This window comes from Castor canadensis, chromosome 2 (assembly GCF_047511655.1).
Source record: "Castor canadensis chromosome 2, mCasCan1.hap1v2, whole genome shotgun sequence".
In the NCBI taxonomy this organism is placed as follows: Eukaryota; Metazoa; Chordata; class Mammalia; order Rodentia; family Castoridae; genus Castor; species Castor canadensis.
Window position 1 is genome coordinate 89597981 of NC_133387.1, and position 144179 is coordinate 89742159.

Consider the following 144179-nt stretch of genomic DNA (forward strand, 5'->3'; position numbering starts at 1 on the left):
TTCCCAAGGACAACTTCATCCTAGCACATGGTGCACAGGATGGAAATTGCTTATCTGTGAATCTCGCCACTAGTCAGTGAGCAACTGGAGCCCCACTTGGGCCGTAGGGACAGTGTCAGCACCACAGGGCACAGCGACTTCTTTCTGTCCTCTTAGCTTCCTACTCTCACACAGATAGCAGGGTCTTGGGGGCCAGCAGGCAGAGGCAGCTCTTTGGTTTGCCCAAGTGGCTGGGCCTCTGACACCTGCTGGAATTAGGACTGGATGTGTCTGCTCCGCTCATCAGCTCCAGGCTCACCACCCTCTCCTTCCTCTTTGTCCTTCTTCCCTTCTTTCCAAACCTAGAATTGAAGGCCTGGGGACAGAGGGGAAGGCAAGCTGTGCTGCCCCATGGAACTCCTGGTCTGAGGAGCGTCACACAAGCTTTGCTCTCCATGGCTGGCCCATCCAGTTCCCGCATGGCTGTTTGGAAGAAGGTTGGGACCAAGGGGAGAAACAGTTCATTGAAGGGCAGAGGGAGGAGCTAGGACCTGGTATCTGCTCAGGTGTATGATAGGAAGGGACTGAGCTTGCCTCCTACCCTTCCACAGTGTTCAGTCCTGCCCAGACACTCAGCCCTTCAGCTGCCCAAATGCTGCTTGTCATAACCTCCTCCTTCCTGGAGGGCTGGGTCAGAGGGCAAGATGTGGGTGAGCAGCTGTCTTTAGGCTCCAATGCTGAATAATTAGGCAGCAGACCTCGAATGTGAGCCCCGGGGGTGGTGTTCAGGGTCAGCCTGCTCCCTGCTTCATCTTGGGACATTGAACGGGAGTAGGAAATGCTCCCCAGTGCCCAGTCTAGCTGTATGAGACTTGGAATGCCATAGGCCTGTTTCACAGGCCACTGAAGCCTTATCAGTCCCGTACTGTGTGAATTAGATCCTGCTCCACCAGTGATGGGGAAATGGGCTTTAGGGAGTGGAGTGGGAGGATTCAGGGTACCAGAGAGGGAAATGCCCTTTGTGAAGTCACAAAACCTGGATCAGGCAGAGCTAGGAGGCTGACTCTTTTTGAACCCACATCCCAGGGCTAAAGCTGTTCTTCTGGGTCCCTGTGCTCTCCATCTCCCCATGTTCTGCCCATCACCCCAGAGAAGAGACAGACTAGATGGATACATAGGAAATGGGGCCAGCTGTGAGCTGTGAATGAGTATGTGGGAAATGAGTGTAGTCCCAGGGATAAATGAAATCCCCTCAGACATTAATTCCCACCTGCCCTTTGCTGCCGGCCCAGTGTGGATGCCCAAATTCCTAGAGCTGCACTTCTTTTGGGGAAAGGTGTAGTCCCGAGCCTTGCCAGTGTCTGCTTTCCCTCCTAGCAGAGGGTGGAGTTTTCCTTGTTTTTGCAGTGATTTTGGCATCAAGGGTGAACTCTGGTTGTCATAGCAACTCCAGCAGAGGGAAGAAGGGAGGGGACCAAGGGGGTTGAATTTATTCCATCCTCAGCTGGTTCTCCAAGTGAGGATGTATAGCTGGCTAAGCCTGTGGGCCCAGAGAACAGCTCTCACTCATGGGCTCCAAGCTCCAATACTTTGTAAGCATTCTCCCTTTTGGGGTGAGGCATAGGCACCACTGTGGCCCTGTGAGGATCTGGCTGTGGACAAGGATGTATTAGTATGTGTGAGTAAGGGGAGGGGAGATTCCACAGAGACACCAGTAAACTGGGGATCTGTGCAGACTGTCCTGTTGGGGCAGCAGGGAGCTGCAAGTTGGGCAGAAGTCCCCTGAGTGGCTTGAGAACTCAGACCTTAACCTCCAGAAGCCTCAGGTCAGGATGTCAAATAAAAGTACAAGATCAGACAGTCAGTCAATGGTCAGGAATGCTGTAGCACTTTACTTTCCTAGGAAAGAGTCTGCCTCTTCCTGTGCTTTAAGAATAAACAAACAAACAAAACTCCACATGGCCTTCCATCCTCCAGTTCAATTTTCAACTTCAGATAGTGATACAATGACACGGAAATCGTTTTCTGCTAAAATGACAGTACAAGCCTGGTGATAAATGACAGCTGACATGAGGGATGAGGACAATGGGGATTGGTGAGGGCTGGGGCCAGAGAAGAGCTTTTTTGTGTTCTGGGTGAAGGGTACAGTCAATGACTGTTGTGCAGTGCCGTCAGATTGTCCAACTGCTCAGAAGAAGCCAGAGTCCAGCCTCTGAATTTCCCATTTTTTTTTTTATACCTTTTTCCTCACTGTAGTCCTTGGTCCCATTTCCTGGGCTCACGTAGACCCAGGGTTTGTCAAGCTCTAAGACAGGGACACCTCTACTATTGCTTTGAACAGTTAAGATGGACTGGAACTTTGGAAATGACCTGGTATTCCTTAACCTGCTGCATATGGGGAAATGACCCAGCTGGGGCAGATACCAAAGGCACTGAGTTGGTTCCTGCAGGGCTGCACAGGACATCCACAGGATAGAAAACAAAAGGATGATCCAAGGATATATGTGCTCCTGAGAGCACATGACAAGTGAGTGCCTTGTCCCATCAAAGGCAGATAAGACCAGAGGCCTCAGCAGCAATGGTAATTTTAGCACACATTTAACAGGATGGGCTTGGCAACATGCAACGATCAGGTCTATTGGAAACACATTTTATTTTTGTTTACCACAGCCCTTTCCCATGTGTTACTGGAGGAGTCTTTGCTAAATTCATTAAATGAAAACTCAGGCAGGTCCTAAATCTTCTCTATTTACTCCTAGGTCACAGACAAGATGTTAATTAAAACCCTAACATTGATCTAACAGCACATCTTTCCCCTTGCCTAACTCAGGTCTGCAGCCTGCACTGGGAAGGGAGACTTGCCTGGCTTCTTTGTCCTCCTTGGCCTTCTCCCCTCTTTAGGTGTTCTCTAACTTGCTAGCCAGTTCTTGGTCCTTTCTGGGGTAAGAGGGGTCAGGGGAAGGAAAGTCTTGCTGGAACTAGTTTCATACCCTCTGGGCCTGGCATGCCAGTAAAGAGGGTTCTTCCTCTGCAGTACCTAGTGGGACCATCTCTGTTTTTGTCTCCCCTCCCCTCAGGAAGGAGGTGGCATCCATCAAGTGCAGCAGTGCCTGCCCACAGTCTACTACCAGCCACAGGGTCCTGCAGCATCCTGAATTTGATCTGTGTCAGATGCCTGGTTTAAGAACAGACACCAAATGTCCTCATCTGTAGGATAAAAAATAAAGAGGTGAACACTTTGCATAAAGTCACCTTCCTACTGGCAAGGAGCAGGTGGGTTCTCTGAGGGTCAAGAGGCAAGGAAGGGTACCTTTGCTCCTGGCTCCTACCTGGGCCCCAAGCCAAAGGGCAAAGCTACTTCTGAACTGCTGGAGGAACGAATTCAGGACCTTACCAGAGTCCTTAGGGCTTCTCTGTCTCCTCACAACTCCTGTGGCCTTTACTTCCTGCTCTTCCATGAGCCAGGAGGGAGGCAGAACAACTTGGATCCTGTCCTCCCTTGCATCTCTTCCTAACAGCACCAGTAGGAAGAGCAGCTGGCCATGGTAAGGGTGGGAACAACTGAGGGAATATGAGGATGAGGTATAGGTGACACCACGTGGGTCTCTGATCTTTCTTATCCTGGTCCTTCATCTCCTGACACTGCCCTGTCATCCAGCACATGGCAAGCCATGCTAATGGAGAGCTGTCCGTGGATGAGGGGGAGGAGCTCAGAGAACCAGATCAGTTGGGTATGGAGAGAAAGGGTGCAGGGGAAGGGGCCCATTTGGGAGCTGGTGCTGGTTTTGGCAGAGGTGAATTTGCTATGAGAGAAAAGAGAAGGGATGGGGACGCCCAGCTGGGGAGAAAGGGCCCTGTGTCTTCTTTCTATCCCAGTCAATCCCAGTCAGCTGGGGAGGCAGCCTCTGCTCTTCCTCATCAGAACCCTGATCTCCTGGGGCCACCATGTTGACTGAGGCAGGGTAGAGATTGGGCAGGGGGACTGGCCCATCTCTGCTTCCTTTTGAGCCTCAGCACCAAGGTCATGAGGTGTGGACAGGTGAGACATGTAGGTCAGGGTTCCCAGGAAATGCTAGGAGGCCTCCCTCCAGATGCCTTCTACAATGATAGCTGGTTCTCTCTTCAGGACCGCGGGCAGCTGGGTCTGGCCCCCTCCACCATTCAGGGCAAAGTTGTCCTTTTACCTCTGGATTGGCCCTAGTCCTTGCACCTGGTACAAAACAGACCCCTCCTTCCCAGGGTTCTGACCCTCAGAATCAGGGGTATTGAGTGGTCTGGAAAGGAACATGACCCTGCGTGCAGGGGACCAGATTGCCTGCATTCAAATGCCTGTTTCTCACTAAGTGACTCTCTGAGAAGTAGTATGCTTTCTGCCTCAGTTTGCCCATCTGTAAAGTGGGATAATAATGGAAACTTCCCAGGAAGCAGTGTGAGATTTGAATGAGATAATTCAAATTGGGCACCCAGCCTGGGGCATCCTAAAGTCTCCAGATATCCATGCTTTGTTACTTGGGATCTCTGAATAGATGCTGAGACAATAGCAAATCTTTAACCTCTGCACGTGTCTCCTTATGCATGGAAAGGTAGAGAATAATCCTGGTTCAGGTGGCTACCAAGGATGGTGAAAGAATTCAGACTGATCACAGATGTAAACAGCAACAGTTTCTGATTATTGGCTCCCTTTTTGGCTTTTAGACATATTTCTCACCTTTCTCTAATTCTTTGAGAGAGGTATAGTATTAACGTCTATTGTACAGACAAGGAAACTGAGGCTGGGGGAAGACAGGTAGTTTTACCAGGGTCACATGGAGGCTCTGACCAGCTGAGGAAACAAGGACTCCCTATATCCAGGAGGCTACTTCAGTCTGGGCTCTGGGTGGGAGCTTGGGGGGTGTCAGGTGTGGGGATAGGGGAAGAATAGGGGCCAGGCTCAGTTCCTGCCTGATAGCCTTCATTACTTGTCCCATTTACTGTTCCTTGCTGATTCTGAACAGCAGGTACCATGTCTTAATGCCACCATTGCCTGTGTACTTGAGGAGAAAATTGGGCTAAAATGGCCTGGTGCTTTCATCCTACAGCTTGGAAGGGGCAATGCACACTGCAATGGACGGGCTGTGGGAAGGGAGAGAGAACAGCTTCCAAATCAGAATCAAATGATTGCGGCCTGCAGGGGCCTCAGAGGAAGCTGTATATGCTAGGTGCATACCTGGGGAGGAGTAAGAGCCAGGGGTCAGACAGGGTCCAGGTCTCTCACCTGCCAGATGCAGGTTTTTGAACTGCTCCCTCAATGAGACATGATAGGAAATGTACCCAGACCACTGGGTCCCAGTATTTCCCCTGAGAAAAATGAAAGTGGTTGTTCAGGCCAGGTGGAACCAATAGTATGAACAGTATTTTGTGGATATTGGAGAATATGAAGTGGTGGGGTTCAGATGAGGGATTTGGGCCCATGGGCTAACAGATAGTTTTTAAAACATTGGAGAGACCATAAACAATGGTGCTTGATTGGCCTGTGGGAGGGGAGACACTTGGGGGACTTCTCTAACCAATAGTGCTCTTCCCACAGAGCTGGAGCTCTGTCCCAATTCCAGGTATTACCTAAAAGCTACTAATAAGATTGGCCTGCCCTGGGGACCACCTTCATAGAGGAGGATGGGGAGGACCATCAGGAAGCAAAGGAGAGACAGTGGGCAGGACCAAGGTGGCTAAATGGTGTGGTCATTGCTGTCCAGTACTGCAGAGCAGAGCAAGGTGAGGTGTAAGGGTGGCAAGCTTAGTGATCAGGACATCATAAGACCAGCACATCATAGTCTGGGGTATGTTGATAGAAAAGCCCAGATCCAGAAGCCAAGGCAGGCTTATGATCACTGGCACCCAAGGGGGAGGTAGGGGTCACCAGGATATCCTGGAAAGAATGTAGACTGTATTACTGTGGGCTCCAAAAGCCCGATGTGCTCATTGAATGGGGAAGCTAATGACAACCACTTACCTTCTCCCAGACTGTTTGTTCTGGGTCTTGGCTCTGCCCTCTTCCCCCTTTTCTCTTCTTCTACCCCCTTCAGAACTAAAGGACTATAGCATGTCACCAGCACCTGTCCCCTTCTGGGGCCATGACATTCTCTTCTCAGGGAGTCAGGCATATACACAGGTGGACCCCGAGTTCGACGTGTAGTTCAGGCTTCCTCGCGTGTGGATAAACTATGACTGGGGTTGAGGGTTAGAGTTTTAGCAAAAGGATGAAACTAGACTTTGAAGTGACAAAATCAACCTGCAGGTTGGCCAACAGGTGCACTGGCCAGGGGAGTGTAGATGGCTGTGTCACCACAGTGGTCACAGACCAGTGCCCACAGCCTTGCCTGTGATTGAGGAAGGCAGTCAGCATCCTTGTGGTGGGGTACTGATGGCCCAGGATCCTGGTTCCACATCACAGAAGGAGTTTTGGGTGGGTCTGGGCAGCAACTGAGTCATCCTTGTAGCTGGTGAGTCTGGAACAACCTGTCCGCACTGGTAACAGATGACTACCTGGACCACGGGCTGCTGCCTGTGTCCACAGACTGGGCTGAGGAGGGCAGGAGGGACTCTGACATCTGTGCCTCCTTGGCCCAGTACACAGGTCTTGGGTCTTGGAGGCAGAAGGGAAGGCAAAGGGCTTCCATCTTAGCAACCTTCACTAGGGGTCAGCCCCTGAACTGTAGCCTCTTCCCCAAGGGTCACTTTGTTCTGAGTTCCCACCTTGGGTTCAACATGGTTTTTAGATTCTGAGGAATACCAGAACCAAGGCTTGCTGAGGGTAACCAACTAGCAACATGAAGAGAGGCAGAGACCTATAAACGTGGAAGGGTATTCAGAGAAGGTGTTCAGATTTTAGCAGCAGGGCTAAAATATTACTCGGAAGCTCCGTGACTAGACGGATGAAAGTAGAGTCAATCTGATTGACTTGGGCTTGGGGCTCACTAACTGATCCCTATCTTCCCTGCACATCTATGTTAGCAAGTGGAATGTCCTGGATTAACTCCCAAGGCTCTGGGTAGCAAGTTTGAAACTGTCCACCAACTTCAATCTCTCTACATTTCACATTTGCCCTCTGTTTTACAGATAGGTAACTGAAACTTGCACTGACTTACATAAATAAGGTCATTTGTGGCACAGCCTGGACATAAACCCAGGTTTCTGCATTCTGGTCTAGTTTCTACCAGCTGCTGGGTAGAACTCCATCTTCCTGCCTGCTGATTGGATTCCAACAGCTCTGCTTTAAAGAATAATTTTATTGTCCTCATTATGCATTTCAATATTCTAACCCACCTTTCATCTGCTTTGGAAGCAGGCAGAGGAAACATCACAAATGCATATATAAAATCATTACGTTCCCTCTTGTTCAACTCTCTGCTCCCTTGTGGGAAGAAATAAAAGAAGATGAATCTGGGCCCTGGCCTTGAGAGGGTCACAATCAGGGTGAGAGGTTGGGGATAGGAGGTGATAGACCCTGCACACAGGAGCTGCCCGAAGGATGGGGGTGGGGGTTGGCTGTAGAACAGAGGCAGGTCTTCCTGTCTTCCAGCCTGAGTTGCACTAAGATCAACTGTCAAAATAGCTGTGATTTTGGGCAAGTTTGTTAACTTCTCTGTGCCTCAGTTTCCTCATCTGCAGTGTGATGAGAAAAGCTCTAATTTCAGAGTTGTGAACTTTGTCACATTTATCATGTGTCAATTCGTGCCAAATACTCCTGTTGCCCTGGCATATGGCAATCAGTCTGGAACAGTTAGCCATGATAATTGTGGGGTCACAACACCCTCGGGCAGAGGATCTAGCCTGGAGGGGAGCTATGGTGTGAGGAATCTGGCAAAGGCAACCCTTCTCGCCTGAGGATTGGGTCCTAGCTTCATTTGGAAAGCTTGATTAAATAGCTTGACCTGTTGCGGAGGACAGAGGCCTGACCCAGGAAAAAAGAGAAACTTAGACCTCAGATTCTTGCTCTGCCTCTGAGGACCTTGGGCAGGCCTGTATGTCGTTTGAGCCTCAGCTTTTGCCTCTGTGAGGTGAGCAGCATTACACTTTCTGGTGTGTTACATTAAGGAAATGGGTAACATGCTCATCCCTTTACCTGCCACACTGGAGGCACTCAGGAAATATTAGTTTCCCTCTCTAAGCCAACAGGCAGGTGTCCTGTGGTAAGATAAGGACCATAAGGATCCTCCTTTGAGTTTAGAGAGAATTTGGGGATGGGAGCAGAGGGAGGCCAGGCTGGGAGAGAGGAAACTTCCACTATCTTCTGCTCACACTCTGGTCCCTGGGCAGAGTCCTGGGGCAGGCAGACATGGCTCCCATGTCCCCTGCCCACCGCAGCAGCATCACTGGGGAGAGCAAGGTGAAGACATGCCCTTGAATGAACGCCATACCTGGTAGAACAGAGGCTCACTGCATGGGTGAGGGCCCTTTAGTCTGGGAAGGGTCAATGGTTTTGATTTTGTCTTGATTTTTGACCAGGGTTTGAAGAACAACTAAGATAGAAGAAATGTAGGCATACCAGATTGAAGGGCCTCCCAAGTGGAGGGAACTCATGGGTAATCCAGGGGCAGGAGACCAGGATGGTGTGAAGGTTAAAGTGGAGTATGCTGGATCTTCATTTTGATGCATCCTGATCGCTTCCCAGGGCTGCCCTCCTCGGCCAGGAGCAGCCCTTGACCTGAGGGAGTCGCCGGTCTCCCAGCCTACAGCCATGTTCAGAACAGACTATGCAGGGCAGCATAGTCTGAAATAGAGCCCACAGCTCTGCCGCATAGAGGACTACTGCAGCAGTAGTCTGGGAGGTTGAGGGGGGGCCAGCTGGGAGCCTGTGCAGGGCCAATAGAGGCCAGAAGGCCTTAGGAGCAGGTGATGCTGGCAGAGGACAGAGCCACATTAGAGGTTGCTCATCCACTTCCTGTGGCAAATCAGAGCAGGAGTGTTCCTCAGATTACTTCTCACGAAGGCCTCTTCTCAGGCATGCGGCTGACATGTTTTGTTTTCCCCAGATGGGGATAATCAGCCTGTTTGTGAGATGGGCTGACAGCTCAGGCAGCAGGCGGGGGCTGGGGGTGGGAGGCCTCAGGCTGCAGGCAGCTCCCAGCTCTCTGGGGAGCAGACGCTGCCTGTGTGACAACCTCCAGCAGGTGGGGATTTCCACTTGCGCCATGGAGCAGGCTGTGGAGCAATTTAGCTCAGTTATGTGAACCCTGAGAGCCAGCCCAGCTCCTCTCCCTGTTTAATTTATGCCTGAGTGTCAGAGCTGGAGAGCATCAAGCCAGACTTCCCCTCTCCACAGGAAGACACTCATCAGGATCCCTGCCTTGGGCTGAGCTGGGTGTTTCCAGACCTTCTGCAGAAGTGGGGTGGATCTGGCTGTCTCTCTAGGCTCCATTTTACGGGGAAGACTTCCATAACTTCCTGTCCCCACCTGACGTCCCCACCCCCACCCACTCCCCAGCCCTGAGAGTCCAGCCTTACACCCCAGCCCTCCATACAGGCTCTTCACTGACTCAGGTACTGGGGAAGGGCAGAATCCCCCCTAATTCTGGAGCAAGCTGAACAGAGCCATCCGGGCCCCCTTGGGGTTCTTCAAGATAGGCCCTGCCATGAGGCCAGGACCCAAGGCCCTGGCCTGCTCACCATTTCTAAGCACTTGGCTGGAAGGTTTGCATCTTGCCCATGGCAGAGCTGAGGCTTGGATCAGTGTCTTTCAGCCTTCTCCACCCTGAGGATAATGGGTTCCTTCCAGTGTGTGGGTCTTTGGAGGTCTGAGAGAGCTGACTCCTGCAGGTGGAATGCAGCGGGCTCCTTTCTGTTTTCTTCTCCCCTCCCCCAACTTCAAAAAGTAGAGACCAGTCAGAGACTGCCTTTCTGAGGGGCTTCATCCTTCCTGCCATCCAACACTCAATTCAATTTCCTCCTGTGTGGAATGAAGCAGGATTGTCTGTCTCTAGGGCCATACCAGCTCAAGATACTCTGGTCATAGGCCCCATCCTCCCATCTCAGCAGCTCTTTTCTGGGTCCCCAGTCAAGGCCCAAAACAGAGTCCAGCTTCTATCTCTCAGTGTTTGCTTGTTCACACCTTGTGTGTATGGAGCTGGGAGTCTTTCTTGGGCTCAGGGTTGCACAAAGCTGGCTACCCCTGAGAGTGAAGTTTAATAGTGCCTTTCATAGAGTCTGAGAAAGTTCTGAGGGAAAATTCGGTTCCCCAGAGGAGCCCATGTAGAACAGCCTATATGCTTCTCTGACTGTGTTCCTGGGCGCGGCTTGTCGGGGCCAGTAGAGCCCAGGGTGGGAGGCAGGCCCCCTGACTCTGTCCTTAGCTCTTCACAATGTACCCTGTGTGTGTCAGCAAGTCAGGCCCTCTAGCCCTCAGCATCTCAGTTTCCTCATCCATGTTGTGGGCATCTGTGAGACTGTGCAGTATGTATATGAGATTGTGGTCCTAAAGAAAGGCACCTCTGGGACCACTGGCCATCTGGCCCTTGGCAGCAGTGTGGAGCAGCTTTCCTCCTCTGTGGTCTCCCCGGCAACGCAGAGCTGCCTGCCAAGCCTGCTGCCGGGGCCTGGCGCCCGAGCAGATCTTTAGTGCCTCACGGAGATGGCTGATGGCAGGAGCGAGGGTGAGGCCCAGCCTTCCCAGCTGTCACAGAGAGCAAATCAGACAAAGGCTGAGTTGGCAGGGGTGGGGCGCCCAGGGCCAGGGGGGCCTGGGAAAGTAGCTCAGCGGCCCTGGCTGTAACCCTCCCACCTTATCCTCCCAATACTGCCCTTACAGTGACCCCTGCTTTCCAGAACTCTGTGGATTCACAGCCCTGGACCTAAATTTCCCCATCTATCAAAGGGGAGTGGTCTGATCTCCAGCTTTTTAGAGTATTGCTCTGAAATAAGAGCTCAGGTTGGGTGTCAGAGGCCAGCAGAATGGACAGCCTTCAGATGACTACTGGCCTTTTGACAGCTGCCCTTACTACCATATTGGTATTTGGAGGGTGCAGGTGTCAAGGGCATTTATTAGCAAATGTTTCATGGACTGTCGGCTCCAAGGTCCAGAAGCTACTGCCTGTCCTCACTGCATGCTGCTGGTTTGCACTCTTCCCCCAGCCAGCTTTACTGGGGACCGCTGCTTCTGTCTGTGAATAGCTGGGCAGATCAAGGTCACAGGAAGGAGGCGCCCCTTCCAGCATATTCCCAGGTCCAGACAAAAAATCCAGTCACCCCCTCCTATCCAGACAGGGTCCCCCACAGGTACTCAGCCAGCCTGTAGCTCCAGCAGGGACCCTGGCTATGGTTGGAGCTCCCTTTGGTCCGGGCAGCTGACACCATCAGGTGGTCAGAGCAGCAGATGCTGACAGATTCATGGCCCTTGTGTGTGAATTACAGAAGGATGCCCTGTCTTCAGGGACCTGCCCTGTGGTGTGTGGATTTCAGTCACTTGCAGCTCCGCAGGGTGTCATTGAACCTGAATTGCAGTCCATAGCAGCCTGCCAAGCAGAAGTGAAAGACAGTGACTCTGATCACCTATTGGAAAACCCAATGGAGATTTCCAGCACAGTTGCATGAGGAGAGTTTATTGACAATGAGCCTGAGACCCAGAGGCCAGAGGAAAAAGGGCTTGGGTTCGTTTGACAAATACTGAGAGGTTGGAAACTGAGTGAACCACTTGGAAGAGAGTGAAGCAAGACAGTCAAGGTCCCTGTGGTCCTGGGTTTTGTGTTTTAGAGAGAAGACACTAGAAACAAAAAGTTGGTTCTTTGAAAAAATAAACAAGATCGATAGACCCCTGGCAAACCTGACTAAAATGAGGAGAGAAAAAACCCAAATTAGTAGAATCAGGAATGCAAAAGGGGAGATAACAACAAACACCATGGAAATCCAGGAAATCATCAGAGACTACTTTGAGAACCTATATTCAAATAAATTTGAAAATCTAAAAGAAATGGACAGATTTCTAGATACATATGATCATCCAAAACTGAACCAAGAGGAAATTAATCACCTGAATAGACCTATAACACAAAATGAAATTGAAGCAGCAATCAAGAGTCTCCCCAAAAAGAAAAGTCCAGGACCTGATGGATTCTCTGCTGAATTCTATCAGACATTTAAAGAAGAACTGATACCAACCCTCCTTAAACTGTTCCATGAAATAGAAAGGGAAGGAAAACTGCCAAACACATTTTATGAAGCCACTATTACACTTATCCCAAAACCAGGCAAAGACACCTCCAAAAAGGAGAACTATAGGCCAATCTCCTTAATGAACATTGATGCAAAAATCCTCAACAAAATAATGGCAAACCGAATTCAGCAACACATCAAAAAGATTATCCACCACGACCAGGTAGGTTTCATCCCAGGGATGCAGGGGTGGTTCAACATACGAAAATCAATAAACGTAATAAACCACATTAACAGAAGCAAAGACAAAAACCACTTGATCATCTCAATAGACGCAGAAAAAGCCTTTGATAAGATCCAACATCATTTCATGATAAAAGCTCTAAGAAAACTAGGAATAGAAGGAAAGTTCCTCAACATTATAAAAGCTATATATGACAAACCTACAGCCAGCATTATACTTAACGGAGAAAAATTAAAACCGTTCCCTCTAAAATCAGGAACCAGACAAGGATGCCCACTATCTCCACTCCTATTCAACATAGTACTGGAATTCCTAGCCAGAGCAATTAGGCAAGAAGAAGGAATAAAAGGAATACAAATAGGTAAAGAAACTGTCAAAATATCCCTATTTGCAGACGACATGATCCTATACCTTAAAGACCCAAAAAACTCTACTCAGAAGCTTCTAGACATCATCAATAGCTATAGCAAAGTAGCAGGATATAAAATCAACATAGAAAAATCATTAGCATTTCTATACACTAACAATGAGCAAACGGAAAAAGAATGTATGAAAACAATTCCATTTACAATAGCCTCAAAAAAAATCAAATACCTAGGTGTAAACCTAACAAAAGATGTGAAAGACCTCTACAAGGAAAACTATACACTTCTGAAGAAAGAGATTGAGGAAGACTATAGAAAGTGGAGAGATCTCCCATGCTCATGGATTGGTAGAATCAACATAGTAAAAATGTCGATACTCCCCAAAGTAATCTACATGTTTAATGCAATTCCCATCAAAATTCCAATGACATTCATTAAAGAGATTGAAAAATCTACTGTGAAATTTATATGGAAACACAAGAGGCCACGAATAGCCAAGGCAATACTCAGTCAAAAGAACAATGCAGGAGGTATCACAATACCTGACTTCAAACTATATTACAAAGCAATAACAATAAAAACAGCATGGTACTGGCACAAAAACAGACATGAAGACCAGTGGAACAGAATAGAGGATCCAGATATGAAGCCACACAACTATGAGCAACTTATCTTTGACAAAGGAGCTAAAAATATACGATGGAGAAATAGCAGCCTCTTCAACAAAAACTGCTGGGAAAACTGGTTAGCAGTCTGCAAAAAACTGAAACTAGATCCATGTATATCACCCTATACCAAGATTAACTCAAAATGGATCAAGGATCTTAATATCAGACCCCAAACTCTTAAGTTGATACAAGAAAGAGTAGGAAATACTCTGGAGTTAGTAGGTATAGGTAAAAACTTTCTCAATGAAACCCCAGCAGCACAGCAACTAAGAGATAGCATAGATAAATGGGACCTCATAAAACTAAAAAGCTTCTTTTCATCAAAAGAAATGGTCTCTAAACTGAAGAGAACACCCACAGAGTGGGAGAAAATATTTGCCAATTATACATCAGACAAAGGACTGATAACCAGAATATACAGGGAACTTAAAAAACTAAATTCTCCCAAAACTAATGAACCAATAAAGAAATGGGCATGTGAACTAAACAGAACTTTCTCAAAAGAAGAAATTCAAATGGCCAGAAAACACATGAAAAAATGCTCACCATCTCTAGCAATAAAGGAAATGCAAATTAAAACCACACTAAGATTCCACCTCACCCCTGTTAGAATAGCCATCATCAGCAACACCACCAACAACAGGTGTTGGCGAGGATGCGGGGAAAAAGGAACCCTTTTACACTGTTGGTGGGAATGTAGACTAGTACAACCACTCTGGAAAAAAATTTGGAGGCTACTTAAAAAGATGGACATCGATCTACCATTTGATCCAGCAATACCACTCTTGGGGATATACCCAAAAGACTGTTACTCCAGAGGCACCTGCACATCCATGTTTATTGCGGCACTATTCACAATAGCCAAGTTATGGAAACAGCCAAGATGTCCCAGCACTGACGAATGGATTAAGAAAATGTGGTATCTATACACAATGGAATTTTATGCAGCCATGAAGAAGAACGAAATGTTATCATTCGCTGGTAAATGGATGGAATTGGAGAACATCATTCTGAGTGAGGTTAGCCTGGCTCAAAAGACCAAAAATCGTATGTTCTCCCTCATATGTGGACATTAGATCAAGGGCAAACACAACAAGGGGATTGGACTATGAGCACATGATAAAAGCGAGAGCACACAAGGGAGGGGTGCGGATAGGTAAGACACCTAAAAAACTAGCTAGCATTTGTTGCCCTTAACGCAGAGAAACTAAAGCAGATACCTTAAAGCAAATGAGGCCAATAGGAAAAGGGGACCAGGAACTAGAGAAAAGGTTAGATCAAAAAGAATTAACCTAGAAGGTAACACCCACACACAGGAAATCAATGTGAGTCAATGCCCTGTATAGCTATCCTTATCTCAACCAACAAAACCCCTTGTTCCTTCCTATTATTGCTTATACTCTCTCTACAACAAAATTAGAGATAAGGGCAAAATAGTTTCTGCTGGGTATTGAGGGGGGGAGCGGGAGGGGGCGGAGTGGGTGGTAAGGGAGGGGGTGGGGGCAGGGGGGAGAAATGAACCAAGCCTTGTATGCACATATGAATAATAAAAGAAAAATGAAAAAAAAAAAATAGAGAGAAGACACTAGAAAAATATCAAATGTTAGGGGTGTACAGAGGAGCCTCACACCCCAGGGACGGATAGCAAGTGAAGGAGAGTGGTAGACTGGGGGACAGGACATATTTGGAGGATGATAAGAAGGGATCAGGAGAGTGAAGGTCAAGGAGAGAAGTGTGGCAAGTTCAGAGAACAGCAGGGCAAAATCCCATGGAGAGAATGAACTTGCACTGTCTAGGAACTGAGCAAGGAGGCTGCTAGGGTTGGTGCTGGGGCTGGTGGGTAGAAGGCAGAGGAGGGGATCGCCTCCGCAGGCAGAAACCAGATCTCTGGATGCTGTCAGCCTCAGTGAGGAGACAGGACTTCATCCTCAGTGTGGGGAGAAGTCATTGGAGCAATTTACATAGAAGAGGCTCTTGAAAAATGATTTTCAACCAGGCATGACCTGCCCCCCACTGGGATATTTGGTAATGTCAACAGAGGGCAGTGTATTACAGGAAGCTAGTGGGTAAAGGCTAGGGGTGCCACTAAACATCCTATAACACATTAGACAGCCCCCTCAACAAAGAAGTATCTGGGGTCAAATGTCAATAATGCTGGCTTGAGAAAACTTGTTCTAAATGTTGGTGTCGTCAGAGTAGGCCTTTGTTCTTTTTGAATAACCCAGGGTCATGTACTCTCTTCTTTAGCTCTTTCTATGTACACCCTGGTTCAAATTCTTTTCCCACCATTTATACCAAATGTCAATGGTTGAGCAACTCACTATAGAGAAAGAATGAAGCATCAAAACTTCTTGGATCTGTGCTGGCCACCACAGTCATCACTGGCCACACATGGCTTTGTACAATGGAAATGTGGCTAGTCCAAATGGAGATGTGCTGTGATTAAAAAATACACACCGGATTTCAGACTTGGCACAAGAGAAAGAATGCAAAATAGCTCATTCGTGTTTTTATATTGATGATATTTTGGAATGATGATATTTTGAATATAGTGGTTAAGTAAAACATCATTAAAATTCATTTATTTCTTTTTTAAATGTAGCTACTAGAAATTTTGAAATTGCATGTATTGTTCCCATTTGTGGATCACGTTATGTTTCTCTTGGGCAGCACTGTGTTAGAAGGTGATGATCTTGATTATACAGGTTCTAATATCTAAACAGTATTCTGTTTTATACACATCACTTAATTTTTACAGTGACCTCACAAGGGTTATATCATTCTTATCCTCACTTTGTGTATGAGGAGGCTGTGTCCCAGATTGATTGATTAACTTGCCCAAGGCTACAAAGGCAGTAAGCGAAGAACTGGCTTTAGACATTTAGGTGCTGAATGACATCCCCGGAACCTGGTGGCTTCGCAATAGTGAAAAGGGTGGGGATGGAGAGAAGGGACTATTTAGAATCTGTGGGACTCCACAGGACACACTGAGGCAGCAGACATGGGGAAGGCAAGGAATCAAGAATGCACAGAACACCATCTCTAGCAATAAAGGAAATGCAAATTAAAACCATGCTAAGATTCCACCTCACCCCTGTTAGAATAGCCATCATCAGCAACACCACGAACAACAGGTGTTGGCGAGGATGCGGGGAAAAAGGAACCCTCTTACACTGTTGGTGGGAATGTAGACTAGTACAACCACTCTGGAAAAAAATTTGGAGGCTACTTAAATAGCTAGACATCGATCTACCATTTGATCCAGTAATACCACTCTTGGGGATATACCCAAAAGACTGTTACTCCAGAGGCACCTGCACACCCATGTTTATTGCGGCACTATTCACAATAGCCAAGTTATGGAAACAGCCAAGATGCCCCACCACTGACGAATGGATTAAGAAAATGTGGTATCTATATACAATGGAATTCTAAGCAGCCATGAAGAACGAAATGTTATCATTCGCTGGTAAATGGATGGAATTGGAGAACATCATTCTGAGTGAGGTTAGCCTGGCCCAAAAGACCAAAAATCATATGTTCTCCCTCATATGTGGACATTAGATCAAGGGCAAACACAACAATGGGATTGGACTTTGAGCACATGATAAAAGCGAGAGCACACAAGGGAGGGGTGAGGATAGGTAAGACACCTAAAAAATTAGCTAGCATTTGTTGCCCTTAACGCAGAGAAACTAAAGCAGATACCTTAAAAGCAACTGAGGCCAATAGGAAAAGGGGAACAGGTACTAGAGAAAAGGTTAGTTCAAGAAGAATTAACCTAGAAGGTAACACCACGCACAGGAAATCAATGTGAGTCAACTCCCTGTATAGCTATCCTTATCTCAACCAGCAAAAACCCTTGTTCCTTCCTATTATTGCTTATACTCTCTCTACAACAAAATTAGAAATAAGGGCAAAATAGTTTCTGCTGGGTATTGGGGGGGAGAGGGAGGGGGCGGAGTGGGTGGTAAGGGAGGGGGTGGGGGCAGGGGGGAGAAATGAACCAAGCCTTGTATGCACATATGAATAATAAAAGAAAAAGAAAAAAAAAAAGAATGCACAGAAGGGTTTTGGTGTGAACAGCTAGGTAGAGGAGACACCATTCACTAAGACCAAAAACTGTCGACTCAGAAGAGGAGCTCAGGAGTTCTGTGTTGGTCGTGCTAAAGGGATGGCTATGGATATCCCACAGGTGATGTCAAGAAGGCAGCTTGATTTGCAGAGACATCAGGGTGAGCTAGACATTGAGGAGGGGGGGATGGTGCATGTAGATGGAATTTAACTCCACAGAGAATGAGGCTGTTGGAGAGAAGGTTGCTGTGGATGGAGCCCTGAGCACACCGACATATAAATGGTTTTGGCCATGGGGGAGGAACTGGTACGGTAGCAGGGAGAGGAGCCTGTGAGGCAAAGGACAGTCAGGCAAGAGAGGAAGAATCTTAAGAAGGTGGTCAGTTTCCTGGTTCACCCAGATGTCTGTGAGCCTCTGGCAGGTTGGAGCAAAATAGAAGGAGAGTTTGGCCCAAAGTAGGGCATCTGGAGAGTTGGATTCTCTCAGGCCTGAGCCCTGCAGGCTTGCTAGCTTCATGCCAAGTTCCAGGGTTAGGCATCCCTGGTTCCTGAAACGGGGAGAGGTAGCCCCAGCTAAGACAAATGGAAAGCCCTAAGGTATAGCTGAATGACCAAGGCTGCTGGTTCTTTTGGTAGCCAGGAAGTCCTTCCTTATGTCTGAGTGTACTACTTATTCTTTCAAAGTTCTCCCTTATAGCTCAGTCAAGCAGACCCCATCCTTTACATCCTTCTTATGGGTGAAGACAGAAAATCCTTTTGTTTCCTCCTGCTTTCGCTTAAATCTATATACCTCTTCCAGACTGCTACCTCCTTACCCTGAGGGAGAAGTTTCTCTTTCTTATAACAGCTCCTCTACTTCAGTTTGGATTCTGACAAAACTTAGGGATTCAGGACACATGGGAGAGATGGATTTAAACCCTGGTCTGAGCTTCTTGTGATTTGCCTCTGGTTCTAGAGGTTTCCTATTGGTCCCTACCTGCAATTGTTTCACTCAGCTGATTTGTAAGACCTGTCTTGAAGAATGTGTCCACAAGAGTGCTTGTTTCTGTTTTTGGCAATATGTTCACGGCCACCTGGCTCCTGGTGCAGCTCCAATTGGCTTCTGTTCCTGGTCTGCCCACTCCCGGCTGTTTGGGGGCAACCTGCCCCTGGGCCTGGGGCTGGGTTTGGTCCTCCTACCCCATCATCAGAGTTACCACCCCAGCTCACCAAGCTCTCTATGTCCCCAATCACTAATCTTCCCATCAGTGCCTTTTTTTCATCCATACTGCTGGCAGAAACAAGTGCTTTGTCAATGGAAAAGCCCTTTGGGGCAAACACAGGAAATTAAAGACTCCAAGCACATAGGAAAATCTATTCTTTTTCATGGATTTCTGCAATCCAATTGCTTTGGCTTCTGCCGAGTGCCTGGGATCTCCTGGTCATTGCTCACACCTGTGGGGGCTGGCTAGTCAGGGGATGTTAACCTGGAAGGCCTGAGATTCTGCCACCTATGGTTCATGCCTTTGGGGTCAGGAAGCCTGCCACAGAGACCCAGGTGTCTTGGCAGAGAAAGCCTTCAGAAGGTCTTTGACAGAATCAGCACCTGGAGTGGATTTGCTGATAGCCAACTGAGAAGAAGTGTTCTGGCAGAGGAAAAGTACACAAGTCCAGCCAAGCTCTAGGATTCTGAGTATAATATCTGCCAGGGATGAGCAGGAACCACCCATCATATGTTCTTGTCCTAGCAGGCTGTGTTACTCTTTATGAGTTTGCAACTCTGTCTATAAAATGATAGGGGTTGGATCAGATGGTATTTCAGGTGTTTAAGGGAGGGATAATTTATTTAACATCAGTGGCGCTCCATCCATGGGCTAGAACTTTCAGGAGCAACTAATAGTGTTTAGGGTCCCAAATCAAACAGGCTGTGTCCTCTTTGCTTCCTAGGATCAACGACTGTTCAGAAGCCAGGCTTGGGCTACTGCCTGGCAAGCCAGCATCCTGGTTCAGAGATTTGAAGCCCCTGCACCACCAAAGAGCTCAGACGGACATCCTTTTGTTTAAGAACTCCAAGACCTCATCAAGGGCATCTCAGTGTTGTGGCTGGGCTTTACTCACAGCTACCAAGGTGGAAGTCAAGTCCAGGGAGGAAGGCAGAGCGCAGGGGAAAGGCAGAGTGTCCCCTCAGTCTGGAGCATCAGCTGAAGGAGGAAAGAGCAGGCGTTTGGTGGAGGGAATCTGATTCACTTACCTGGGTTTGTTACCCTGTTCCTGTGGTAGGACTGGGCATGGAGGATGCAGCCAGCCCTGGGAGAAGCCCCCACCTCAGCATTCTGGTATCAGAAGAACGTGTGCCACAGGGTCAGGTAGACCAGCCTGGCCTCAGGGGAGCAGCAAGAGTAGAAGATGGGAGGTGAGGGGAAGACTAGAGAACCAGTAAGCATTAGGGTAGGGGTTCAGCATCCAACTACTTGAGTCTGCCAGGCCTTCTAGTCTTGGGCATATGGGATCCAGGATTCTCTTCATTGACCCTTGTATCTACTCACCTGTCTCAGTTCATCTGTGCTGCTATAACAAAAACACTTGTGACTGGGTCATTTATAAACAATAGAAACCTGTTGCTCATGGTTCTAGAGGCTGGAAGTTTAAGACTGAAGCACCATAAGATTTGGTGTTTGGTAAAGCCCCGCTTTCTGCTTCCAAGATGATGCCTTGGTGTTATTTCCTCACATGGCAGAAGGCAGAAGGACAAAAGTGATCAGAGTACTCCCTCTGTCTCTTTTATAAGAGTCCACTCACATAAGTCCACTCTCATGACTTAATCACCTGCAAAAAGGAAGTGATAATACTGTCACAGTGGCAGTTAAGTTTCAATACATGAATTTTGGGGAATACACTCAGCCCATAGCCCCATTCATCCTAGGGAAGTTTTTTAGTAGGCCTTCTTTGCCTCCCCATTCCCATCAACCTCTTTCCGATGTGTACCCCCTCCACCCACACACTCTGTGAACCCCATTCTTTCACTACTCTGACACTGTATTAAGTGACTCTTTCTAGCCTATGTCTGACCTTTCACATTCAATCTTAGAAACTAACTGACTTCTCACTCTTGTATATGGTCACCCCAGCTCTGGTTCACAGTCCTTTCTCCCCACCCTATAATACTGCTAGAAATCTCACTGTCACAAAGCATTGGCAGTCCCCAGAGTCTACCTTTGTGGACTCACAGTGTAGTTTTCTCTTGAAATGAAGAAGGGAACCAAGATACACAAGACACCTGGGTCAGCCATTTGCACACTTGCTTATAATTCTCTGAATTTGTTCCACCCTATTTATAACAAAAGTAGCTAACATTTACTGTTGACTAACTTTCTTCCAGGCAATAAGTGAAGTGATTTGTAGATGAAGAAACATGCTCAGAAAGGACAGGCACTTAGTGAATGCCCAGAGACACATAATCAGAGTGGCAGTGCCTGCCTGGGTTGCCAGCCTATGGCTTACTGAACTTTTGGGACCATCTTCTTCTGGTAGAAGTTCCTGAGACCCCCCTGTTCCCACTCATCTGCCCTTACAAGCCTTGGCCTTCTCTTGACCTAAATGCTATGGGCAGTTCCACTTTAGGCATTTGCTTATATCTGGTACATTCTTCCACAAGCTCCCTAAGAACAGCAGGACTTAATAGGGTTCCTTCATCCTCTCTCTGCCTTCTTCCCTCACTCTTTCTTCCACCCCTGTGTGGAGAGCAGCAGAGGTTAGGCTTGCCAAAAGTGACTTTATTTGTGTTTATTCTTTCATTAATGACTGTTTTGATGATCACAAAAACACCTACCATCTTGGTAAGGTAGAGCATAGCTGTCCCATCTTACAGATGAATAAGCTGAGGTCTGGACACATAAAACAATATAGTCAGTCATAAAGAAAGTAAGTTGTAGATCTCTGATAGTGTACACTTGTGTGCTGCAGTGCAGGCTGGCCTAGAGCTTGTTGATGACTGGCTGTAGTGGCCTGGCCCTGGACAGGGGCTCCCTCTTAGGAGAGCTGGAGGAGCCCATTCTCTGGCAGCCTATGGTCAGGTCAGCTGTGAAGACCAGAAGTTCTTGAGTGGCTGGAGGGAAGCAGGCAAAGATGGGCATTGTCACACCAAAGCCCTTCTCACTGTACTTCCTTTTTAGCTTCCCTGTCATGTTCTCTATGGGGACTGTGATGGAGTTTTCTGGGTAACTATTAAGTGTCATCCGCTCTTTCTCATCTCCCAGCAGGGCCCAGGAGGTGTGAGAGGGACTGCTGTCAACAGGCTCTGAGATCGATTCTTTTCTCACTCCATACTTCCATCTCCTCCACTCCTTCAGTTTCAATTACTGCCCACCCCAGTGATTCTCATTCCTTGCTTCAAGTTACAATCACTTGGGGAGCTTTAAAAAAATAGCAATGCTAGGCCTTGTCCCAAATCTGGTCAGTCAGAATCTCTGGGGCTGGGCCCAGGTGTTGTGCAGTCAGTGTTGAGAAGCACTGATCACATGCTCTTCCAACCCTGGCCTCTCTTCCATGTATTCTACCTGCTCCCTTGACATCTCTGCTTGGGTTCCCATGGGGGACCTCAAGCTTAACCTGCCCAAGTCATGTTCAGAGTCTGTTTAAGCCTGTTTCTCCTTCTAGGGCTCCTGCCTCAATTGAACATGACCTCCATGCAGCTAGTGGGTCAGCCTGGGGTCCACCACCGAGCCTGCCAGCCTTGTCTGTCTTTCCCATCTTGTTCTTGTTGAATCCGTCATTCTGTGAAGATTCACTTCAGCAGTGGTAACAGAGGAATTTGAAATAACAGTGTTCAAATGAAATAGAAGTGGACTTCATTTTCACATAAAAGCTTGGAGTAGGTAATTCAGGGCTGATGTAGCAGACCCATAATCACCAGGGGTCTGGGCTCCTTCTAACTCAGGTGGCCTTGCTCTTCTTGATGGGTAGCTTTGTTTTCTTTGTCTAAGATGATTGCTCTGATTCTGAACGTCACTTTCCCATTCCCAACAGTGGGAGAGAAAAGTGAATGCAAGTGACCATACCCCTCCCTTCAGGGGTACACACAGGATGCTGTTCACATCCCATAGACCTGAAAATAGTCAAATGCTCACACCTGGCTATAAGGGACTCTAGAGTCCTGCTGGATTTATTTCCAGGACTGTTTTCAATTCTTCCATCTCTCCCTCTCTTCCACCATTCTTGGGTTTCAAATCCATCATCTCATGCCTCGCCTGCTACAACCAGCAAAATTGGTTTCCCTGCATCATACAGCCTGGTTTTTCCTTTGCCTCCTGGGTGATATTTCTTAAATGAAAGTGAGAACTGATCCTCTGTTCAGCCACTTACCACTGCCCCAAGGATCAGGCCTGAGACTTAGTGGGTCCCCAAGGCCATTACCATGTGACCTGGTCTTCTGGTTCAAATCTGACTTCTCTTCCTGGTTGTCGGCCACCAGCACATGGTCTGAGTCCAATGGGTGGAATACACTTTATCCACGGCCTTTGCTCCTGTTGCGTTCTCTGTTACAGCATCCCCTCCACCATTATTTCCTGTTCCTCCTAGCCCCCTTTGCTTGTCCTTCGGATCTAAGATTAGCTGACCTTTCTCTGGGTAACCTCCTCTGCCTCCTGACTGAGATAAGGATGTTCTGCCACACAGGCTTATGGCACCCTATCCTGCAATTAGAGCATCCCAGGTTGTGCTATGTTATGTGTGTCATCAATCCTTACATTCTGTGGACTCCATCTGACTATAAGCTCTAAGCTGGCAGGGACTCTTGCCTGCCACTTGCTTGGCACTGTGGCTGGTCCATAGGAAGTACTCATTAAAAGTTGACATTGGAGAGGATTGGTGAGGCCTAAGGATCCACCAATCTTCTTGGATCACCAAGAAGATGAATGTGGTACACTCTTAGAGATGGAGTGTGGGGCAGAAACCTGTGTTTGGGGTTTGAACACTGGCCTGAAGGTGTCCATGAAGCTGTTAGGGTCATTCAGGCTGCTGGGTGTTGGATATGGACCTCTGGGGAGATGTCCTGCCCAAATCAACTGACACTGAATTCACTAGCCCAAGGTTGTGAAGGTCAAGGCTGGCAAAAGGTAATGTGATGATCTTGATTGTCAACTTGACTGGATTGAGAGGTGCCTAGCAGATTAGTAAAGCACACCTCTGTGCATGTCTGTAAGAGCGCTTCCAGAGATGTGGCACGTGGAATACCAATTGAGGGGTGTAGACTTGCTCTGAATGTGAGTGGCACCATCCAATAGGCTGGAGTCTAGATGGAACAAGAAGTGGGAGAAGGAGGAAGCCAGCTGGTGTAGGCATGCTCTCTCCTGCTCTCTGCTTCCTGCCACCATGATGTATGTCACATCCTTCCACCACAGCATTACTATCTCACCACAGCCCAGAAACAATGGAGCCAAGCAACTACGGACTATAACTTTTTGAAACCATGAACCTCCCCCAAAAACTCTGTTTTCCTTTAAGATGTTTTTCTAAGCTATTTGTCTCAGTGCCGAAAGTCTGACTAACACTGATAGCCATTTGGGGGTTCCTGGCAAAGAGCCACTTTCTACCTTCTGTTCTTGGGTAACTTCCTCTCTTTCTAAATTCTCACATTTCCCCCTTACATGTTGGAGGGGGATCATGCTGACTAAACAGGATTGAGGCCACTCCCTTTTTAAGTCCTGCTTAGACAGTCTCTCAAAATAGTTCTCCAACATGCAGAAGGAAAGCCACGTTGGAAATGCATTGGGGTGTTTTTAATATCACAGTGACTGGGCAATTTCACTAGTATTTAGAACCAGAGACTAGATTGAGAAGATTAAATGGTTTGCATAGCCAAAGACAGGCTGCCATTTAAGACAAAGCGTCCCAATCCACATGCCTATACTGCTTCCCTTCTTGAAGAATGAATGTGGGGTGATGTAGCAGAAGTTTCTGGCAGGGCAGTGTTGCAAGCCTGCATTGAAAAAACATTTTTTTTTGTCATCAGCCAAGCACTGTCTTCACTGCATATTCTCATTTCTTATCTACAGAAAATGAGTTTTAGGTGGGGGACATGGCTTAAGTGGTAGAGCACCTGCCTAGCAAGCACAAGACCCTGAATTCAAACCTAGTACTGCCAGAAAAGAAAGAAAGAGAGAGAGAGAGAGAGAGAGAGAGAGAGAGAGAGAGAGAGAGAGAGAGAAAAGAAAGAAAGAAAGAAAGAAAGAAAGGAAGGAAGAAAGAAAGAAAGAAAGAAAGAAAGAAAGAAAGAAAGAAAGAAAGAAAGAAAGAAAGAAAGAAAGAAAGAAAGAAAAATAGTCTGGTGGAGAGATTTCAGTGAGGCTATGGATAAGGAACACTGCTGAGGGGGTATAGGGTCTTTCCTGGGACAGTCACATTCTATGGCCACACAAGTTAAGTAAGGTTGGCCACACTGTCTATTAGTGGTGCTACTGCTATAGCACCCAGAATGTGAGCCACCAATTTTTGCTTTTCCATCTAGGGAATTGGAGCTCTGAGAGTCTTTGAGTCCATCTGTCCTTTCAAGACAGGACCCGTTGAGCTTGTGGGAGTGAGCATATGAGCCAATTGGTTAAGTGTGCAAGTGTGAGGCCTCTGTCCCTCTGTGCAGCAATATTGATGAGAAGAAGGCTGTATCTTTCCACATTTGGTGATATTAAAAGGAGGAGCAGGGAATACACAGACACAGGCTGATGTGTTGAGTTCTCCTTGCCACTACAGAAGAAAAGTTAGGAGACCTGCATGGGGTCTCTTGGCTATAGCCAGTTTAGGGATATTCATCTATAGCTCCAGTTCCATTTTTCAAAATTGTCAAGGTCAGTTTCCTCATTTCCAGCCCATCCATGGTCACCATGCTTAGTGTCTCCAACTCCAATGTGGTTGACTCTGCCCCTGTCACCTGCATCTGGACTCTGGTCAGGCTAACACCTATCCACTGACCTCCTTCCAGATCCTCATTTCCATGTTGGAAAGAGCCCAAGTGGTCCTGTGTACAGAGTTGCCTCTGGGATAGGGGACCCTTGCATAACAGAGCAGGAATGAGTAGGATTACATACAGAGCTCTGGAAGGGAGGTCAGTCCAGGCCTTTGTAGTAGCTGTCAGTTTCTAGAGGTTCACATGTCTCAATGACAAGCTTTGCTTTAAGATGAATCCTGTTTCAAGAGCTCTGTGGCATTGTGGGAGATCCAAAGACACTCACTGAAGCATCCTTTGGAGGAATCTGTAGCTGGGATTGGGGCTATTCCTGAGTAAGGATTGAAGGTCAGACAGTGGCCTGAGCAGAGGCTGATTCTGAGGTCAGGATTAGAAGCTAGTCTGAGGCAGGGTCATGGTCAGGGTCTGCAGGGTTGTGTTTCTTTTGGGGTCTTAACACTCAACACTTCTTACAGAGTTTTTCTATTTTATCCTGGCTCAATTCCTGGAGGGATTGCTCTACCTTCAGCACTCTTTTAGCTGTTACTCTTGTTTTTGGTTTTCATTTCCTGGGGTTCAAGGCACCACCATACTCCTTCTCTGTGATGGAAAATTCAGAACAACACGGAAAACCCTCAGAATCCAAAGCCCTCTGCAGCTTGAGCTGCAATTGGGGGAGGAGAGGGCAGAGCTGGGGCCTGGTGTCCTGCCAGGGCTGGCAGCTGGATGAGCAGCTGTAATGGGATTAGGGCTGGCTGTGCCCACCTCCCTGCATGCTGCCTCAAAGCCCTCCTTCCCTCCTCGGCATCCTGATTAGGATGCAGCCCTGGCTCTACCTACCCCAGCCAGGCCCGGCTCATTGCCCTCTCCTCCCCAGCCAGGCCAGTGCCTAGCAACCCTTACAGGGAAGCCCTTTCCCACCGCCGTCCTGGCCCCTCACCCTCTCCCTCAGCTCTGAGCACACACAAAGCACGACTTGCCTTTTTATCATTGGGATTAAAAAAAAAAAAACATCGAAAAGGAGTCAGCTGGTCTCACCATATTTTTCTGATGTTCCTATTCCAAGAGTCTTTTCTGAAATCCCAAATTTCCTTTCTAGATTCTTAGGTTCCATCAGCAATTCTCAGATTAGTTAGAAGACTATAGAATTTTATTTTCCAAGTCCTGTGGACCATTTTAGGAAGTCAAATTCTAGAATAGCAGGATTTTATGGCAAGGGTCTCATCCCAGTGGGTGGTATCCTAGCATTTAGTTATTGTATTACAGAGGTGTCTGTGGTCCAGAAATGCAGTGTGTAGTTGTGGATCAGAGTGACAAGGGTTAAGAGATATTGGGGCATGGAAACTGCATTTTTTAAAACTCTCTTTAAATTGCAGTTTCTGAGGCAAAGTGGGGTTCATTGCTGGTAAAGCAAGCACTGTCCTGCTGCCCTTGGCATGGAGCATGAGCAAAGAAAGAGCTGGATCAAGTAGCTTGCATCTGCTTAAGGGAGACAAATCTGAAACAGAGACAGACAGTGAGCAACATGTCAGATGCCAAAAAACAGCAAGCCAGGCATGGTGCACATCTCTAATCCCAGCACCTGGTAGGCTGAGGCATGAGAACTGAGAGTTTCAGGCCAGCCTGGGCTATATAATAAGACCCTGTCTCAAAAAAAGGAAAAAACGAGAGCAAGAGCAAGCAATGAGTAATCATTACTTTATCATATTTACCCTGTGCTGGGCACTATTGTCATTTAGAGTTATATAAATTATATAATATATATAATTATATATTATATATAATTATATATAAAAAATATATATATAATATAAAGAGTAACTTAAAAAGCAAATGCTCTTATTCAGCCTCAATTTCCACATGAGGAAACTGAGGCACAGAAGATTAGATGACTTGTCCAAATAGCAGAACCAGGCTGTGAACCCAGTAGTCTGTCTCTAACATCTTCCTGCTGCAAGGTGAGGGGTGGAGTGTGATGGGGGGTGTTGGCTCACACAGTGTGGCAGGGACATGTGAGGGGAGGCCTAAGGAAGATGAAAGATGATGCATATGGGTAACTAGGGAAGGTAGTTGTGTTCCTGAGGAAGTAAGCTGGTTCTTCTAGTAACAAGGACCGAAGGGGTCTGTGCTTTGGGGCTGGAGGGAGGCTTTCCACGGGGACCTGGTGGGAGCAGCAGATTCAAGAGATGCTTGTGGCTGTTGCCCTACAAAGATCCCTCTACTCATTCTGCTTACATTCTGTGTCCTCTTCTCCCTGCCATAGTAGATAGATTTCATCCCTTCTGAAGAAGTATTCTCAAAACGCAAAGAAGGAGGTAAAAGAGACAGTTACCTGGTGGTGACAGGGCGAATCAGGCTGGCTTATTATAAGCAATTAGAAACTCCTCTTTTCCTGTGGGGGACCTAGCCCAGTGAGAAACAAAGTATGGATTTAACTCCCTGAGGAAACTGGGCAGAGGCACAGGAGAGTGGGAGGGACATGAAAGAGCATCCTTGACCCTCCCTGAACACCTGGCCTCTAATGCTGTGCTGTCTGTTCTGCCTGAAGACACCATGACTTTGAGGTCAAGCCGAGTGAGTTGGCAGAATCTTTGAACAAATTACTTTATCTCTCTGAGACTTGTTGTTTTTCACTTGTAAACCAGGAATCATCATAATCCCTAATCAATACAGCTTGACACGGAGCCCAGGAAACAAGCTACCAATATAACTGGGCATGGAACTTGACATCTAATAAGTGTACAATAAACAGTAGTGAAACATGGTTGTGCTCCTGAAACAGTTCTTTCTCTCAGTTTCCCCATCATGGTACAGTGTAGATAGGAGTTGGTGACTCACTTATTGAATCAATAAACATTTCCTGAGCCAGACATTTTCTGAGCATAGGCTTGATGCCAAGCACTGGAAATGGAGCAAGATGGACATGGGCTCTGACTTCAGTGAGCTTCCATCAGTGGAAGGTCCTGGTCCTAATCTAGCCCTGACTTTCCCCCATCTGAGAGGTGAGAGCTGTGGTGGGCTGAGTCTAAGGCTACCAATATTACTGCCTCTGGCACACAAGCCCATACAAGTCCTTCTGCTTGAATGTGTGTTGAGCCTATAAATAAGATGGGGTTTTGCTCTCCTAACTTGACCAGTTATGTGGGAAAGGGGAGAGGACTTTATGGATGTTGTTAGAATCTCTAATGCATTGACTTTAAGTTTATGCACAGGTTGCTTATCCTGAAAGGGCCTGAGCTAATCAGATGGGCCCCTTGAAATAAGGCACTTGGACATCAAGGATAGACAGGGAGCAGAGTCCTGTGGGCTGCCCTGTGGGGAGGGGGTATCATGGCAGTACATGGTAGGTGACTTCTAGAAGCTGAGATCTGGTTCCACAACCACAAAGTTCTGCCAACACCTGAGAGAGGACCCTAGGCCTGGCTGGAACTTTGATTTCAACTTTACAACTGGGCAGGATACCTAGTCCAGATTCCAACCCATGGACACTGTGACACACACACCAAGCACATTGTTTAATCCACCAAGTTTGCAATAACTTGTTGCACAACAGTAGAAAAAAATGAATACTATACAAACCCCACCTTTCCTGACAGCCCAAGTCACCTTGCCAGGTCTTAATCCCAGGGGCCCCAATGAGTGTCTAGCAGACAATTCTCCCATCAGCCATGGCAAAGGATTATTTCATCAGCTGCCAACCTGCTTCCAAAGTTGGTCATCAAAGAACGTTCTATTTGCCCTACTTTTAGTATAATTATCAGCAACATTTGCATGACATCGAGTCAGTGTTCAGCCTGTCACCGGCCCCATATTATCCTGAGCTGCTTTTCTGGGAAAGGCTGTATCCATGCCTCTTGCAGGCTGCCTCCTCCCACACAAATTATCTGTAATTTCCATACCTCCATGTTTGCTGAGGCCCTGTGTTGAAGATGAGGCTGTGGAGCTGGGGTATACTGTCATTTTCAAGGCATTCAAGCCAGGCTCCAGGAAGCTACAGGAACAGCAAGTGGGACCTAGCTTTGCCTGTGGCACCTGAAGAAAGGGATGGATGGCGGGCAGAGTGTGTAGGTGTCTAGTCTACTCTAACAAGAGTGGGAGCCAGACCCTGGCAGCAAACCTGCCCCACCAGAGAGCAAGATGTGTGCAAAATTGCTCTTAAATACACACAATGGGGCTGGTTTGTAGGAGTGGAAAGAGGGGTCTTTTCTATAGCAGAGGAATCCAGGATATAAACTCCAAGGTGTGCAGAAGGTGAAGGAGAGATAAGAAAGAAAATTCTGTGGAGAAAGAGGAGGTGGGGTGAGACTAGAAATATTTCATTTTCCTTCAACCAGCACCCCCTGTAGTACATTAAGCTCCCAAGGGTAAACAGCCAAGTTCCCAAGAAGGGGACTAGAGAGGTGAATGGGAAATGTCACTCACTATCTGACAAGAATTGCTTGACAGTGATGAAGCTATGCCTCTGCCAGCAGGCTGGCTGCTGCCTGAGATTCTGCAGGAGAGAAAACATCTCTATCTTGGTACAGAAGGTATCCTTTCAGACCGCAGATCTGTGCATGGAACGTGTGTGTGCATGTGCCCATTCCTGTGGGTGCATGTGCCCATTCCTGTGGGTGCATACTGGCCACTCTGTGAGTGTGCCTCTGGGCATGCATGTTGCATGGGAATGTACATATGTGTGCAGAATGTGCTTATGTGCAGCAATGTCGATTTAGGCATTCACTCCTCTGAGCAGGAGGGTGCACTGAATTTCTAAGAATACAGGATGAGGAGACCCAGGGCATTTGACTCTGTACCTGGATCTCTTGCTTTAACTTTGGACTTCAAGTAACTACTTCTTTCACCACCTCACTGCTAACACACCCATACTTTCCCATTCCCTAGAAGCACGTCTTCCTTTCTCAGAGTTACAGTTCAGGGGAGAAAAAGAGAGCTCAGGACTAAAACCTAGAGACCTGCACTTAGAATTTATAGACCTGCACTTAGAATTTACAGTTTCCCATTTCTTGCCCCTGAAACCACCTGCCTGACGGTCCTTCTTCCCCTGCTCATCCTTATCCACTGCAGACTCTGTGGTGGGTGGAGACTTAGGGTACTCAGGCCTAGCCTCTAAGGAGTTCTGAGCCTCTGAAGATGGCCCTCCCTCCTCAGCTTTAGGCATTTTCTGAGGAAGCTGCAGGGTTTCTGCTATACCTGGACCACAGGTTGCAAAACATCAAACTAGGCAGAGACCTCACCTTCATTCCTTGGTGTCTCAGAGCACCTCTGTTCTGAGGATCAGGGTCCACAGGGCACCTGCTCTGGACTTACAGCTTGCCACCTTGGGATGCTCACATTCAAAGCATGGAGCAGAGGGCTCACAACAGTTGTTCAGACTGCTCATGTTGCACAGTAGAACCCCTGGGGAGCTTTCAAAATGCTTTTGCCCAAGCCTCTCCACAGACCAATTATCTAATTATCTCTGGTGGTGAGGCAGGCAGGGGTATTTTAAAAGCTCCCTGGGGACTCTGTGGCATCAGGAGGATTGAGAAGCCCTGGCCCCAGGTACAGTGAGTATTCTGTACATATCAGCTCTCTACCATAAAACACCTGTGTCCTCCAAGGTGCTGTTGCTACTGAGTGGCGCCAGACTTGGACTGGGCTGAGGCCCAGGAGTCACACAGGGAATTGCTGCTCGGGAGAGATGAATGCTGGGTAGGGTGACCTGGCATCCATCTCCCTCAACCATGTCTCTGAAAATTGAATTAAAACCCATATTTTTCAGCTGCTGCCCGCCTGGCTGGCTGGCTTGTGGAAGGAGGCGAGGCAGTGAGCACCTCAGGGTAGGGAAATGTGGGCGAGGAGACCTCCAGTCCCTCTCCTAGTGAAAGGAAGGAGGTTCAAGGGGACTCTGGGAGAAGACCATTCCTGGGGGGTAAAAGGGGACCCTTGGTCTTTCTTCCCAAAGCCTGGTAGGAATGGTGGACTGCCTAGCTTGGAAGGTCAAGGTCAGAACTTGAGACAAATATGACTTTTTGGGTGAGTAGAGAGAGTAGAGAGGAGAGAGACTCTGGCCCTGTCCTTGGAGGTGCTCAGCCTAGAGGGAACAGAATGGCATTACTCCTGCTCACAGAGGGCCAAGACTGTTTAGGGAGACCAGAGTCAAATGCCTGAAATAGGCAGAGACACAAAACACAAAAGCTGACCTGTGCTTCCAGAGCGTTGGAAGAAAGCACAAGGTAGGAAGACAAGTAGCTGGGCACCAGGGTGTGAGGTATAAGTGCCCAGTCTAGTAAGAAAGTCACCTGTGTATCTTCAGGCTAATTCTGTTGCCTCTTTGGGCTCTTGTATTCATAGGGAAGGGTTGGGCTGAGCCACCTACCTGATTTCTGGCGGCAATATGTCTTTCCATGCCTCATTCAGGACAATACTAATAGATGAAGCTGGGACCAAAGGCCAAGTCTATAAGGGCTGCTAGGTTATCTAGTACCTTAAAGAGAATTCAAGAGGACCCCCTCCCTAGGAGAATCAAATAGGAAAAAAAAAAAAAGCATGTGTTTGGGTGACTCAGGGCATACCTGGTTTTGTGGGCAATGGATTTCCATCCCACTGTACCCTTGCCCTTTCCTTTGGGTAATAACACCAATAACATCAGAGCTCTGACCGCTCTGTAGTTATAGTCAGCTAGGGGCTCACCTTCCAGCCACAGACGCTGAAACAAAGGGAGAACAGGTGAAGGGGATGGGTGTGAGCAAAAAAGATGGCTGGATTCCTCCCCTACTTGGCTGGCAGACCAGGGAGAGAGGAAGGTGTGCTCAAGACATGCACCACAACAACTGCACTGACTGCCCACATCAAGCATGGGAACACAGAACAGAGGGCAAGGAACCTGGAACCTGGAGTGAGACCTGGAGCAGAAAATAAACCACACACTGGATGCAGAACTGCAAAGTCTAGGGACCCTCGTTCAGGGAACATGCCATCCACATTGCTGGAATCAGCTGGCCTGCTATAGGTGACCCTGATCCCTGCCCTCCCACACACTCCCTTGCCTCAACTCCTCCTGATTTGCAAGTTCCTGGCAGCTGTGCCTTACCCTCACAGTTTACGGAGCACTTTCACACATGGCATGTCATTTGATCTTTCCAGCATTCAGGCTGGAGGCAGATGAGGGAAGCCAACTCTCAGCCTATGCAACAGGCTAGGAAGGAGTATAGCTTGCTCTGGAGAGGAGTCCTGTCTGTCTGACTCCAGGGCAGCACTGAGCCCTCCAGTCTCCAAAAGAGTCTGTGTGTTCCTGATATGGAGAAGACTGGCACGCTCCTCTGGGCAGCTTTCTTGGATTGAGTGGGACATGAGCCACGCCTGCTAACAAAGGGGAGGGTGGCAAGGCCAGTACTCTCTGGGTGGTAAGGAGGGATCGTGGATTTTCTGTCTGCACCTTGGGAACTCCAGGCAACTTTCTGAGACCTCAGAGTGCCTCCTCACAGTTTCTGCATGGCTCTTCTTCATCCTCCAGTCATCTCTTCAGTCAGATTTGCACCTCAAGGGAATGTTCCAGACTGTCTCCTCATCTTTTCCTCCTTGGGGACTTCTCAACTAGATGGCCACAGGACTTGGGCCCACAGGGAGGGCCAGGACAGAGCCTGCTGGCAGAACTGGGGAGATGGGGTATGGAGTGAGCACCTGGGCTGCTGTTACCTGGGGTAGTGATCACACACAGAGCAGAGGCCAGCAGGAGCCACTGTGGGATAGGGTTGGGGTAGGCTGAGGGTATGTATGCACTTGCCTGAGAATAGGTGATTAACAGCTCTCAGCTTTGGCTCTACCACAACTGGCTATGCAGCCTTGATCTGTATGGTCTCCTTCATTAAGCCTCAATATACCTATTTGTACTAGGAGAAAATTGAGCAGAACCACAATAAGTAACCATAGTAATTTATTCAGCACCAATAAATAAAGGAAAACAGTGGAAACCTATTATGGTGTGCATGCATTATTCTTATTGAATGCTGGTGTCAAGACCTTTGGTGTAGGTACTGATTCTCTACCATAGGTGAAGAAGCTGAGGCTCAGAGAGATCAAGCCACTTTACCCACGCTCACAGAGCTGGCATGCAGAAGTCTGATTTATTTTAAGATACCTCTGTCCTGTAAGCACCCCCACCTCTTTTCTGGCTATGGAAGTGTTCTCTAGGACACAAAATTTGAGGACATTCAGATAGGGACCTCCAAACCAGCTAACCCTCCTAGACCCGAGCTGTGGGGACAGAGAAGCCCCAGGAGGATCTGGGACTTGCTTGAATGGAAGGCTTCCCAAAGGAGGGAAAAGAACAGGCTCAAGGTCTTGGGGAGGAGAAGCTAGAGGGTTTTTCACTCCGGATGTCATGCCAAGCAAGGAAAAGGAAGGCAGTGAGCCCCAGGAAGGCCGACTCTGCCCAGAAGCTCCGCGACAGAGCTGGGGGTGGCTGTCACCTCCGCATCCGTGCCCTGGTGTGTGTGGGGTCTCCGCCACAGCTCTTGTTGGTGTCGGTGCGGCAAGCTGGGTCACCACAACGCTCCTCATCCTGCTGCCCTTGGCCTAACCCCGCCTCCGGGCGCTCATTGGCCTGCACCCCACCCCCAGCCTGCGAAGCCGCGGGGGAGGCGGTGGTCGGTCGCCTCCCTCGGGGCCCCGGCCTGGGTCGCGGCGGAGGGAGGCGGCGTCTCCTGCGGGACAGAGGCGGCTGGGCGGCCGCGCGCGGCGTGGGGCTGGCGAAGGCAGGCGAGGAGCGCCTCGCTTGGCACCGGGCGGTGACTGACAGCGGCGGCGACAGCGGCTCCGGACCAGCGCGGTCCCCGCGTGCGCACACGCACACGCCGCCACGCAGACACAGGACCCCGGCCGCCTGCGGCCACACTGACGCGGAGACCCGCGCAGCGCGCGCCCCTCGGCGCACGGCTTCATCCCCGCGCGGCGCCCGGCGCGGACTCGCTGGCTGCGCGCCCTCCCCGCGGATTCTGCCCCGCGCCTACCCGCAGCCCCGCGGCCCGGCAGCCAGGCCCGCAGCGAACAGGTAAGGGCCGTCCCCTGCCTTTCCTCGTCCAGTTCCAGATCCTCGCCCAGCGGAGACCTCGGACCCCCTCCTCCCGCCCGGTGGTCTAGGGGAGCCGCGTCCTCCACTGTCCGAGAGCAGGCGCAAGCCAGCGGGAGGCAGAGCTCCCGAACCCGAAAGGAACCTCTCTCTCCCGCCTCCGGCCTCCTTGCTCCTCCAAGTGTTTGGGGCTACTGCCTGGGGCGACCATCCCTGTAGCCCACTGGAGTGAAGATCGGCCGAGGCCGGTGCCAGGAAGTGACAACCAGAGGCAGGATGACACTGCGGCCAGCGGGACCCCAAGGACCTGCCTCCCTTCCCCAAGGCAGGCAGACGCGCCCAAGGGGATTCGGAAGGCGAAGCTGGAGGGGGTCCCCTGGCCAGGTGATGCAGTCGGTACAGTTAGAGGGGTGGGCGAGCGATGTGGCGGGTAGAGGTGGGGGAGGTGACAGCGTAGAATGCCCCCTATGGTTTTACATTCCGATTGTTCAAAAGAGCCAGTCTCTGGGTTTCCCGCGGCACGGAGAGGTTGGGGTCGGGGATGCCTGGGCTTTGGCGGTCCCTCAAGGAAACGCCCTGCGGGGCCTGTGGGAGAAACACGTTGCCTCCCCAGGCTGAAGTGGGCCCACTCGGACCCCCGCCGGCTTCCTTAAAGGACCAGGCTCCTGCAGCAGCTGCAGGAGGGGGCAAGGTCCTCAGCTGGACCTGGGCGAGTGTGTTGTGTGTGTGTGTGTGGTCAGAGGGACCAGGCAGCAGTGGATGAAGCTAGACCCCCAGGAGGGAGCGCACCGGGCAGGGGATGAAGGCACTTCTCACGGAGCTAGGTGGTGGAGCCCCACTCCAGGAAGGAGCTCAGGCCCCCCTCCAGACCATCCTGGCGGGGGGGAGGGGTGGACTCCTGTTGATTCTTCAGAACCTTTCAGCAGGTGCATCAGACTACCATAACCCATCCCCCACCCCACCCCCCCAAAACGACGAAAACAAGACAGCAGGGGTGAGGGGGGGTGGGCTGGAGGGGACTGCACTCAGGATGTGGAGCAGCAGTTTGCTCTGGGACTGCAGTTGGCCAGGGGGCAGACAAGCATCCTGAAGGTCAGCCTGAAGGCTCCTTGGTGGCTGTGGGCTTTGAAGAAGATGAGAAATAGTTTGAGTTTTAGGGGCTGAGGCAGCAGGCAGGATGGGATTTGCTCAGGAGGCCCCCACTCTGAGTTTGGCATTGGGAGCAGGTGGGATTAGTGGAGCCCTCAGCTGAGTGCAGATCTTCTGTTCCTCACTGACCTAAGATGGGGCAGGCAGAGGCTCCAGTCTGGACACCAGCTGAAATTTGAACACACAAGTAAGAGCAGGACATGCTGGGGTGGGCCCTGAGCCAGATCTTCCAAACAATCCATCAACAAGTGTGTGTGGAGAGCTGGATGCCATCGCTTTCCTCTTCTGCCATCCGTGTGGCTCATGGGTGTGGAGTGTCTGGGATAAGATCCCTGGGTGTTTGGTCCTCTGTGTGGTGAGGACATGTGTCTGTGGGGGTGGCCTTTGGAAGGGCCCTTTACTGCACTCTCAGGACTAATCCGTTATGTGTGAGGGTCAGGCTGTTGGGGGTTGATTGAATGAACACTTCAGGACCCATCTTTTTTCACTTTTAACCTCTCTCTGCCTCATTCCTACTATGGACGCTCTCTCCTTGTGTGTTGAAAGTAAATACATGTGGTGGGTGTTTACAAATCATTGCATGTGGTGAAAGGCTGGGAAAGACAGGAGCCAAGGCTACAAAGGTGGCTTTCCCCTTGGGGACACGGCTTAGGTTGACTGTCCCAGGTTGCTGGCTTCCAAGGTATGAACATTTCAATGACTAGGACTGGCATTGTGGAGGACACCTTGTGCTGTCTGAGGACAGAACCCAGGTATGCCAAGTGCAGACCAAGAACTCAGCTCAGTGCCTGGAGGGCCTTGCTCACCTGAGAGCCACCCACAGTGGAGCTGCCCTCAGGGGTGATGATGCATTTCCTGTCCTAGGGAAGAATTCCAATAGAGACCCTAGACAGGGGCTACCATCAGGGCTTTCTGGCCTAGAAGGACAAGAGGCCTCGGGAAACCTTGCCTCTACTGAATAAAAGACTGTGATTCCAGAGTCTGAACAGGTTGGGCTTCGTGGTCCAGCTGCCTGGCAACATGGAGGCTGGAGGCTCTTCAGCAGCGATGTGTTTGTACCGAGCTCTGGATGCCGTCAGAGGCACATAGTGACAGCCACCCCCACAGTGACACACAGAGAGGGAGTGACACACAACCGGGGAGTTATGTAGGCTTACCATGACACCTGCCAAGGAGCTGGAGCACAATAGAGACATGCAACGCCAGAAAGACAAACCCAAATAACCTCTTGCACAGATCTGGGCACACCTGGGGTCTCAGGGATGGGCCCTGGGATAGTAAAAGTCTTCCTAATGGAGGAAGACCAGATGCTGAATGTTAATTGAATAGACAAAGTGTGTGTGTATGCGTGCGTGTGCGTGCATGTGCGTGTGTGTGTGTGTGCGCGCGCGCATGTGCCTAGAACAAGGGTCGGCAGCCTTTTTCTGTAAGTCTTGTAAATATTTTAAGCTTTGTGGCATTGTACTCTGCTGCAGTGACTTCATTCTGCTGCTTATAGTCTGAAAGCAACTGTAGCCAGCCATAGAGGATGTGTGAACAAAAACAAAACGTGCTGATGTTCTGATAAACTTTATTTGCGAATGCTGAAGATTTGAATTTCATGTGATTTGCATGTGGCATGAAATAGGGTTCTTCTCTTCTTTCTGACCAAGTAGAAATGTACAAGCCATTCTTGACAGGCTGGCTATAGAAAAATAGGGTACAGGCTGGGTCCAACTAGCAGGAAGGGTGTGCCAGTGCCTGGGTCACAAGGTTTGAAAAGGGAAAGGACCAAAGAGGTTGAAGAAAGAGGGGCTCTGGAAGCCCAAGAGTCCAGAGGGCACCCTGGATGCTTCACTGCATTTCCCCTGGAGCTTATGGTTCCTGTCTGTCTAATGGGTTTATCTCAGGAGAAATCTCCTGGCCTAGCACTCCACTCTGCGTGGCCTTTACTGCATCTATAGGATGTGGCCCATTCTGAGGCGACTTGGACAACAGGCCATCACCACCGGAGCTTGTCAAGCAGCAACTGAGTCCCCTTTCCTGTTTACCCTCTGTGCCCTGGTCTGTGCCCCCCACTGGGAGAGAGACCACCTGAAGCCTATCATAGCCTTCATTTCCATACAGGACTTGAATCTCTCAGTGAATGTGACAAGACCTGAAATACTTGAGAAAGGAGAGAGGGGATCGTCTGCTCAGTGCTGGGAAGCTTGGAGGAGGGCAGGTACAGTCAGGGAGGGCTTCTGAGAGGTGGAGTTTGGAGGTTGAGTTGACCTTGAGGCCTGGCTGGACTTGTGCTCCCTACCAGCTCTCCCTAGACTTAAGCATTTATTTGGATGTCCTCACCTTTCCCCCGACAAAGAGACACAGCACAAAGTTGGTTGAGGACAAACCCACAGCAACTTTGCCTGCACCTGGGGATCTCCCCACTTCTCACATGAGGCTGTGTAGTGAGCCTGCTCTGCCTTCTGTTTCTTCTCTTCTGGACATGGGACATTTTCCTATCACTTGCCTGAAGGTGGGCTAGGGAGATGGTTCTCTCCAGTTTTCCTAAGTTTCTGGGTTCTGTCTTCTCTTTCCATTCCAGATGTCTACCACCTCTGCCCTGGTCCAGCAAGGGGCTCCTGGTGGCTTTTCACCTGCATACCTCTCTGCTCACCACTCTTCCCTAGGCAGAAGCTTTATGTTCTCCCCCTGCCCAGAACTCTTTGGTATCCATCTCTCCTCATGGTACAGCCCTCCACTGTCCCCAGGTCCCAGATGGCCCCAGTCTTCCACCCACTGTTCCTCATATCTTGATGTCTTGTTGTGCCCCTGGACACCCCTGGTCACAGTCCCAAACCATCCAGCAAGCACTCACACCAGCTTTCTGGGCAGCCACCATGTGTCTGCGTATGCACTCTGCCTGGCAGAGCTGGGCTCACACCCACTCACAGTCATTGCACGTGAAGAAGTGCTCATCCAGGCTGGCCACCACTCCTGTCCTGAGCTGCACTCTGTCCAAGGTATGCAGTAAACTTTATCCATAGGCAATGGGCAATGGCTCCCTGACTCCCACTTCTCCCAGTTCTTTCTCTCCCCCCTCCCTTCCCTCTGTCCTTTGTCCCTCGTCCTTTGTCTTCTGCCTTCTCCTTACCTCTCCGCTTCTCTGGCCTAGGATGGGGCAGCTGTCCAGGACTCCCCATAGAACAGGAGCTGTCCCTGGACTCTTGGGTATGAAAGGGGCTCCTCACAGGACAGTTTTGGAGGATTTTGCTGTGTGACCGTGGTCTCCTGAGGCCCCAGCCCTCATCAGTGGAATAGCAAGATACTGCCAGTAAGCATGCATGAGTCCCAGCACTGCCCGTCCTGGTTCCCCACCCAAGTCACACCAAATGTGTACACTACAGGGTGCGAGTGGGGTTATCGCAGGGGGCCCATCTGGTGGCCTATCTCTTGTCACCTACTGTGGACAGGACCTGAATGGATCTGAAAGGGAAGGGTTTGGATACCAAGGAGGAGCAATAGCATGGATGATTCGTTCCAAGGCCAGGAAGTCCCTGTCCTTGGGCTTGGCTCTTTATTGACTCTAGTCTTACCAAGGAGGAAAGAGGCTCTAGAACTCCCCATCTTTCCTCCCCTTGATGGGGAGCAAATAGGGGGTAGTGTTTCATCTTTCAGTCCTCCCTCCCTGGTTCCCTGCCTTAGGAGGGAGAGGAGGAAGTGGGGGCAGGTCCTGCTGTGGTCTCATTAATAAAGGCAGCATGTGGAGAGCAGGGGAGGTGAGTGACAGTTGTTTCCTGACTGTGTTCTATCTGTTTCCAAGCTTGACACTGCTTGGTGAGGGGGATGAATGCTAAGCAACCAGTGGGTCCCAAAAGGATGTGGCTGAGGTGGCTGCAGCCTTGTGTAGGATACTTGAGGGACCCAGGACTCTATGGCAGAGGAGAGAGAGGGGACAGCTCTGTCCTCATACCCCTTTGCGGTCAGGGAAGGATGGAGGGAGACATCAGAGCTCCCACTGAAGTTCTGGATCAGCCACCATGGAGGGACAAGCGGCTCATGACAGGAGAGCCTGGTCCCTACTGGGGAGCTGCAGAAGGGCTCTATTGGGCTCTGTGCAGTGCAGGGATGGCTGGAGGGTCTGCAGATTCCCTCCTCCTCTGACATGGAAAGTCGGGAGCCTGGTGAGTCACTGCTTGCTCCAGTGTGCTGACTGATGACGCGTCTGCCCTGTGCAGGGGGCACGGCTGCCTGGCGCCACATTCACAGTACGACGTAGCTGCAGTTGTCAGTTCCTGCTCCTGCTTGGCCGCTGAGCTTATGGGGCCTGGCAGGAACAGGCCTTCCCCGTTAGAGGGGAAAGGCCTGTCAGTCCCTCTACCCCCAACTCCTTCCAGTTCAGGCATTTGTCACACACTCCATTCCTGCCAGGCAAGCCTCCAGTGCCCATGCCGTGTGACCTTGGGAAGTTCCTCCTTAACTCTGACTTCAATTTCCCCACCCGGACTATGGGGAGGCAGCCTTTAATGTTGATTTCAGAACTGAAACTGTGTGTTAATAACAACTCTAGGAAATAGGTACAGATATGTCCACGTCTTTATAGACACAGGGCAGGGGATAGCAGAGCGCCTGAGCAGCCCCTGAGGGGTTGAAGGGTCACAATGAGTTACCGGTGAGCTCCGAGCCAGTCTTCCTTTTACCCCTAACAGACAACAGAAGCCCAGGGATGCATAAGCATTGCAGCCGTGCTCCTCAGACTCGTCTTTGAGCTGTGGTAGATGCTTGCTGTATGACCTTGGGGAAGTCACTTGGCCTCTCTGTGCCTCACTGTCTCCCATATAGAACCAGGACAGTGTCAGGACCAAGTTCACAGGTTTCAAGAGTTAATGCATATTTACTGCTTGGAAGAGTGCCTGGCTTATGCTAAGTGCATAAGAAATATGGGACATTAGCAACTAAAGGTGCAGAAGGTCTACTGTTCCCAGTCTGTGACACTGGGTGGGAGGTGACGAGAGTGCACAGAAGGCCTGGGCATGAAGTGGTGAAGTGATAGCCATAGTTAACATGTTTAACCCTCATGGGGTGCTGGCTATTGTATATTTTCTAGCTATTTACATAATTTTCATGAGATACATATTGCAATCATTCCCATTTCATAGATGATAAAATGGAGCCCAGAAAGGTAATGCAGCTTGCCTGGGGTCCTAAGGCAAATGACTAAGAAAGTGGTTCTCACACCGGCCCCAGTAAATGTTCTGAGGTAGCACTTAATTGTTCTCAAAGTCACTGCCCAGCAAAGCCTCGACCTGAGAGAGAGAGCTTGGAGATGTGACCAGGTCATCCTGAGCTCTTTTGTGACTGTGGCCAAAGAGCCTGATGCCTGCCTTCAGAGTGAGTGTGTCTAACCCCCACGCCAGGTGGCCTGGCCCATCCCATGGTAGGGTCATTGGGGAGCTTGGGGGAGTCCAGAGGAGGAGCAGATGACAGGGTCTGGGATGGCAGACACAGGAGACACATCTCTGAAAGCCATCCTGGGCCAGAGAAGCCATGCATATGCCTGGAAGAGCCCTGAGTTTGGACAGGTAGTCTGAGTGCTGTCCAGCAAGGGCCTTTGTAGGGCGAGGAAAAGGCAGAATCACTTGGAAGTCCCCTGAGGTGGGTAGAAAGAAAGTCAAGGCCTGGGTACTTCAGTATCTAGTGCCCCCTTCTTGGCCAGGAGGTGTCTGTCCATCTGGGTTGAGGTGGACTGCATTACAAGGTGCAGGAGAGGCAGCAGTTAGAATCCAGGCCTGTGCTGAGAGGTCCCCAACTCCTTTACCCTGTGTCACTGGGCCGGGACACACCTCTCCTAGTGCATGTGGGGTTTAAATAGTCTGGTGGTAGCCCAGCAAATTGGGATGGGCCTGGCTGGAGCTTCTTGTTTTCAGTCCCTATTGTGGCAGCTATGGCCAAGGACAGGCATGAGTGCCCTGCCAGCTGACCTCCCTGTACATGTATGTACATGCCTGTGCACACTTGCCATGCATCTCCCAGGACCATGTTGTATCTGGGTTCACCTACCCATCGAGCGTATGGGTCATCACACATCCACAGGTTGGTAGGAGCATCTGGGCACCCTGGTTGCTATGTGCTTGCATTTACATGTGTCTGTTCTGTGACTGTGCCTGTGTCTCCAGGCAAGAGTGTGTGCATGGTGTGGTCTGTTGGGCCCTCACCTTATAGTGATCCTTTCCAGAGTGAGTGGTAGGGACAAGGGTCTCTTGTCTATGTTGGATCCATACGTCTACATGCTTATCTCTATGGACCTGTGTGTGGTGTGCATGCGTACGTGTGTGTGTGTGGGTATGTGCATGTGTGTGTGTGTGAGAGAGAGAGAGAGAGAGAGAGAGAGAGAATCAGGACTCAGCCAGACCTCACCTGCATTTCTACCATGCTCCTCTCCCACCAGAGTCCTTCATGCTTAGCTCTCCATGTCAGTGCCTGCAGCTCAGTGGACCTTTTGTGATTTAACTCTCATAATGTCACCTGGAAAACCGAGCTCGGCAGAGGGCTGCCTCCCTGAGCCTGTGGTTTCTGTGGGCAGCCAGGCTGTACTAAGAGTCCAGGCTGGGGAGAGGCAGGCAGTCTCCCCCAGGAGCAGCCCTGTCCTGGAGGGGCAGTGCTACTGCCATGTTAGGGTGTTGCTAGGGCCCAGCAGTTTGGCTTTTCTGCCTTTGGACTGATGTTGTTCAAGATTTGGGGGAGTCACCCTCATCTCAGAGGCTGCCTGCCTTACATGGCTTCTCTTGCCCTTTGGCTGGCCTATAATTCCTACTGAGGTCACTGGGATCAGGCAGTCCTCTGTCCCAGCTAGGTAGGGCCTGGGCTCCCCTGAGCTGGTGGAGGTGACCAAGCCCTTCAGAGACCACTAATGCCATGCCAGAGGGATATAGAGACTGAAGTCTGCATGCTGGCATAGTTCATGCCTGGGGGACCCAAGGGAGCTGAACCAGTACTCACAGCCTGCCCAGTGCACCCTGACCTGCAAGAAGAGGCCAGCCAGCATGGCCATGGTCCCCTGGGCTTCTCAGAGCTTCCTTCAGCATCTCTGTGTGAGGCCCGGGCTGGGCTCAGAAGGGGATCCCTTTTGTTGAGCCTTTCTATGGATGGTTTTATTTGTCCTTTTGGGTGCTTGCTCATTAGCAGCTTGAGCTTGGGGAAGCCAGAGAGCTTGAGGGAGGTGTGTTTAGGCTGAGCGTGATGGGCTCAGAGGTAACAGCAGGTTTGTATGCTGGGCATGTGTAAGGCCTCATGGTTATCATACACAGGGCAGGTTTGCTCCGATCCTTATGGTCTCCTGAACCAGGCACTAGTGGGATAGTGGTGCTCTCAAGTGTGGGCCTACTTGACCCTTTCTTCAAGCAATTTAATGATAATGATACTTTGGGGCTAACTTTAGTGCTCCCATATGCTATGTCAGGGCCCACTCAGCCATGCCGTCCTGATGGCTGCTGTGCTCCCCTCTTCTATTGCAGATACCATTTTAAATGACGCTGCAGTAAGCAGCCTTGCATTTGCTGCCTTTTTTTTTCCCTCCCGGTGGTACTGAGGTCCCGTACCACTTGAACCACTGTTTTTTTTTTTTTTTTTTTTGGATAGGGTCTTGCAGATTTGCCTGAGACAGGCCTCGGACAGTGATCTTCCTACCCATGCTTCCTGTGTAGCTGGGATGACTGGTGCTTGCCACTGCATCTGGCTTGTTTGTTGAGATTGGGTCTTGCTAACTTTTTGCTCCGATGGGCTTTGAATCACCATCTTCTTAATCTCTGTCCCTTAAGTAGCTGGGATTACAGACACATGCAACCTCTCCTTGCATATATGTCTTTCTGTCCAAGAACAATATTTCCAGATGAGGAGTTGCCGGGTTACAGGGTGTACGTATTGATGATCAATTTTAGGTGAAAAGTAGACTCTTCTACTTGTAGTAAACTAGGTTACCACAACCTCCCCACTCAATTCCTTCTACCCTGTCTGATTGCTTCCAGGGTCTTAGAGTAAAGTTGGCCACCCAGGCTGGAGGGGTGGCCCAGTTCCACTGATCCCCTCAGTGATCTTGGATCCTACCATCTCAGCTCTTATCCTTGTCCACACTGGGAAAGCTGGGTCCAATATTAGGAAGGGAGGAAGAGCGGGAGTGAAAAGTGTGTTGAGCCCTCATGGATGAGTGCTGCACGTGTGGCTCATTCCCTGCCAGTCTCATCCCATACGTGCCAACTTGATCATGTGCTCAGGCCTGAGACTAAGGGAGACTGGGAAATATCATCTTTAGGTGCCATGTGCCAGCCCAAACTTTGTCACTGTGGAGGAAGGAGAGAATGCCAAGACTTGGGGAGACTATTGGTCTGCTGCAGAGGAGAGAGCTTCTCCAGTCCATACTCAGTAGGCGGGCAGGCTGAGTGAGCATGTGCCCACACAACATACCCAGTGCCCAGCACAGCCTGGGTGCTCAGCACATGCTCATGGAATGGGCGAGTGGAATGGAATGGGATGTGTGCCCAGAGGGGCTACCGCTGGGGGCTTGGAGCCATGCTGGGTCCTCATCTCAGGCCTCATGCCTTTCTTTCCCTCTAGCCCGTGGACATCTGGAGGCTGACTGCAGCTGCTGGGAACGGGAGGCCAGTGTGCTGGCTGAGAAGCACCATGGTCAGCATCCCGCAGGTCTCCCTAGCTGCTGTCCTCTTACTGCCTGTGGTAAGGACCCACAACCTCCCTCCACAACTTTTCTGGATACTGGGCCACTTGAGCATGCACCCCAGAAAACCTGTGTCTTTTGTGTGCCCTCAGCCAAAGTAGTCCCCAGGCTGGTCTCTTTCCCAGGACCCACACTGGACCACCCAGTGCTTTTGTGTGAATTGGAGATGTATACTTTCTCAAGCTCCTGGAGAGAGACTGATTGGACTGAAATTTGTTACACAATTTATGATGAGATGGGTGGTAATTTTCAGTATTGTGCAGTACACAACCTGCTCGACTGCATGCAGCAACCCTGGTTAAAGCTACAGAGGCTCTGTTGATCTTCTGGTCAGCACCCATTAGGCCTGGCCTGTTTTGTTCTGAGAAGCCTTCCCTCTGCTGGTGTTCCTCCTGAGTAAGGATGAGGACAGGGAGTGGGAAAGTGAGGGTTTCCAGCTTTTGGCTTTACCACTTGACCCTGGAATTTGGGGCAGCAGAGACAAGGTTGTCCTGTCCTCAGAGCCTTGGGTACCCATCTTGCCCCTGTCCTGCCTCTGTAAAAAGCCTGTCCCTCTCAGGGAGCTGCCTGTGAGCAGGCAGGATTGAATGTGTCCCTTGGCAGCTCAGATGCCTTGTGACTGCCTCCACACTCATGGACATCTCCTCCTCTGCCCCAAGGTTTCATTATTGTTACAGCATCACCACACGGCTGTCTTGATAGCAGTGATGGCTGTGAATTCTCTCAGTCCCAAGCTGGAGTCTGTGTCTGCTGCTAAGCAGCTATGTGACTTGGGCTGTGGTGTCTTAACGTCTCCAAACCTGCTTTTCTTCCTTGGTAAATGAGACGTGAGGAGGTACCTGAATGCCACCATGGCTCCATTGCCTGTGGCAGTGGGAGAGCCAGTTCCCTGTTACCCCAGTAGATAGGGACGGTGATCTCTCTTAAACCATCCATTGCTTGCCTGACCCACAAAAGTGCAGCAGGAGCTTGTGGTCTGTGGAACCTGAGTTCAAATCCTGGCACCAGTCTACTAGACCACGTGACTTTGATTAAGTTACTTAATATCTCTACTTGTTTCCAGTCTGTAAAATGAGAAATGATAAAAAGAATAGTACCTACTTCATAGTATGCTTGAGGCTCACTTCACATACATACACTGCCCACAATTGTGCACGCACTAGTAGAGTGCTGTGTGGTTGCTGATATTATTACCAGATGTAGAAACTGAGATCCAGGGAAGGTGAGGAGGCCCTCCAGGCCACACATTGAGTTGGTGACTGAAGAGGCTTTCATGGCATCTATGACAGAGTGGATGCAAGGACCCCTGCTGAGCCCAAGATCTCAGAACTCTCCTCTTCCTGCTTCTCCCCTCAGTGCTGCCAGGACTCTGTCCCTGGGTTTAGTAGGATGGCTTGTAGATGGCCTCCCTGCCTGTCTTTCCATCCCTCCCATGTGTCCCTACAGGCCATCACCATGCACTCTGACTGCATCTTCAAAAAAGAGCAAGCCGTGTGTCTGGAGAAGATCCAGAGGGCCAACCACCTGCTGGGCTTCAACGATTCCTCCCCAGGTGAGCCATGTGGCTGGGTGTGCTGTCCCCAGCACATGAGGCCAGACTCATGCTCTGCCTTGCAGAGAGTGGGGAGGGGGCACCTATCTCTGGGACACCCTCTGGGACCATGGCATCCTGCATCTACTCTGGGCAGTGACCCCGGGCTTGCCCTGCATGGGCCAGTCTGCCTTGAGTGGCTGGATGTGACCACCTTCTCTCCCCTAGGGGCTGGCTTGGGCAGGTGTCTGTCATGGAGCTTGTTGGCAGGCTGTCTGAGTCTGTGGCAGCAGGGATGCAGCTGCCAGTAGCTGAGCTGTAGAGCACCCAGTCAGGGTCAGCAGGTGAGGGTGTCAGCAGGGACAAGAGGGTGAGGTTGTTTCCTGTTTCTTCTGCTCGGTTTAGCAGAAGCCAGGTCAGAAGATAGCGGCAGGTGCCCCAGTCACCACTGTTTGCTGAAGGACTCCTCCTGGGGTGGCTGTGAGGATCTAAGGAGAGCTGGACAGCCTCCGCTGGATGTGGCCATGCTCTGCAGGATGTTAGAGTTCTCAGTCTTTCCCCTTAAGTGTCCTTACCACCCCAATCCCAGGGGTCACTGGAGTGCCTCCCAACATTTCCTATGAGAGTGGTGCAGCCCCTGGTGTGATCCAGAGATCCTGTGTAGCCCTTTCCTCCCAACTTCCAGCTGCAGACTCCCCAAAACCCACCAAGGCAAAGGTGCCCTCCACTCCTTGCCCAAGGGAGCTGAGGGCATGAGGGCATCAAGGAGGCCCTCTTAGCTCTCCTGCCCCATCACTGGAGAGCTGACTGTGTGTCCTCTGAGAATGGGGCTCTAGGCCCCAGCCAGAAGGATGCACTCTTCCTTCTGGACCTGCCAAACTCTTCTGAGCTCCATCTGCTTGAAGACTTTATTAATTTGCAGTCCAGTTAGATGTAGTGGCCCCACTGGACCAAGCTCCCCAGCCAGCTGCCTCTCAGTGAGACTGAGGGAGAGCTGCTTCCAGCCCTGCAGCTTTGCCCACCAGCCCAGCACTTGCTCAGCTCCAACGGCAGGCTAGGACGGACATGGACTCTAGGGCCCCATCGATTAAGGAAAACTAGGCAGGAGCTCAGAGGAGTGCCCAACTGGAAGATACTCAAAGACTATCTGAAGAATCTCTTGTCCAAGCATCTTGTTTGGGGGATGGAAAATGGGGTGCTAAGGACATTTCTTTTTCTGACCACATGGGTGGGTCTGGAGCCTGGGCACCTACCTCCCAGTGCAGGGGCGTTGTTTCTGCATGGCCTGTCTCATGGTGGATCTTCTGCTGTTCTCAGCATGCAGGAGAGGAGAGGTAGGGTAGGGTGGAACAGGATGGCCGGGAGCTGTGTGCACTGTAATGGAACCCCATCCATTGAACTGTGGGCAGACGGAGGATAAGACAGGTTTGCCACCAGGGATGTGCTGGTTGAAGCCCCCAGGAGGGGCAGACAGTGCTATCAGAAGCTCTTCCCAGGGTGCTCACAGAGGAGGAAGTGAGTTCGCCATGAGGACAATGGGGACACACTGGAGTAGCAGGTGGTGTTGAAACCATCCTTGGCTCTGGAACCTGGTTGCACTTCATAGTCACTGGGGGGACTTTTAGAAGCCATGAGCTAAACCGATTAAATCAGAGTCTCAGGTTGCCATAATCACTGCAATGTTTAAGAGCTCCCAAGTGATTTCTAGTGAGAGGCTAGAATTGAGAGGCCCTGTGCCAGGCCCAAGGGATGGGTGAACATTTGACAGCAGGTGAGAATGGAGTGTGGATGAGAGGAGGAACATTCCAGGCTAGGGGATCCACAGCAAGAGTCCAGGAAGCAGGAGCCTGGCATTTTGGGACACTGAAAACCCATGTCCAGAGCCCAGCATGGGAGAGGGTAGGGTGGGCCAACTAAGTGTCATTGTGAGACCCCAAACCAGCACCTCTGGGAACAAGGGGAACGGCTTTGGCTGTCCCCACTGGGCTGCCATCCCTGAGACTTCCTCTAGGGCTCTATCTTTCCTCAGGACCCCCCAATCAGGGCTAGCCACAGATTACTCCTAAAACCTGAATTTAGGTGGGGAATCCAAGCCTGTGGAAGAAAGTCACCCACCCACTGCTCATTCATTCACCCAGTCGCTGGCTGCTTGCTCTTCCAGACGTCATCTTTTCCTTCACTCACTGGACTCACAGGAGGAGCTGCAGTATTAAGTGTCTGGCCTAGGTAGAGTGAGGGTGAGGCAGTGGCAGGAGACAGAGGGACATAGACAGACATGTCTCCATAGCCCCCCTGATTTGCAGTGGGCAGAGACAGAGCCAGGGCTGGGGAATGGACTGGGAAGAAAGCATCTGTTGCTGCCAGGGGGTGAGCAGGTGGTGGGGTGGGCAGTGGGGAGGAAGGCAGGGTGTGAGGATTCTTCCAGAGGCTTGACTGGTGATAGTCCTCTTCTAACCCTGAATGCCCAGAGCAAGGCTTTACCCTTCTGTTTCCTGTCTGAGGAAAGGGCCTCATGTCTCTCCCTACCTCTTCCCTTCCTTGAGTCAGAGAATGGAGCTTGGTAAGAAAGAGCAAAAAGTTAATTAAGCAGAAGCAAAGAGCAGCCCCTAGGTAGGAAAGAGGAAGAGACTGAAGGCTCAGACCACCAACTCCATGGCTTTTCTATGCTCTGAGCTTTAAAGATCTCCTCTTCTAGAATGAGGAAGGTGGGTGGATCATGTTAATGGCCAATATTCATGCTGGCCCACTGTGTGCCAGGAACAGTGCTGGTGCTTTATTCGACAACCACAGCAACTTAGGAGGCTGGTATATCACACCTCTATTTTCTAGATGAGGAGACTGAGGCAAGGAGGTTCTGCACCTTGCATGAGGACAAAGTACTCTAAAAGGCAGAGGAGGAACCTGAACTCAGGAAGCTTGTGTCCTAAGCCACTAGGGTGCATGACTCGGAAGAATGACACACTTGGACTGTCCTTATCAGCAGCTGTGGGGCCTTTGAAGGACATAAGAATAATACCGACCAGCTAGGATTATTGCATTCAATGCTAAAATTCATGGGAAATTCGAAGAACTGCGTGTAATGTTTGTGAAGTGCTCCATGGCGACATTGTGGTTAGGAGAATGAAGGGGCTCCAGGGTTGCCCATATTCTGCTAGGCTGAGTTCTTCTGGGGAGCATAGACACATCTCTAAGAAACAGGTCAATGTCCTTTGGAACCATCTGGACAGGTATTCTGGAAGAGCAAGGGAGGAGTTGAGGACCAGACCTCGGCTTGGGAAGACAGATGAAGAGGCAGGAAAAAGAGGGAGAGTAGCAAATAGTGAATAAGGTAGGCAGGCACTGTCCCAACCAGCCCTTGAAGATCAGGCTATCTGCCCTCAGTTTGCACGCATACACACACTCAGCTCATGTAGACCTGTGGGTCCACCATAGATTAGGCTGCTCAGACTTAGAGGGGTGCTGTCACTGGCCCCTTATCTTATAAGCCAAACAGCCAAGACAGTGGAGCTGTGGTATACGTTCAGATGGTTCTAGAGCTGTGTTTTTCACCACTGTCCTGCATGGTCTCTCAGAAGGAGCAAGAAGGCCCTCACCTTTCTTTTCCTCTCTGCTGGAGAAAAAGGTCAGACAGCAGAGAAATGGGCCAGAGAGAGGAGCTAGAGAGGAGGCCTGAATGTGTGCCCAGAGGCTTGACTGCTCTGAGTTACACAAAGGCCAAGGGTGTCGGTTTGTGTAAGGCCAGGATAGAGCAAGGCCTCAGCCTCTAGTGCCTGCTCCAGAAGGGGAGAGGGCAGAAGCAGGATAAGGGGAGGTTCCCTGGATAAGATTGACTTGAGGAAGTGCTTACATCTGGCTAGAGTTTGAAGGGCTTGTCCCTACAGGCTGAGGTAGGAGGACCTTCTTCAAATAGGCTTCAAAGCAGGCAACCTCTGGGCACCTATCCAGGGCTCAAGGTCTAAGACAGCATTACCCCACTGCCAGCCACCAGGGGAGGGCCTCAATTTCTCTGGTGTCCCAGATGAACCTCAGACCTGGTCTTAGGGGCATCTTAGGTGGGAGCTAGGACCCTTGGCTCCAAATTAAACACTCTTGTGAAATATGGGCATCGACCCAACCCACTGCACAGTACAGCACTGCAGGCCCCCAGGGAGTATTGCCAGATGCTGATGTTCAGGCCCTGCATTGGGTGGGGACTTTAAAGAGTCTAGTGAAGTTGGGCAAGGTGTGCATACCTGTTATCCCAGCTACTTGGGAGGCAGAAGCAGAAGGACTGAGAAATTGAGGCCAGCCCTGGCCAAAGGTAGCGAGATCCTATCTCAGAAACAAAATAAAAACAAAAGAACTGGGGCATGGTTCAAGTGGTAGAGCATTTGCTTAGCATGCATGAGACCCTAGGTCCAATCTTAAAGTGTGTCCCTGTTTGAGTATCACTGGTTTGGCCAGAAAACAGCACCAGCTATGCCCATGTGATGTCAGGTCTGAGAGCTGTACAAAAACCAGGCCCAGGTCTGGAGCGTCCTCCTAGCCAGGTCAAACCTGAGCAGACCCGAAGAGTGGTAGCTGTGCTTTATGTTACTAACCAGTGCTAGGTGAATGGAGAGAGGCTGGCCCTGCAGCACGCATCCTGCTCTGACCTTCCCACCTGTGAATGCTCTGGCACAGATGCTGCCAGAGGACAGTGATGTCCCTGAAACACATTTGAAAACGAAAAGAAAGCCAACAGCTGGTCTTAGTGCCTATGAGTGTGAACTCTGTCATGGCAGTGCCAGTTACATGTGTATATTCACATGTATACTCATTCAATGCCTAATGGTAGAGTCACTTGAGAACTGTGTCTCTGGGTGATCTCAGGTGACCATTACACAGTACACCTACAAAAAGAGAGTCAAGGTCAAGTACTTGACTGGGCCTCTCGATGTAATCAAAAGACACTATAAACATGAGATGCATGACACAGCCGACTGACTGTTTCACAGTAAACCTCTTTTTTTATAAGAGGAAGTGCACTCTAAAATAGTGATGAAAAGAATGGTTTAGTAAGTATGTAAATTGTTGTTTATTATGTGATCGGTGATCATGTCCTGTACATAATTGTATTGCTATGTTTTTGTATGACTGGCAGCAAAGTCAGTTTGTTTCTACCAATGCTACCATAAACACATGAATAATGCCTTGCATTAGGATTGCTATGACATCATGGAGTGGCAGGAAATTTTTAAGCTCCATTTAATGTTACGGAACTACCGTGGCATCCATACGTAGCTTGTCATTGACCTCATTGTTGTTACTTGGCACATGACTGTAGATGGCTTTTCTATACTTAATTTTCTTATATTTACATATATTTTGTCTGTCTCCCCATAATCCTTTAAGTCTAGTAAAGTGGATCAATTGGAATGAGAACCCTGTTTGTTGAGAGAGGGGCATGTGTTGTTGGGGAGAAAGTACCTATATTCCCTCAATCCTCTGCTCCTCATGGGCCATCCCAAAGATGACATTGGGTGGTCATGAATAAGGTAGCCTTCCGAGTGAGAACCACTGCCACTCAGCAAGGCAGAGGGAGGTGGCAAATTGATAGTGGAAACATCGTTCTGACTGAGTCTTTCAGTTTGCAGGGTCCTTGGCATGTGTTACAGGTTTCTTGTGAAGAGGAGAAGGTCTAGAGATGTGGTGGTTTTGTCCCTCATTCCAAACTCCTGGATGCTGAGTGGAACTTGACTCAACCTGGAGCCTGGCTCTGTCATGTGACATATGGAGCATCTCAGGCAGAGGTGGATAGTCATTGGAAAGTCACATGGAGGGTGTGAGCCAGCTCTGGCCGGCACCCAGGTCTGCTTCCCAGTACAGAAAGTGCCCTTTCTCTCACAGTGTCCTTGAGATGGTCAGAAGAGGAGGATCTGCGCATGGGAACTCTGCTGCCTATGCAGCCCATGGGCACTGCCTGTTGGGTCGGCCTCTTTGTTCCCTCTGCCCAGCTCATGTGGGCTTCCTTCTCAGTGCCAGGCCAGCCAGCTCTGTGGCTTCCATTAGTCTGGAAGCCTTTCCTACATTTAGGCAGGACTGGTCAGGGCATGGTCCTCTGTGGGGCCCTGCACTCTGGAGGAGATGGACAAGGCTGGCCTGCAGTGGTCATGGCAGTGCCAGGAGAGAGAAGACCTGCTTGTTGCTTTCTACATGCCTCTGAGGTCTGTTCTGGACACCAGGTGTCTTGAACCAGCCCCTTCCACCCTCACCAGGAGGGAAGAGGCCTGCAGGCAGCAGTGGTGTCTGGACTGGGCCCAGATAACCCATGTCAGATGAACTTGGTGTTGGGGTTACACAGTTGCTCTGAGGATGAACAGGCACTAAGCAGGGGAAGAGGGTTTCTGCATGGTCCCTGGCTCTGAGAAACCCGTTCCTCGTAGGGATGAGGCCAGTCTGACTAAGGGTTCTGTTTCTATGCAGAGCCGTGTTTTCCTACAGCCTTTTGTTTTCAAACTTGAGCACGTGTCAGACTCTCCTGGACAGCTTTTTAAGATACAGATTGCTGGGGCCCAGGCCCAAGCTTTCTGATTCCTGGGTGGTATCTGAGCATCTGCATTTCTGGCAGGTTCCCAGGTGAGATCTGTTGATTTCCCAAGGGGGAAGACTATGTCTTAGGTCCTGCTCCTCCCCTCTAGCTCTCACTTACAAGAGTCCTTATTTTATAGATCAGAGACCTTGAATGTAAAATGAACTTCAGTAAATTGGGTCATTTTTCACCTTTGAATTGTACGCTCAATGGAGGCCTTGTTCTAACAATACCCAAGCATCCTTCTCTAAGGAAGGATGGCAGCTTTGTCTGGACACTCTGGTGTCCCTGCTCTCATGAGTTTTGAACACTATGAAGAACTGGACAGAATCATCACCATGACAACCCAAGATTAGCTCCTCATTCTGTTCCAGGCAAAAGCTAATAGCTCTTGCATTCTCTCTCCCTTCCACCTGTCTAAGTAGAGTCTGTCCCTCCTGCCGTCACAATTCGCTGCCACCCCCTGGCTACTTTGTGTGGAAGGTCTTGAGTGGGCACATCCAGAGTGTACAGAACTTCTGACTGCATGGTGCCCATGTTCCTCTGAGCAAGGTCCATAATGGGGCCTGTGTAGACCAAGCCAGAGGGACTGGGAAGGGCTGGTATAGAATTTGGGACAGGGAGAGGTGCAGAGGGAGGTTTGGATGGGGAGCCAAGAGTGGAGAGGACTCTTAAGGGATCAAGACCTCTTTCTGATTTTTGGCCTTCTCTGGAGGAGGAAGGGGAGGCAGGAACTTGACATTGGCTGCACTTGATGGTCTGTTCCCTGAAAAACGTGTTCCTGGTTGCTGTGTCACTAGCCTGTCCTGGTTTTCCTCTTCAGTCTCCTTTGCCAGGTCCTCTTCTAAATCTTGTCTTTCTTTCTTCTGGGACCAGGCCCATTCTCTCCTTTTTTCTTCTTTGAGCTCCACTTTCTCATTGGATACACCATTCAGGCCCATGGCCTAAATAGAATCCCTGAGGACCACAACTGTTCCTCGCTCCATCTCTCACTTGGCTTCTGGAGCCCAGACTTTTATCAAACTGCCTGTTTGATAGCTGTCTTCTCTTGGCTCTCAGTACCATTTCAAACTGAACATAGCTGAGATTAAACTCTTGATTTACAACTTGTCTAATTCCCACACTGTCTGCTTCTCACCCATACTGTGATAAATAACACATTCATTCATTCACGTATCCATCCACCTACCCACCTATCCATCAATTCATCCACCCATCAATCCATCCAGCCATCACCCATCAATCTATCTTCCCACCTATCAATGCATCCATCCAGAGCCACAAGCCACCAGAAACCAGAGTGACATCTGGTACTTCTCTTTCCTCATCTGTACAAGTCAGGATAACCTAGATCATGCTTCAAGGACATGTCAATCCTAAAATACAGAGACTTAGCACAGTGACATCTCTTGTTTGCACATGTCAGAGGCCAGTGTGGTCACCAGAAGTGGGAGACAGAGCTCAGCTTTGAAGAGTCACGCAGGGATCCAAGCTCCTTCCATCTTGGAACCCTGTCACTGTAACACGTGACCTCTTCATGTGACTTCAAAGGTGTGTAGAGAGAGAAGGCTGTGGAAGCCTGGAGGAATATTTTGGAGACTAGTTCATCCTTTCCACCTATTTGCCATGGCTAAGAACTCAGGCTACAGTGATAAATCACATGATATGAGTGAACACTGTCTCTGACACTCACCAGCCAGTTTCAGCCAGTCCTGTCACCAAGCACTGTCACTCTTCTCTAGACTGACTTGCACAGTCCTTTTCATATCTGCTGCCATCACTGCACATTAAGTTCTTTCATCCTCCCCTGGACCACTGGTGTGCCCTGACAGGTCTTCCTATGTCTGCTTTTCTGCTCTTGAAATGTATTATCTCCCTGCCTCATCAAATCAGATCACATGGCTCTTTGTCCTAAAAATCCATCTGTGGTAGACAGAATAAGGCTTCTTGCTACTGCCCAGAGACAAGTGCCCACAACCCAATTCTTCAAACTTGTGAACATGTGACCTTATATGGCAAAAGGGACTTTTAATATGCAATTAAGTTCAGGATTTTGGGATGAGAAGATTATCTTGGATTATTCTGATGAACCCAGCATGATCATATGAATGCTTATAAGTAAAAGAACACAGGAGAGTCAGACAGACACTTAAAGCTATTAAACTGGTGGCTTTGATGATGGGGAAGGGGCCATGAGCCAAGGAATGAGGTGGCCACTTAAATCTGGAAAAGGCGGAGAAATATTCTTTCTGGAGCCTCTAGAAGGAATGTAGCCCATGCTTTTAGCCTAGTGAAAACCATTTCAGACCTCTGACCTCCAGAACTGCATAATAATAACTTGTGCCATGTCAGGACACTAAATTTACTTATAATCCTCAAGTAGCCATAGGAAACTAACACAACATCCAATGGCCTCTTGGCATTTAGCATAACATCATTAACATGCTTCACCAGATTACAATCTCTATGGGGCCCAGAGTGGGATCTTTTTCTTCACTCCTGCATTGCTCTTTGTTCTGTTTCCAAGTGAGATTTTTTTTGTTTTTGTTTTTTTTTTTTTTTTGGTGGTACTGAGGTTTGATCTCAGTGCCTCACACTTGCTAGGAAAGCCCTCTACCACTTGAGCCACTCCACTGACCCTGCTCTTCATTCTGACTCATAATTTTTAGCTTAGTATTTTTTGAGTGAATGAAGGGGAGGAGAAGAGGAAAGGGAGAAGGAAAAAAGGGTGAGAGGAGAGGGGGTTGGAGGTAGAAAAGGTATCTTGAAATCTTCCAGTTCCAACACAATGAAGCTGTGCTGAGCTGGTGCATGTTGAGCCTGGAGTGAGGAATGGATAGAGTATAAGAGATGCATGAGTTCTCACGAGTGGCAGAAAAATAAGTTTCTGTCCTCAGCTGAGCCCTCTTTAGTGCCCACTGCCTGTCCTCTTAAACTTGAAGGCTGTGAGTTCCTTGTGGGACAGGACATATCCTGAGATTTGTACCCCAGGGTCATGGGCTCTTGTTCTGGTTGTCCTGCTGTCCTGGCTGCAGGGACATAGGATGCAGGCTGGGGACAAAAGGAGGCACCAGAGTTCTGGCAGTCAGGCCATGGGGTGAACCTGGCAGATCTTCCTTGGAAGGCAATCCCCATCCATTTCTGAGGCATCAGAAAGTCTTGGGGAGCTCTGTTGGAGACTCGAGCTCTGGTCACTCAAACTTAGGACTACCCACAGACACCTGGCACTTTCTCTGCACACCAGGAACATGAATCATGGTGAGGAGACCAGAAAAGTCCAGGAACTTGTGGTGCAGATGCTGAAGGGAGGTCCTGTCCCCTCGCTCTGTCTTCACATGTAAATTCCATGTCTGTTTTCTCTATCCCTGCAACCCTCATGCCTAGGTGGCCCCTGATACATGGCAGGGGCTCAGAAAATTGTCATTAAGAGTATACATCACCCCAGGGCAGGGACTGTGGCTCAAGTGATAGAGCACCTGCCTAGCAAGCGTGAGGCCTTCAGTTCAAACCCCAAGTACCACACACACGCACACACACGCACACACATGCACACACACACACACACACACACACACACACACACACACAAGAAAAGCATATATCTGCCATCCTGCCTCTACCTCTGACCTCCAACTCAGGAGCCCCTTCTCCTCTTGCGCACCTTGCTTGGCCCCTGAATCCCTTCCTGCCCCTCAGCTCTTATGTCCTTGCTCACTGGATTAAATTGGCCCTTTGACCTCAGCAATATCAGCTGGCAGTAGCAGCTGGCTGTGCCAAGGCCTAATGTTCTGCATTATGGGAACATCTGCTGGCTAGGGCTCCCAGGGCATGGGCCAGACATGGCCGTGCTCCACAACCATTACACAGTCAGCATGGGCCAAGGCAGCCAAAGATGTGCTGTTGGGTCTCTTTCAAGGACATGATGTCCCAGCCAGCTGTGTACTAGTGAGACACCCTGCTGTAATGGTAGACAGGAATCATGCATAATGACCCATTGCTGAGACTTCAGGCTGGCTTCCCCCATTTAACCTTCAAGACCTCGTCTATTAGGTTTAGTTTTCTCTACCTCTAAGCTGTGGATATCTTGTGGCCCAAACAGCACCCAAAAGTCATGATCTTGGCAGAGGGACCATGACCTCTGCTCTAGGCCTGCTCTTTTGCCTAGCACCTGCCCATATGTCCTCCAAGCCTGCCAGAAGCCAGCCACCAAGCTGTCATCTCACCTTGCTAATATCTGCTTCATCTCCCTGTATGGGTTGGTCCCTCCAGAGGAGTGATTCCCAGGGTCACCTAACCAAAATAATGAAACTGATGCTAATGACCACAGTGAACATGAATGGAGTGAGCCTGGCACTGTTCTAAGGGCTTTCCGTGTATGTAATCATGAATCCTTTCAGCAGCCCTATGAGGTGGGTCTCTTGCTTCCCTTATGTGACACAGAAGTACTCTCCATGGCTTACAAACCCCTCTGCAGGTCAGGTCCTTTTCCTGAAACGTTACCCTGCTGTGTGACATGCTGCTCTTTTGCTTCTGCTACACCTTTGCCATGCTTTGTTGATTGTACATGCTTCCTCTGCTCACTTTATAAGTGTGGGATGTCCCTAGAGTCACCCTCCTTATTTTCTCACTTTACATCCTTTCCCTGGTGACCTCTCTCACTGCTGTACTTGAGTGAAAAAGAGTCCAGTAGGGATGGGTGTAGAGCAAGGGCTGATGGTACCATGTTAAGGAATTAGGGGCACTAAGAGCATGGAAAACTTTGGATTGGTGGTGGTCGAGTGTATGACCAGCCAGACACTCATTTTGAAATGAGCTTAGATGTGTGGGGATTGATGGTAGAGACTCATGAGGATGCTGTAGCTGTGACCTGGTGGAGAGTAATGGAGTCCACCAACAACTGCCGAGAAGCCCAGTAGCACTTGATGTGGTAAATGACGAAGGCAACGGAGCAAGGTGGTTTACAGCTTTACAACTGGGCTGAAACACAAGATGTAGGTTTAGTGGGAGGTGTTGAGCAGAGGCATGGACTGCTGCCTTTGAAGTGCTTTTAGCCTGGCAGTTAACTGGCTGTAGGTTCAGCCCTGGGGAATTGCTGGAGACTGAGGACTGGGGGTGTTTGAGTGTAATTCTGTTATGTCCTGAGCAGGGTGATGGGGCAGATGGCCTAGATGGCCCAGGACAAGGTGGCCATTAGCACCTATAGTCAGTCATGTAGGCAAGGCATGACTTAGCCAGGGCTGAAATTTTTCCTGGATTTGCCATCAAAGAGGTCACCATTACCTTGGTGAGAATCAATTCAATGTTGAGGAGAGACAGAGATGGATGAATAGGAGACTGACAATAGCTGGAAGGAGAGATAGGGCACAGCAAGCATAAGAAGTCAGGGGCCACCACAACCTCCAAATCTGGTTATCCGGCATAATGTTTTCCTTTTCCTCACAGCTCACATCTCGGTAGCCACCAAGTTTTTACAATTCCCTAATACTCTTCCTCTCTGTCAGCCCAATTCCTATGACACTGTGCTGGCCTCCCAGTGGTCCTTGCATCCCTCATCTCCTCCTGCTCCAAGACCTTTCATAGTTTAGACCTTGGCACATGCAGGCTTCTGTCTGGATGGGTTTCTCCTCTTCTCATCTGATGATTTGTGCTCCTCCTCCAAGTGCCAATCCTGTGCCAGCTCCCTACTCCAGGCCTGTTCAGGGAGACATGTGGAGGTGTGGAGCACAGCCTTAGGCCAACTAGTTCTGGCCTTCTCTGTAGGGTGGGGAGAACCCCACTGAGGAGGTGGATCTGAGGTTAGAGGCAGTGTTAAGGCTGCAGGAAGAGGCAGAAAGAGAGGGAGCAGGCTGGGAGACTGAGGCAGAGCTGGGTCAGTGAGACAAGACAGGAGCTGCCACAGAGATCCAGCATGGCATCATTCTTAGGGATCCAGCCCTAGCCTGGTGCTTCTTCCTCCCCACAGTCCTGCAGAGTTGAGGGTGGAGTGGGCTGTAGACTGTGTAAAATCAGGTGAGGCATCCCTTCCTACCCTGGAGCTTCTGCATTGGCTGTGTGTCACTCCTGTCTGGGAGATCTTCCAGGTCCAGCACTGAGCCTCCCTTAGACCACAAGTCTTTCTTGTCTTTCCTGCTCCTAAGCTGCTTCTGCCCCTGCACCTGAAAGGGTCTGGTTTCTGAGCAGCTCACATACCCGTGTGTGAGTGTGTGTGTATGCATAGGGTACATGTGTGGTGAGTGTGTCATGTATCAGTGTCTGGATGTGGCATGTGCACATGTGTATAGGGTGAATGTGTGAGCATGAATGTGTGTGCTCTGTGTGGAGGGCACATGTGTGAGCCTGCACATGTGTAGGGTGTATGTGTGAGCATATGTGTATGTGCATGTGTGTATGTGTATCAAGCATATGTAAGTGTACATGTTCATAGGGTGCATATATGAGCATGTGTGTGCATGCATAAGGTGCATGTGTGAGCATATATGTGTATGTCTAGAGTGTATGTGCTATGAGTGTGCATGTGTGTATTGTATCAGTGTCTTAGTGTGGCATATGCACATGTATATGTGTATGAGGTGTTTGTGTGTGGCTGGCCCTACACTCACTGTAGTTGTCTCCCCTCAGGCTGCCCTGGCATGTGGGACAACATCACATGTTGGAAGCCTGCCCATGTAGGTGAGATGGTCCTTGTCACCTGCCCTGAGCTCTTCCGAATCTTTAACCCAGACCAAGGTAGGTAGCCCAGCATCTCTTCAGGTTACGTTGGTCTAGCCTACTCCCCAGACTTGGTCCAGTTCTTGAAGTTCAGCACCAAGAGCTGGGCCACCCTGTGGGCAGATGGCAGAGAGTCATGTGTTGGTGGGGAGGATAGTACCGTAGCCCTCATGCTCATGGAGGGCACAGAAGAGCTCCTCCAACACCCAGCGCCCAGGTTCCCTTGATATATGTCATGACGGGTAAGGGAGAGAGCAAGCTGGGCCCCCAGGTTTGAGGTTGATGCCAGCTATATCACTTATCTTCCTGGGGAGGTTGAACAAGGCTGTTCACCCCTCTACCCAAATGGAAATGTGGCCTACCAAATGGAAATGTGGCATGGTGGCTCCCTCTCCTGGGGTCTCAGGATAAAATGAGGTCCCACGTATGGATGTCGTTTAACACAGGCCTTGGTACATTTTGTATGTTCAGTAGTAAATATTAGCTGTCATAGCCAGAGAGTCTCAGAGGCCCTGAGGAACACATAGACATTCGATTAGTCAACCTTGGGCTGGATGAGAGTGTGAAGATGGCAGTTGCACAGAGGGCACTCACCTGTGTCCACACTCCCAGACCACTTTAGGTGGGCAGGAGCCCAGGCCCTTATGGCCAGCCAACACACTTGCTTGTCAAGCAAACCATTTTTTCTGTCACTGCCCTTTATGTGGCTGTAGGGCTTAAGAGAGTTGGAGCTGGGGGGGTTCTATCATCCAGGGGCTCCTGTGCTGCCCAGGAGAGGACAACGGACACATGGGAAATAGATCCATGACTTGCAGACTCAAGTTTGGCAAACAGATGTACAATGATACTCTCCTTGCAAAGAAGGTTGGTAGAGTCCTAAGGAACTCACTTTGGAAATATCTGTGTTTGAAGTATCTGGGGACCACTGAAGTGATGGGGAGAGATTCAGGGGTTGATTTAGGAGTCTGTGGTGTGGACATGGTGGCTGAGCTCTGTGATGAAGCAGGATGCTCTGCCCAAAGGCAGGAAGCCCTGATGGCCCCAGCCTCACTGCAGTCAGGGGGAGGGGGGAGGTCTTGTCTGAGAGGTGAAAGACAAATTCACTTTCAAACCTCACACTCCTATAATTTGCCTCCACCCTGGATGGAAAGGGGCTTTCAGGAAGTGGCAGAGAAAGATAGAGGCATGTGTTGGGATCTCAGGCCTCTGTCCCTGGTTTCCTATCCCAAGACTAGAGAAGGTGAGATTTGCCAACTGTGTACCCCACCTTGCCTTGCTTCTCACTCCTCCCACCTCCAGACCTCCTGCCAGCCCAGAAGAGGGTGATTTGTGAGCTTTCCCAAGGCCTTGGGGACTGGGTATGACCCAGAGTGGGCTGGGGACTGAATTCTGGAAGAAGAGACTGACAGGGGAGTATTGGAGCATGAATGGAGTAGCATGAATGGAGGAGGGACGCCAGGCACAGTGGCAGCCTGTGATCCAGCCTGATTCCTAATTCAGTCCTTTACAAACCAACTTAATGACTTCCTCTATGTGTGCATTGCTTTCATCCAGTCATTTATTTAAAGTTTGCTGAGCATCTACTCTGGGTCAGATTCAATGCCAAGACTGCTTCTTTTCAGCAACAGCAGCCACAAAAGGCAAAATGAATCCACAGTAAAACGTAAAACATGACTTCCTCCCAATGCATTTCCTCCCTCTGCAGCCTCTCCCTCTGCCAGTGCACAGGGAATGTTATTTACACCTGGTTTTTAATGGTTCATTAAGGCAGGGCCTTTAGCACCTCTGTTCACAGGCTTGATTGGTGAGACTTGCCTTCCCCTTAGAAGGGAGAGAATGCCATTTCTTATTTGCTTTCTCTGTTCCCAGGAAGCCTGCCAGTGGCAGGCTGTGCAGGGGAGATACTGAGAGGTGGGAGCCCTGGCCTCCTTCATGCAGATACCCCGAGCATTCTGTTTTTCTCTCGTGCCTGGAGAGTCCAGCTTGAGAAACTCATGCCTTCTGGGCCCCCAGCAGAGCCCTCTCCAGAGTTTGGGGTTGGGGAGTGGGAGGAAGTGGGCAGTGAGAGTAGACCCTGTCTTCAGCCTGTGCATTCTCGTTCATATTCTCATTCTCTCCCTCTCTCTCTCTCCCTCTCTCCCTCTCCCTCCCCCTCCCTCTTCCTCTTCCTCTTGCAGTCTGGGAGACCGGAACCATCGGTAAGAGGAACCTTGATTAGAACAGACTGCTGTCCATCTGCTCATCCAGCAGCCTCAGAAGATCCCAGGCTCTGGTGGCTGGGATCAGGGGCGGGTGGGGGTAGCATGTCAGGCTCATCAGGCATCAGGTTCTTCCCTCTTTCCCCCTCTTCCCATCCAACTTGACCATCCTGGTGGTGAGGGCACAGGAAGATGGTGATCACAGCCCTTGGTTTGTTCAGGAGGTTGGGTCACCAATGAGGGAGTTACAAAACAAACCCAGCTATATGCATAGGTGTATGCATGTGCACACACATTGGCCTGAACCTATGTGGGAGACCACACAGACCCTGACATTCCCAACTGAGAAGCTGGATTGTACATCCAGCAAGCAAAAGAACAGAAAAGAACTTTTGACCAGCCTGCAGGCAGAACAGAGGAGTTCAGGGTAGATTGCCTGGAGGAGGTAGCATGTCAGCTTGGAAATAGGGTTTGAGAAGTTGAGAGGAAATGCAGGTTCATTGCTAGGCTAGCATGGGATTTAATGGAGCAAGAGGGTAGAAATGGGAATAAAGAAGAGAGAAGAAAATTGTCTGAGGATGAAGTTCTGGAGTTCTGGGTTCTCTTTGATGAAGAGCAGGCTTGTAGCTGAGATAGAGGGTTGAGGGCCAAAGAAGAAACCCCAAACTCCAGGCCCTTGCTGTTCTTTGCTGTTTTCTATTCCCTTCCTTTCCTCTCCACTCAGGAAGCCCTCCATCCTCCCAGTAGTTCCCATTCCAGTTCTCACAGGTGGGGTGGGCTGGGGGCTGAGTCATGGACCATCCTGTGCATCACAGACAGGCAGCCACAACCATAGAAAGACTGGTGTTAGAGGGTCAGTGTGTCAGAAAGGTGTGCAGCTGCTGTCTGTGATGCTGCTTCTTGACCCCACCCCTAATAACTCCAGAGCAGAGGAAGGCTGGACTCTAGAGGGTGAACAGTGGGTAAGTGGCACATGGATAAATTAAGCATTTTGACACATGCTCACATCTGTATTTTTGCAGGAGAATTTGATTTTGATGACAGTAACTCCTTAGATCTCTCAGGTAAGGGATAGGCTGGGGCCAACCATGGGCTGGCGGGTTGAAGGGTGTCTGCTGACCCAAGACCTTTAAAACCCCAACACAGGCCCAGCTCTGCCCTCTGTGGCTGTGTGATCTTAGGCTTGTCTCTTGTCAGATAAATCTACAGGATGTCTTCATGGAAAATTACACTTAGGTGCACAGGCAGAACATGGTACATGAAAGTTTAGGGAAGCTGAAGGTCTTGTAAAGCCCCTTTGTGGACTCCAAGTAAAGAGCCTCAGGATTAGATGCTCCCTGATAATTTTGAATTCTCACCTGTAGAATTGAGGTTCTTTAATTGTGTCCCCTGTGGGCTTTCTAAAATGTTGAGTCTGAAGTCTCATCCCAGACCCTCTGAGCAGGGCCTGAACAGGTGGCTTGCTAGCCAGTCTCCAAGGTGATACAGATAGCCTGGTCTGGGGAAGATGCGGATGCCTACTTTGGGAACCACTGCCCTAAAATTCTGTGCTCCTATGGAGTTGCTTGGGCAAAACAGCCTACAGAAGTAGATACTGTCACTTCAGGGTTTTGACAATCTGGAGAGCCCTCTATCTTGCAGAGATTTCTAACAGAATAATATTCATGGAACAGTTCTGGGAACAAAAGAATTTATACTTGTCTGAGCCTACACTGTGTTATAAAAAGAAAAGAGAAAGAAGGAAAATAAAAGAAAGGAAATGGCTTTTCCCCCAGGACACTTTTTTAAAATTGTTTTTCAAAGCAGCATCCCTTTCCTCTTCCCACCACGCTGAGGTGGGCAAAGCGAGAGGAAATAAGGCCCAAGCTGGGGAAGGATTTGGCCAAGGCCTTGATTCCCCTGGGATGGCCAGACTTTCTGAAGTGTTTGAAGGGCTTGAAAGGAGGTTGCCAGTGGCAGCCTGAGACAGATTTGCTGAAAGGAAGGATAACTTGGCACAAAATGGTGGGACAGAAGCTAGCTCTTTCATAGTCCCTGGGCCTGATGGACTTGCTCCTTCATCTGTGCCACAGCACTTTAGCATCAGAGAAGCCATAGAGACAGTTTCTCCACTCTGGGAAGGACTCTCCTCCCTGGCAAAGTCCCCACTTCTCACACTTCCCCAAGTCCCAGGAAGGAAGTTTTAGACTCTCTTGTCTGAGGGTAACTCAACCAGCAATGATGTGGGCTGAGAAGCAGAAGGTTTCCCCTCTTGGCCTCAGCCTTTTGCCATGCATCAGCCCTGGCCCACCATCCTCCTTGTGTCCTCACTTCCTTCCTGAACTCCAGAGGCCATCTTGGTCACAGAAGGGATGGTTCTATTCAGCAGCATGTGCCCCAAGCCCCCTTTCTGCAGGCATCTCTTGTTTAACCCAATTTCTGTGTCCCCAAATCCTGTGAAAGAAAGAGTCTTCCCCATGTATCAAAGAGACAGGCAGCTCCAGGAAACCAGTTTGAGGACAGGTGTCCAATCTAGGGCCACACTCAGGTGCTGGTTGGAGGAAAGGCAGCTGCTTGCCCTCTCCCCATCCCTTACCAGACATCAGTGATCCTCCCCTCTAGACTACTGTTTGAGGGTAGAATGACATGGGCAGTCATTAGAGGCTAAAACAGCCCCTTGAACGGTGAAAACCAACTCAAACTCTACTGTGCAGCCAGAAAAATGCTGTGACTAACCTTACTCCCTCAGGTGTCCCACAAAATCAATCGAAGGAAGAAAATTATATTCCCAAACCCTGAAAGGCATACTTAAAAAAAAATTAAACATGTATCTTAATAAGGTTGGCATTAGATTAGTGGAGGTCTAGACTTGTTAATTAAGCAAGCAAGCCAGGTGCCCCGTTGGTGTAGGATGTCATAGTTCTGGGAGACCCTGAGTTCTGTGTGCTCAAAGTGTGCCGAGGACTCATACCTCACAGTCACCTGGGGTGATTCCTGGGCTCACCTGGATGTCCTATGTGAGTCCCTGGGGCTGAGGAAGGGCTGGAATCTGCATTTTTTTTTGGTAGTACTAGGGTTTGAACTCAGGGCTGGCAAGCACTCTGCCACATGAGCCATGCCCCCAGCTTTTGGAATCTATGTTTATGATCAGCCTCTGCACAATGGCATTTGAGAAGTGCTGATCCAGAGCCCTGGGGAGGACTTTTGTCTCTTTTCTGGTGGATATATGGGAATATTCCAGAAAGAAGGATGCAGGGGATGCTGGATGCATAGGCTGAGTCTTCTTGCCATTGGTTAGGGATCAGCCTGGTTAAGGGATTGCCTCCTCTTCTCCCAGAGTCCTTAGCAAAGGTGAAGCTCCAAGTCCTTAGCATTCATCGACTGTTAAACCTGTCTGTGCCTCCCAGTTGGCACATGGTTTCCAGGAATTCCCACTTAACAAGTAATTTTTGCACATGAATTTAATGGCCTTCTTAAGTCATTAAAACTGTGCCTTACCAGAATTTTCTTTTTGCTTCAGACACTGGGGTGGTGAGCCGGAACTGCACAGAGGATGGCTGGTCGGAGCCCTTCCCCCATTATTTTGATGCTTGTGGGTTTGATGACTATGAACCTGACACTGGGGACCAGGTGAGTGTCTGCACCCTGACCCTCAGAGGTGGCAGGGCAGAGTGGCAGAAACTCAGGGCTCTAGGCAGCATTCATAAGCTCCTGCTTCACACCAAGCCAGGACCATGGAGGCCAAGGTGCTCATTCACTCTACTGGGGCTGAGAAGCACTGATGTGCCACCCAGTGCACCCACCACATGTCTCCCACCCCCCTGGCTCCTCTCTTGGGACACTGGCCTTGCTCTGACCCAACAATTGAAGGGTTAATGCTGGGCCTGGCAGGGGGCGTCCTGGGCCTTCCCCAGGTTAAGGCTGCTTTCTGTTCTGATTGGTCACCACTCTTGCTTTCAACAAACATTAAGCATGTGCAATATGCTGATACTGTGCTAAGAAATAAGCAGCTCCCCCAGGAGAAGGGGCTGTGGGAAAGGAAATCACTAGAAGAGAGGGAGGAGGAGCTGGGCTTAGAGATGGGCAGGCTCTGGCCCAGGAGACTGGGCATGGGCCCTAGGGGGCCAATGGCAAGCCCTACATGGAGCTGTGCCTGTCTGTACCCCACTCTAGGATTATTACTACCTGTCGGTGAAGGCCTTGTACACAGTTGGCTACAGCACTTCCCTTGTCACGCTCACCACTGCCATGGTCATCCTGTGCCGCTTCCGGTGAGATCCCAGCAACTTTCAAGCCATCGAAGTCCACTGCTCCTCAGGGCCCAGCCCTCTATGTCATTTCTGAAAGGTCCCTTCGAAGGCACTTCCTTACCCCTACCATGGCAGGTGGGAAACTTGACCCCAGAGAGGTCAACTGACTTGTCCAGGGTCATGCAGCCTAGTGAAAGCTGGGGAGGTCTAATTTGCTTTTATCTTCCTGGTCTAGATAGAGAGGCCATGGGGAGTTGGGGGACCAGATTACAGGGGTCTGGAAGTCAGTGAAGATTAGAGCGATAGAAAGAAGGGGGTCGGTCTAGGTGGGCACCCTGTTGAGATGGAGTCATGAATAGGCCCCAAGCAGCCCCCAGAGTGGAGGGTGTGAAATGTTTTGGGGTTCAAGGCTCTCTCTTCCCTGATCCATCATGTAGGAAGCTGCACTGCACCCGCAACTTCATCCACATGAACCTATTTGTTTCCTTCATGCTGAGGGCGATCTCTGTCTTCATCAAAGACTGGATCCTGTATGCTGAGCAGGACAGCAATCACTGCTTTATCTCCACAGTGAGTGAGCCCAGCATGACCCGAGGGACCCCTGCCAGGAAGGCCCCACCCCCATCCCCACCACCTCAGGACAAGCCCTCCTTGCCTGCAGGTGTCGGGTGTCCTCACAGATGAAGGCATTACCCAAGATTCACGTGGAAGTTCGTAGGAGTCACCACACAGTTATTAGTAGTTAATGTTTGACGTCTCAGCCTGGATCTTGTGTTTAGTAGAGCAACATGGAAGATGCCAAGGCCTGCTTGACCGAGGAGGAAAGAGGCTCAGAGGGGTTTGCTTGGTCTCTAGTCATTGACTAGGCCATGTGGGATCTTGAGTGCTTACCGGCTGAGGGTCTTCCCAGATGCCTCCTCAAGCCTCAGATGTTTGGAAGAGGTCATGTGCGGAGAAGCTGGGCTTTGATGGGGTGGTACAGGAAGAACAGCCTGGAGTCTAGACTGCTGACTGGGAGGGCATACTTGAGGATATGTCTGAGAAAAGGTTTCTGGGGGTAAGAGTGTGTGTCCTCTCTACCTGTGAGGCATCCTGGTCCTCATTTTACAAGGAGCCTCCTGTAGGGACCTCAACCGCTTTTCTCCCTATTCTCTTACCCTGATGGGGAGATTGGACCTGGGGGCCCTGTGCCTGTACCCATGCACTGTTTTGCCTCCCTGGGCAGCTTTGACTTAGAATCACAGGTTGCTACAATTTTCAGTTCTTCCATACAGGAATATGGAGTTCCTTATGCTCTTGGGATGTTTGAGCTGAGCATGCCAGAATTCAGGCCTCCCTGCTGATCCTGTGGGGCTGGATTTCCAGGATATGGGTGGGGGCAGGGAATTGAGTTCAGCCTTCCTTACCGGGCACTGTTGCACTGTCGCTGCAGGTGGAATGCAAGGCTGTCATGGTTTTCTTCCACTACTGTGTGGTGTCCAATTACTTCTGGCTCTTCATTGAGGGCCTGTACCTCTTCACGTTGCTGGTGGAGACCTTCTTTCCTGAGAGGAGATATTTCTACTGGTATACCATCATTGGCTGGGGTAGGTCACTGGCTGGCCTTGGATGGGTTCAGCCCTCATGGCTAGCTGTGTCCTTGCTCCTGGCTTCAGGGAACATCAGATGAAGAAAGAGCCCTGCCCAATGCTGATGGCCACCTGCTCTTTCTTGGACCTTTTCTTGCTCTTCCGCTTGTGGGAATCTCACTGTCTGAGGGAGGAGTTATGCCCAGGAATCCTCCTGAGGAATAGCCTGAGTCCTGGGGAAATATAGCTCTTCCAGAAAACCTGGGTGTGAGGGAAAGTGAGGGTCATCAGGAACTCCAAGTCTGAAGGGACATGGGACTGTTGTCATGGGCTTCCTCTTTTTGCTCTCCCAGGGACCCCTACTGTGTGTGTGACTGTGTGGGCTACACTGAGGCTCTACTTTGATGACACAGGGTGAGTACAGCCTGGGAGTTAGGGACAGAACAGAGTAGATTCTCATGATGGGTCTGCAGTGGCTGCCTGACTTCACACGAACCTCCCATCAATCCGTCCAACACCAGCCGCACATTGAAGCTTGGCCCTGGGTGCCACCAGAGTCCTGACCCAGTGAGAGTCAGCCAGCAACCCTGCAAGAGAATGGTCAAGATTTTTGAGCCCTCTCTTCTTTTGGGCAGCTCAGAGAGTCTGTTTTCCTTTTGGGGATGGGAGGAAGAATGTTGAGGAGGGGGTCATCCCAACAGCCAATGTCTGAGGGGGAGACTCAACCCTTTCCTAGGAGCCCACTGATGACCCCAACTAGAGTTCCAGTCTCTGCCTTGACAGGGGAGCTGAGGGAAATAAGGTTAAGATAAAGGGCACTCTTATAGCCAGGGCCTGTCCTCTGCAGCCCACCACAGGGCTCCCTAGCCCTTTCTCAGGAGCTCCAGGGGAAGAAAGTGGCAGATCCCCAGTTAGCTTGGTAGTGTCCTGAGGTGTCTGGACCCAGCCCTGGATGTGATCTCTCTTTTCTTTGCCCATCTTTCAGCTGTTGGGATATGAATGACAGCACAGCTCTGTGGTGGGTGATCAAAGGCCCTGTGGTTGTCTCCATCATGGTGAGTGTCCTTGGGACAAAGAGGAAGGGAAGAAACTGGCCTGGGCATGAGGCAAAACAAAGGGTCACCACACACACTGCCCTCCTCTTATGCTGCATTATATTCTACAGCACAGACACACAGATTACTTAGCTCTTCCCTAGGATTGGACATGTACATTGCTCCAGTTTTTCTCATTTGAAGGTTGCTACCAGCAATGGTTTTGTGCATACTTTTGAACATTTGCAAATATTTCTTTAGAATAAATCCCTAGAAATGGAACCACTGGGTCAAAAAGGGTGTACCTTTCAAATTCTAATCTCTCATTCCTTGTTTTGCAAAAATGCTTTAACAATTCATACCTTTTCTGGTGGAGGTATTTCCCTGAATCATTGTCTGCAGTTGATTGAGATCTGTGGCATTGCATTTATAGACTGATTTGATTTTCTTAAAAAAGGTCGTCCTCAGAGGCTGGGAGTAATGTCTCAAGCCTGTAACCCTAGCTGTTTTGGGAGGTGGAAATAAGAAGGGTCCACTATTGAGGCCAGTCCTGGCAAAGAACAACAACAACAACAAAGGACAACCCACCACACCCAGCTTGTTTTTTGAGATAGGGTCTCCCTAACTTTTGTCTAGGCTGGCCTCGAGCTGTGATTTTCCGAACTCCATATCTCACATAGATGGGATAACAGGCATGGTCTTTCTTATTGAGTTATCTTGGAAAACTGTTTAGTTTTCTTCCTTGTTTTTGTTATGTTCACCTGTAAGATGTTTCTCAGCTTGGGCTTTTTATAAGGCCTAGGAATCATTCTTTCATTTTCTGATGGGTTACTGCTGATATATAGGGAAGCTATGGTTTTATCGTTTTCTTTTCTTAGATATGCTTCTAAACTCTCTTATTTGTTCTTATCCCCTTTTATTTGGTTCAAGAAAATTACGAAATCTGCATGAAAATAGTTTTTGTCCTTCCTTTCCAGTATTTGTTCCTTTTATTCCTTGTTTTTGCTCTAGCTTTTGGCAGTTCCTCTACATTAAATTGGAAAAGTTTCTCTTCTTGGCTGGTTTTAGTATGTTTTTAAAAATCAAGCATGGGTATTAAATTTGATCAAATTTGTTTTGGTAACATTCATTAAAGTTGATCACACTCTTAGTGATGGACATTTATAGTATTCTAATTTTTTCATAATAAACAATGCTACAAGGAATATATTTGTGACTAATTTTTAAAATGTGTGAATATGCTTTTGGAATGCATCTCTGCAAGTGGCATTTCTGGGACAAAGGATGTGTGTGTTTAACTTTTTCAGGGATGGCAAATTGCTCTCTGTGGGCAACACAGGAGAGTGCTCATTTCTGTACTTTTCATGCCCCTGTTAATGTTTGTGCTGTCAAACCATTTGCCAGTCTTACAGGGGTTAATGGAAACACCGTTTTAAGCTGTTATTATAACAAATATTAGATGTTTTTGCATTTCTAGGACGAAAGCTTTGTCAACACAGTTTGTTCGCTGTTTTAATACACTGCTAAATTCTGTTCATTAATATTTTGTTTAAAGTTTTTGTATTGTTCCTCATAAGTTCTGTGGTCTCATGTGTTTGTGTGAGTGCTTTGTCCTTGTCTTGTTCTGTTTTTTGGAACAGGGTCTTGCTGTATAGCACAGACTGGCCTGGAACTTGACATCCTCCCTGCCTCAGTCTCCCAGGTGCTGGGATTATAGGTGTGAACCACCATGCCTGACTTTTCTTGTCTGGTTTTTATAGCAGGATTTTGTAAGTCTCATAGGTAATCTAGGACATTTTTGTTTTATTTGATTTGAAGCAATTAAGTAGTAAGTAAATTGCTTTTTCTTTAGAAGTTCATAAAATTGTCTAGGCTTGATGCCTTTTAATGCATGTATCTTTGAGTAGTTAAGCTTTTAGAAGTTATTGCTCTTCTCAGAGAGAGAGAGCTCTTTGCAAATTGTTTTTGTTAGTTTTTGTCTTTCCATTTTTGTTTGACGTTCTCTCATGATTGAAAATATTCTTTACCTTTCTTGTCCTCTTTCTCACACCTAAATTTGTTTAATTGTATTTTCTCCTTTTGGCTTGGTGGACACATATCAAGCTGTATTTGCTGATTAGAGACCAGACATGTAGCAGAGAAGATGGACAGAGTAGAAGTATGCTTTATCATCCTAATTGATCTATTAAAAAATAAAAATGAAAATTTACCTTTATTTTTATTGATCAAGTCTCCTATTTTTTCCAATTTCTTTCCTATGACTTTTTTTTTTTTTTCATAGTACTAGCGTTTGAACTCAGGGCCTCCCGATTGCTAGGCAGCTGCTCTCTCTGCCTTTCTTATGACTTTTTACCTGTATGAATTTCCTTCTTGTGTATGATAAATTTGTAATCTTTCCTTGGCTTGTGATTTGAAGGCTTAATTATTTTTCAGCAGCTATTATTTTTTAATAGATTAGTTTAGCCTGTCTTTCCTTTGAGACTGCTTTGGCTGCAACCCAAATATGTCCCTTGTAGTCCTGTCCTTTTGCTGTGCCTTGTTTCTATTTATTTGCTCCCCTGCCTCCTCCTTTCTCACTATATACACAGCTTCCTACTTTGTTTAAAAAGCCTTTGTCCCTGATCTTTATCTGAAGGCAAATGTTTCTATTGCTGTTACCAGGCTGTCCTGTAATTAGCAAAGTTTATGCCCATCCGTGCTATTTCCCCACATTACCTGATTATGAACTTAGAGTTTCTTTCTTCCTTTCTCCTTTTCTTTCTTTCTCTCTCCTTCCCTTCCTTCCTCCCTCCCCCTCTCTCCCTCCCCTCTCCTTCCTTCTTTCCCTCCTTCCTTCCTTCTTTCTCACTCTTGCTTTCTTTCTCTTTCCCTCCCTCCCTCTCTTCCTCCATTCTTTTCTTTTTTCTTTTTAAGGCAAGGTCTGGCTGTAGCTCAGGCTAGCCCCAAACTCATGATCCTCCTGTCTGAGTCTTTTAAGCCCTGGGAATATAGGCACGTGTCATGATTCTTGGCTGAACCTGGAGTTTCTTCAGAGAGCAGCTCTCATGTCTGCAGTTGCCTCTTCTTTCTTTTTCAAATTGTAGTTTTCCCATCACTCTGATCCTACTTTCTTTTTCTCTTCTGGAAATTTCTCATTTTCCTAGCTCATTTATGATATTTTTTTCTGCTTTCCAGCACTCCTACAGAATTCTGTTCCTTGTATCTCTTCCTTCACTTCAGTGATTCTGTGGGAAGCTGGGAGGCATACGTAAGAACTCTCCTGCTGCCATCTTGGATTAGAAGTTGATGAGCTCTTGACCAGCTTGTGGGAGGCTCTTGCTTGGAGAATAGTAGTCTGTGCAGAGGCAGAGTATGCCCAGACTAATTTCTTCTGTGTATTTGCTCCTCAGGTTAACTTTGTGCTTTTCGTCGGCATCATTGTCATCCTTGTGCAGAAACTGCAGTCTCCAGACATGGGGGGCAATGAGTCCAGCATCTACTTGTAAGTATCATTGTGTATCCACACAGCCATTTCTGACCTCGTATGGGTTCTGTCTCAAGTCGAGGCTTGGCTTTGCTTAAAGGGTGACCTTACTTTCTGATTAAAGTGCTGCTGAAATATTGTTGCCTTCCCAGGCTCCCCAGAAGCTATTGGGGGATGAGTGAGAGAAAGATGACAGAGCCTGAGTGACCCTAGGAAAATCAAAGTGGAAAACACCAGTGTCCCTAGGGTGGCTAGGGTCTTGGTTGTTTAGAAGTTGGGTTTCCTTTGGGGATGTTGGTTCTGTGGGAGCATGTGAACATCATTGGATACACTGATGCCTGATAGCCCCCCCCGCCCCAATCCAACGTGTAGAAATAGCCAGTCAGACATTCTCACAGGGTTGTGTGTTGGAAGGGGAGTCTGTGTCTCCTTTTCATTCCCTCTGGACTGCTCTAGTTCTGCATCTATCTATCCTGCTTCCTCAACTCCCTCCTTCCTAAGAAGAGTAGCATCTGTAATTACTTTGTTTTCAATTACCATTGAGTGCAAAGCTTTCTCTACTTTCACAGCCATTTGGTTTCTGTATTATTGTTTCTGACTATTTTTGTAGTCAGGATCCTAATAATATATCCCCACAGGCTCTGTCCTTGCCCCCATACCCCCAGCCCTGCCCCATCCTGAATTAGAGCACCAGCCCCTCACACTGCTGGTCTCTGGAATGGAATCCTGACTAGGCAAGCATTTGGGTGTGGCCCCGTGTGGTTGGTTGGAGGCACAGTAGAATCCCTGTGTTTGCTTCTTTGGTTCCCTGAGATGAGGGCAGCTTAGAAGGAACTGTGGGATTTTCAAAGAATCATTGGATGCTTGGTTCTGTCTTCATCAGAGATGCCAATCTGGGGCTGGCAACTTTAGTTTCTCAGGGAAAAGTGAGTGGGACAGCAGAGAGACCCTGGCACATGGCTCCCTAGTATCCAGCCATTCTTCTAGGAAGAGGGGGAGGGAGGGATTGCTCAGAAGTGGAGTCCTAGACCTTTTCTAAGGGTACTTGGGGCTTCTTGGAGGAGGTGGAGCTTACTCTTAGCCTGTCTGTTTGTCCAGCCTGGGTTCCTCTTCTTTTATCAGAGGCTCTGTGTGTGTGTGTGTGTGTGTGTGTGTGTGTGTGATGGTTAGCCTAGAGTCTGGGTGGTTCATCATGTTTTGCTCTGCCTCTGCAGTGATTACATTACATTGGAAAAGACACTTTCTTATTTTTGCTGACCTCTTACTTATATTGTCTTTTCCCTCCATATTTTTTGTAAATTTTTTACCAACTCTCGCTTATATATGACTATTATGTAGTAGGAAGTTATTGATTAATATAAGTCATGAAGGCTTTGTGGGAACAGACCTCTGCCACTACCTTTCCTGTCTTAGAGAGATCATTCCTGCCCTCATCTCAGGGAGTCACAAAAGAGGATCCTACTGCTCCCCTCCCTTCCCTGCCCAGTGTCAGAAGCCTTGTTCTTGTGTCTGTCCTCAGTTTCCCCTGCTTGATTTCGGACTGACTCCCCTACCAAGAGTTACCCTGGTATTTAGAGCCAGTGGGTGATCCTCGTTTCTCACCTGAGCTCTGGCAGCCTCAGTCTCCTCCCCTTCCTGGCTTCCAGACCCCCTTCTCTAGGGGGTCCTTCCAATTTCTCCCCACACAGGGACACACACCAGGCCTCGGCCTCAGTCTAAATAAGGTTGCTCCACTGAGCCCTGATCACACTTAGTCAGCTCAGACATCCTGCCCCAGGCAGCAAGGATACCTAGGGTCTGATGGGAAAGAAGGGCAGGCCAATGTTTCAGGCTATCCACACACTGGGAGCTGTGGAGTCCTGCCAGGTATTCCTGATGCATGGCTGAGAGCTCTTGTAATTAGCACATGGTTTATACAGTTAGGTGGCAATCCAGGACACTTGAAGAAGCAGCTAGATGCTTTCCTTCTATAGTGGTGAGCTCAGAGAATCCTTTATGTAGAGAAAGCTAGACCACTGCTTGTCTTGAGCCCCAGAGATTAAAAACTCAGGTGGAAGGGGTATACAAGCTATGTGGAGGACCAGTGCTGGATGGGGATCAGTTTGATCCCATTGAATTCAGCCAAACGCTTGCATGTTCTCAGGGTCAAGGAGACCCTGTTGGCAAGGATGAGCAATAATCCTAGTGGCCATGTTGCTGAGAACTGCAGAGCACTTAAAAACAGTCATGACTTGGTTGCATAGTTCATACTCACAAACTCCCAGGAAGGCCGGTGCGCTAGGTAAGCATTTGTTAAGTAGAGCCCCATTTTATAGCTGAGGGAGCTGATTATTAGTGAAGTGCCATGAATTCAGTAGGAATGAGTGAAGCCATAGCTGCTGTGCAGGCAGCCCTTCACCCCAGACATGACTGCACCATCATTCTTGTCTTAAGGACTCCAGAGTTAAACTAGCCTATGAAATAAAGCTTCCTGGATGAAGAGGTGTAAAAAGTGCCCCCAGGGGGGTTGGTGAGGGAGTTGGCTCTGAGGAGGGAGGGGTCTGCATGGAGAGAAGGGCTGAGCCTTGGTGGGAGGAGGTGGAGACCACAGGGTGTGGTGGGAGAGGGAGATTCCAAGGCTGTGCCTGGGACCCCAGATGTATGTGTTGAGCTGCAAGGTCCCTTCAGGTCTGCCCACAATAGCTCTCTGGTTTTTTCCTTTGTTTCTAGAACAAATTTAAGCCTGGGAGTCCCCAAGAAAGCCCGAGAGGACCCCCTGCCTGTGCCCTCAGACCAGCATTCACTCCCTTTCCTGTAGGTTGGTTCCAGCTGCTCAGATGATAAGGGTTTGTTCTCCACAGACCAAGATGGCACTCCTGGCTAAGCCTTAGAAGGACCTGTTGGGTGTGGGGTCCTGCATGGGGCAGGGGCACTGAACTGCTCACACCCTCCCCTGATGTTCCTGGTAGAATGAATGCCCAGAAGTGGAGTCAGGGGTTGGGTCAGTGCTCAGCAGAGCTTAGGGGTGACTTTGTTTTGGGCAGGAGTCAGTGCTGAGCCTTCAGCCTGAGGCAGGGTAGGGTTGGCCTGCCTTTGCTGGCTGACCTGAGGTTACCAGCTTACAGCTGTGAATGGCTGCCTAGTTCTGGAAGAGAAGGATGAGATTTCTATGGCAGATGCGGACTATGCAGGAAGAACCTCAGCAACACCCTGGAGTGACCTGGCTTCACTCATAGTGATCCACCCTGCCTCCACCCACAGAAGACAGGCACTGGAGGCTGGTGCAGGGAGGGAAAAACCCATGTGCACATCCCTCAGGTTTTCTCTCCCTACACCATCAGGGAGTTGGCTCACCTCCAGGACAGACTCTGCATGGTGAGGCAACAGTACAGCCAGGAAGGTCAGCCCAAGGCCTTCATTCACAGCCAAGGCCTTCCAGTCTACAAGGCTCTATCTTCCACTTCCACAGCACCCCCTGCCTGGGAGCATGCCATCCCTGCCATCCTGTCTGTGTGGCAGCAGGAAATTGTTACTCTCATTTTGCAGATGGAGAAACTGAGGCCTAAGAAAGGACAGTGACATCCCCTAAGATCACTCAGCAAGTCAGTGGCCAAAGATCTTGAGCTCAAGAGCCTGGCTCCTCAGCTGGAACCCCTCCAAGCTGGCAGAGAGCAGAGAATTAGCTTGTCCTGCCCTCCTGCAGGGGCAGAGGTAGGGGTTGGCAGGAAGCTACCAAGATCTGCAGAGCCATGCTCCTGGTGGGGTGCATCTTAGCATCAGGAGGAAACCTTATATGATATGTTCATCTCAGACCACCATGTTCTATGGACTACCAAGGATACAGCACTACAGGGATCACAAGGATCATAGAAGTGAAGATAGGGTGCTGCCTGCCAACAGCTACGCACAGGTCTTGTCTAGTGTCCTGCTGGGTGTTTCCTGGGGCTGCAGCTCAGCCAGCCCTGCACACAAAATCTACTGAAGCATGCATGGCCTTTGACCACCATAGAAACCTTGTGCTGAAGCTCTGGGGGACACACGTGAGTGCTGAGACCTGAGTATGGCTTTGACTTTCCTGCAGACACAGCGCAGCTGTCACAGAACCAGGCCTAGAAGCCAAGGCTGCTGGCTTGCAGAGTGGGCCCCGCAAGAGTGACAGGGGTTTCCTGCCTTTAGATTCAGGCGACCTCTGGTTTCCAGGCAGCCCTACCTGACTCCCCATCTGAGTTTCTTGTCCTCCTTTGGAGTCAGCTCAGAGCTCCTCTCTTTCTCTCAGTGGAACTCCTTTTCCCCTTTCCCTAATTGTCCTGAGACTCTCATATCTCTGTCTTTCTCACGCTCCTGGCTGCTCTGCCACTGCTCCTTCTATTGCTTTGCAGTGCATCCTTTTGCAATCACTGACAGTCTGGGGAGGGGTGGTGTTAGGGGAACAGGGCCTCTTTCCCTCTTTCCCCAGGTTTGGCAACCCTGAGAGTCCTCCAGCGTCATTCTCACCTCTACTGCTCCTTGATCACCTCCCCCCCACCAAAATCAGAACCACACATCCCAGTGAACTTGTCACTAAATTGTCTTTAGAAATCCTTCAAAAAATCAGAGAAGCCTGTGTTGATAGTATCTATCTCAGATACTGGAAGGGTAGGGACGCTTTGCAGCTAAAGAAAGAGGAGTTACAAGAGGAGAAAGGCTGCAGTTTAGAATTCAGGCTAGGGTGTCAGTGTTGATGTAGGTAGCAATCATGGACTTATAGAGTCTCAGGCTCTTGATCCTGGTTTCTACTATACACCCAACTGTGGTTGAAGAGTTACTGGCCATAGGGAGACTACCCAACCTTTTGGTCTGGGCAAGGGAGATGATGAATGTGAAGGGCAGATTTGTTACCACACCCAAATACCTTCCTTCAATGATTATTCGTGTCTGTCTCTGTGTATATATAAAATGGACTTTTGACGTTCATTGTGGATACATGAACAACTTAGATGCAGGAACTTCCTAACATGCTTCTCAAACTTGACTCACATGTGTGCACCCCCCACCCTGGGGTGGGGGCTTTTGTTAAAATGTAGATCCTGAGCCCCAGGTCTGCAGGTCAGTGTGGCAGCTGAGTGCATTTCCAAGAAGCTCTCAGGTGGGGTCAATGTTGTTGGTCTGAGACCACTTGAGTAGCAATGCATCAAACCACACCTCACATTTCTCTTCTGCAAAATGGGCCTGTGGTACCCACCTCACCATTGGTGTGAATTGTAAGATGCAGTTTATTAGATAGGAACCAGAAGCCTGGAGAGGCATGGATGTCTGGCAAGTAAGAATTATGTGGTAGAAATTCTTGCGTCAGCACAGACTTACTACCAGAGAGTTGGGTCACAAAGAGCAAATCTGTGAATGGCCAGGGTCTCGTCTCTCCTATGTTTCTGTCTTCATTGACATTCAGTCCACATCTGGTTTATCAGTTCACCAGCTAGTAACCAGGAGCCTTAGCATCTGCCTCGTGGTACCTGAGGAGGGTTCAGGCAGGAGTGACTTCTAGTCTAAGAAGATAAAAGATCTTAATCCATCTCTGAAAGGGGAAAAAAAGTGTCCACGGTTTGTGCCTGTTCAAGCATGAATGGGACCACAAAAGGCCAAAGTGGAGGTGCAGCCAGATGCCTCTGTGAGAAAAGCGGAGCTTCCTCCTCTCCAGCAGAACCTGTATATAAGCTGGCCCACCTCCCTAAGGTGACTTGTTTCTGTAGGCTGTGGTGCAGTGCCCAAAGGTGCTATCTGCAGTCCCTGCCCATTGAGCTGTAACTGAGAAGCGGCACCCAGCACTCCCCAGTAGAATTCTCCACAGTGTTAGAAGTACCCTGTATCTGTGTGACCAGTGGATCATCAGTAACCATAGGTGGCTGCAACAACTGAGGAAGTAGATTGATGATATATGTTTTTGGTGGTCCTGTGATTTTGAACTTAGAACCTTACACTTGCTAGGCAGGCACTCTACTACTTCAGTCACGTCCCCAACCCTTTTTGTTTCTTTCAGTTGTCTTTCAAGTAAGGTCTCACATTTATACCCAGGCTGACCTGGACTGCAATCCTCCTCTTACTAAGGCCTCCTGCCTGTCTGGGATGATAAGTGCACGCCACTATGCCCAGCTTTTATTGATTGAGATAGGGTCTCCATGAACTTTTTGCACAGGCTGGCCTTGAACCACAATCTTCTTCCACAGAGAAAATAGTATTACAGGTATGAGCTACCATGCCCTGTGTGGATTGATAATTTGATTTTGATTAATTTTAATTCATATAAATACATGGGAGTAGTGAAGTGGCTATCATAGTGTATAATGTGGTTCTAGATTAGTTAATAATCCATTCAATCCAAACTCTGAACTATGTCTGCTCCTCCTGTTTGTGATGACTCCAAGAGAGGCAGGCCTGGCCTGGAGGAGAGAGAGGGATAGGGGTGACTAGAGGAAGTGACCTTTACCACCAAGCTCAGAATTCTATCAGCCCATGCCTGGAAATGTGTGAGGTCCTTGAGGTGAGTTTCTAGCTGTTCATCTCACTGAGTGGCCTCTGATAAGGCCATGCTTTGTGCTTGGGGCTAACTCTGGAGAGAGCATCTGGCTCCTTGCCTGAGCCCCAGCCCTGGCTTCACCTCTAAACCACTCATAGGTGGTTGCAGTGTGAGTGCTCGTGTGTGTAACCACTCACACATATACATACATGTAAGGGCGTGCATTTCTTTGGGCTGTTTCTTGGTCCTCAGCTTCCTCACCTCCTTCTGGGTGACTATCCTAGCCCTGTGTCCATCCCCTCTGCTCCTCTACCCTCCCTGTGAACCAAATCTCCCCAAGCCCCACCTCAGATTCTGCACAGTCCAACGTCCCCAGCTGACAAAAGTGCTAATCTTGTCACACCCAGCAGCTGCGTACAGAAATGCTACTGCAAGCCACAGCGGGCTCAGCAGCACTCTTGCAAGATGTCAGAACTGTCCACCATTACTCTGTAAGTGTGCGTGGCCGTGGCTGTGGCTGTGGCCGGGTGTCCTGGAGGGGAGGGGGATGCATGTTGCCACCGCCACTGCTATTGAGCTTTTGTCCTGCTGGGCTGGAGGAGTGTGGAGAGCCATCCCGTGCCTCCCAGCCCAAGCCCATCCCCAGCTGTTGCATGTTGATGTCTGTGTGTCTTGTGAGTTCTCTGCAGTCTTGTGGGTGGGGTGGGCGGGCAGGACATGGGGACAGAGCTGTGGCATTGCAGGGGCATCCCAGGGCTTGGCAGGAGTTAACAGGAAGTAGCTCCACAGCATGTCACAGCTACCTTAATGTGGCCTTCCCCAAATTCCCACATCTCTGGGCTTCAGTTATTACAATTATACAACCATTTCTAAGAGCTCTGAACTAGAATTCATAGAGATTATCCCCCCTTTAAAGGGCAGGGGACCTCACCCAGTGTTCAGAGTACTCCATGAGGACCCTATGGGTTGGTTCCTGGTGCTGTACCCATTTGATAGATGAGCAAACTGAAGCACAGAGAGGTGACATGACTCAGTCAAGGCCACGTAATTGCCTGGGTGAAGATTTGAACTCAGAGAGTCCTAAACCCATGTCCCAGGTCGTCTCTGACTGGAGCATCAGCCTTCATTTGGAAATCCACTGGCCCATTGTTATTTGGGCAACTCCAATCATTGGAAATTCATCTTGGCATTTCAGGATTTGTCTGTCTGTTGATGGCTCCTCGGGCAGGAAGGCAGAGAATGAGGCCCTATGTCACTGTCTCTCTGGACTAATCAGATCATAGATCATGAGGCTCACATTGTGTGTTCCATTCCAGAGCCTCCAGGCAGCTCAAAAGTACACAAGTTCCACACCTCTGGGCCCTAGAGACCTCCTCATCTGTCTGCACTGCCCTGTCTGCTGAGGGACCCTGGGTGCCCTGGGTCCCTGTCTGTGCTGGGTACACTGCAGGGCTGCTGGGGAGGGCAGGTGCTGTCTTGAATGACACCGTGGGGTGCTTCAGTGCAGTCACTGCACTCCTCCTGTGCCTGTGCCTTTTACGAAAGGCAAATATTGTTTCTCACTCTGGACCTGACCTGTCTAATGCCATTAGGACATGGAGAGGTTTGGGATCTGTCTTCAAGAGCCCTTTTCAGACTGCAGGGACAAGAACCTGGAACCAGTCCATTTGTGGGAAGGGAGGCTAGGGGGAGACCTGGCCAGTTTCATACAGGTTCCAGGGCTGCTCCCCTCCCTGAGCTCTTTGGTAAACATCTGTTTTAAAGTCGGCCCTTAGGCAGGACCCTCTGAAGCCCCAACACCACCAGGCATGTACATTTGAAGCCACCCTCCTCTGTTCTTCTGACTTTCATTCTGTCTATCTATAGACACCCCCTGCTGCTTTCTGTTGCTTGGCCCTGGCACCGAGACACCCAGGTGTCCAGGAGATGCTCAGTGTTAAGGGCTCCAGGCTCTCATGTTTGTATGGTTCATTTGTTCCTCCATAGAACAGGCATTTCTGGTATCTGCTCTGTGACTGGGTATGCTTGCTATGGGACATAACAGATAAACAAGGGGCCACTGTCAGAAAGGATAGATAAGAGGAAGAAAGAAAGGATAGGCTGCTCAGAGCTGCATCTGGGTTCACATCAGGGACAGCTCACATCCTGTTAGCCCTGTGCTGGTCTAGGGACCCTGGGGTCTTGCAGAACTTGCTACTTGTATATTGAGAATGGGCAGGTAGCTACCACACACTCAGGGGTCTCCTCCTTTCTGGGATGAGATTCCTCCTCCTGAAGATTTCCTTCCCTCTTCCTTTCCCTTCTTCTCCATCCTGCTGTCTGTTTTCTCATAGAAGCTAGGACACCAAGGATCTCACACAGACTTCACAGATTTGGTTTTTCTAGAAATCTTCACCCCTCAGGTAGATAGAATGTTCTCACCTAGAAAGGTTGGAATGGAGAGAGGCACATGATGTAATTGCCCCCAATCAAATGGCCTTCCCTAAACTCACTGTTCACTTCTGAGGACTGAGCGGGGCCAGGAGTAGTTGAGGCTGATGGTCTGAAGGAGCTGATCTGGACACAGCTGAGGGGCAGATGCCTGTAAGGCAGGGCTGAGCTTTTTAGGGAGGCCTATAGGGAGGCAGGATGGTAAGATAGGTAGAGATGATGTCCCACTCTGGAAAGCCCTAGGAGAATTCACTCCCAACAGTGCAGGACTTGCAGGTGCACATGCTCCTGATACGCTTGGCTTCTATGCTCCTGCACCCATAGAACAAAGCCAAGCTTAGTCTTGGCCCAAGAGCCAGTGTCAGGCAGGGGACTGTGGAGAGCTGGCTTCAGGAGGCCTGGTGGACTCCCCTGCCTGACCCACGTCAGAGCAGACATCTTCTTCTTCCTTTGACTCCCTTCCTGGGCCATAGCTTTTTCCTGTCTAGGTAGAGATGGTTTATGTCCAGAGACACTCTTTCCTGGAATCCTTCCTATGTCTACCTCTGTGGTCTGCTCAGTGCCCTTGTCACGGCACCTCTCATTGTTGTCAGTTAGTGTCCCCAGCTATCCATGTATTCTAAAGCTGATGGCTCTGTTGCCTTCAAGAACAGCTCTTTTGGGGCACATGGAGCTTCCTTACAGAATGAGGTTTGCTTTTCCTTGAGACTCCTGAACCCTGTCCTGTTTCACCCTGGTTTCATTTATCCAAGCATTTTGCACACCACCCAAGAAGTCCCTATAAGACATGGATACATTTTTAGTGGGTCCTCAGGATACTGACATGGTGCCCTTCAGACTGGGGAAATCTCCCCACAGTTTCCAGAGAGTCCTAGACACCTGTGTTCTGGTGGCAACCCTCTCTCCCAGGCCTCTTGCACTGGAAGAGATTGCTGAGCAGGTCTGTGAATGGGAACTGGGGGAAAGCGAGGGTCTGGGACTGTGCCCTCTGGTCCCAAACCCTGGCAGCCCCTGGAGCAGAAATGTTGCTTTCTCCTGACAGACGGCTGGCCCGGTCCACTCTGCTGCTCATCCCACTGTTTGGAATCCACTACACAGTATTCGCCTTCTCCCCTGAAAATGTCAGCAAGAGAGAAAGACTCGTGTTTGAGCTGGGGCTGGGTTCCTTTCAGGTAGGCATGGAGCATGTGGAGGGCAGAACTCACTGGGACCCAGGACCCTGGTCTCTGACCTGCCAGTGGCCCTGGAACCTCATGAATCCTGGCTCCAGGCTCCTGTGTTTCTATGTCGAAAATGAGCACTAGAACAGAAGTACACTGTGACATCCCTCTCTGCTGCTGTAAGGAGGCACTAATGGCAGGCATCACCACATCTAAGATGCTGAGCCCTGTTGGGTAATTTGAGATGAGAGCTCTCCATCAGCCTGGGCTCAGGGACAGGATGGCTTTGAGAGTCCTGGGTGTCCACGTCCAGACTTCAGCCTGCTGAGCCATGCACCCTACAAGAGTTTGGTCTCACCCAAGATGGGGAATGAGCTGGACAGGAGTGTGAGCAAGCAGGTACGTAAGGGAATGATGAGGGGATGGGAGAAGGAACAGAACAGTGCCTCTGTGCATGGCGAGATAAGTGAGTGCATCACAGTGAGGACACACACAGAGGGGACTAGTGATGGGTTGATAAGATAGGAGGCATGGCTTCCTTGGGTGTCCTTGGGTAGAACATGTCTTTCTAAGCCACCCGTTTAAATGAGTATTTTAGCTGGATAGAATGCTACTCTGTGCATTTGACTCGAATCTCCCTTCTCTCCTCCAATTTAATTCCAGACAATTTCACTTATCAGATTCTTAGCCTGACAAAGCTGAGAGTTTTATAGACAAAGGACTGACCCAGGAGTCAGAACCCAGGGCTCTCATCTTTGTGCTTGCTGGTGTATCCCAGCCACCATTCCTCTGACACTTTCAAATGGCAGCACAGGCCACAGAGGTTGTGAGGAACTGGCTTGCAGCATCCAGGAAAAGTGTTATTGCTGATGTCTGGTATAGATGTAGAAATAGCTCCATGCCAAATACTTGCTGTACATAGTGTTTTACTTTGCTGTGTACAGAAGTGTCCAGAGAAGGGAGAACAGAGTGGGGAGGAGGTGGCGATTGGAGAAAGGCAATACAGGTCTGTTCTGTCCTGGAAGACTGCCTTCAGGAGCCTGCAGACTAGTTGGTTATCTCCCATAGTATTCTTGAGCATTTAAGGAAGACCTCCTGTACAGAATGAGATAGACCAGGACTTTAGCAATGGGAATGAGAGACTTAATGCCGGGGTGTATTTGTGGGGACTGTTTCACGAGTCACCTGGATCCATGGGTGTGCCCATCTTGGGGAGGGGCAGAACATATCCCACCTTACCCTAGATCCTTGCGCAGGTACACCACACCATATTTTTTTTGCCTTCTGGTGTTGTCCTCCCACTGCCATCCCTCTCACATGCCCTGTGCACACAGTATTTCTGAAGACCCTTTGTCAGCACTCTCAGGTTTGGTTTTTATCTCTCCTCAGGGCTTTGTGGTGGCTGTGCTCTACTGTTTCCTGAATGGGGAGGTAAGACCCTGGCCTTCTCGGCGGTGGGGGTGGGTTTGCTAGGAAGCAGATGGATACAGATTCCTCTGGAGGGCACCAAGGGGAGAGGGCTGGTTGTGCAGCTGCTAGAGCTGTGTGACACCAGGGTCTCCTGACCTGTGTCAGAGTCTCTCCCTCTTTGCAGATAAGGCACAACCTGCAGAACTGAGCTCTGCCCAGAAAAGGCATCAGCTCTGCTGAGCACAGAGCTCCCTGGGAGTCCTCTTTCCATTATACACACTTTAGTAAGAGGACTTGGCATGAAGAAGGGCCAGGCACAGGTAATGGGACCTGCAGGACAGGAGGCTCTGATGGCCAGGGCTTCTGAGCTAGGAGTATTCAGTGCTGTTCCCAGGAGACTGTTCTATCTGACACAAATCTGTCACCTGGTATAGCAGGAGCCATGAGGATTGGGAAGAGACCCCAAGGAGAAACAAGGAACCTTCCAGGAATACTCCATTTCCAGAGCTATGTCTTGGAGTTCCCTCTCTAGCTAGTTGGACTGATGCTTTGGAACAGAGCTCAGAACAGAGGTGCAGAGGAGGGGTAGGGCTGGGCGGGTGGGATGGGTAGGAATCTTTGCATCAGTGCTCAGGTGTAACTGCATAACCCTGACCTCAGCAGAGTCCTCACCTATTTTGAACCTGAGACCAAAAAATTAGGTTGTAGCCAATCAGCAAGGATCAGATTTGAACAAATAAGCAGAGGCAGAAAGGGCCCTGTGAAAGTGACTGGGAGAACCAAGAGGTGGGAGTATAAGTAGTGTATCAAGGGCCTGCAGAGGAAGTGGGAGCTCAAAGTGGAGAAGGTGGTATGGGTGCTGCCTCCAGTTGTGCAGTTTAGGCACTGCACAAATGCACTTGGCTGAGGGTGAGCTCACTTGGCCTGGCACTTACTGCATGCTAAGAGCTACATGGGAGTGTGTTTGCTCAGAGGAGTGGACTATTTATTTAGTTGTTCTCAGCCCCAACTGCACATCGGAATCACCTAGGATGTTTAAAAAACTACAGATTCCTGGGTCTTACTGAGAGGTGTTGATAGCATTGTTCTTAGGGTCTGGGCATCTGGGATGTTTAAAGCTCCTCAAATAATTCTTACGTATTTCCTACTGTTAATGGTCAGTGGAGGTGGAGATCCTTGCACTGATACTTGTGCCTCTAGCAGCTGCTTGGTAAAGATGCCCTGACAGACCCACGGGCTGGTCTCTGAGCGCGGGAAGCCGTCTGAAGGTGTTGCTTAGACAGTGATGGTGGGTGAAGCTGCAGTTGGGGAGTGGGAAGGGGGCTGGAGTGGTGGTGGCAGCTGGGAAGGTCCCAGGCCAGGGCAAGTCCACTCTGGTTGGAGAGGACACCCAATTAGAAGTCACAGGCAAATTCCTCCTTGCAGGTGCAGGCGGAGATCAAACGAAAGTGGCGGAGCTGGAAGGTGAACCGTTACTTCACCATGGACTTCAAGCACCGGCACCCATCTCTGGCCAGCAGCGGGGTGAATGGGGGCACCCAGCTCTCCATCCTGAGCAAGAGCAGCTCCCAGCTCCGCATGTCTGGCCTTCCGGCTGACAACCTGGCCACCTGAGCCTCCCCTTTCCCTCTCCACCTTCACAGGCTGGGGCTGTGAGCAGGTGCCTACACATGTTTGCACCTCTTCCCTCCCCTTGGGTGGGCCCTGGGCAGAAAGGTGGGGGAGAGGGAGGCAAGGTGCGGACTGGTATTGCCCCTCCTGTTTGGGTACTGGCCCACCCACTGTGGTTTTCCCAGGCCCTCATTTGATGTGTAAATACTTCTCAAGTTTGGAAAGTTGCCCCATCCTTCCCCCTCTACCCAGCTCCCTGCTCACTTTAGTCAGGTCCCAACTTCACCCACTCATTGCATCTTGGCCAGCCTCAGTGATGGCCTGACTCAGGCATGAGGCCTTGTGAGCTGAGGCTGAAGAGACCCTGCTATGGAGAAGCTGGAGTAGTGCCCACTCTAACACTTCAGTATTTAATTTTGGATGTGGGCCCTTCTCAGCCTGGGAACAGTCCCTATAGCCAGCCGGAGATCTGGCTTGGGTGAACAGAATGTCCTTTAGTGCAGGCCAGCCCTGAGGCTCCCTCATACTTATCTGGCATCTCGGTGACTAGGTACCCAGCTCCTGGATACCAGGACAGTGGGACAGCTCCTTCCAATCAAATACTTCAGTTGAGGGTAGGGCTGAGGGTCAGGGAAAGTTCTGGTGCTTTTTATTTGATCCAAGAAGAGCTAAGAGCCAGAAATGCAGATGCAGCTGGGGAGGAGATGAAAGTTTGGTAGACCCATGGAAGAAGACCTTCACCATCTCTACTATTGTGCCCTTGACTCAAGTTGAGCAGGGCTCATCTGGTAGCTTCCTTTCTGTCCTCCTAGTCCCCAGTGGATGTCCAGAGAAACTGCTCCCAGCCATATCCACCACAGAGTTCCCAACCCCTCTCTCCTCCATTTACCTTTAAGTCAAAGCCATGGTAGGATGAACCAGCCACCTTCCTGTGAGGTTAGCAAGTCCAAAGCACCTTGTACCTCCATGTGCCCTGGGCTTCCCCACCCCCATCTTCATTGATGGTGAGGAGCCCCAGATGCCTGGATTCAACTATTGAACTCTGTGACATCTGCAAAGACTTCCCCTTTGTGCCATTGACATTGAGTCACTGTGGGCTGCTGGGAGGCTAGGGTGTCTGAAAGGGAATGCTACACCCACCCTACCCATTAGCAGAAGCCGATGATGGGAAGAACAGTGGCTCCCCAGTGCCCATCCTAGCACCCCAGTTGTAAGTTGCAGAGTCACAGCCTAAGAATTTACAATAGGGCTGACCCACGTTCAGAGAAGGCAGAGGAAAGTGTGGCATGCCATGGGCCCATGTGACCCAATTCATTCCATGTTTACTCTTGACCTTGTTCCTGTCTGTTTGTGGTCATGTTCTGGAATGCATGGGGATTTGGGGTGAAGGGGGTGTTATTCTACTTGGTTTCATAAAGATGGGGCCCTGGGGTCTTGGGGCACTGCTTCTAGGGGGAACTTCAGAGTAACTGGAGAAGGGTCTAGTTGCTCAGATTTAGCAGTGAGTCCTGTGTCCTTGGATGGTGAAGCAAGTCCTTGGGTCTTTGGTAAAGCCAGAGAAAGAAAACCCTTCATGCCCTTTTCCAGACACATTTAGTGACTTTTACTGGCTATGGGATGTACAGTGCTCTTCTACCCTGCACCTCACCTCATGATCACCTTCCCCTGCTCTGGGAGCCAGGTGTATTAGTCAAGTAAGTCTCTGCTGATCACCCCACACTCTGGACACTGCTAAGGGACCTGAGACACTTGGAACTGGCCATGGCCTGGGATTCAGAAACCTAGAATCTGCCCCAGTTGGGCTCAGGCTATTGAGACTGAACAGTGCTCCCTGTTCTGCATCTCAGTTTTCCCATTTGTGAAATGAGGTTGCTTCTAATGTTCCTCTGTACTTTAGCAGTTTCCCAGTTCAAAACTAAGGCAGGGAAAAGGGTGTGTATCACTGTGTATCATCCATGGTTTTGCTTGTGTGTGTGTGAGTGTGTGTGTGTGTGTGTGTAAGTTGGGAGGCTGCTGTTTATTTTCCCTTTCTTAGAAACCAAGCTTCTTCCTCTTCCATTTGGACACCACAGTGGAAACTGGTAGAACAGAGGAAATGCTGGACATTTGAACAGGTGCCTTGGGCATGATGTGCAGACCCAGCCTTCTATACTTGGTACCATTTATGGCACCCTAGATCCAAGGAGTAAACCTTTGCATTTGAAACCCATGCATTTGTCATTACCCCCACTGGCAGGTCTGCTACACTGTGGAAAAAGAAACTGTGACTTTATACATATATCATCACAAAATAGCAAAAACAAAATCAACCCTGAATGCCACATACTGTACTGCTTCCTGAGCCCTGGGCCTGTGGCCTCCTAGAGGTTCCAGGTTCCTGTTGGTTTGGTTTTTTGTCCAAATGGATTTTGTCAGTCTTGTGAGATGTACCTGATATATTCTGAATGTTCCAAGAGGTTCTGGCTTTCAGGTCACAGACAGTGGGGGCACAGCACAAGACCTGGGTAAAACCCTTCCTCTCTGACCTGCTGTTTTCAAATCTGTAGAATAAGCAATAGTACTAAATGGTTTGTATAGCCCATTGCATCCCTGGGATTCTGTCTAGATACCAGCCACCAGCTTGGAATGGGCCCCAGGCAGGAACCACTGGGACAGGGTAGGAAATTCTATGGTGGGAAGAGGGATTATGGGATTGCCAAGCTGGAGCAGAACTGAACTGTGGTACTGTCTGCCTGTGAAGGACCATTCCTGGGATGGGGCTTCCTGTTCTATGCAATCCTAGAGGACATATGTCACCTGCAGGAGGCCAACTACTTCTTGAAATGAGGACATCTCTTGTCCCCTGTTATGAATGTACAGCCATGAGACAGACAGGCAATGTTTGGAGGGGTCTCTAGTCCTGAGTGAAATGGGGTTACAAGTCAGGGAAACTGAGGCTCCCAGGGACCCAGTGAGGGATCACAGGGTCAGTGACAGGTGAAGCAGCTTTCTGTAGTCCCCAACCCCAAGAGCCTCAGGAGTCTCACCATGCTTGAGGCCAGACCCCTTTCTCTGTTTTGGTGGGCAGCCCCATGGCCCTCAGCGATCCTGCTTTAACCCTATCTTCTCTGACCCTGGTTCTCTGGGGAATAGGATCAGTCCGGAAATACCCCTGGATCCATCATCACTCTTCAAGTCTCGGCTCCTTGATCTGCTTCTCTCTCTCCCTGAGAGGGAAAGCTAGAGGAGGCTCTCTTTTTTGTTCTTTGAGGACCCTTACCCCTTCAGGGCCACTCCAAAAAGAAGACGGTGAGAATTACCATCATAAACTCCTGCTTGAGTCCAGAGAGACTGAAACTAGCTGAAGAAGCCTGAGCAGGGAATGGGGGACCTCGGCTTCTCACAGCTTTGCTGTTGACCTACTGTTTGACCTTTATTCATACATCTTTGGGGAGACTCACAAAATACTAGAGCTGGGAGAAACCTGGAGGTCTGTAGGTCAAACCTCCTCATGGGCTGATGAGAAAATGCAGGTGGGCCCGATATACAGCTGAATGAGGAAATGGCCCCACCTGTGCGTGTACAGCCTTGCATGCGAGCCAGGACGTGACACTCAAAGCATCCATCTGATATACATTGCACCTCATGCAGGAGAGAGTCTCTGGCTGCAGAAAGCTGTTCAGGATTCCAGGCTACAGGAGAAGCAGCGGAGCCAGTGTGTGGGGAGACTAGTTTTCTAACCTGGTCTTGGCCATTTGCTTTGTGACCCCAGGCGGAGGGTAACTCTGCATCCTGATCTGAGCAATGGAGAAGCCATGGTTGCATCATTGTCCCCACAGCCAGGGATGAGGTAGAAGTGAGATGCCCTGTGTGTATGGAAGAGCTTTGAAAATGATACATATGTGGGCTTATTCCTGTGAGGGACCCTGAGAGGGCCTCCTTGCTCTCTGTCTACTGCTTTGAGCCATCCTGGGTTGACTTACTCCATTTGTAAAACCACCAGCATTGGGGGTAAGAGACAGCAAGAGGGCCCTGGTGGGCACTTAGGTCAGCTTGTACAGTTTGCTCTTGTGCTTAGCTGGGGAGAATTCCATGCAGGCGCTGTGAGCATTTCCATGCTGCCTGCCTGGGACTCCTTCAAGGATTTGGAGCATTCCTCAAATGGACCATCTATCTGCTCATTCCTCTTCCTTTCTCTGAACTCCAGGTCCTAGGGTGTGTCTTTTTGTCTTGTCTGATATTTGTCTTTTTTAGCTTTGCACCTGCCAGGGCTGGAGTGGCATAGCCCTGGCATCCCAGATGTGACTCCAGGCTCACTTGTTGGAGCTGGACCAGCCTGGGTTTCACTTTCCATGATAGAGATAAGCTCCACACACCTTACTGCTACTGCTGCTGCCATTAATGCTGTGCTCACAACCTTGTCTGGGATTTTTAGAATGTCAACCTACTGTAGAGGACTCAATAAATGTCTTATCATTTTCCTCGTGACTATAAATTGGTGATAGTGGAAGGCAGGAAAGAGATCAAACCTGATCACCTCAGAATAACACCATCTGCATGGCCCTGTGGCCTTTTCAGATCCAAGGGAGAGGTATAGGAATGGGTCTGAATGAGCCACAAGCAGACTCAGAAGAGGAAAGACAAAGTCGTGACTTCAAAAGGTCTATGTGTACCTTGAGAAGAGTAAGGATCACTTAGAAGTTTTGAGTCTCTGGACTCAAGTGGCTCACCCTATAGTTTTTGATGCTTCATGACCTTCATATTGTTCTATGAAAGGGGCCACCAGATACCCCCCAAAATCTTGCCTTCAGGGAGCATTTAATCTCAGGTAAGCACAGGTACATCCTTGGCTGCCAGAGACCCACTTCTGGATAGTCAGGGCCATCATCCCCTGCCAAACCAGGTAACCAATTCTAGTTAACCCTCATTTCTTTGAGGTTCTGTCAATTGTCACAATTCGAGTGTCCATTTTTATATTAGTCATAATTTTAGTTGCTGACAATAGAAGTAATTTTGACTGATAAGTCAAAAAGGGAATTTATAAAGAAGATGCTGAGTAGCTCATAGAATTCTTGTCAGACTGGAGAAACCAGAAAAGTGACTGAAGCTACATGTCATGCCACAAAACTGATGCTGAAACTGCTATTGTTACTGCCACCAGCCGAGTGAAGTCTTCTTCAAGCCAGATAGTTGCCACCATCTCTGAATTCTATAGCTTTGCTATTCTCTCCAGCAGATCATTCTGCACTTAGCCTCCTTCCTCCAGTTGCTCACTGCTGCCTCAGAATCTCACACACCACATTTCAATTGGTTGCGTTCTACCTGCAAGAGGTGTACTTTTCTGGAGTCTGTGTTAGCAAGTCTGATGATTTTCCAAACATTTCAATAGTGTTCAAAAGTCCTGAGAATCACAAATGCCCTCCACAATAGGCCCGAGGTCTACAACAATTGCAGAGTTGATGGACCACTCTGAAGAAATTAAGTCAATGAGAAGATGGATCCTAACCCAATAGGATGTGACCCCTAAACTGGGTAGGCCAGAGAAGCCACTCACCAAATGCATTCAGCAGTCTAGTGGGGGTGTTCCAAACTGGGAGGATTGGAGATCCTGCTTCCTGGGATTGTACCTATCTTTTCTTTAGGGAGATTCACGGGTTGTGTCATATGACCCATGTGACAGACATCTTGAGCTGAAAAACAGTCTTCTTGTGTGTCAGACTCTGCTGGATGTTTCCACAGAAAACTTCCCTAGTGTTGGGACAAATATTTTCACCGATGTGACCATAATGAATTGAGGATTCATGTTTCATTTTTAGAGAAAGATCACATACAAAAAGCAAAGGTAAAGAGCCAAAATAAGTTGCTAAGACAAAGAAACAACAACAAAAGCCAAGACAGAAGTTTACTTTTTTCATATTAAGTCCAAAGATAAACAATTCAGAACTGGTAATATAGAATTCCGTATTCAGCTTGACTTTCCTAACAATTGTGAAGATCAAACTACTTAGTCCATGTGGGTTAAATCCCACTTCATGTATGCATTCCTCATCCATTGAATGATTATTCTAGCCCTCTTTTCTCCCAAGTCCCCCAAAAGAATGCCTTGAGCCCTATGTGTTAGTGTTTTGTCCCTGACAAAACACCTGAGAAGAACAACTTAAAGGAGGAAAGGTTATTTTGGCTCACAGTTTCAGAGATTTTAGTCCATGGTCACTTGGCCCCATTGTTGTGGGTCTGTGTTGAAACAGAATATCATGGTGGAGAGTATGTGGAGCAAAGGCACTTACCTCATTGTGGCCAGGAAGCAGAGAGAAAAAAGAAAGGGACCAGGGATAAGACATGCCCTTCAAAGACACATCCCCAGTGACCTACTTCTTCTACCTAGGCTTTACCTCCTAATGGCCCATTCATATATAAACCCAGTAGATTAATTCATTATGAGGATAGTGCTGTCATGATTCAATCACCTCAATAGCACCACCACTGGGGACCAAGCTTTTAACACATGAGCCTTTGGTGACATTTTATATCCAAACCATAACACCCTGACAGTTCCTAGGGGATGATTCCTGGTTGTTCCTGAGTAACAGCAATGTGTGAGAAATCCCTATGGAAACCCAGTGGTTCTCAAGCTTTAGCCTATGTTAGAACTACTTGAGGGATTGCTAAAGCTGAGATCCCTGGACCTATCCCAGAATAACTGATGCAGTAGGTCTGTGGTAAGGATCATGAATTTTGATATCTAAAAAGCCCCAAGTGTTTCTTCTTCTGGAGGTCTAAAGAGAATACACTAAAAGTCACTGCTCTCACAATTGTACCTGTGGATAAGGTTTAGACACCCACCTGGTTTGTGAACATTGGACCTGGGCAATGATTCCCTTCATAGGAGGCAGAAAACTAACGCAGACAGTAGCAACACGAGCTTTAATTTACTTTTCCTGCAGACCAATGACTAGGGTTAGAAGGCAAAAGGGTATAAAAGGAAATCATCCTGTAAATGTCTGTTTAGTTTCAATCAAAGTACCTATCTTTGAATTCCTTGGACTATCAGTGAACATCCAAGAATTCAGGTCCAAGAATCCAAATCATCTTGAATCTCTGAGTCCTTGGACAATCTGTGAATCAAACAGGAAAACCTTAGTGAAAAGTGGCTTTAAAAAGACAAGTTTAGCTGGCATGGTGGTGTAATCCCAGCACTCGGGAGGCTAAGGCAGGGAGATCATGAGTTTAAGGACAGCTTGGGCTACATAGCAAGACCTTTCTCTTAACAAATAACAACAACAAAAACCAAGACAGAAGTTTATTTTTCTTATGTTAAGTCCAAAGGTAGACAATCTAGAACTGGTACTGTGGCATTATGGTCTCTCTAGGGACCCCAGCTTCTGTCTCTTTGTTCCTCCATGCAAGCATTAATCTCAATGTCACCTCATGGTCCAAGATGGGTCCTGGAACTCTGGATGTCATCAGATTGAGAGTAAAGTATGAGACGCCAAAAGATCTCTGGCTTTAGTCACCATCTTTTAAAAAGCCTGATATCTGCTTGCATCTTCTTGGCCAATGTTCAGTTACATGGCCATACTTGTTGCAAGGCAGACATTGTAATGCCCCCTCAACAACACTGGAACAAGAGAAAGAATATCAACTGACAACTTACTTTTTTTCATAATCTCAAGTCCCCAAATATTTTTTTTGAGACAGGGTCTTACTCTGTAGCACAGACTAGTTTTGATTTCATGATTTTCCTGCCTCAGCCTCCCAAGTTCTGGAATTACAGCCATGTGCCATCATGCCTGGGTAGACCTCCAAATCTTTTGGCAGTCTCACAGTCACTGGGTTTGCCCCACACCTGTGAAAAAGCAGTGGTTGAGTGGCTGAATGTATGTTCCACTTTATTAGGAACAAACTAAGGAGTACAGTCCCCAAGCTGAACCACAGACTGACTCTGGAGGGTCCCTTGATTAGAGTCTGGAGAACTGGTTATCCCTACCCACTGAAGCCTAGCCTAGTTTCAGAAGAGAAGGTATGTCTGTAACATGCTGGTTTTGAGTTCCCACTCATGGTTGCATTTCTTTAGTGGATTCTGTGCTCTGGGGACCTTAACATTAATCTCTTTTTAATTAGGGAAATTCTCAGAGATAGCTCTTTGGTGAGGGGAGAGAATGAAGGTCATGACTAATTGAATTCATTATCCTCAGTACCTCAAATATACTTAGTTTAGATGCTTCTGAGCCTTTGTTAGTCTGCCCCCTTGTGGACAGCATAGTTTTACTGTGAACACAAATGGCTCCTATATCCCATCCTGTATGCAATGTTGTTATTTACACATGGGAAACTTGCCACCACATTTGTCTTCCAATTGCTCATTCTATATCAGAGAGGCAGCCATTCATAGACAGAAGACAGGTTTTGAGTCTGGAAATGATCTTTAGATTATTTAGGTCTTTTTTGCAGATATTCATCTGCAGATAATTTTTCTTGGCCCCTATAAGAATTCTTTCCTGAATTTCCTTAAAGAAGAGTCTTAGACGTATCAGTCTTTTTAGAAGGAGGACAGTGGAAATAGGGATATGACTTCCATTTGTTTATTCAACAACTCTTGAGTTCTCATTTAACAACTCTTGAGTGTCTACTGTGTGCTAAGAACTGTTCTTGGGCACTGGTGAGTGTGTTGGAAAAGGTCCCCGCTGTCTTCATGGCTTCCACTCTGCTGGGGAGAATCGGACAATAGGAAAAAAAATATAGAATGTGATTTTAGATAGATGTACGGGTCATGAAGAAAATGAAGCAGTTCATGAGGAAAGAATACTGGGGGCAGGGAGCTATTTTAGATAAGGCAGCCAGAGAAGGCCAGACATGCAGAAATGTGAGCACTTAAACATCCTGAGCCTTCTTCCTTTAGTAAGGTCTCTACAAATACCGGTGGCAAGAGCTTCCCAGGTCAGAAGCCACCAGGAGAAAATGCACTGGGACATGAAATGAATTCATATGGACCGTGACTTTGTTTCCCAGGGCTCCTGTAACAAATGACCATAAACTGGGTGGTTTAAGACAAACCCACAATTATTCTCTCACCACTATGGAAGCCGGAAGTCTGCCATCAAGATGCTGGGGGGTGGGTCATGTGCTTTCTAAAGGGTGTGGGAGAGAATGTTCCAGGTTTTTCTTACAGTTTCTAGTCTTGCTAGTGATTCTTGGCCTTCCTTGGCTTAGGGAGGCATCACTCCAATCTTTTCCTCTTTCTCCACATGGCTTTTTCCCTGTGTCTGTGTCTGCTGTTTTTTAATAAGGATTCTAGTCATATTTTATTTAGGACCCACCCTAACCCAGTATGATGGCAATTAATTACACCTGTAAGGGTCTTATTTTCAAATTTGTTCTCATTAACAGAGACTCAGAATTAGAACTTCAGTATATTTTGGGGGGAGACATAACTTAGTCCACAGGAAAGGACAAGGAAATTTGCAGTTTCACTGCCTGAACTGGCATACTGTGTTTACCGAGATTATTGATTTGGAAGAGGAAAGGGTTGGTGGTGAATGTGTGGGGGAAAGGGGGAGGGGTTTAAAGCCTCTCACCTACACTCACCATCAGTGCATTTAAGGAAAAAAATTAAATGTAGCAACCCTGATCTCAAACCTCCCACCCTGGCCCTAGTATGGTTCTTTCTAAGCATCTCTCAGGACTTTTGTGCAGACTTGTAGCTCTTGAGGGTCCATGGCCTGCCTGGAACACAAGACCCCCAGCAGCATCCAGATCTTTGGGGACCCAATCACATCTGGTGAAGCTACATGAAATTCTTAAGCTCTTTCTAGTGGGCTGGTCACTGACTTGCTTTACTTTCCAAATAAACCCAACTTTCAAAGGAACCAAGTGCCTATTTCAAAGCAAAGTTAACCAATATTCCTATGGTCAGCTGCACATACTCATGGAAGTCAGACTTGTACAAAACCATCATGTGGATTTTCTGTAACCCACACAGACTCTCCCATGAGAGGCGACTGGGGAGTGGTGCCTCAATTGGTGAGCTCATCTTCCACCAACTGGGTAAGAAGGGTCTTTGTTCTGGCCTTCAAGGTCCTCTCAGGGCTGCCCTTCTTGGTCACTGTCCTCCCTCTTCTCATTCCATTCCAGATAGCTGCTACCCCCAATCTATGGTATTCTAGCTACTTTCTCATCCTTACTCAAGGTCCCTCCTCCTCTCTGTCTCTAATCTAGACACAGGCATGGCTTGGTGGTCAGGGTTTTTCTTGAACTGACACTTTTGGTGCCCCTATCTTTTGGGTGTCCCTGACAATTGGAAGTGTCACATGGGTGTCCATCACAATTACATTGACCATGACCTTAGTAGATGAACCTGTCTCTTCATGACCAGGCACAATCTATTGGCTTGGGCAAGGGCTCATGCCTTAAGTACCATGGAGAGAGCTTTGCATGCTGGATCCAGCACCACAGACAGTTCCAAGATACCGTGCTTACTGGACAGTCCGTGTGGCCACTTTATCTGACATGAATGTGGGCACATCTAAGTTTCATGGGGCCTGAAACTCCTATAATTTGGGGTGTCCTTTTTAATACAAAATACAAAAATACAAAATGTCAAATTCAAAATTAGGTATAAAATATGAGTTTATTCTTTAGCATGTGAAAACTTAACACCTATCATAAGCATTATTAAATCCAGAAAAACAACATAACATTTGTATCAGTTACTCTGTGATACTTTTTGCTTACATTTGTTGTTTGCATACTCTTTGACAATCTCTTTATTGGACATCAATTTTTATACCATTTTCTATACAGATAATTGAAATTTAATTGATAGGTTGGATTCAGTACCATGAGAACAGAACCCTCCAACTAAAATTTTACCCACCCAATCATGGGAAGGTTTGTTTCACACAAGCACTTGGCTCTATACTTGTCCAACTTCTTTTCTCCACCACTGCTCATGGTGCCAGATACCATAGGACATTTTCATGTTGTGATGTGAATAATCTGTTGCCCTCTGTCTTTGTACATAATGCTGAGTGGGCAACAGGAGTATTTCTGGGTGGATAGTAATAATCTATGTAAAGAAACAATGGCACACAACTCATATAACACCCATGAACTCATGCTGAATGCAACTCTGACAGCTTCCCCTTGGTTATAGCCCTAAGTACTGATGACCAACTCCATACCAGCCAGCATGTGAGGAGGGGAAGTAAGGGAGAAGCCAGGGTGTAGAGAGGCTGCATGCTTATGTAATTGGGGCAAAGGCCTTGTTTTGCAAATTTTCCAAAAATGAGACCTTGTGAACACATTTCTGAGGTCTTAGCAAGTGAGGGATCTGGAAAGTAAGCCCAGACTGTGACCCAAGTATGTCTGTCATCACAGGAAGACCTTTCTTAGTTTTAAAGAACTTAAAGCCTATAATGCCCAGGAACTTCTAAAATTCCTGCCTTCAGATGATGTCATGTTCTCTGTGAAGCATTCAGTCACCCACCAGACTAATGGTGGTCACTGTCTGTCCACAAATTCTTACTGGGCTTTAAGGAGTAGGGGCTCTTAGGGGACACGGACATCAGAAATAACCCAAACCATTTTGCCCTTACAGTTAGCTGGAAAAACTAAAAGAAAATTAACCAAGCATTGTGTATGATAATGTCATATTTTAAGATAAGGCACTATCTTACAGGGGATCCCATATTAGGTCAATAAAATGAATATTTATAGTTGCCACATCAGCCTCCATTGTCCACAGCCTCCACCAAGAATTCTTTGATCTTTTAAAAAATGAAAATGGCTTCCTTCTGAATAGGCAGAAGATTTGGGAATTGCCCAAACTCCTGAGTTCAAGAGTGGGGCCCACACAGCCAGTGTCCCCAGCTACATTGACTGGTTAAGTGACAGGCCATGTGGTAAGTCTATCTCCAGGATTTCTTGGAAAGATGACTTATTGGCGAGAGTCTCTCTCCTTCCCTGGAGAGTGTGGCATGGGAACGTGTAGGTTACAGGGGCTGCAATTATTTGCAGTCAGGAGAGGAGCAGCTGGAACTCTTCAGAGAACAGGTAGGGGTCTCAAAGACAAACCAAATGACAAGGGAGGTGGAGGGGAATGACAAAGAGAAACTTTCAGCTCACTCACTCGATCAGGCTGCACCTGAAGGCTGATCCATGTGTGAGTTTCCTAGGGGTTGATGGGTGGAGAGTTGCTTGATATGGGCCAAATATAGAAAAGATATCTTTTTATTAATTTAGAAAATGCACCACATACAACAAATTCTTACATGTTCACCTCAGAACTCACAAATATTAATACAAAAGTAAACCATGCTTGATTTAGTTATTTTCTCCTTAAAATGAAGAATAAAGATAGAATTTGATGTCCCTCTTGTTGATAGTTCTCATTTCCCCCTCCCTGTTTCCTTTCAGAGGCAGCCATGAACAGGAACTTAGTATGTATCCTTCCTATTCATATTTCTCAAATAGTTTCCAAATGCAATGCAAAGTCTTAGAAAGTTTTAAGTTCAAATCCCTCTGACTGCTGGGTGGAGAAAGGGTCACAAGCTTGGGGAAGGTGCTGGGATGTCCAGACAGACAGGAGGAGGACCTCAGAGTGGATCTGGAGCAGTAGGGATGGTGAGAACTGGTTGTTTTGTGGGTACTGGTACCTGGAGGAGGCAGAGCCAACAGGAATTGCTTTTTGCATGGCATGAGTGCAGGTGGGAGGTGGTGTCCTAAAAGAGGTACAAGGAGATTGCAGAGAGGAAAGAGTTCTGCTTCAGAAAACAGAACTATCAAGTTTCGGCAGGCCAGTAAGAAAAAGAGGAAGCCATTTCTGATATTTGAAACATGAGGGGTTATGTGAGCAGGAATTAGAAGCTTATAGAACATGGAAAGGCTGAGGGAAACAAACTGACTGTCTGCAGCTCTTCTGAAATTGAATTCAAGTGGCACATGACTCAGGAGGTCTTATCTGTCTACAGCAGCAAAGCTGTGGTTCCCAGGAAGTAGGTGGTTTCTTAGTGGTCTGTGGAGCAGAAGCAGGTTTTTCTCGGGACCTGTCTGACAAGCCTTTGGTGCTCAGCTTCTCCTCCCCATGTATGGCCCCTCTTCAGCTGGTACAGGTCCTCTGTCTCCAGCCCTCCCACTTCACCCTGGGGTCACTCACTTGTATGCTCTAACTCCTTCTTCATGGGAAGGTGGGTCCTATGGCAGGTCAGGGCATCCCTGTGACATAGAAGAGACTGCTAAGGGACTGACAAAGATGTCTATGAACAAAAGAAACCTGGGACACTGATGTAGGAGGGATGGGTAGTGACAGAGAGGCCAGAAAGGGTCACAGGAAGGAGTGGCCACTGGACCCAAGCCCACTAATGGTTTATGAAGATGGGATAGAAGCCAGCAGTTGGCTGGGAGAGGTGTGGCTCAGTTACAAGTCATCCCTGGCTCAGGTTTGATGGGCAGGCCTCAGTGCTTGTAGGAAGCAGAGTGACCTCTCCCATAAAATCCCTGAGTTCATTTTGGCTTTCCCATGGGTACTAGACCTTGAGTCACCTGATAGTGGCAGTACAGAGAACTAGCTGGAAAGGGAGTGGCTGTTTTTCAGTCCTCATTTATTTAGGCCATTAGGGACAGGCTCCAGGACATTTAGTAGCCATGGGGCCATTCTCTCCAAAGCCCAGTTCCTTATTCAGCTTGCCCCATGGCTCCAGAACTGAGAACCAGGCCACAGAAATGGCCAGTGGAGAAGAATACAGTTGAGTTGGAAGAGGGTGGCTCATTGGGAAGTCTTCTCTTGTCCCCAGTGACAATACTCTCCAGCAAGTTCCCTTATCTTGGTTTTTCACTGCAAAAATCAGAACCAGTGTGGGTCTGCACTGCCCTCCACTGGTCATTTGGTTGATGACAAGAGCATCAACCAAATGACTGGTCATTTGGTTGATGACTTTTCTTCTAGAAGTCACAAGGTGCTTTCCCAGCCAGTCAGGCCTGTTTCCAAGGGACCATGCATAAGTAAGATAACAGGGGCAAGAACAAGCTAAAATATTAGCTATAATTAGCATGGGAAAGTGAGGGAGACACTTGAACTTGTTGTAGAGAGAAAGGGACCTTCAGAGAATTTTGCTGTAATCTAATCCATTGGATTTCCTATTGATAAAACACACATTTATATATCTAAAATCATATAGGAAATTTATTTATGAAGACCACAAATATGAGAAACATTTTATTTGTGTTGTTTTGAAAAAGAATCTATGTCTAAGAATTTTCACACCTAATGTTAAATATATCATCCATCCTTAGATTTTTATAGAGATATTTACTAAGTCCTAAGACTTCAGAAGATTCCAAAGTGAAAGAGATAAGGGTCTCTCTCAAGGAGCTTATTGTTTGTGGGGAGGTTTATGTGAATACAGTGGCTTTCCATATTGATAGGCTCCATGTCTGCGGTTTTAGTCAACTTCAAATGGAAAATATTCTGGAAAACATTGCAACCGTACTGAACATGTGCAGAGTTTTCTTGTCATTCTTCCCCTAAGGGTGAAGAATAATAACTACTTATGTAGCAGTAGTATTGTATTATGAACTATAAATAGTTTAGAGATGAGTTAAAATACAAGGGAGGATGTGTATAGTTTCTATCCAAACACTTCCCTATTTCATATGAAGTATCTAGAGTTTGGTATCTATTGGGGTTCTGGAACCAATGTCCCTTGGATATGCAGATAGTGAGGGAGGACCATCATCTAATAGAAGATAAGAAGGGGGAAAAAACCAAATGTACCCAGAAGATGCTGTTGGGACCTGCCTGACGACTCCTTCTCCTGTTCCAGAGCTGCTATGACTTTTACTTGCCCACTCCAGACAATTGCTGACAGATGTCTGATGGGGTAACACCACATCTTCCACCACCCTCTTACCCCATGTGCACTAGAGTCAATGACTGACTGTAAGGGTAGATCAGCCCTACTCTTGTCCTCTGGGAAGGACAACTGGTGTGGATTCAGTGCACGTAACAGCACACCATGCAGAGTCAGGATGAGGCTGATTCTGCACCCGGCCTCTTCCTCTGCCACCCCACCACAGACACTCCCTTGTTTGGTGACTTGCCAGGCTCTGCTGCTGGGAAATCCAGACACAGGAATCTGCCATTGAGGAGGCCCAGAGTAGATGACATCCAGGTTTCAGGATAGGTAAACTTGCCTAGAAGGTTAGGTCTAATTCAGGTACATTGGAAGCATTCACTCTTTCCCACTGATTTCAGTCAGTGCCTTCAGTGAACTGGATGTCTCCCAGGGATTTGGGGATGCAGCAGCAAAATCTTGTCACCACTGGTGCTTGGATTCTAGCAGAGAGGGAAAGAAACAAGAAAACAAGTAATGGGCAATCAAGTAGATTAGGTAGGTTCTATGATGAGACTCAAACATTGATTATAGGTTATTGCTATCAGTTATCTTTCTTACAGTTCTCCCAAACCTTGCCTTGGGGAATCAAATGGCCTGATTCAGTCTTTCTCCCAGTAGTTATCACTCTTTATTTACTATGGGCAATGACTTCAGTCAATGTCACCCTCTATTGAGTTTCTGTTGTGGACACTCATTTTAAACCCTGGAATTGACACTAAACATTTTTTAGACCCTTCCAAAGCTTGTGTTTAGGACCTCAGAACATTCACTAGGCTTTCCAAATAATGTTAAAGGCATTGAAGTATTTCATTTAGGCTCTGGGTTCATAGAAGAGAGACTGTCAAAGAACCAGGGATGTTGTGAATGGACAGGAAGCAAATCCCTGCTCTTGCCAGCAGCAATTACCCATGTCTGGGCCAGGGGCCAGGAGCCTTTGTGGGAGACCAGTGTGTACTCACTGTCCCACACTGTCAGTTCTGTTCTCCTGAGCCTCACTGTCCTCTGGTTCAGCATGCCTCCCAGTGATCTGTAGCCTCAGGGGCTAAAAGCCTTCCCAGACAGGGTATACTTGATTCTTCCTATGCTGTGGGCACAACGAAATCCCACCACACAGAAGATTGTGGAAACAAGTGAATTCCAAGCCCCTTACAAAGCCTGCTTGTTCCCCACTCCTCAGGATCCTCAGCAGTCAGTCAGAATCCTTTCTCCATCCCACAGTCTCCTTCCCTTTCCAGGATATGGTGCCCTTGCATATCCTGGTCCCCAACTCAAAGGCTGCCTAAAGAAAGAAACCTGGGGCTGTTCAGGAGAGCCAGGCTTGGTAGGAGCCCCACAAAAAGTGACTCAGGACAAATGGCTTCCACATGGGAATCTAACCCAGTGCCTGGTTCCTACCTGTACGTAGGAGACACTGAATAGATTTCATTGCTGGCTCTCCAATACAGTGACTTAATGTTTGGGTTTCCCTTAAATGCATGTGTTGAAACCTAACACCAGAGGTGAAGGTATTCAGAAGTGGGGTCTTTGAGAGGTGATTAGGTCATGAAGGAGCAGCCCTCATGGGATTCGTGCCCTTACAGAAGAGGCCAGAGCCAGAGAACTGCCTCACCTCCTCCACCCTGGGAGGACACAGACAGAAGATGGCTGTTTATGAACCAGGAAGGGGACCCTCACTGGAATCTGCAAGCCCCCACCCTGGGCTGCCCAGTCTCTGGAACATGAGAAATAAGCTTCAGTTGGTTATGAGCTACTTTCTTTGGTATTCTGTGAAAGCAGCGAGAACAGACTGAGACACTCATCTTTCTCCAGTCCACTTGTGAAAGTCCTCTGTTCCCACCTGCACAACACTGCCTTCCAAAGCCTCCCCCAGTGATGCTGATGCAGATTGACCTTAGAGCCACAGTTACTTCTCTCTAATCATATGTCAATCATTCTGGTTCAGGATTAGCATTTCTAGGAAAGCAACATTCCTTCAAAAAGTGTCTCATTAGGGCATTTCCAGATACTAGGATTCTTCTCTTTCTGGGAACAGAGTTGGATCCCATTCTCCCAAGGTCCTTAAAGTTAAGTGTGGCCATGTGACATGCATTGACACTGAACTATGAACAGCAGTAAGCTGGACCACACTGCCGTTGAAACATTAAGGAGTCTGTCTAAGATTTGTCAGGTTCTAGTTCCCTCTGCTGGAGAAGAGAACAATGTGCACATGCTGTTTGTGCCTCTGGTGTTTTAAATCACAGACTAACTCAACCTTGGTAAAGTCTGCAGCACAGTTAGCTCATTGAGACTGATGCATCCATTTCAATTCCTGCCGTGGTTTGGACACAGTTTGTCCCCTGCAGTTTCATGAGGTGGAGTCTAATGGGAAGTCACTGGGGCACTGCCCTCAGAAGTGGTTAATGTAGTTCTTGTAGGGCTCCCAGTTAGCTCTCATTGGAGAGGTTTGTTATAAAAGAATGAGACTGGCTCCTGTCTTCTCTGGCTTCCTGTCTTGTCAAGTGATCTCTCTCTCTCTCATGTGTACTATGTCATCCACCATAATATGATGCAGCCGGGGTCCTCACCAGTGACAGTTCCATGACATTTGGACTTTCAACCTCCAAAACTGTGATCTAAATAAATCTCTTTTCCTTTTAAATTATCCAAACTTGATTATTTTTTATAGCATCAGAAAAATGGATGAACATACTCTCCTAAGATGAAATTGATAGTGTATATATATCTATGTATGAAAGTTTTTATATGCAGGAAGCTGAGGCAGGGAGTTTTATGTCTGAGGCTGGCTGATGCTACATGGTGAGTTCCAGGCCATAGTGAGAGACCTTGTACCCTCAAACCAAAACCAAAAACCAAACAACCCCCCTATCCCAAACCAAACCACACCAAGAAAAACCACCACCATAACAACCAAATTGAAAAAAAAAAACCCAAAGGAATGTTTCTACATGTGTATGAAATACATTTACTTTTTTTTTTAGAAGGCAATGTAGTGATCTAACTGCAACCACAGCATATGCACCCTTCTCAAAAGCACATGAAACACTCTACAGGACAGATCATATGCCAGGCCATAAGACAAATCTCAGTAAATTAAAAGGGGTAGAAAGAACATGGAGTGTGCTCTTTGGTTAAAAAAGAATGAAATTAGAAATGAATAGTAGGAAAGTTGAAAAGCTCATGAATACTTGGAGATACTCCCAAATAACCGGGTCAAAGAAGGGCTCAAAAGAATTCAGAAATACTTTCAGATGAGTGAAATGAACACTAATGTGCCCAGAACTCAGAGGATGCAGGAAAAGCAATGCTTAGAGGAGAATATATAGTCGTAAATGTCTATATCAAGGAAAAAGGAAGATAAAAAACTTGTACATTCATGTTTCAAGCATTATTCATATATTGTTTTATTATTCATATGTGCATACAATGCTTGGGTCATTTCTCCCCCCTGCCCCCACCCCCTCCCTTACCACCCACCCTGTCCCCTCCCTCTCCCCCTATCCCCCTCAATACCCAGCAGAAACTATTTTGCCCTTATCTCTAATTTTGTTGAAGAGAGAGTATGAGCAATAATAGGAAGGAACAAGGCTTTTTGCTGGTTGAGATAAGGATAGCTGTACAGGGAGTTGACTCTCATTAATTTCTTGTGCGTGTGTGTTACCTTCTAGGTTAATTCTTTTTGATCTAACCTTTTCTCTAGTTCCTGGTCCCCTTTTCTTATTGGCCTCAGTTGCTTTTAAGGTATCTCAAGCATTATTCATATTAGCCAAATGGTAGAACCAACACAAATACTACTGATTGTCAAATAGATACACAAATCTGTGCATCCTACAATAGAATGTTAGTTGGCCAGAGAAATGAATGAAATGGTGACATACCCTAAACATGGATCAACCTTGAAAACATGCTACCTGACAGAACACAGTCCAAAACACTATATTGTATTATCCCATTCATAAGAAATGTTCAGACAGAGAAATCTATTGAGATAAAAAGTAGATTAGATTAGTGGTTACTTAGGACAGAGGGAAAATGGGGGGGTGGGACAGAAGGATGATGGTTAAAGGGTGTGGGGTTTCTTTATGAAGTGATGAAAATGTTCTAAAATTGTGATGATTGTAGCAAATATTTAAGAATATGCTAAAAATATTGGAGTGTACATTTTAAATGGGTGAATGGGTTGGTATGTGGATCAGATATTAGCAAAGTTTCTTTTTAAAACGTTAAAAATGTTAAGACACATTACTATAAATAGCTTTGAATATATTTGGGAAGATCTGCAAGCTCAGGTTCAACTAACAATAATAAACTAAGTTTTTCTTATATTTCTAAATGAGTATTACCATGGAATAAGTTCCATCGTTTATATTCAATCTATCATCATTTTTCCATATTTCAATTTAGTTTTTATAACTAGCTATTTTCAATGTCTGTGTACAATTTCAAGGACTGAATGTGCTGAAGTTTATGTAATGATTTTACCAACCTCCCAGAAGAAACTGAGTTCCAAGGTGGTTGTAACATTTGCATACTCACCTGCAATATATGCGAATTGTTCTTGCTCTGCAGCATTTTTTGGAATTGTTAGATTTTTTTTAAAAGGTTGTTTTAGTCCATTTGCAGTTGACATAACTGAATAGCACAGATTGGGTAGTTTATTCAAAAAGAGGTTTGTTTAGCTCACACCTCTGAAAGTCTAAGAGCATGGTACCAGAATCTTTTTGTCTTCTGGCGGGGGCCTCATGACAGAAGGTGGAAGGAGAGGGGTGTGTGTAAAGAGACCTAGGAGAGAAACCAGGCATGCTTTATAAACCTGCTTTCATGATAACTAACCCACTTTCATGTTGACTACATTAGTTCCTGCATGAGGATGGAACTTTCATTACCCAATACCTCTAAAGTCCTCTCCCCCCTCCACAAACCTATCAATACTGCAGTTGAATTCCAGCATGAGTTTTGGTGAGGACAAACATACTCCAATGACAGCCCTATTCTTTTTTTTTTCTTTTAATTGTGGTATATCTCAAGCATACACAAAAGCACAGAGGATAGTATAACATAATATTCAGTTTTAGCCATTATTAACTCATGACCAATCTTGTTTATTTGCTATCCATCTCACCCAGAATATTTTTTTTTCATTTTTCTTTTATTATTCATATGTGCATACAAGGCTTGGTTCATTTCTCCCCCCTGCCCCCACCCCCTCCCTTACCATCCACTCCACCCCCTCCCTCTCCCCCCCAATACCCAGCAGAAACTATTTTGCCCTTATTTCTAATTTTGTTGTAGAGAGAGTATAAGCAATAATAGGAAGGAACAAGGGTTTTTGCTGGTTGAGATAAGGATAGCTATACAGGGCATTGATTCACATTGATTTCCTGTGCGTGGGTGTTACCTTCTAGGTTAATTCTTTTTGATCTAATCTTTTCTCTAGTACCTGTTCCCCTTTTCCTATTGGCCTCAGTTGCTTTAAGGTATCTGCTTTAGTTTCTCTGCGTTAAGGGCAACAAATGCTAGCTAGTTTTTTAGGTGTCTTACCTATCCTCATCCCTCCCTTGTGTGCTCTCGCTTTTATCATGTGCTCATAGCCCAATCCCCTTGTTGTGTTTGCCCTTGATCTAATGTCCACATATGAGGGAGAACATACGATTTTTGGTTTTTTGAGCCAGGCTAACCTCACTCAGAATGATGTTCTCCAATTCCATCCATTTACCAGCGAATGATAACATTTCGTTCTTCTTCATGGCTGCATAAAATTCCATTGTGTATAGATACCACATTTTCTTAATCCATTCGTCAGTGGTGGGGCATCTTGGCTGTTTCCATAACTTGGCTATTGTGAATAGTGCCGCAATAAACATGGATGTGCAGGTGCCTCTGGAGTAACAGTCTTTTGGGTATATCCCCAAGAGTGGTATTGCTGGATCAAATGGCAGATCGATGTCCAGCTTTTTAAGTAGCCTCCAAATTTTTTTCCAGAGTGGTTGTACTAGTCTACATTCCCACCAACAGTGTAAGAGGGTTCCTTTTTCCCCGCATCCTCGCCAACACCTGTTGTTGGTGGTGTTGGACAGCCCTATTCTAATGGTTGTGTAGTGATATCTTGTGGAAATCTACATTTCTTATAGATTCTTATGATTATCACATTATGGAAACTTAATTGTTTTTGATGAACATCTTTTCATATGTTTATTTTCTACTCATTTTCCTTTGGTTAGATGCCTGTTCATATCTTCTGCCTAGTTTTCTAAAATTCATTCATTCAATTTCTTATTACACTGTGAAACTTTAAAAAAATACATTCTTTTTACAACTCTTTCATCAGATGTATGATTCACAAATAAAATAATTCTCTATACAACTCTTTCATCAGATGTATGATTTGCAGATATTTCCCCTCTTCCCCCCGGCCCCCAGTTTTTGGCTTCTCTTCATTTTCTTTTCTTTCTTTCATTTGAATTCACAGCCTCAGACTTGCTAGGCAGGCACTCTATCATTTGAGACATTCTACCACCCTCTCTTCATTTTCTTAATAGTACAGTTAGAAGAACTGACATTTTTAATTTTACAAAGTCCAACATATCAATTTTTCTTTTCTCTTTTGCTAATTTTGCCTTCAGAGACTATTTTTAGGCAATAAGAAACCGGGAGTTTTTTGAAGACTTTCAAGCAGAGGATCAATATATTGAAAGAGATATTTAAACCTAAAATTAGTGCAATTGTAGGTGACAAAATAAATTGAAGTAGAAGTACATTTTGAGTAGGAAAAATCAGATATATAATAAATTAATTGTGAAATATCATGCTAGCAAGGCATGATAGCAACCAGAATTGTAGTTTATGAAAATGTCATCTCTCTGCTTACCTAGAATGTAGTAATAATTGAACCGTTACTTATGCCAGAGGTTGAAAGACTCCAAAGGGAAATCTGGACACCTCTGACAGGGGGAGGCTCCTCTTCTTTTATCCCATGTAGCCTGGCCTCCAAATGTACCCCTGTTAATGTATGATAGCTTCTTAATCTGTTGAGAAATATATAGTCAACAATGCAATTTATCCATAATCTTTATACAGATTGAGCAACCACAATCCCCAAACCAAACTGCTCTAAAATCTGGAAATTTTAAGTACTACATGATTCCATACATATATTATTCCACAATCAAGCACCAAATTATCAAGAATATTGTAAAATACCTTAAAACCTAAAAAGTCACCTTTGAGCTATCTATGTACATATGTATGTACATATGTATATATGGAACATAACTGGATTTTGTGTTTAGATATCTCGTTGCATATACTCCAGTACTCCAAATTCCCCCCCAAAATGCCTGTAATTGGAAACGTTTCTGGTCCTAAGCATTTCACATGAGGGATACTCAACATGTACACATTAGCTGTTGCTTTATCATAAGCCTCTCCAAACTTCAGGGTCTGAACATAACCATCATTTACTTAGCTTGCGATTCTGAAGACTGACGTCTAGGGCTGGGGTCAGTTAGGTCCTCTCTTGTGGCTGTGGATGGCTTTGCAGAACTTGCCTGAGCTCTCACGCATGTCATGGTGCCTTGGCCAGGATGTCTTATCTCTGCTCCATGTGGGCTGGCGTGCTCTACCAGCCTAGCCCAGGAACCAGGCTAGCGTAAGGGTATTTGCCCAGCAGGTGACAGGGTCCAAGGCAGCAGAAACATGTGTCTCCACAAATGTCCTTCACTATATTTTGTAAGAGAAAATAAGTCAAAGGCAGTCCAGATTCAAAGAGTAGGTTTAGGGAGCCAAGTAATCGTGGCTGTTTTTTGCAAATAGTCTAATTCAATGCCTATCTTCTGACCTGAGATAAGTTCATTTCTGTGATATAACTTAGAAAGAAAATCATCCTCAGGACCCTTCTTGGAGTTGATGTTGAAGGAATTATTTCTAAGCCAACTTTCATTAAACTCATTATTATAGTATCTGGGGGCCTTAAAATGAACCAGAATTAGTATCTAAAGTGGGAATCCCAACTCTTGTTAATTTGTTTCCCACAAGAATAAGAAACTGTGGCATTACTAAGTGCTGGGCTTTACTACAAATATTAACCAACAGTAATTGACCCTCTCTGGGATTTTGCATTTAGTTATTTACTGGAAGCCGTTCCTGTAATTTTCAACAGTGCTGTTATCTATGTGATTAGCTTTCTTTTAGCTGTGCTGGGTTTTCAGATGCATTAATATAGCTTAATATCCCTTCCTGTTGCTTCTCTAATTAAAAGCTTGTTGGATTTCCAAATAAGAGATAATATATCCAAGTACTGATAATAAAGCCTACTAATAATCAGAAGAAAAACATCAGCAAGGGACAGCGTCGACCAGACGTGAGAGATCTTCTGATCAGTCAAAGAAAGAGCAGGGGCCAGGGAGGATGGGAGGGCAGTCCAGCTGCGGGAAGCCAGCCTCCCCAGAGGGGCCGCTGCTGCTACTAAGGACTGCCAAAGGCAGTGTGAGTGTCGGTCACATGCTCTGTTCAAGTTGCACCTATGACTCCTGGGTCCCCTGAGAACAGCTCAAGTCTGTCTTTCCATAACTACCTACCAGCTTGCTTTTCTGTTTCCCACTTCCCTCATTCCTCCCTTCCTGGCTGCCTTTGTCCCCTTTGGGTCTCACAGCAGGTAATAATTCCACCAGTTATAAGATCAGCCACTAGATGGCTGCAGATATCTGCATTAAAGAGGCTCAGAAACCAGTTTTCCTCTCTGCCTGTGATTCTCACTGGCTCACTTCTCTATCCAGCTTCTCACTCCATCTCACCCCATTTAAAAATTAGATTCCTTCCAGCAGCAGTTTTTGCAGGAGTTTAAAGGTAGAGGAAAGTAGTGTGTGTGTATGTGTGAGTGTGCTTGGTATGGCGTAGTGGTAGGGATAGAAGAGAGGGAGTTGTGGGTTTACAAGAATTTGGGGGAAGCCCTTCCAAGGGTCTGGATTTAACTCTAGGAAAGAAAGCACTGGCAGCTGCCTCTTATTCTTGTGTCTCCAGCTATATCCTCTCTTGGGCATTTCCACTGGACTGGCCCCCAGGCATCTCACTGTTTTTGAAACATGAACTCTTGGTTTCCTTCTCTTCATCCTCTCCTACCCCGATCTACTCTTCTTTTTATGTTACAGTCCTATCTTCATCTATAACAACACCCTTTGAACTCAATCACTTCTGGACCTAAAAGCCAAGCTCTCATCCCTGGGCCAGCCTGCTGTCCTAATGCCCTCTTTGTGTCTCCCCTTCAGGCCTCCCTCTCCCCTCCTTTGTCTGATCACTGTTTGATTACGCAAACTATGGTTGTGACACTTGAAACGCAGCAGTGACATCCTTGATCCCTGAAGGATGATTCAGTGTTGGCCAGGCAAATGGGAAAATGGATTCTTGATAGAGCAGAGGATTTCAGAGGGTGAGATGTTCCACAGGGAACATCTGGCAGTGTCTGGGTCTCATGTTTAAGTCTATAATAGCTCTCAAGTTGAGTTTTACATATGGAGGGAGAAAGGCAAAAATTGCTTTTCTTCAGTTCAGGTATCTAGTGGTTCTGTTGGTGTCTTTATAACTACTCAAAAAACTTGTCTTATTTTTTAAAAAATGTATTTATTGAAATATAGCAAATACAACACAATGTACATAAATCATAAGCATATAGATTGACAACCCATGATAGGATATCACCACTCAGACAGCGTTAAAGACTCAGAAGCTATGCTTGACCCCCTCAGCAATGATTTCCCATGATGGATTCGTTTTTCCTGCTTTGAATTATTTTTCTTTTTGGTGCTGGAGATTTAACCCAGGGCCGCACAACTGCTAAGCACATGCTTTTCCACTGAGCTACAGTCCCAGCCTGGAAATTTAAATAAATAAAATCATATGGGTGCTCGCTTCGGCAGCACATATACTAAAATTGGAACGATACAGAGAAGATTAGCATGGCCCCTGCGCAAGGATGACACGCAAATTCGTGAAGCGTTCCATATAAAAAAAAAAAAAAAAAAAAAAATCATATGGGATATACTCTCCTATGTGTACATTGTTTGATTCAACTTTATATCCTCTATCTGTGTTACTGCATGTAGAAATAGTTCAGTCTCATTGCTGCATAATACTTGTTTTAAATAAATATGTCACAATTTATTTATCCATTCTACAACTGATGAATATTTAGGTTGTTTTTAGTCTTTTACTATACAAATAATATCGATGTGGACACTGGTAAGTACATCTTTCAGTGTATATGCAAGCACACATAACTGTTGGGCACATATGCAGTTGAATTCCTGGGTCATAAGTATGTATATGTTAAACTTTAGGATATACTTTTCTAAAATGGCTGTAAAAATTTACACTCCCACCAGAAGTATATAAAATTTATAACTGGTTTGTTTCCTCACAAATGCCTACTATTATTTTTACTTCTAGCTATCTCTGTAGATATGCAATAGTATGACATATTTCATTATGGTTTTAATGTTCAATTCTCTATTGAACAATGAAATTAGGCATCATTTGTTTTCCAGTGCTGGGGAGCCAAGCCAGGACTTCATGCATGCTAGACAAATGCTACACCCTCAGCTTGGGCATTGTTTAATATGCTCACTTGGACATTTAAATATTGCTTTTTGTTAAGCGTCTGCTTAAATCTCTTGTGTAATTGTTGACACTCCTGTACTGATTTGGAGCTTAAAAAGAGTATTTTAAGTTTAAAAAGAGTATTTTCTGGATACCATTCTTGGGGATTATATGTATTTGAGAAGTTGTTCATCTCTGGTTTTCCAAATTCACTCCCTTAATCTTTTGATGGATGGAAGTTCTTAACATTAGTGTAGTACAACTTACCAATCTTCTGTAGTTAGTGATATTGGGGTTCTATTTAGGAAGTCTTAGGCTACCACAAGTTCATGATCATGTGCCCCAATGTCATCTTTTTTGATGTTCTCTTTTAATCTTTTACATTTAGGTATGATGTGAACCCAGGTTAATGGTTTCTCATGTGCCCATCCAATGGACCAGCACCATTTACAGAAAAGACCATTCTTTTCCCAACATGCCACTGCATTCATTTCTGGTGGCTGCTATAACTTCTGGTGACTTAAGGCCATGGAAATTTATTACTTCACAGTCGTGGAAGCCAAAAGTTCCTGATTAGTATCATTGGGCTGAACTCCAGGTGTCATCAGGGCTGCACTCCCTCCAGAGGCTTTAGGGGAAAATCCACACCTTGCTTCTTCTAGCGTCTGGTGGTTGCAGGCATTCCCATTTGCGTCAGCTCATCCCAGTCTTGCCTTCCTCTTTGTGTCATCTTCTCTGTCTGTGTAATCTCCCTTTAAGTCTATCTTCATTATTTATTTATTGAAACATTTAATTTATTTATTTAACGTGACAATTAAAAATTGTATAGGTTTATTAGGCACAACATAAGTAATGGCTAAATCAAGCTAATTAGCATATATATTACCTCATTTGTGTTTGATTTTTTGTGGTAAGAACAATTTTCAAGAATATAACATAATGCTGTAGCTAGAGGTTACCATGTTGTGCAACAGATCTCTTGAACTTACTTTTCTTGTTCAACTGAGATTTTGTATCCTTTGAGCACCATCTCCCAGTCTCCCTTTGCCTCTCTCAAATGCAATGGTATTTGCAGGTGCTGGGAAAATCCCTACACTTATTAATCTCCCATCTCAATTTTTAAATCACATCTGCAAAACCTTTACAGATATAAGGTGCATTTATACATTCCAGGGATTCAGATTTGATATCATTGGGGGCTGATTTTTTTCGGTTTATCACAGTTACCAACTATCACAAATCAAATGTCCATATATTTGTTTCCATACTTTTTATTTTACTCCATTGGTCTATTTGTCTCTCTTTGTGCTATTATTATACTATTGTGATTTTGTTATATTTTGGTTTTATTAGATAACTTGATACCTGACATTGTAAGTCTTCCAATAGTGTTATTTTTGGGGGAAGTCTTAGATTTCCCTCCCTTCGCATTTCTTTGTAAATTTTACAGTCAACTTGTGATTTCCCCACAAAACACAGGTTAAAATTTTGATCAAAAGTTCTTTGCATCTATAAATCCCTTTGGGGAGTAACGAACTCTTTAACAATACTGAATCTTCCAGTCCATTAAGATGATAATATTAATCCATTTACTTTTGTTTTAAAATGTTTCTTGGTAATGTTTTATAGTTTTCTACAAAGAAATAACAGATTATTGTTTACATTCAACCTTTTGCTATTTTAGAAATGTTGTTATATTTAAATTTTTTCATTTAAAATTGTTGTTTGTTTAAAGAAATAAGATTAATTTTTCCCATAAAACAACCTTGCTAAATTTATTAAATACTATAAAGCCTCTGTTCATTTAAAACATCTTTCTACATAAATCATGCCATTTGAAAATAATGGTTTATCAAAGTGGAAGATTATATTATATTTGATACTAATGGAAATTAGTACTTTCACCTATTTGTCATAAATGTTTGCATTAAAGAAAAACAGAACTTAAGCTCAGCCAACAAACTTAATTATATACCCAGAGACTTTCCACCAGGTTAGGGCAGACAAGGCAACTTTTACCACTCAGAATTTTTCCTTGCTTTACTTGAGGTCCATCCTGTGAAAGCCTTGCCCTGTGTTCCCTCAGGGAAGTCCCTGAGCCTTCCTGTTTGGAGCTGCCTGATTCCTGAACCATTATTTGCTAACAACAACAACAAACAAACAAAACAAAACAAAACAAAAAACTCTTAAAAATCTTATTGTGTCTCATTTTATTTTTCAACAATGTCTTTCATTAGTTTTAGATTAATCATGGACATTAGTTTTCCTACGTCTTATGCATCTGCTACTCCATCTTGTGTTCTTTTGATGCTTCACTTGGTGTTTTCTCCTGAGCTGTTACTGCTTTACTAATGACTGACATCTACATTTATGTCTCATCTGCATTTCTGGGTCTACTGTTAAACACATCTACTGAGTTTTTGATTTCAGTTTTGTGTTTTAAGGGCCATTTTTAATTGTACAATTTACAGTTCTCTGCTGAAATCTATCACATTGTCATCAAGTTTCTGGAAACAAATAATCATTTATTTTAAAGACCATGTCTGCTAAAAATCAATGTTGAACCACTTGTGGTTCTGAGTCTCATACTTGGTTTCCTTCTTTTTTTGGTTTAAACCATCTAGTTTTCCTTCCTGATTTAACAATAATCTTTTACTAAAACCTTATTTTAAATATAATAAATATTGGAGAGATGCTCTGGATGGTGTTATATAGGCCTAGAAGGGGTTTATTTTATTTCTGATAGGAAGTTAAAGCAGGATTTTAATCCAATTATTCAATTAGATATTGCATTAATTTGAATTTGGTTTTGAGTCTTTGTAAGGTTGATCTATTTCCTTAGCCCTGTGGTACAAGTCTTTGGGGACAGTGTCTCAATTGAATCCTGGGGTATCTCACTCCTCCAGTTATTTCCTTCATGTCTTATGTGTGTATGTGTATGTGTGGGTATGTATGTGCCTATGTGTATGTGAGTGTGTATATGTGTGTGTGTATGTGTATGTATGTGTGTGTGTGTGAGACTGGGGAGTGAACCCAGGGCCTTACATATGCAAGACAAGTGCTCTACCACTTGAGACATGTCCCGAGCCTTTTTGTTTGTATGATTTGCTTTTGAGATAGGGTCTTTTACTAACTTTGTCAGGGCTGGCATCAAATTTATGATTCTCCTACCTTCACTTCCTGAGTAACTGGGATTATAGTTGTTACTATCATGCCCGGATTTTCCTTTGAAAATTGTAAGAATGTAAGAAATCCTTACTCATCTATCCCTCTTATCCACCTCCATGATCATCAAATTCCTTCATCAGAAAAGCAGTATTATGTTATGGCCAAGATCACCTCTAAATTTCTTCTGTCCAGGATCTTAGTTCAAGTCCTCCCAGTCTTTTTGGCTCTTTAGTATTTTCAAATGCACATTTAAAAAGCATTCCCAAGCATTTCTAGTTGCTTTTAGTAGGAGAATTGGTTTGAAACTGGTTATTCTGCCATTACCAAAAGTATACATTTCTGATCACTAATCTTTGAAGCCCATACAAATTTCCCAGACCAACTCTTTTTTTTTCCAGACCAACTCGTTATAAGAGTTTTGTGAAGATGAATAATCAGGGTTCTGCATTAAATTAAATATTTTTTATTCCAGGGTTTGGTATATAAGTTCATCTACTTTTGTTTCTTTTCTGTGAATGGAATGGATATTCATGTGATTTTTCTTTTTCTTCATGGCTACAAAGAAAGTGTTTATGGTTCTTGGATTTATATTTCCATTCTTATTTTTACTTTACAAAGACTTTCAGGAAGATGATTGGAGAAACCCTAACTTTATAAAGCTATCTGCAAATCAGAAGTCTGATTTCATTTTCATTTTAAATGAATTGCTCTGGCTATTTATTGTGTGAACATTATTTCAAATAGCAAAAAGTTGGAATGAATCTAAATGTACATGAATGCAGAATGGTTAAATAAATTATGGTAAATTCATTCAATAAAACATCATATCAATTAAAAATGGTTATGTACCTTTCTGTGTAATGACATGGAACTATTCCAGAGTTAGTGAGAAAAAGCAGGGTGTAGAGCAATGTGCTGGCATTGCTGCTACTATTTGTGTGAAGAAAGCATATGGATATGTGTTTTTATAAGTGCATAAACTATCTTTAGAATAATATATAAAAACTAGTGAAAGTTACTGTTTTCTAGAAAAGATATTTTCTCGGGAATGGAGCAAGGTCACTGGGCAACAGGTCCAAGATGAACATTAACTTTTCAATACATGACCTTCTGTACCTTTTGGATGTTATATTGTGAGTTTGTGCTACTTTTCAAAAGTGTAAAGGAAATATTTTAACAGAAAATATTTACAATATATATATACATGGAAATGACACAATGAAACACCCTGTATACCTATCTTAAACAAACAGAAGTGCCATATTCTTTTCTTTTTATAAAAAGAAAAACCAGAGAACAGGAAAGCAAAGCAGTCCTGTCTGGGGGGTTGGAACCAGTGGGAGGGAAGGAAAGAGTGTAGGAGGGTGAACATGATGGAAATATTGCATACACATGTATATAAATGGGAAAATAAGACCTGTTGAAGCTACTCCAGGAATGTGGGGAGGGAGAAAAAGGAAAATGATGGAGGAGGTGAATTCAACTATAATCTATTGTAAGAATTTTTGTAAATGTCACAATGTACCCACATAGTAGCAATAATAAAAATTCATGTTCACACATGCACACACAAAGGAAATAATACGTCTGGGAAGGTAACTTAGAGGTACAGCACTTGCTTAGGATGCATGAAACTTTGGTTTCAATCCCCACCACTGCAAAAAGTGTAAAATTAAAATTTTACATTTAAAAAATAAAAGAAAAATGTATCTTGCTGCCTCTAGTGAAATAACTTTCACTTAGAAGTATTGCTAATCTACCTGTTTCTTTCTTTTTTGTTAAAAATACATATTTATATAATTATCAGAAAATTTTGTTTTTTCCTTGATATGTGTTAGTCAGCTTTCTGTCAATGTAACAAAACACCTAAGATAATAAACTCATAAAAAGAATAGGTTTATTCTGGTTCATAGTTTTTTAGGCTGTAGTCTATGACTGGTTGGTCCTACTGCTTTTGGGTCTGTGGTGAATAGCACACCATGGAGGGAGCTCATGGTAGAACAAAACCACTCACAGCCAAGAAGCAAAAGAAAAAGGAAGAAGAAGGGTACAGCATCCCACAATCTCCTGCCACAGCATACCCCCACTGACCTTAAAGACCTCCCACAAGGCCCCACATCTTAAAGTTTCTACAATTGCCAAATATTGCTCTCCTGGGGCCCAAACTTTTAAGACATTACTTTTGGGGATCATTCAAGATTCAAACTATGGCAATGAGAAAACCTTTTCCACATTTTTTATTGTTTTAAAATTATTGCTTAAACTTTTGCATAATATTTTGTGCAGTTCATGTATGATAATTCACTTACTCTTTGCCCAATATTGATAATTTATATATTTAAATGTTTCCTTTTAATGTATAACTCAGTTATGATCATCTTTGTGGATGTATACCTATTTGGCTCCTATGAATTGCTCTAATACTTGATGGTTATTTGATATGGTTGAAGGAAAATAAAGGAAGCAGTATATGGGCTTCAGAAGTTGAGAATCTGAGAAGACCAGAAATGATTATAGATGATCCTTTGAGACACTCAGGAAAAGGACAGCAATTTTCATTCATCCTAACAAATGTTAAAAACAAACAGAATTGTTGGTCTTTATATACATAGTGAAAATTTAACTCACAGGAAATAGTTCACTTAAAGAATCATTAATTATTATCTAATTACTTGCACCACTGTGGCATGGACAGAAAAGTGCTCTGTGATGAAGTTGTCAATTATAGTTGATAATGAAGGGGCCAGGTGCATGTTTAACTTAACAAGATAAATATCTGCCCAGATGTTGTTTGTCTGCTGCTTCATTGCCAGGTAGGTTAGAAGATTTTTATAAACTAGAAAGACTATTAAATACATAAACTTGCTTCATCAAGAAACTTTAACGAATCTGTTTCAACCACTGTTGCTTGTTTAAGAAGGCTGATCATTAGATTTCCTAGAGGCATGAAGACCACCTTTGCAGATTCTCAAAAATGACTATTTCATAAATAAAAATGAACAAAAATACAATAGTACTAGGAACTGGAGTTGCCACCTTATGTCAGAAACATGAAGGAAGTTTTTTTTGCAAGATTTTAAATCTCAGCTTAAAAGAAGGCAACAAAGAATCAAACCATGTCTTGATCATTTCAAGGAATCAAAAATCCTTGGACATAAGAGATAAAGATTCTGGCAGAATTATAGCAAGATATCCTACATTAGAGGGGAGAAACTGGGAAGAAAAGACTGGCTACGGAAGAAATGGAAGCCTGGTCATGTCATTCTTTGTATTAGTTTGCTATTTTTGCTATAACAAAATATCACAGACTGGGTGGCTTAATCAATGGAAGTTTATTCTCTCACAGTTCTGGAGGCTGGAAGTCCAAGATCAAAGTGTCAACAGTGCTGGTTTCTCCTGAGACATCTCTTCTTGGCTTGAACATGGCTGCCTCTTACTTGTCTTTAAGTGGGTTTTTCTGTGCACGCAAATCCCAAGTGTCTTTTTCTCTTCGAAGGAGATCAATCATATTGGATTAGGGACCTACTCTTATCACCTCACTCAATTCCAATTATGTCTTTAAGGTCCCATCTCCAAGTGTGGTTACAACTTAGTGCTTTCACATATGAATTTGGTGGGTACACAATCCAGTTCATAATACTTTGCTCATTAAAACTCACTGGATCTTTTTTTTTTTCCTTTTTCTTTTATTGTTTCATATGTGCATACAAGGCTTGGTTCATTTCTCCCCCCTGCCCCCACCCCCTCCCTTACCACCCACTCCGCCCCCTCACTCTCCCCCTCCAATACCCAGCAGAAACTATTTTGCCCTTATTTCTAATTTTGTTGTAGACAGAGTATAAGCAATAATAGGAAGGAACAAGGGTTTTTGCTGGTTGAGGTAAGGATAGCTATACAGGGCATTGATCCACATTGATTTCCTGTGCGTGGGTGTTACCTTCTAGGTTAATTCTTCTTGAAGTAACCTTTTCTCTAGTCCCTGGTCCCCTTTTCCTATTGGCCTCAGTTGCTTTTAAGGTATCTGCTTTAGTTTCTCTGCGTTGAGGGCAACACATGCTAGCTAATTTTATAGGTGTCTTACCTATCCTCACCCCTCCCTTGTGTGCTCTCGCTTTTATCATGTGCTCATAGTCCAATCCCCTTGTTGTGTTTACCCTTGATCTAATGTCGACATATGAGGGAGAACATACGATTTTTGGTCTTTTGGGCCAGGCTAACCTCACTCAGAATGATGTTCTCCAATTCCATCCATTTACCAGCAAATGATAACATTTCATTCTTCTTCATGGCTGCATAGAATTCCATTGTGTATAGATACCAGATTTTCTTGATCCATTTGTCAGTGGTGGGGCATCTTGGCTGTTTCCATAACTTGGCTATTGTGAATAGTGCCGCAATAAACATGGGTGTGCAGATGCCTCTGGAGTAACAGTCTTTTGGGTATATCCCCAAGAGTGGTATTGCTGGATCAAATGGTAGATCGATGTCTAGCTTTTTAAGTAGCCTCCAAATTTTTTTCCAGAGTGGTTGTACTAGTCTACATTCCCACCAACAGTGTAAGAGGGTTGGTTCCTTTTTCCCCGCATCCTCGCCAACACCTGTTGTTGGTGGTGTTGCTGATGATGGCTATTCTAACAGGGGTGAGGTGGAATCTTAGTGAAAACTCACTAGATCTTAAAATAACATATAAAGACCCTTATAGTCTAGTTCAATGCTGCCTGTCCAATATTTTCTCCTAATACTCTTTGCCTTTGTATATTCACTTCAGCCACATTGACATTCTTACTGTGTCTCTGACACCAAACCTACTCTTCCTTTAGGGCTTTTGAAGTGGCTTTTCTCTGTCCTTGGGACATTTGCCTTCACATAACTACAGAGCCACAGAGCTTCGTCCCTGTTGTGGGGTACCCATCAAACAACTCCTTGCTAATGATGTCTTTTTTGACCATCACATAAAACACAATTTTCTGACATTTTCTTTGCCTTCTCCCTCAGCTTTATTATCCTTTTTTTTGGTGGTACTGGGGTTAGATCTCAGGGCCTCATGCTTGCTTTGTATTTCTGTTACTGTTATAGTAACTAGAAGGAGAAGAAATGACTTGCAAAGCAAAGATAATTTGATTGATAGCAGATGTTAACAGCAACAGTAAAAACAGCAGACAATGGAATATATTTGATTTGTTGGAAAAAATAATTATCCTAGGAAACAGACTTGCAAGGCATTTTTCAAATAAACCAAAGCAAAGGAAATTTACCTTCAAAAGACATTCATTGAAAACATGCTAGCTGGGTACCAGTGGTGCCTGTCATCCTAGCTACTTGGGAGGCTGAGATTGGGAGGATCCCAGTTCAAAACCAGTCTGAGGGAGAGTCATGAAAACAGTTGGGCATGGTGATTTGTCCCAGAGATGGTGGGAAACCTAAAATAAGAGCATTTCAGTCCCTGGGGAAAAAGTGACATCTTATCTCCAGAATAACCAGAGCAAAAAGTGCTGGAGGTATGGTTCAAGCTTTAGAGCATCTGCCTTACAACTGCAATGCCCTAAGTTTAAATATTAGTGCTGCCAAAAAAAAAAAAAGTTGGCTCAGTCAGAAAGAAAATGATCCTGATGTAAAAAGAAAAGACAAGAATAAGTAAATGAATAAGTAAATGTTAAATAAAATGAACAAAATTCATAAATTAATACACATTATTTGAATAAATGATAGAGTCTAATTTAGGGAGTTAAGAAAAGACAGAATCCAAATGTAAATGGGAGTGTGAAATTTCAAACTAGAATGGAAAGAATGAATAAAAATTTATCAAATATAAAAAAAGGTGGGGAAAAGGGATAAATGAAGCACACAAAAAGTGGGACAAGTAAAATCAAGATCATAGAGACCGATCAAGGTAAAAGTAGGTTTATATCACCAGTTAAAAGATGAAGTTTGTTAGATTGGGTTAAAATTGATAATAGAGTCATTTATCATATTCACAGGAAAAAAAGAATCTTGAAAGTGTGGCAGTGAAATGCTAGCCACACTAACCAAAAATGCTAGTGGCACCATTAAATTCAGACAAAATAGAATTTATAGGACAAAGAAAGTCACTATATAACAAAAATTTTAATTCATTAGGAAGACATAATAGTATAGATTCTATGTACCAAAGAAAATAATTCTACAAGCTGTAAATAGATTAAATAATTCTAGAGAATTATAGATATGATTCTAGGGAAACATAACTATATAAAAATTAATGCACATTAGATTGATAAAATTATAAAGAAGAGATTGACAAAGTTACTATCATTACAAGAGATTTTGACAGCTCATTAACTACAGCTAAGTAGACAAAAAGTGAAGCCAGAGAAAATGTGAGCATAGTCTAGTAAGTTTGAACTAATGGAGCCTGTAAAAATTTCTGTACCTGATAAGGAGAGTGTATTCTTCTTAAAAACAATAAAACATGTGTAAAAATTTGTAGTAATTTCAACACTAATATCTTATTCTCTGACCTCAGATGCATTAGAAAAAGGTTTCAAACCTGTACACCCATGTTTATTGCGGCACTATTCACAATAGCCAAGTTATGGAAACAGCCAAGATGCCCCACCACTGACGAATGGATTAAGAAAATGTGGTATCTATACACAATGGAATTCTATGCAGCCATGAAGAAGAACGAAATGTTATCATTCGCTGGTAAATGGATGGAATTGGAGAACATCATTCTGAGTGAGGTTAGCCTGGCCCAAAAGACCAAAAATCGTATGTTCTCCCTCGTATGTGGACATTAGATCAAGGGCAAACACAACAAGGGGATTGGACTATGAGCACACGATAAAAGCGAGAGCACACAAGGGAGGGGTGAGGATAGGTAAGACACCTAAAAAATTAGCTAGCATTTGTTGCCCTTAACGCAGAGAAACTAAAGCAGATACCTTAAAGCAACTGAGGCCAATAGGAAAAGGGGACCAGGGACTAGAGAAAAGGTTAGTTCAAGAAGAATTAACCTAGAAGGTAACACCCACGCACAGGAAATCAATGTGAATCAATGCCCTGTATAGCTATCCTTATCTCAACCAGCAAAAACCCTTGTTCCTTCCTATTATTGCTTATACTCTCTCTACACCAAAATTAGAAATAAGGGCAAAATAGTTTCTGCTGGGTATTGGGGGGGGGAGAGGGAGGGGGCGGAGTGGGTGGTAAGGGAGGGGGTGGGGGCAGGGGGGAGAAATGAACCAAGCCTTGTATGCACATATGAATAATAAAAGAAAAAGGAAAAAAAATGAAAAAGGTTTCAAAATCTCACACATTTGAAATAAAAAGCACATTTTCTAGTAATTCATATATCAAAGAAGACAACCTAATAGAAATTTAAAAATACTTAGTACTAAGTGACAATGAAAATATTATATGTTAACAATTCATCTCATACATAAAACCTGGGGGAGGCACACAGTACTTAAGGGAAGATTTATAACATTTAATGCTCTAAAAAAGTCAGTCACATTCTATTTGGTATTTATTTATTTATTTATTTATGCCAAAATTGAAAGAAACAACATAGAAATGAAGAAAATCTCAAAACAGAATACTTATCAAATAACTAGCATCTTAATTACTAACCTAAACAATTACTTCAAGACTTTCCTGTATTGTTTTTCATTTCTTCTCTTCTCGCCTTCTTTTTGCTTGGAGGTTTCACCACAGGTAGGGACATGATCTGTGACCACTCCAGATTCATGCACATCCTTCATCTCTATGGCTGCAGAGGACACCACTACATGTCCACTGCCCTGGAGTCTCTTCTGAGCACAAAGGAATATGGCTTTTCTCTGCTTCTTTTGCAGTTAGTTTGGGGCCATGTTGCCAATGAACTTTATGTGGAAGAGACACACGTCACTTCTGGTTGCAGATTCTTTGAACAGACATTGGTTCTTTATGCTCTTTCCTCCCTTTCATGGTGACCCTGGAAGCCTTATGTTCTGAAACAAAGCTACAGGGATTCTTGAGTTACAACTTGTAAAGGTATTGATTTGCTGATGGATTTACAGAAGACTTTTTGTGGGTGATGAGTGAATTTCAGTCTTTATCATCACAGCATTATCTAGCATCATCTAAATAAATCAAATACTACAGTGAGGAGGGTAAATTCCTCAACTGCTTTAGCAAAATCCTGAAGAAGTAATCTGATGGACCCAGGCTGGTTTAATCTGCCCATCTCTGGACTAATCAAGGCAGACAGGAAGATAAGGTGGTATGACTTTATGATGCGCACACCCCCTATGACTGGGATGAGTTTGTTTTTCTAACAGTAGCTAGCTGCTTCTTTGGGAATTGTCCTTGATAGAGTTTCTTTTGCATCTTCTCTTTTTGTCTGGCATTCTAAATTCTAAAGAAAATCTGCATGTAAATGATTAAGATGTTAACTGCTAAATAATATTTCTCTAGATTATAGAGAAATATCTAGAAATTTCTCTAGATTATAGAACCCAGAACATATGGTGACCTTCAGATAACATCAGAATATATAGTGTCCCTTCTTATTCTAGCTCTGTGTATCAGCATATAAATTTACAGGCACTGTGGCTCGTGCCTGTAATCCTAGCAACTCAAGCGGGCAGAGATCAGGAGGATCGTGGTTTGAAGCCAACAAACAAGTAGTTTGCAAGACCTTATTTCGAAAAACCCTTCACAAAAAATAGGGCTAGTGAAATGTCTCAAGGTGAAAGCCCTGAGTGCAAATCCCAGTACCACATACACAAAAAACTCTATAATGTTTAACTTGCAGAAAATAATAGTTGGTCTAATGAACAATAGGAAATAGCCCCAAGAATTCAATGCTGATTTTGATGCTGTGGCCAGAAGAAAAGAAAAAAGGAGACACAGGCCTTGGATGATAAAGCGCCACACAGCAAGTAGCTTTCCTCCCCACTGTTCCACCACACTCCAGTCCCTCCCCGCAGAGTCCCTTTAGGTACCTGAGTTGACATGAGACATGAGACTTTGACATGAGACTTTGAGGACAATAGCCTTCTCCATCTTCTCAGGACTGGTTCCTAAATCAGCCTGATTTCCTGTCCACAAGCTCTTGTTTCCTGAGTATTGGCTTTGGAGCAATGAACAGATGGACTTGCATCTAGTAAGATTCTGGAGAAAAGGGATGAGATTGCACAGACAAGGCCACCACTGGGAGCCGGGAAGATGTCCTAGTTTGTGGTTACTGGGGCTTGAACTCAGGGCCTTCACCTTGAACCATCCTACCAGCCCTATTTTTGTCAAGGGTTTTTTGAGATAGGGTCTCGTGAACTCTTTGCCTGGGACTGGTTTGAACCATGACCCTCCTGATCTCTGCCTCCTGAGTAGCTAGGATTACAGGCATGAGCCACTGGTGCCTGGATTTTTTTTTGGAGGGCAGAGAAAAGGGGTTTATTAAGCAGCACATGTATGCTGTGGGAAGAGGTAAAGTAAGCATTTTCGCCCATCTTTGGACTGAAATGAACTTTAAGTTTAAATTGAGGAAGAACTGGGGCAGGGGGTGAGAGGTATGCATAATTATTATATAGTCCCAGACACAGATGTGGTCCAGTTTTCATTATCTCAAGATTGGTCAGGCAGTGCCTGGTCTCAATAACAAAGTCATTGATGGCTGGTGGGTAATTTCCACTGTTACCACAAAATGTGATATATCCATCCATCCTGCCCTTCCTGGATTCCAAAGTGGTTGCAAGGTGACTGCAGGAGAGAATGGCTCAGAGCAAAGATAGATACAAAATGGAGGCAGGGATGCCAAGCTTTTATCCTGCTTGTAATCATCCTTCTGGCATTTTCTGGCCCAAGTGAACAAAAGCTTTTTCTAAATGCCTGTTACCTAGCTTTCTTTCTTAGAGGGAGGTCCCAGGCAATGCAGCTCCCTCCCTCTCACCAGGCTTCTTGGTGGCTTTTATTCTTTGTAGCAAGGCACCAATGAATGGACTGTGTAGTCCCATATTGCCTTCTCCAACCAGGACCACCTCAGGGCATCTCTAGCTCCCTGTGGGCCAGAGGCCTGCAGCCTGCAGCAGTCTGAAAGTCAGATGAACCCTTCACATTCACATCTGTGCTGGCTCTGACAGAAACCCTTGCTACCTCTGAGGCCACCAGGATTATAGTCACAAGGTAGGATGTATAGCCAACACTGCTCTCTTCCCCCAAAAGCTTACAGTATCCATAGGATCACCCCAGATAGTCCTCAGTTCTCTGTTTATAGTAGGGTGGCATATACAAAGGACCCGATCAGGATTCTGGTCCCAATACCCCGCCTTCAACCCAGAGACATATCCTTCTATGCAGAACATCGGGTCTGCTCGTCCTGGTTATCAGCTGCCATCCACAGGTTTCAGTGGCCAGCTCCATGAGCCTTGTGGAGGTGGTGGTGGTGGAGGTGCAGCTGGTGGTGGTGGTTATGGTGATGGACATCCACACTGGATACATTGCCAGGGTGATGGTGATGGCGAAACTTTCCTAGGAGACCCCGGCCCTGAAAGAGCTGAGGCTGGGCTCTCGGACAGCTGAGTGGTTCTTCTCCACATCATGGTCCAGTGGCTGTGGAAAAGGCAGGTGGCCAGCAGAAGCAGCAGGACAGCCACCACAGTGCCTGTGGTCTAGCCCACGAGGGCCATGCTCCCCAAGAGGCCTGGCATCTGGGAGCTGGACAGTACCTCTCTGCTCAGAGGCTCCCAGCTGCTTCCTTCCCTTCCATAGACTCTGCTCAGCCCTCAGTCACTGGACTTGGTTGTCTAAGCTCCTGCAGGCTGGAGAACAGCCAGGAAATGTGGGTGAGGACTGTTTGGACTGGAACTGTCAAGGGCGAAGCCTGAGGGCTGTTGGGTTTGGGGAGGCCTTGCAGGGAAGCTTATGGTGTTAGCAGCACTGGTGCAGTCTGTGATCAGAATACTTCCAAATTCTTTGTGTCCCACCAGGAGGAATCCATGGCAGGATACATGGGTCCTGCCTGGAACTCGGGGTGGGGTTGGAGGTTGCCCAAACAGTGTATACACATGTGAGTAAGTGTAAAAATGATAAAATAAAAAAATAAAAGACTACTCAAAAAAAAAAGAAAAGAAAAGAAAGCAAGAAATATATGCCATTTCAGAATGTGGCAACATGAATTGGAAAGTCATTTTTAGTAATAAATGTAAATGCAAAATGATACTTGTTGAAACTGTTCCAGGAATCAGGAGAGGGCATGGGGGAGAACAGTGGAGGGGGAGGAGAATTCAAATATGATATATTTCATACATTGTAAGAACCTTTGTAAATGCTACAATGTACCCACACCCAGCACAACAATAAAAAATTAAATAAAAAAATTAAATCTAGAGAAAAAATATTAAATAGAAGGATATTACTGAGAAAGTTTTGAAAAAGAGAGATACAGGGAATGGTTTTCCCTATTTCAAAACATAAGAAATCATGTTGGAATTACTAGGCTTGTTCTTATTGTGGGGTTTATTATATCCAATATATGACTTTTTTTTTTTTTACAATATATATCTTCTCCTGAAAGCACCTCATTTGAATTTGATTCCAGCTTTCTACCATATTTATAACTCACTCACTATACTTTTAATTTTAACTGATTTTAGGAATCATCACAGCTAATCTTTTTGTTACATCTTTATGACCATTTAAAAAGTTAAAAATTTATATCATTTTTTTCTCCATAGCATCATAACTATTTTCTACATTACATAATTATTTCATTTTTTGTTTAATGCAAAATGTCAAGGTTGAAAGTCAAGGAAAGGTTGAAGAACTGTCCCAAATTGGAGAATGCTAAGAAACATGGCTAAATGCAATGTAGGTTCTTTAACTGGATCTCAGCACAGGGAAATGTTTATGGAAAAACTGGTGAAATTTGCAGTTGAAGCCTTCTGTTTTGTTGATTGCATGGTGGCTATGGGAAATGACAAATGAGAGAACCCAAATGAAGGGTGTCCAGGAAACTTGTACTTTTTAAACTGCTCTTTAGCTATATAATTATTTTAACATTTCTGTGTTCTTTATTCCTGAGGTCAGTTTGATTAGATTAAAAAAAATCTTTGGCTGTCACTCTTAACATTTTCCAAAAGCAATGCAGGCTGCACAGGTGGTCCCCTGGTCTGCCTTAGACCTGACCCACTGCTCCATTTGGCCAATATATTTTTTCTTAAGTATGAGTTGTTATTCTATAGTCTCTTGGCATATCACATGGCTGTCAGAAAGAAAATGACAATTTGATTTTCCTTCCCTTGCCAGTGACTTCATCTTTTTTTTTTTTGGATATGCAAAAGATATTTCCTTTTTATTTTTTTTTAAAGTTTCATAAAATTACCAACACGTTTTAGTGTTGGTCATTCCTTCTAAATTTTTACAACATTGAATGTGTCTATTATGTATGGAATTTTAAAATTAGAAAATTATTATTTTAGTAAAGTTTTCCAACTTTTTATTTTGAATAAGTTCCAAGTGTTCAGAAAAGTTGAAATTATATTAAAGGGAATGTCTATTTTTATTAGTTGCTAAAGGTTTTACAAATTTGCTCTATATTCCTGTCTATAAGTGAATCATTATTTCTTTGCATTTGTCAGAACTTTTTTTTAAAGACTTTACAGGCCTGGGCATGGTGGTTCACACTTGTCAGAACTTTTTTTTTCTTTTTTTGTTTTAATTTTTATTTTTTTATTATTCATATGTGCATACAATGCTTGGGTCATTTCTCCCCCCTGCCCCCAGCCCCTCCCTTACCACCCACTCCACTCCCTCCCTCTCCCCCCACCCCCTCAATACCCAGCAGAAACTATTTTGCCCTTATCTCTAATTTTGTTGAAGAGAGAGTATAAGCAATAATAGGAAGGAACAAGGGTTTTTGCTGGTTGAGATAAGGATAGCTATACAGGGAGTTGACTCACATTAATTTCCTGTGCGTGTGTGTTACCTTCTAGGTTAATTCTTTTTGATCTAACCTTTTCTCTAGTTTCTGATCCCCTTCTCCTATTGGCCTCAGTTGCTTTTAAGGTATCTGCTTTAGTTTCTCTGTGTTGAGGGCAACAAATGCTAGCTAATTTTTTAGGTGTCTTACCTATCCTCATATCTTCCTGCGTGCTCTCGCTTTTATCATGTGCTCAAAGTCCAATCCCATTGTTGTGTTTGCCCTTGATCTAATGTCCACATATGAGGGAGAATATACAATTTTTGGTCTTTTGGGCTAGGCTAACCTCACTCAGAATGATGGTCTCCAATTCCATCCATTTACCAGTGAAGATAACATTTCGTTCTTCTTCATGGCTGCATAAAATTCCATTGTGTACAGATACCACATTTTCTTAATCCATTCGTCAGTAGTGGGGCATCTTGGCTGTTTCCATAACTTGGCTATTTTGTGAATAGTGCTGCAATGAACATGGTAGTGCAGGTGCCTCTGGAGTAACCTGTGTCACATTCTTTTGGGGATATCCCCAAGAGTGGTATTGCTGGATCATATGGTAGATCAATGTTTAGCTTTTTAAGTAGCCTCCAAATTTTTTTCCACAGTGATTGTATTAGCTTACATTCCTACCAACAGTGTAAGAGGGTTCATTTTTCCCTGCATCCTCGCCAACACCTGTCGTTGGTGGTGTTGCTAATGATGGCTATTCTAACAGGGGTGAGGTGGAATCTTAGTGTGGTTTTAATTTGCATTTCCTTTATGGCTAGAGATGGTGAGCATTTTTTCATGTGTTTTTTGGCCATTTGAATTTCTTCTTTTGAGAAAGTTCTGTTTAGTTCACTTGACCATTTCTTTATTGGTTCATTAGTTTTGGGAAAATTTAGTTTTTTAAGTTCCCTATATATTCTGGTTATCAGTCTTTTGTCTGATGCATAGCTGACAAATATTTTCTCCCACTCTGTGGATGTTCTCTTCAGTTTAGAGACCATTTCTTTTGTTGAGCAGAAGCTTTTTAGTTTTATGAGGTCCCATTTATCTATGCTATCTCTTACTTGCTGTGCTGCTGGGGTTTCATTGAGAAAGTTCTTACCTATACCTACTAACTCCAGAGTATTTCCTACTCTTTCCTATATCAACTTTAGAGTTTGTGGTCTGATATTAAGATCCTTGATCCATTTTGAGTATAATTTCTATTTTCTTACATTTGCTGAGGCTTGCTATGTGCCCGAGGATATGATCTATTTTGGAGAAGGTTCCATGGGCTGCTGAGAAGAATGTATATTGTGTAGAAGTTGGATGAAATGTTCTATAGACATCAAGTAGGTCCATTTGATCTATTGTATATTTTAGATCTTGGATTTCTTTATTGATTTTTTGTTTGGATGACCTATCTATTGATGCTAATGGGGTGTTAAAGTCTCCCACAACCACTGTGTTGGAGTTAATATATGCTTTTAGGTCTTTCAAGATATGTTTGATGAAATTGGGTGTATTGACATTAGGTGCATATAGGTTGATAATTATTATTTCCTTTTGGTCTATGTCCCCTTTTATTAGTATGGAATGTCCTTCTTTATCTCATTTGATCAATGTAGGTTTGAAGTCTACTTTGTCAGAGATAAGTATTGCTATTCCTGCCTGGTTTGGGGGTCCTTTGGCTTGGTAAATCTTCTTCCAACCTTTGATCCTAAGCCTATGCTTATTTCTGTTGGTGAGATGGGTCTCCTGTAAGCAACAAATTGTTGGATCTTCCTTTTTAATCCATTTCATCAAGTTGTGCCTTTTGATGGGTGACTTAAATCCATTAACATTAAGCGTTAGTACTGATAGGTATGTGGTGATTCCTGTCATTTAGTTGTCTTAGTTGTTTGAAGGTTTGATTGTGTGTACCTAAGTTAAGGTTACTCTCTACTGTCTTGCTTTTTCCTTTCCTGTGGTTTGGTGCTGCCTGTCCTTTCATGGTTATGTTGGGTTTCACTTTCTGTGTGTAGAATCCCTTGCAGAATCTTTTGTAATGGTGGCTTTGTGGTCACATATTGTTTTAGTTTCTGCTTATCATGGAAGACTTTTATTGCTCCATCTAGTTTGAATGATAGTTTTGCTGGGTAGAGTATTCTAGGATTGAAGTTATTTTCATTCAGTGCCTGGAAGTTCTCACCCCACACTCTTCTTGCTTTTAATGTTTCTGTTGAGAAGTCTGCTGTGATTTTGATGGGTTTACCTTTGTATGTTATTTGTTTTTTCTCTCTTACAGCCTTTAATATTCTTTCCCTAGTTTCTGAACTTGTTGTTTTAATGATGATATATCGTGGGGTAGTTCTATTTTGATCTGGTCTGTTTGGTGTTCTGGAGGCCTCTTGCATCTGTATGGGAATATCTTTCTCTAGATTTGGGAAATTTTTGTTATTATTTTGTTGAATATATTACGCATTCCCTTTGCTTGCATCTTCTCCTTCTTCAATGCCCATGATTCTCAAGTTTGGTCTTTTGATGGAGTCAGTGAGTTCTTGCATTTTCTTTTCAAAGGTCTTGAGTTGTTTAATTAATTGTTCTTTGGTTTTTCCTTTAATGAGTTCCAGAACTCATTTCATCTTTGAGTTCTGAGATTCTGTCTTGTTTGTTCTCTTCTGCTGGATTGGCCTTCCGTTTTGTTTTGCAATTCTGTTTCGTTCTTTTTTCTGAGGTTTTCCATATCCTGGGTCAGTTCCTCTTTAATATTGTCTATTTTTGTCCTGAGTTCATTTATCTCTTTATTAATTGTGTTCTCTGTTTCACTTTGGTGTTTATCAGTGCTTCTATGGTATCCTTTATTTCTTCTTTTGCTTTTTCAAATTCTCTATTTTTGTTGTCTTGGAATTTCTTTAGTGTCACCTGTACATTTTGGTTGACCCTATCCAGTATCATCTCTATAAAATTCTCATTGAGTACCTGTAGTATGTCTTCTTTTAAATTATTCTTGTGGGCTTCATTGGGTTCTTTGGCACAGTTTATCTTCATTTTGTTGGAGTCTGGATCTGAGTATCTGTTTTGTTCATTTCCCTCTGGTTCCTGTACTAATTTTTTGCTGTGGGGAAACTGGTTTCCCTGTTTTTTCTGTTTTCCCATCATTGCCCTTGGTGTTGTTATTGTCCCTGTACTGTGTACAATTAAGTATTTTCTGGCTTGTAATAATAACAATGGTAATATTTAGAATGGAAGGGTGAGAGGAGATGGAAAGCAAAGAAGTTAAAGCAAAAGGAAAAAACAAATAATCAAGTAGAAAAAAACCCAAAACAAACAAACAAACAAAATGTTTCAAAGATATAAACAGATTGAGACAGTGTACTAATCAACAGTAAGCTGAAAAGGCATTAGAGAGACAGAGAGAGGATTGAAAATATAAATAAAAAGAATAAAGATGAGAATAAAAATAAAAAATAAGTAAATGAAAGAAAAAAATATATAAAATAAGAAAATAAATAAAAAAAAACCTCCAAGTTCAAATGCAATGAAGTTTCAGTCTTAATAATTTTTTGGAGATGGTGCCTTAGATGTTGTTCTGTAGTTGTCTCATCAAAGGGGAAACATAAAATAGAACAAAACCATACAAAACAAAACAAAACAAAAAAAACCCCACAAAGTGTCCCAAGTTCAAATGCAATACGCTTTCAGTAAGTTTTTCAGCATGCAGGTGTAGTTCGGTTGTTTTCTCATCAAAGGTAGGGAGAGAGAAAGAAAAGAGTCTGGAGACAGGTCTGTGAATGGTTATCTGCGGCTGTGGCTTGCCTGCCCGCTACTGTCAGCCTGCTGTTGCTGGAGGCGTTGTTTATGCAGATCTCTGGGGTGAGCTTAGCACTCACCTGGTCCTGCAGGCTTTGTTTACTCAGAGTTCTCCTGTGTGTGATGCCACTGCTACAAGCTTTCCCCTTTCCAAACACACTGGGGGAGGTGACACTGCACCCACTTTCTCAGGCCTGTGTGTTTATTTACAGTTCACGTGGGAAGTGGGTCTTCCCCCCTCTCCTGTGGAGTTTTCCTCCCTCCGCCACTCTCACAAGCTTTCCCACTCCTCGTTGCTGGGTGTGCGCTGCCGCTCCTGTGCTCTCTGGCCAGGCCTGGCTTGTTTATTTACAGTTCCAGGATGGATTCCCCTCCCCCCTTCTTCGGAGCTCAGGGGGCCCCACCTCTTTGCTATGTGTCTTTATTGTTATTATTGCTTATTACTCAGTTTCTCTTTTTTCACTGAGTGGGGTCCAGTCTGTCTAGGGGGCTATGCTGATCTGGCCCAGGGTTGTCTGTGGGAGTACCACATACCACTTAGCTTACCTTGTCCGCGTCTTCCCAAGCCATCTGGGCATGGGCATCTGGCGGCCCGGGGGCCCTCCTGGTTTCTCCATTTAACGTGAAGTGGAGATGTTCTGCGTAGGGTGGAGGTGTGGAGGGGTCAAAGTTTTTTCTCTTCTCAGTGGCCTTGCCTGCAAGGTGTGTCTCCAGCATCTCTCCAAGATTTCACTTTAGGAGGCATGCTTTCTGCTTCCTCCCTCTAGCCGCCATCTTGGAATCCTTGTTAGAACTTTTGAGTGTAAGTTGCTGGTAGGATGAAACCTCATCTTTACTTACTGCACCTTGGATCTTCTAGAGCAGAGGCCTTCTCTTACATTAGCACAATAATCATTACACTTCACACTAATGAGATACTGTTATACAAACTTCCTCAGTTGTTTCAACCATGTTCTTAATAGGTTTTTGTTTTCAATTGAGGTTCCAATAAGGATCACAGATTGCATTGGGTGGTCATTTTTTTTTTAATCTTTAATCTTAGACAGTCATCCATGGCTGAGTCATTGAAAGGACTCACAAGACCCCCTAGGGCATAATCCCTTAAGGCTTTAGGAAAGTGGCAGATATGGCACAGCACAACAGAAACCAAGAGAATGTAATAAAACCAGTGTGGACTGAGAGCATGGCTCAAGTGGTAAAGCCCCTGCCTAACAAGCTTGAGGCCCTGAGTTCAAACCCCAGTGCCATCAAAATAAATAAATGAATAAATAAATAAAATTAAGAAAATGAAACCACCACTCTACATTTTCCAAAAGCAGAGATGCAGGCTGACTCATGTGGTCCTATCTGTCTCCTACTCTGAGATGTAGCAATCTAGGCTTCCTTAGGCAAGCAGAGTTGCAACAGCTGGATGAGCTTAGCCCTATACTGACATCATTCTCTAACTTTAGTCTTTTTTTTATGACATTAATCTTTATTTTATGACACTGAGGTTTTAGGAGTTCCAGGTGACTTGTTTTTAATTTGAATTTGTTAAACTGTTTCTAATGATTGGAGTTAAGCATCTTTGGCAAGAATCTGGCAGAGATTATTTTGTGACTCTTAAACATTGTATGAGGTTGCACTGAATTCTTGCTTATTTGACTTGTAAGGTTTCTTACTTGGTTCTCTCCATTGTGACCTTTTATTCACATGGCCTTTTTTAGAAATTTTTGTCCTCTTTTTGAATTCAATTACATCTCCTTCAAAAAGCATATGTGCTAAGGAGTGCTGTCTAGTTAGCTTTACCAGAGCAAGAGGTAGTATGTTTATTCATGTGGCTGTTGTACCTATAGTACAGAATCTGATGTGGAGCTGCTAAGCAGTAAATCTTTATGGAACCAATAAAAGAATAAATGAATGTAGAGGGTTTTAGCTAACAGGCCATTTTCACACATTAACTCATGGTTTCTTACTAAAACAAAATCAAGTTCATTTGAGATGGACAGTGCACTGTTCCCTGTTTCGTACTATCAATTTAATACAAGGATTATAAGAACAAGAGTATGAAGTGTTTAGGGGTTTTTATGTGATGTCCAGGGAAGCCAAATGCCCTTTTTTATATATTAATGTTGGTGAGTCTTCTGTCACAATCTGTGGTTACCGTTTCATGTGAGACTTTTCTTTCTTGCACAGTTGAAAGACCTTTCAGTTTCTTCCAGAGTATCTTCTTGAAAATGTCTTCTCAGGTCCTATCTACTCAGTGGTAGTCATCATACCGACATCCTAAAATGCAGCTTACAAATTCTATCCAATTGTTCATGTATCCTAACTTCCTTTCTTTTCCTCTTCTTCCCTGAGAAGAATTGAAAATACCAGCTGAACGTCCTTTGGTTTTCCATTCAAATCCCCTGGCTTTGTTTGACAGCTTTCCCTGCCTTTTATTATTCTCTATGAAATTATGTAAGTAGGGAAAGCCCAAGGGGTTGGAGTACTTTGGCAGTTTCCTTCACAAATGGCTAGACCCATGCTATTGGAAGAGGGTAGATGCTGGAGGCAGCCATGTTGGTTCTCAGGGTCTCTACCATTACCTTGCTATGTCTCCTTTTTGTCTTCACTTGTCCCACACAGGTCAGACTTACCAGGTCTCCTATTCATTTCTAATTCAGGGACAGCCTGACTTCAGATCTACCACTGATTGGTGACTTGACTTTGAAGAAGTTGATAGACCTTGTTTGACCTCCTGGGAAGTAGAACTTACTTCAGAAAAAGAGTTAGTGGATAGAGAGTTGAGGAATTACAAGTATTTAAAAAAAAAAAGCAATAAAAAGTACCAGTTAAAAGAGTTAATTATTCCAGAGTTTCTCCACCCATTTTGCTGATAAAAGAGCCTTCAAACTACTGCCTGTCAATCTGATCTTTCAGATGAAAGGCTCTGCCTTTGACACAGCCAGGATGTGAAGGTCTGGGAGACAGTATCAATATTTATTAGGGGATGCATACCTCTCCTGTCCTGTTGTATCATGGATTTATAGAATAACCAGTTATCTTGGATTCCCTAAAGCTCTTTCAAGGATAAGTGTTAAAATCAAATCTGCCAGCTATTCCTTGGGAGGAAAACAAAGCTTCAGACACTCCTGCAGCTGACTTGGGTGCAGAAGTAGTTTTGTTTTTTTATAATCCCTGCTTAACAAAACATTTCTTCATTTATTTCACCTGCTCCTGTGGTTTCTGCTGGTTGGTATCTGAAGGCAGAGTTTCTTTGGAAATTTCTGACATGTTCTTATGCACCTACAAAGGTGAAAGGGAGGAAGAGCTCTGTGATGCCCATTGAATGAAGAAAGGGAAATGTTAGCAGTCTCTAGAAACTGTACAGGAAGGAATAATAAGCTTACAACTGTCAGAGAAAGAAAAAAAAAACTTTCTTTTTTTAAAGGAATAATTTTGGAGAAAGATTAGACGAATCTGGAATGTTAACAGAAGCTCAGTTTCCAATATGGTGAACAGAAAATGATTCAATGGTCCATGAGAGCTGAAATTAGTACCAGGCCATATTTAGAAAAAAATCGCATGGTTTCTCCCTAAAGAGAAATGTAATCATTAGTCAACAGGCAAGTGTGTTGAGCTGTGTTCTAACTAAATATAATTCCTATTTTGGGATCTCCAAGCTTTTTCTAGGAACAAGCATAGCAGGTTCCATTTGTTGAATGAGTGAGTGAGTGAGTGAGTGAGTGAATGATTAAAGTGAACAGTGATGGTGTTTTTTTGACCTGTGCAGACTACCCTGGAATTTAGCACTCAAACTGAAGGAATACTTAGATGAAGAGTCTGGGTACAATATATGTATATATGGAAATGTCACAACAACATTGTCATATCTAATAAAAACATTTAAAAAAGAGTCTGGGAACCATGTTATATAGGAACTTCTAAGAAATAGGGGAAAATTAACTTTTGAGAGAGGACATTTAAGTCTCTGGATATACATCATGGCTGTTTTCAACTATTTTAAGCCTGAATGGATTAAATAAAAACTAAGTATTAACTCAGAGTCAGGCACTGTGCCTAGTGCTGGGGTAAATAAAGATGGATGTAAATATATCCCTGTCTTCTGGACACTTCTCATTGCCAGAAATAAACTGAGACTGATTCTACATGCTTTTAAAGAGCAAACTCAGGGTGGCAGTGGCAGATATAAGAAAGGTAGATTTCTGCTTCATAAAAGGAATCAGGTCTTTCCATACAGACCTGTCCTAAATTGGAAGGTGTTGCTTAAGAAATGGCAGGGCTTCCTGTGGTGTTGGCTCATGGGAGTTTAGCACAGTAAGGGAATGTAGAGGCCATATGGTAAGTAATCTGGGAAACCATGGATGACCACCTGTTTGGAAGATCCTGGGACAGGATTCTCAGTTCTCTTTCCCCCTCATGAATCTGTGTGTTTCTGAATCATAAAGTTTGAGAGGGAAAAAAAATGGGAGCAGAGTAGCTAAATAAAAAAGGGCATCTAGTTTGAGCACATTAAATCATAAATCATAGCTGCTAACTTTTATGGAGAGTGTACCATGATGTGAGTATTGTAGAGCTGATCCTAGGACATAGTACTATCTTACCCCTTTCTCAGCTAAGAAAACTGAGCCTGGGTTAGTGAGGATGTTTTGTTTTGTTTTGTTTTGTCATTGACCAAATACTTGTGAGTAACAATTTCAGGGAGGAAAGATTGATTTTGGCTTATGGTTTCAATCCATCATAGTGGAGCAGAGAAAGAGAACGCCTGCTCTCTAGGGCTTTCTTCTTTTTCTCCTTTTGTTTGAACAGCCCACATTCAGAGTGGGTGTTCTCCCCTTAGTTCATCTTTTCTGGAAACCTCCTCACAGACACACCAGAGGCGAGCTTTACTGATCTCCTAGTGCTTCTCAAACCAGTCAAGTTCAAAATCAAGAGTTACAGCCACTTTTCCAGAGCACACAGCAGATGAACTAGAGTAGGAACCTGCTCTGTCCTCTAGGTTGTATAGCCTTGCTCACCTGCATCTTGCTTCAACTTGCATACTTTCCAGAAACGACTCCTGGAAGGACTCTTGGGACAGTGCTTAATATTGCTACTACTTGTATTTGCTCTTGTGAATGTGTACCAAATGTTACCAAATGGAGGGACTGTGAGACACTATGGAAAATTATTTAAGGCAAGAGTTTTTAACATGTAGTCTATGTCTAAGTTCATTACTCTGGGCACACACGTATATTTGTTACTCTGTGAAGAGAGCCTCTATCTTTAATTAGGTGCACAAAAGGATAACCCATAACCCGATTTAAGGTCTCCTACAGCTTCTGTGCCGAAAACAGAGACTGTCCAGCTGCAAACTTCCATTTACAAACATGAATAAGCTAGTTTTAAACAAAACAAATGAAGTGTCCAGGCTCTGAGGTTATTAAACCAATACATTCTGATCATAGGTGCCGTCTAGATAGAATCTGTGTGGAGTTACTTTGCTGGTGTTTCAGACCTTATGTAGTGAGGCATTTTAAGATGTTTCTTTTTTCCCTAAAGGAAGTTGGAAGATGTAGGCAGAGCAGAAGAACTGACTTGGGTGGAAAATGAAGAGTGCTTGCTGGCTTTTCTCAAACACCCCTCCCCTAGGATTTTGCAATATTAAACAGTAGAGTCTCTGAGTGATCATTTTCTTCCCACAACCCTGTATTTTTGCCTGCTTGAGGTCCGTGCCTAACATCACCAAGCTCTGCACACCAGCAGAAACACAGGAGGCAAAGTAGAAAACAGATAGATCAAAAGAGTCAGATTTGCAAGACAAAAAGTTCCTCTCCATTTCTGAGCATCTGAAGAAGTCACTCTCACCATTCTTGCTGAGTACTCTGTTGCCAGATACAGCAGGAGAATAAAACTCTCCATGCATAATAACCACATGTTCATTTGTACTGTCTGTTGAAACGATCCTTTGGCAGAAAAACTTTTGCAAAAGGTATTGGGAGGAGGGAGGGTGTGGTTGTGTTTGGTCTTGTATTAAGCATTTAATGATCACATCTCCTTATTTCTATGAATGCTCAACAAAATATCAGTAGCATTTTGTGTTTTTATTAGTGGTTCACTGTCTTGCAGAGAAAAAAGAAAATGAAATATTTTTTTTTTTGATGCTACTTGTGGTTCTGGTGGTGATGGTTTGAACTCAGGGTCTTACTTGCTAAGCAGGTGTTCTACCACTGGAGCCACTCTGCCAGTCCTTTTTTGTGTTGGGTTATTTTCAAGGTAGGGTCTCATGAACTAATTGCCCACATTTGCCTTGAATTGCTCCTGATCTCTGCCTCTTGAGTAGCTAGGATTACAGGCATGAGCCACTAGTACCTGGCTAAAATCAAATACTTTAAATGAGTGAAAAGATCACTTCTTTTCTGACTCATCCTTCCTTTTCCCTGCTTAATTTTCATGTCCAATTTGGAAGAGTAGCCTCTTTGCCTAAATACCTATCTCCACCTTCATTAATTTGCTGAAATCTCACTTTATGTAAGTTGAGTGGGCTTCCCAGTACAGTTTTGCAAATTGAGGCTTCTTAGTTTTTATCAGCAATAATTTTTTTTTGGCAGTGTGAGGGATAAACTCAGGGCCTGTACTTGCTAGGCAGGCACTCTACCACTTGAGCCACTCCACCAGCTCTTTTGGAGTTGGTTGTTTTGAGATAGGGTCTTACTTTATGCATGGGCCAGCCTGGACTGTGATCCTCTTAATTGTACTTCCATACATAGCTGGGATGGCAGAAACATGCCACTTTGCCCAGGAATTGGTTAAGGTAGAGTCTCTCAAATATTTTGCCCAGGCTAGCCTCAAACCTTTATCCTTCTATTCTCCACCTTCTAAATAGCTAGGATTTCAGGCTTAAGCCATTCTGTCTAGCAAGCAATAGTTCTCAATTTTACTAGGAGGCTGTTGATTGGTACAAGATGCTTTTTATCAATTATATCAAAGTATAATAATATAGCTGGTATGTATTTACATATGTATCAGTGCAGTTTATAAGCTACTTTCATATTCATAGCTCTTCTAATCCTATAAAACATATATTTGTTAGAACAAAATCTCCTCATTTTCATATCAAAACATTGGGTTAGGTGGCTGTCTTGCAAACATGTCCAAAAAGTGACTGGATAAGTCCATACTCATCTGAAGTATAGTTGTGTTTTGATGTCTCTCCCTTAACTTGTCCCTAGACTTGCCATGGGAATGACAGAAAGGCTGATGGAGTTCATTGCCATGAACAATGATTCTCCTTATCTCTGCCTCTTGAGTAGCTAGGGTTACAGGCATGAGTCACAGATGCCCAGCTCAATATATTTCTGAATAATGGAAAAGTGAGCAGGGAAACTGCAGCCCATAGTATCCAGAAGTGGCCCAGTGCACCAGAGAGTCTATGCTGCAGGACAGACACCCAGAGACCCTTCAAGGTCAGAGGTTGATGGGTACCAGAGTTGGTGTGAGTAAGAGAGAAGATTGGACATGGTGGTGGGGAGAAGGGTACAGAATATAAAGAAAGTCAGTAATGTGAAAGTAATTGCCAAGATAAAATTTGTTAAACAAAGTAATAGAAAAAGAAGTAAACCATCTATTCACTCCTAGAGAGGTTCAAGAAGGTTTTGTATCCACAAAATAAACACAGTGTGCTATGAAAAAAAAGAATAATCATTGAATAAGGAAGGACTCTTGGAGATTGAGAATCTATTTACTAAAATGATTTCAAAAGTAGAATTGAAAAAAAAGTTGAGTGGATTTCCTATGACATGAAAATAAAGCATAAAGAGGTAGAAACCAAGGCAAGGGAAGAGGATCACCTTGAGAGGAGCAATTTTTGACTACTACTACTTCCACCCAAGACTTTCACAAACAGATGAGAGCACACACATCTTCTTTATTGCACAAAATAATGTATTTTGTTACAATGTTTCCACACATGTATACAATGTACTTAGATTCTAATCAACCCCACTGCCCTTTCTTTTTCCCCTTCCCTTCCCAATAGCTCTTCCCTACCAAATAATCTCCTGTTTAATTTCATGTCTTTTTGTTTGTTTATATTTATAGTCCTATATTCCACACATGAGAGAGAACAGCTGGTATTTGTCCTTCTCAGTTTGGCTAATTTCATTTAACCTGATGATCTCCAGTTCCATCCATTTTCCTGCAAACAACATAATTTCATTCTTCTTTATGGCTGAATAATACGCCACTGTGTACACGTAACAAATTTTTCTTTATCCATTCAGCCATTGTTGGGCACCTAGGCTGATTCCATAGCTTGGCTACTGTGAATAGTGCTGCAATAGACATGTGTGTGCAGACATCTGTTGAATGTTGAATTACATTTCTTTGGGTACATGCCCAGGAATGGCATCACTGGATCGATGGTAGGCCTATTTTTAATTTCTTAAGGAACCTCCATAGAGGTTGCACTCATTTACATTCCCACCAACAGCGAATAAGATGGCAAGAGACGGGAAGCACACATGTATGTGTTCGTCTGCTATCTCTCCTTCTTATGAAGCCATGAGGATTTAATCGAGGTGCTCCACCCTGATGATGTTATCAAATCCTATTCACCTCCCAAAAGTTCCACCTCTAAACACTATAATCAGATTAAATTCCTACCCTGTTAATGCCTCACAATAGAGATTAAATTTTGATACATGAACCCCTGGGGACATATCTGAACCACAATGCCAGCTGTACATTGCTTCTTAAAACTGCCTGGCATTATGGACCCACCAACCATGCATGGATGTGTATTCCATGGGGCTTAGGTGTTCCCAGCACATGCCACACAGTCAATGGTGAATAAATACCATGATTTGCAGACCCTATACAGGGACCCCATGAATGAATTTCTATGATATTTTTATATTTGGGGTACATGTCTTTCTGTTTTTCACTTCCTGCCTTTTGTTTCTTCTCTGCTTGGGTCACCGTGAGAACCAAATGGCTGGTAAAGTCAGCAAAAATGCAGAGAGAAGGGCCAGGGGAGGGAGGCATGCCCTAATTGTGAATGTGGAATTCTTTTAGCCCTAAATACTATTCTTATGGAAATTTTGACCCTCAACTCTCCAACACTTTCAAATCATGTGGCTGGGTAAGACACCAGAGTTCAAGGTCTTGGGAGTGGAATTCTTTGAAGCTAGGAGAAAAATTTATAGAATTCAGATCATATGCTATTTGTTCAGCTTCAGTTACAAATGACTTAGCAAAACAAAGTTTAAAGTTCCCAACTGAGCATTTAAAATAAAAATAGAATTTTGCAGGAAGCACAACACCTTTCATTGCAAGTAGGAATAAGCGGGCAATGAGCCCTTTCTGAAGAATGGCGTGACAGAACAGTGCAAGGTGGATGTTCAAGGTGACTGGAGATTTGTGTGGGAAATTAGAGAACTGCAGCTACAAATCACAGCCTGTTCTTGCAGTACTGAGAGGAATGGTCAGAAAGGTACATTCCTGGCCATAAATAGTTCTTGGGCTCTAATGCATCTAAGGAGCTGAGTGGGAGGGAGTTGCTTAATCATGGTTATTTCATCTCCATATTTTGAAAGTTTATTTCCTTGTACTTTTGTAAATTAAAGGGAGGCCTCATTTTTCTACTACCTTGTTTATTCAATCACTGGCTATAACTAAGCACTTATAAGAGAATGAACTGTGTGAATGACCTAAATCATACACTGGGGATGGACAACAATCAGTCATCAGCCATCTGACAGGAAAGGTGGTAAAGCCACGACGAGAGGCTGAAGATTCTATCCTTCCTGTTTCCAGTCTTGGTGCAAATTTGCACATGCTATCCCCACTCCTAGGAATGACATTTTCTTATCCAGTTTGTCTGATGTCTTGCAAAGCCTGCTCAGCAGTGTCTTTCTAGTGCAGTCTTCCTTGATCATCTTTCCTTCCATGGAGTAAGTTGCTTTCTCTTCTAAGTCTCCTCACATCACTCTTCTCCATGCACCTTGTCATGCCATACCTTGTCAGCAAGTGCTTGTCTGTTTTTTTCTCTTCACTAGATCATTCAGTTGCCAAGGGTAAGGACCCAAAGTCCTCTACATTCTGTGGTCTCTAGTGCTTAACCCAGAACTGGGCCCAGAAAGAGAGAAAATGATTGGGCCAGTCATCTGTAATGTGTTTAGATCAAACACCAGTTCACCTTACAACTACATTCTTTCATGATCTTCTCTACTAATCTGTGTCTGGTGCTGAATCCCTGCCCATGGATGGGAGCATTGTAGGGGAAGTCCTCTTCAGTAGTCTCTGGAATGAAGTTGTTCAGAGCTGTCGGGGTGACAGGTGCTACCTTGACTCCTGTTGCTGAAATGAATCATGGCTACTTGGTATACTACTGTGTTTCCTTCCCATTTTGGCAACTTCCCATCAGACCCCATGGGCTCACCTCCAACCTACTCCGGATGCAGAGTTGTGCTTGATGGGAAGCTTGGATCCATTTCTTCTTGCTCTGCTTGTCTTTGATGACACGTGATTCTGCAGAGAACAAAGCTCATCTTGCTCCTTTAAATTTGTTTTCCTTACCATCTTGAGTCTCTCCTCAGAAAAGTGACCATAAGTCTTTGAGTGCATCTGGCAGGGTTGGCATCAGAAGACACTGCCATCCATCCTAGGTAACTCCATCAGGATGAAGGGCCACAATGCTGGAGCAGGTCCTTCTAGCTCCCCTGATCAGGGGAGCCTTTTCCACACAGTCTGAGCTCTTATTTAGACACCCAGGGCCTAGCAAATCTGCACTTGTTAAGTTGTCCACAGGTCCTTAAATGAAACTGACAAAACCTCCCCAAGACAATCTTGTCCCACATTGGAGATACCAATTCATAACTTCAGAATCTGGTATCAGCTTTCAACTAAGGATGTGTGCAATATTTCCATTCTAGGCTGCTGCTGTTCCTGGGAGCAATTAGCTAAGACTCCTTCCCAGAGAAGTTCTAGATAATGTTAATTACTGTTAAAGTTAGAGGATGCATGGATGGTGCAATGATCAGTATATCAGTACCCTGGTCCCTCAACTGCAATGTGGCTTTTAGTCTTGATTGAAAATATTAGTAGGTTACGGGAGGAATTCCTAGGAACACTGTCTTTGCTCCTGGCGTGCTGTGCTTTGGGACCCTCAAGACTATGTGGCTAGAAGGAGAAGTACATACTACACAAAACAGAGCCCATGGGACCCTGCCTTCAAGGCTGCCTCTGCCAGCATCTAGCTGTGTGGCTGTGGATCACTCACTTGGCTTCACGGAGCCTCACACTCATCATGTAGAAGATGTAAGTGGTCCCATCTCTAAACTCTCAGGCATACAGAGAGACCTGGGGCATCATAGACTCTGGTTTTCTCCCTCACAGGAGTTTTCCATCCCTTACCTCAACAGACAACTCCAGGGGGCAGGCTGATAGTCCAGATCTTCCACCAGTCCCCATGTTCCTGGGAGGAACATTTTCATGGACTCCAGTGATGCTCCTGGAATTGTGAGACACAAAAGCAGACCAAACCTTGCCTTTTATCCTTGAAAAGATGCAGCTATTTTCAATTTCATAGAAATTAAATAGATAACAGTGCATGAACTATGAGGCAAAGTCTTAGTTTTCTGTTGCTACAACTAAACAACACAGAGCGGGTGATTTATAAAAAGGAGACATTTACGTAGCCCATGGCTGGAGCATGGCTCCTGCATCTGCTTAGCCTTTCTTGCTACACCAGGACTTGGTGGTGGGCAGCACACAACGGGACAGAACAAGTGTGCTAGCTTAGACATCTCTTTCTCTTCTTATAAATCCCCAATGCCATTATGGGTCCCTACCTCATCTAATCTTAATTTCCTACCTCCAAGTATCATTACCACAAGAATTTGACGGTTACAGTTTTGGCACATGAACTTTTTCAGGACACATTCAAAACCATAGCAGCATGATTTTTTTTTATTCATTTATTCACATGTGCATACATTGTTTGGGTCATTTCTCCCCCTTGACCCCTTCCCCTCCCTCTCCCTCCTTCCCCCCTCTGTTCCAGGCAGGTCCTGTTCTGCCTTTATCACTAGTTTTTTTTGAAGAAAAGAGACAAGCCTAATAAGGAAGACAAAGCGTTTTTGCTAGTTAAGTATAGCTATACAGTAATATTCCTAGCATTGCTTTCGTGTACATGTGTTATGACCCATGTTGATTTATCTCTAACTGATCTTTACCCTGCTTACTGATCCCCTTCTCATGATAACCTCTGTTGCTTTAAGGTTTCTATATTAGCTCCTCTGGAGTGGGGACATCAAACGCTTTCATGTTTTGGGTTTTCTACCTATTTCTATATCACCCATATGTGCTCTCCCCTTGTCATGTGGTCCCAGTCCAACCACATTGCTGCATTTGCCCTAGATCTAAAGTCTACATATGAGGGAGAACATACAAGTTTTGGTCTTCTGAGCTTGGCTGACCTTGCTCAGAATGATGTTTTCTAGTTCCACCCATTTACCTGCAAATGATAAGATTTCATTCTTCTTTTTTTTTATTATTTTATTATTCATATGTGCATACAGGCTTGGGTCATTTCTCCCCCCTGCCCCCACCCCCTCCCTTACCACCCACTCCGCCCCCTCCCTCTCCCCCCCACCCCCTCAATACCCAGCAGAAACTATTTTGCCCTTATCTCTAATTTTGTTGAAGAGAGAGTATAAGCAATAATAGGAAGGAACAAGGGTTTTTGCTGGTTGAGATAAGGATAGCTATACAGGGAGTTGACTCACATTAATTTCCTGTGGGTGTGTGTTACCTTCTAGGTTAATTCTTTTTGATCTAACCTTTTCTCTAGTTTCTGATCCCCTTCTCCTATTGGCCTCAGTTGCTTTTAAGGTAACTGCTTTAGTGTCTCTGTGTTAAGGGCAACAAATGCTAGCTAATTTTTTAGGTGTCTTACCTATCCTCACTCCTCCCTTGTGTGCTCTCGCTTTTATCATGTGCTCAAAGTTCAATCCCATTGTTGTGTTTGCCCTTCATCTAATGTCCACATATGAGGGGGAACATACGATTTTTGGTCTTTTGGGCCAGGCTAACCTCACTTAGAATGATGTTCTCCAATTCCATCCATTTACCAGCGAATGATAACTTTTCGTTCTTCTTCATGGCTGCGTAGAATTCCATTGTGTATAGATACCACATGATTTCATTCTTCTTAATGGCTCTGAAGTTACTACAGGAAGGAGCAGGAAACACTCTGGAACTAATAGATAAAGGCAAGAAGACTTCCTCAATACAACCCCAGCATCCCAGCAGCTAAGAGAAGGGATGAACAAATGGGACTTCATAAAATTAAAAAGCTACTGCACAACAAAAGAAATGGTCTTTAAACTGAAGAGACCACCCACTGGGAGAAAATATTTGCCAACTACACATCAGACAAAGGACTGATAATCAGAATATACAAAGAACTTAAGAAACTAGACTCCAAAGATCAATGAACCAATTAAAAAATGGGCAACTGAACTTAATAGAACTTTCTCAAAAGAAAAAATTCAAGTGGCAAAAAAGTACATGAAAAAATGCTCACCATCTCTAGCCATAAAGGAAATGCAAATCAAAACCGCACCAAGATTCCACCTCACCCCTGTTAGAATAGCCATCATCAAAAACACCACCAACAGCATGTGTTGGCGAGGATGTGGAGAAAAAAGAACCCTAGTCCACTGCTGGTGAGAATGCAAGCTGGTGTAACCACTCTGGAAAAAAATTTGGAGACTTCTTAAAAATCTAAACATAGATCTGCCATATGATCCAGCAATATCACTCCTGGGGATATACCCAACGGAATGCGACACAGGTTACTCCAGAGGCACCTGCACACCCATGTTTATTGGAGTGCTATTCCCAGTAGCCAAGTTATGGAAACAGCCAAGATGCCCCACTATTGATGAATGGATTAAGAAAATGTGATACTTGTACACAATGGAATTTTACTCAGCCATGAAGAATGAAATCTTATCATTTGCAGGTAAATGGATGGAACTAGAGAACATCATCGCAGCATGATTTTATAAAAATAAATGGAATTTACCCTGTAGCAACATACCTCTGTCAAATGTAATAGTGTACATGTCTTTCTCTGCCTGGCACCAGTTGTTTAAGGAACTATTCTTTCTAAGTATCCTCTCAAGTTTAGAGCTATTTTGGCCTGCCTCATTTTCCTGGTCTTTTCTATTTGATCTGCTGTTGATCTTTATGTGTTCTTATTCAA

At 45.8% G+C, this 144179-nt stretch overlaps 1 protein-coding gene and 1 non-coding gene across 9 annotated transcripts; both read left to right on the forward strand.

Moving 5' to 3' along the window:
• Window positions 1-34309: 34309 nt before the first annotated feature.
• Adcyap1r1 (ADCYAP receptor type I) lies at window positions 34310-89085 on the forward strand. 8 transcript variants are annotated; one of them, XM_020180357.2, is made up of 17 exons: window positions 34310-34402; window positions 44141-44260; window positions 45708-45813; window positions 58961-59068; window positions 61228-61248; window positions 62271-62312; window positions 64748-64857; window positions 65401-65498; window positions 65915-66047; window positions 66910-67063; window positions 67399-67459; window positions 68031-68100; window positions 71469-71560; window positions 78422-78505; window positions 81487-81616; window positions 82994-83035; window positions 84440-89085. In XM_020180357.2, exons 2-17 carry the CDS (start codon window positions 44210-44212, stop codon window positions 84626-84628), a joined length of 1491 nt encoding a protein of 496 aa, XP_020035946.2. In that variant the 5' UTR covers window positions 34310-34402; window positions 44141-44209; the 3' UTR covers window positions 84629-89085. The 8 variants fall into 8 exon arrangements, with proteins under 8 accessions (XP_020035946.2, XP_073921355.1, XP_073921352.1 ...); XM_074065249.1 differs by lacking the exon at window positions 34310-34402 and adding an exon at window positions 34549-34804 and having other exon boundaries at window positions 78425-78505; XM_074065248.1 differs by lacking the exon at window positions 34310-34402 and adding an exon at window positions 34550-34804.
• A 20302-nt stretch (window positions 89086-109387) lies between these two features.
• LOC141420971 (U6 spliceosomal RNA) lies at window positions 109388-109494 on the forward strand. The gene has a single exon (XR_012445680.1). It is a non-coding gene; the product is annotated as a U6 spliceosomal RNA (small nuclear RNA).
• Window positions 109495-144179: the final 34685 nt, after the last annotated feature.

What these genes read in the sequence shown, in the direction of transcription:
- Adcyap1r1 (XM_074065248.1), top strand. Translation starts at nt 34,697, where the DNA reads ATGACACTGCGGCCAGCGGGACCCCAAGGACCTGCCTCCCTTCCCCAA. An exon ending in GGAGGGGGTCCCCTGGCCAG is followed by an intron (nt 34,805 to 44,140) that starts GTGATGCAGTCG and finishes CTTTCCCTCTAG; the next exon opens with CCCGTGGACATCTGGAGGCT. An exon ending in TGGGGCTGGGTTCCTTTCAG is followed by an intron (nt 81,617 to 82,993) that starts GTAGGCATGGAG and finishes ATCTCTCCTCAG; the next exon opens with GGCTTTGTGGTGGCTGTGCT.